This window comes from Sphaerodactylus townsendi, linkage group LG12 (genome assembly GCF_021028975.2).
Source record: "Sphaerodactylus townsendi isolate TG3544 linkage group LG12, MPM_Stown_v2.3, whole genome shotgun sequence".
NCBI lineage: Eukaryota > Metazoa > Chordata > Lepidosauria > Squamata > Sphaerodactylidae > Sphaerodactylus > Sphaerodactylus townsendi.
In genome coordinates, this window is record NC_059436.1 from 31,633,454 (window position 1) to 31,756,098 (window position 122,645).

The 122,645-nt window shown below is 44.4% G+C and overlaps 4 protein-coding genes across 16 annotated transcripts; 2 read left to right on the forward strand and 2 right to left on the reverse strand.

Annotated features, from left to right (window-relative positions):
• Positions 1–11,308: 11,308 nt before the first annotated feature.
• Positions 11,309–25,278, reverse strand: DOK2 (docking protein 2). Its single transcript, XM_048512509.1, has 5 exons — positions 25,026–25,278; positions 23,743–24,039; positions 22,303–22,393; positions 20,552–20,733; positions 11,309–12,517 (listed from the first exon to the last, which is right to left on the reverse strand). The coding sequence occupies exons 1-5, from the start codon at positions 25,086–25,088 to the stop codon at positions 11,606–11,608; spliced, it is 1,545 nt and encodes a 514-aa protein (XP_048368466.1). The 5' UTR covers positions 25,089–25,278; the 3' UTR covers positions 11,309–11,605.
• Positions 25,279–36,400: 11,122 nt separating this feature from the next.
• Positions 36,401–100,006, forward strand: XPO7 (exportin 7). Its single transcript, XM_048512508.1, has 28 exons — positions 36,401–36,589; positions 53,192–53,338; positions 62,730–62,823; positions 63,756–63,922; positions 65,111–65,176; positions 67,279–67,383; positions 69,567–69,732; positions 73,346–73,419; positions 74,660–74,779; positions 75,727–75,873; positions 77,271–77,443; positions 77,795–77,988; positions 78,697–78,802; positions 80,972–81,107; positions 81,846–81,919; positions 82,705–82,785; positions 84,339–84,402; positions 88,350–88,458; positions 89,140–89,246; positions 89,645–89,733; positions 90,579–90,686; positions 91,384–91,466; positions 92,963–93,177; positions 94,233–94,371; positions 95,696–95,856; positions 96,885–96,983; positions 97,354–97,481; positions 98,599–100,006. Exons 1-28 carry the CDS (start codon positions 36,572–36,574, stop codon positions 98,690–98,692), a joined length of 3,264 nt encoding a protein of 1,087 aa, XP_048368465.1. The 5' UTR covers positions 36,401–36,571; the 3' UTR covers positions 98,693–100,006.
• Positions 100,007–100,540: 534 nt separating this feature from the next.
• On the reverse strand, positions 100,541–103,062 carry PBDC1 (polysaccharide biosynthesis domain containing 1). The gene is made up of 6 exons (XM_048513175.1): positions 102,966–103,062; positions 102,823–102,879; positions 102,678–102,737; positions 102,063–102,203; positions 101,869–101,980; positions 100,541–101,276 (listed from the first exon to the last, which is right to left on the reverse strand). The coding sequence occupies exons 1-6, from the start codon at positions 102,999–103,001 to the stop codon at positions 101,158–101,160; spliced, it is 525 nt and encodes a 174-aa protein (XP_048369132.1). The 5' UTR covers positions 103,002–103,062; the 3' UTR covers positions 100,541–101,157.
• On the forward strand, positions 103,049–114,185 carry FGF17 (fibroblast growth factor 17). Of its 13 annotated transcripts, none has more exons than XM_048513166.1 (6): positions 103,049–103,328; positions 104,501–104,537; positions 109,113–109,178; positions 110,653–110,797; positions 112,053–112,159; positions 113,667–114,185. In XM_048513166.1, the coding sequence occupies exons 4-6, from the start codon at positions 110,674–110,676 to the stop codon at positions 113,961–113,963; spliced, it is 528 nt and encodes a 175-aa protein (XP_048369123.1). In that variant the 5' UTR covers positions 103,049–103,328; positions 104,501–104,537; positions 109,113–109,178; positions 110,653–110,673; the 3' UTR covers positions 113,964–114,185. The 13 variants fall into 13 exon arrangements, with proteins under 13 accessions (XP_048369123.1, XP_048369125.1, XP_048369129.1 ...); XM_048513165.1 differs by having other exon boundaries at positions 103,050–103,328; positions 110,620–110,797; XM_048513164.1 differs by lacking the exons at positions 103,049–103,328; positions 110,653–110,797 and adding exons at positions 103,594–104,265; positions 108,855–109,017.
• Positions 114,186–122,645: the final 8,460 nt, after the last annotated feature.

Here is a 122,645-nt window from a genome sequence, read left to right on the forward strand (position 1 = left end):
AAAAACCATTGGAAAACTCACTGCAAAGCAAACAGCCACAGGATAAATAGTACATGAATAAATGGCCTACAACTGTAAGTGTGTGGCAAGAATCCAGCACCTCTGTAATTAAATTTGAAATTTTATTTATTACTTTATTAATAGTCCACCTTTCTCACTGAGACAAAGGTGGATTATACAGTGTGAGTCTATTACAACAGGATGAGACATCTAATAAACAGTAAGAGATACCGACACTTTCGGCACGGCCCCAAGAAGCCTCCCCACACCGGCAAGAATTCTGCCGAGTGGACATGAGGCTCGCTCAGACGCGCTATAAAGCGTCTTGGTGACCTCAGGAGAAGGCCTCAGGAGAAGGCCTCTGCAGCCTTCCACTTTCCCACTCACGCCCATCCCCGTGGTCGGCCTGCATGGTATTCTCCTGAAGCCTCGGCCCGACGCTGCCCTCCGAGCCTCAGAAGTGCGTCGGAGGACAGTGAGGGAGGGGCTTCGGAAGGTCCATGGCAGTATTTACTCCATTAGGCTGACTAAGGTGAAAGTGGGAAAGGGAAGGGTCAGCGGTGACTTCCGGGCGGTGCTGTTCGCATCGGGCCGCATCATGAGAAGGGCCTACTCGTTCCCTCAAAACTTAACCCTTTAAAGGGTTGTTTTTAGGGCAGCCTGACGCCGCCCTGAGGGAGGGGAAGAGCAGCCAGGTCGGCGCTGCTGCGTTTCAGCAGCGCCGCCTGTGCGAATGGCAGCCTGGGGGCGGCGTTTTTACCGCCCCCAGGCCACTGTTTTTGGCCCATGCGGAAACGGCCTAAGATAGGGTTGAAACTGCAGAAATCAGAACAAAGCATAAGAAACTGAGTGTGACATTTTAAAGAAGCAGTGAATGCTATTACATAAGTCGGAACACAATGCACAGAGAACAAGATAATGCACATCACAACAATTCACACATGTCACATAGTAGCAAGGTCCTCTGACCTGTTCCCTTCCTTGAAATATCTCCTGAACTATCCCCTTGTGATGCAGAACTATCACCTTTATGAAAACATTCTTCTGGACAATTCAGTTCTAAATAGTGTGCAGAATGCCATAAGGGTTGGAGTTTCCCAGACATCCTTGGGCGAGGCATTCCACAAGGTGAGGTCACTGCAGAGAACGTGGATGCACAGGTGATGGTTGAGCTTACCCATTTGCAAGATGGTACCCTCAGCAGTCCATTCTCAGGTAAGCAAAAGTGTCATGATAGACCATAGGAGAGAGAAAAAGTGTTGCCCTGTTGTTTTTGCAGTTGCAACAGCAGGTGAGAATGATAGTCCCTTTTACACGTCAAATGGTTTCAAGGAATTGCCTGCAGCAGCATGTGGAAGAATTTTCTTGCTGCATAAACACAGTATGGGAGATGGTGCTTAGGATATTGTGTCACACATATTCATAACAGTTATGTAAAATACTATAAGTAATATATTTTAGCTGGTTTTTTACTACATTTGACTAAAGTAGGGGTGTTCACCATTTTTTCAGTATTTTTTTAAAATTCAGATTTATTGCACCCAAAAATGTTCGAAAAGCCGAACAAAAGCTGAATACCCATTCCGGTAAATGGCGTTTTGGGCTTTTTTTCAAGATACCTGAAAAATTTAAAGGCTTTCCCCAAATTAAAGTGGCGTAGGAGGTTAAGAGTTCGTGTATCTAATCTGGAGGAACCGGGTTTGATTCCCAGCTCTGCCGTCTGAGCTGTGGAGGCTTATCTGGGGAATTCAGATTAGCCTGTACACTCCCACACACGCCAGCTGGGTGACCTTGGGCTAGTCACAGCTTCTCAGAGCTCTCTCAGCCCCACCTACCTCACAGGGTGTTTGTTGTGAGGGGGGAAGGGGAAGGAGATTGTAAGCCCCTTTGAGTCTCCTGCAGGAGAGAAAGGGGGGATATAAATCCAAACTCTTCTTCTTCTTCTTCTTCAATGGGGATTTTTTTTTTTTAGATTCTGCAGGGTGCAGTTTTTCAAATAAGGCAGACCACATCTACAGCATGGCTACAGGTGACTTTCCTTAGAAAAACCTCCAAGTTTGGTGATGTTTGGGTCAGGGGGACCAATTTTGTTTGGCTTTTTTGCCTTTATTTTCAGTTTGACTTATCCGAATGCACAGTCTTAGTCTGTCGATTGGAGTGCTGATAGTTTTAATCTCATACTTTACTGTAACACCCTGTAGTCTGATGAATGGATATAATAATCCTTTCCCAAGCTATGCTGGAAAATGTTATGAAATGTTTAAAGGAAAAGGTTCTTAAAAGCCACTATGGAGACCTGAAATAGCCTGGGTCCAGAGATGTCTTTAGACATGGTCAGTTCTATCTGAAACTGGCCTTTCTCTAAGGTTGCACTCCATCTATGAAACTCCATCCCAGGGGTTTTTTGCCTTTTAGAAAATTATACATATAAAGGGGAAAGTAAACAAGCTAGTGTGGTATGGGTGGTTAAATTGTCAGATTAGGATTTGGGAAACCCAGGTTCAAATTCATGTTCACAGCATTCAAGTTTGTTGGGTTGCCTTAAATCAGCCACACACACTCAGCCCTGACCCTGGCTAGATGGGAGACCTCTAAGGCATAGATGTCAAACTCACGGCCCTCCAGATTTTATGGACTACAGTTCCCATGCTGGCAGGGGATGATGGGGATTGTAGTCCATAACATCTGGAGGGCCGCGAGTTTGACACCGGTGCTCTAAGGCACAGGTGTCAAACTCACAGCCCTCCAGATGTTCATGAACTAAAATTCCCACCAGCCCTTGCCAGTATAGCCAATGCTCATATTGGGAGGGACTGATGGGAATTGTAGTTCAGGAACATCTGGAGGGCCGCGAGTTTGACACCGGTGCTCTAAGGGATACTAGGATCATAATGCAGAGGCAGGCAATGGCCAACCACCTCCAAAGGTTTCTTATCTTGAAAACCTTTCAGGGTCACTATATGTCAACTGTGACTTGACTGGTGGGGAAAAAAAGAAGTAAAATTAGCCGGTGGGAAAATGAGAGGAAACTCAGTCCAGTGACAAAGGGTGGCCCCTAAAAGGCTTGAACTTGTACAAAATGGAGGAATGTGCGGACTGATGCTCCAAACCACACAAAGTCTTGGTTTGGACCAAAGCAACTGGGTGCCCAGTCAGGACCACAATGGCATCAGTAGTTACACAGTCAGGCACCACAGATTTCTCGCACAGGAACTGAATGCAGTAAATACAAACAGCAAGAATGAAGTGCATTGTCATCTTTTTTTAATGAGGTGAGTTTTTAAAGACATAATATAAGCAGGGAAGAGAGTCAGCACTTATGAATGAAATGTCTTGGGTGTGAAGAAAGGACTGATAACACACAATACAGGAGCAAACCTGCAAAGAGTTATTTAACTATTTAATTATTTAACTATTTAATTATTTAACTATTTAATTATTTAACTATTTAATTATTTAATTATTTATCTTCAGATCCTCTGAAGATGCCAGCCACAGATGCAGGCGAAACGTCAGGAGAGAATGCTGCTAGAACACGGCCATACAGCCCGGAAACCACACAGCACCCCAATTATTTAACCAATCGTACTAGGCAGTTCGTGGTCAAAAGAATGACTAAGGGCTCCAGAATTTAAGAATGGACTATTATCTGTGTGGTAGTGAAAAGGTCAGGCCAACAACCAGTACTCTGAGTTTTCTTTTCATGGACTTCTACCACCCAAGTTGAATGTGCAAATCAGAATAGACCATGAGGACATTTCGGTAGAGGGATTGGAATTGTCATTTGATGGAATAATGCAACCGGTCGCTTTATGAGTGACAGATTTTTTAATGTACCACAATTTTTTCATAAATATCACCTTTGTCTTATTACACTGGCTTCTGCTTGTCTGACTTACTTTCTGTATTTTGGTATGTCGTGCCTTAAACTTTTGTTTGTTGTTTGTTTGTTTGTTTGTTTGTTTGTTTGTTTGTTTGTTTGTTTGTTTGTTTGTTTGTTTGTTTGTTTGTTTGTTTGTTTGTTTGTTTGTTTGTTTGTTTGTTTGTTTGTTTGTTTGTTTGTTTGCATTGTTGCCCAATCTGTAATCCCAGCTCTCTTGCACAGTTAATTGAAAGTTTCTGCTGTCTGATTGTTTTATATTCAGGAATCTGCCCAGAGTATCAGCAAGGAAGGCAGCCTATAAATGAAGTAAACAAAAATAAAAGTAAACAAAATAAAATCATCAAAGCTTGCATTAAAGCTTGCATCAAAGCTTGCATTATAGCAATGATTTGATTGGCTTGTCCACACAGGATAATGCAGTCGTAATGTATTGCTATAGCACAACAATGTGCAAAGCTCTGCTTGCAGAGAGGAGGGAAGCATCATTCTCTCAATTGTGAACAAGTGCCAAGGAGGATACCCCAGCCTTTAATTATTGAGCAGGTGCGCTTTGCTCTATAAGGGCCAGGAAAGCAACAGAATTCCTTCAAGACAACTATTAAATAGACCAAAGACCAACAGTCTTCCAAACTAACATTAATAGTGTTGTGGAGTGGTTAGAGCTGCTTGTTGAAATAATTTGTTACAAGGATTTGACATAAATTTGACTTAGTTGGGCCAGGACCGGTGTGGCTGCCTTGATTGGTGAGTCACCAGCAGGCTCGCCAGCTCAGATCAGCACTGAGGGGGAGTTAGAGTGTCAAACCAGGATCTGGGAGACCCCAGTTCAAATCCCCACCTTGCCAGGAAAGTTTGATGGGTGACCTTGGGCCAGTTGCCCACTCTCAGCCTAACACGCTTTGCAGGGATGTTGTCCGGATAAAATGAAAAACCAAAGTAAGTCGCTTTGTGTCTCCATCAGAGACAAAGGCAGGGTATATAAGAAATAAATTGGAACCTGCCTTCCAACTGTGGTGTAGTTTTCAGTATTTCTGTATCAAAGTAGAGAACTGAGTGGACCAAGTTCAAAAAGAGATTATCAGACCTCCACACCCTGTTGCGGTGCATGCATTTTCAATTAGTTGTTGCTGTACTAATAACAAGGGTCTTGGACGTATTTCACATAATCAGATCCATCCATTCTGTTTCTTTATGTGCAGAAATAAGGAACTGTCGATTGGAGGCACCAAAATCAAGCATTGCCAGATGGAATTAAGTGCAACTGAAAGGCCCACACTGAGTCTAAATCAGCCGAAGCCCTCCAAATTTTATAGCACAGGCCTTTGAAGATCCTTCTTCACTTCAACTGTGGCTCTGGGCTGGGCTGACTATGGTGGGGAAGCAAGAGGGCTTTGGGTGGGACAGTGGAGCAGCAGTGTCAAGGCACTAAGCATTCGAATGTCCTGACGGCAAACCTGCTCTTCCATTGGAGGAGGGTTCATCATTGGGATATTCGATTGCTTAGCGCTTTATTATTTAGAATTTTAAAATATTGAAACCTAGCTTTATGGCACTGGGAAAGTTGTATCAAGAGGGGAGAGGAAGCCCGACTGATGGAAAATTGTAGCCCCCTCAACCATACACCTGGAGGAACAGCTCCATCTTACAGACCTTGCAGAACACCACCAAGCCCCCCAGACCCTGGTCTCACTGAACAGAGTGTTCCACCAGGTTGAGGCCAGGGCCGAAAAAGCCCTGACCCTGGTTGAGGCTAGCAGGACATCTTTCGGGACAGGGATCTCCAGTAGGATTTCATTTGCAGAGCGTAACCCTCTGGAAATCTGAATCAAAAGTTCGCTCATATTTTCACTGGCTCCCAGCCTAAAATAGAATACCGTTATCATTGCAAATTATGCCAGTGGTTTGCTACTGGTGAGAGCCAAACCCATTCATTGCACGTTTCCACTGCAAAGGTGTTTGGCTGATGCCAGGAAAGAAGGCTCTCTTTCACCTACACCACCTGCCTTTCTTCTCTAAAAGCGCAGAGGAAAATGTGTAGCAGACTGCCTAGCTGACCCTGCTGTCGCTGCTCCAACAGCAGAATGATTTATATTTGAAGTACAAGACAGAAATCTTTTTCTCCCTTTAGTGGCCCACTTGCATGCATAAAAAACGAAAGCATTCTCCCTCCATTGGAGAGTTTAGTTTTTCAACTATTAGAATTAAAGTGACATTTTCTCCTAGGCAACAGATTTCACAACAGCTTAATAACCCCCTCCTTGGGTGTAAGGGCCATTGATTTCAAGGGGATCCTTCGGTGAAATTCATTTCCAAGTCAGGATGGGCAGAATTGCAGCTGGACTGTATTGGCAAGTAAATCCATGCATTTCAATGGGATTTACTAACAGGTAAGCATGCTTCATATTTAGTTGTTTAAAGAGAGAAGAAATTAAAGGATAAATGTATAGAGATGCGGGAAAGCCAGGGGCAGAGATAGGATTATAAGGGGCAGAGATAGGATTATAAAAGCTGGTGCAAACATAATGGGAAGCCAACCAACCAGCAGGAAAAGATGGGAAGAAAACCCATATTAAAGGAAAGGGGGGCGGGGTATAGAAGAAAAAGAAAACTTAAAAGTTTGCATGACCTGGGGTGAGAAAACCCTTCCTAGATTCCTCCACACTGAGGAGCTCTCAGTGCACAGAGTACGAGTTAAGAAAAATGGGAAGCACAGGGCTGAATAAAACCCATTTCCTTTTATTCTTCCACAGCCTTATGCCAGGGGTTCTAATCAGCCCAGAGTTGTTAATATACAAGTGAAAAGAGTCCTCCTATAAGGAAAATTTCCCAAGAGCTTCATAGTATTTGTGAATGTACAATATGTTGTAGATTTCTGGCAAAAATTAATGTTGGAAACATGGCTGGGTTAAAGAAAAATAATAAACGTGCGGGGCGGACACCCAATCCTTCCCTTCTTTCAAAAATATAAACTCCATGTTGGCATTGGTGACTCCATTGTATATTTTTATTACCAGTGTGTTAATAACCCTGTGGACTCAGTGAAGACATTAGCAACCTAGTTAGTACACCACAATTCAGCCAGTGGTGGAATTCAGCAGGTTCACACCACTTCAGCAGAACCGGTTGTTAAAATGGTACTTGTAAGCAAACAGTTGTTAAATGTATTGTCGAAGGCTTTCACGGCCAGATTCAACTGGTTCTGGTGGGTTTTCTGGGCTGTGTGGCCATTGTCTGGTGGATCTTGTTCCTAACATTTCGCCTGCATCTGTGACTGGCATCTTCAGAGGGGTATCACAGAGGGAAGTCTGTTAACGCACTGTGTCCTTCCCTTCTTTCAATAATATAAACTCCACATTAGCATTGGTGATGGTGATTCCGTTGTATATTTTTAGAGAGAAGTCTGTAATACACAGTTGTTAAATTATTTGAATCCCACCACTGAAACCGGTTGTTAAATTATTTGAATCCCACCACTGAATACAGCTCTATATCAAATCCAGGTCAGATTCTGGCTAAGTTGTCAGGAGAGCAGTACAAACACCACTTGGATCTTTGTGTTTATCTGCTTCAATTATACCTCCTTTTCATCCTCTACAGGGACCCCAAGTGGCTTACATTGGCTCCTCCATTTATCTTCACAACAACTGTGTAGAGTAAAATAAGCTGAGAGTGTGTGACTGGCCAAAGGTCACCCACCAAGTTCCCAGGGCAAAGAGGGGAACTGAACTTGACTCTCTCAGATTCTAGTCTGACATTGTAACCCCTTTAATCAGGCTGACTTCTGAACTGGTCAATACCTGCCCTTGTGAAAATTAAGGGATTTCTTTTCTCTCTCCTCTTGCATGTTAATCATTGTGCTGTTGTCCACCAGCTAGCTAATACACTGGAAGGCAAGAACTCATTTGGTTCTTGTTAACATAATAGCATAAGTCTGCTTATATAGTTTCCTTCATATATCAAAGTACAAGGATTAGAGGCTTAACTGACTTTTATAATAACAAACAGCCTGGTTCGGCTAATGCACTAAAATGGGCATCTTGGGATATAGTTGGACAATATCCAGCTATCCAAACAGGAGACCCTCTTCCTTTGTCCATCTCTGGGATTTTTGGTTCCGCTGTCTCCAACCCAGTTTGTGGAGCTAGGGGTAAGCTGGCTCAAGCTGTCCCATTCAGAAGCTCATTCAGCATTCCCACTAATTCTTTACAGGCCAAGCTAAGTGTGCAGGAGGTACCTGTTTTCTCCAATGTGCTCCTTTCAGAAGCTGCCTGGGGACTGCTGTTCTGGAGACAGCTTCATCAGAGCTTCCAGATATCAGGAGCTGAGAGTAAGGCAATGCTGCCCTCTTGTGACAGAGAATTGGGCCATTCACTAGGAGCTTTGTTTGGAGATAAGAATCCTCATCCTTTGCTGGCAGGCACTTCGGAGTTCAGTAAACAGCCCAAACACAGGCCAGCCTGCTGATTCCATGTAGTACTGCCTGTAACAAAGACAAAAGGTAAAAGCCTTTCTAAGGTTACTAGCAAGGAAAATAAACCAGCCTGGCTGGTGTTGTCAGTATTAGGGCCTGGATTTCCAACCCTTGTCTGGTTACTCTATACTGGGGCCAGGATCATAAGAAAGGGTAAACAAAAACAGACCGACCACCAGTGCAGACTGTTAATCAGGCAGCCTTTTCCAGGGTTCTACAGCTATATCCTGCCTCAGGGAGCCAGATGTTTTGGATATCAGAGTTCCTTACAGCTCACCCTACAGCCTTAGCTTTCCCCATGGGTCAGCAAAGCTCAGAATCACCAGTTCCAATCCCTGCAGGTCCTGACACTTGGCTCCAGGCATTAGAATCTTGTCTTTCAAGCACTGGCAGCCCTGAAGAGATCCCCAGAAATGTTGCTTTGTAGAAGAGAGAAGCAGCAGCCAGATCTGTGTACTGACACGATGTATGCAAAGTAGATGCTTTTGTTACACAGCTCAGAAGAAACTAAAAAGTAATGAGTCCTCAGGTGTGTAACTAGGGTGGGGTAAGTCAGGGTGTGTGCTTCAGGTGCAGCTTGACTGCGGATGTCCTGGCCACCCCAGTCCCTTTGCAAAGACGGAGTTCGGGCCAGCCTGTGCCTCCCACCCACATGCCCACTTGCCTGCCTCTCTCCCAGGATTGGAGGTGGTCCACTCACAGAGAAGGCAGTGTGAAGCGAGCACCTCTATCTTCCCTGCACATGCTTGTGGAGATCAGTAGTGGTGTAGTAGCCACCTGCTGCACGTGTGGGTCCAGGAGAATGGGTGATGTACAGCCCTGGCAGTGGCAGCAGAGGCAGCACAGAAGGGCCAGCAGGACATTGCATTATCAAGTGTATGTGTGTATATTAAAGAACACGATAGAAATAATCTCAGAGGGCTGCAAACTGCAAGCGTTGGGAGGTTCCCATCCAGCCCTATATATATTGCTCTGGGAAACTCCAAAGCTAGCCTAATTAGTTCATAGCAGTTTGCTTGGGAGGAAGTACATTTGAGCAGGGGCATCTATTTATAAGCACTACCTTTGGCAAGGATGGGGGGGGGGGTGGAGAATCCAGTGGATTCTGTTTCAGCCTTGATCATTTGAACAATGAAGGCTGAGGCTTTCTTGGCCAGTTCCTGCCTTCAGCTGCCCCCTTGTGCCTGGAAGATTATCTCTGGAGAGAGGAGACTCCAGACCCGCTTGAAATCGTTTGGCCAGGCAACTCATGTTTACAGAAAATGTAAATCCATTTTCTCCTTGGCTTATCAGTAAACAGTTAAAAATAAAGAAGGGGGCAGGGAGAGAAAAAAAAAGAAGTCTCTAGGGAAGCAGAACATCAAGTGGATCTTACTGTTCCCAACTGGCACATGAGGGCGATCTGAAAGGCATCTTTTGAAAAAAGAAATAAATAAATAATAATTTTTTGAAAAAATAAATAAATAATAATTGAGGCCTTTCATAATAATCTCTCAGTACATAGCAACAATCAAGAGTTTGTTGTTTTAAAGGGCTTAGGACCCTCTGACAACCCCTTAAAGCATCAGCTATTTTAATCTGTTCTAAGAACATAGATGCTATATACATAGATATTTATATATATATATATGCAATACATATACATATACGCATACATATGTATGTATGTATGTGTGTATGTATGTATGTTTAGGTTTCATTTAGTAGTTGCCTGAAGGTTCTCACCCTGGACATTTTCCCAGAATCTATAAAATTGAATTGTTGGGATTGGCTCATTGTTTTGGGAAACAGATGCTTTGAAGAGGAAAGAAATGGGACTCAGATAACACTTTGTTGAGCACCGTGACACCTGCTACATTCAGGATCACTGATAAAAATTCATTCCACCAGTATGATATGGTTGCTGCAGTTTAGAACTGTTACTTAAAAAAAAACACCACAATTTTATTAGCTATTATTTTAAACTGCCATTTTATTGCTGCCCTAACCTAGCTGGTCCAGACTACCCTGATCTTGTATTTTGAAGGCTAAGCTGAGGTTGTCCCTGGTTAGAAGAGATTGCTAAGAAAGTTCAGGATTGCTGTGCTATCAGTGGCAAACCACCTTTGCTTATGTCTTGCTTTGAAAATCCCACAGGTTCACCATAAATCAGCTGTGATTTGTGCAGTTATTTAAAAGATGGATATCAGGTGTCTGGGTGGGGAGGGTGCAATTTCATTACTTGCCCCAGGTGAGTTTCTATAGAGATGTCCCTGGGGGTCCTCCTACCTGCCCCAATAGGGCTAATTATGGTACAGACCAAATGGAGTCACAAGTGAAGACCAGGTATGCCAGATGGATGGGGAGCTGTAGAGCAGAAAACCTACAGAGGATAGGTTGGGGAGATAAGAGGCACAGAGTAGCCACCAGTCTGCTATTGCTCTTTGGTACAGTTTTGAAAGATGGGTTAGGTAAGGTACGATTTAATAAGAAAATGCTTCCATTTGCTACTGTAACCCCCATGCCCAGAATGGGTTGAACCAGTAAGGGGGTGGAGACTCAGAGCAGCAGAAAGGCTGCAGAGCTCTTTGGAGAAGACAAGGCTACCAGACTCGGACCTTGGTTGTATAAGCCCTTGACACCTTGTTAAGAGTTTCTTTTTGTGGTTGTAATGGGTGAGAGTTCTCCTGGAAACCTTCATCATGTTGCATCCTGTTCCTGCCTTAAAGCCCTTGGAGTCCTTTCAGGAATACCAACACACTTACTAAAAGAAAGAATTGGAGCTTGGCAGTATCAGTAGACTGTAACTAGGAGGACTTGAAATGCAACCTGAACAGGACCTTGAATTGTAATGTTAAATGTTGATGTTTAATGTTAATTGTAAAGAGAAGTAAACTGTTTTGTTTAAATTTGGTTCTTTGCAACTCCTTCCAAGTACTGCCCCACAGAACCCACAAGCTGAGGTTACACTACCACTGCCCAAACCTATGCGGGTTTACAATGCTGTTCTGTATTAGATTCTACAATCTTAAATTCAAAAAGTGAGGGGGAGAAAAGCAGAAATAAGGCCTTCACTTTTCTTTTTCCAAACTTAATTCCTCAACTGAAAGCCTTGCTTCTACTTCAGGAAGTTCTCACCTGGATCTTCTCGCCCACTCAAAAATGATAGCCCCTAAGTTATGGATATGTTCCCAACCACCACCACCCTGTATAACTCCCCAGACAACTTAATCCTGTGAACTGGTCATTCCTTTCATCCAATCCCCTCCTATTCACTGTGCATTCTTGTTTTTCTTGAACCTCTGGACAATCTTATCAAATGCTGATTCTTCAAGCAAGTTTTTGTCTTGTTCGGATAGCCTGTGTGTAGAAGATGCTGCCATCTTGGGCACAGAATAGTCATCCAGGTATGGGTTATAGGGATATTCATGGCCAACAGGATCCTCAGGAGTGGCCTGCCATTTCCAAGCATCTCCTTTGATTTCTTGGGGCTCATCATAAACATGGTGGACCAGACCTTCTGTGTCATTATGGACATATTTCAGAACAGCTGAGATCTTGTCCAATGCATCATTTCGGTCACCTCTCATCAGTGGGGTTGATGCCTCCCTAATGGCTTGCTGGGGGCGGTTGCCATTTCTGCTCCCCAGTGACTTGAAGGCAGGATCGAAGGACTCTGCATCCTCCCTGTTAGGCTCCACTTTGATCTGTGGAACTATCATTTTCCCTGCTCTCTCCAGCATCCCAGGTCCATACTGGGGATCTCTTCTTGGAAGGGAATGGGAGAGTTCCGAGTGTGGGTACTGGATGTTGGACAAGGGGCAGCTGGCCACGGGCTTCACCAATCTGCCCCTGTTCACTGGATGTCCCTGACTGCCGGCCCCCAATGAGAGGGATTTGGTGCTGGCTGCATGAGGTGGTTGCCCTTTTTCCACTGCCGTGACTTTTTCCTGCAAAGTGCCTTCTTCATAGGACCGGGTCTCATTGCTAGCCCTGGCAAGAAAAGAAGTCCTTGCGGAGGTGTGGAAAGAGCCTTCCTTGCATTGGTCAGTCGCCCCAGCAGCTCTCTGAGCATTGATGGCTGTTTCAATTACCCGAATGATCTCATCGCCTTGCTGGGTTAAAAATTCCAAGCTGCCTTCCCCGGAAGTGCATCTCCGTCCAGCTTCAAATGTGAACATCACCTAGTAACAGAAATACAGCAGTCACTGGGGTCGGTTATACGGGCAGAAGATTTGCAGATGTCATTGTCCCACACTATCACAAACAGCAGATGTAGAAGAGGATGAGAATGAGCAGTGCCTCTGTGCATTTATGTTTACCTGGACAACAGCCAAATAGTGAGGCATGGCCGCATTCCACATTGAAAAGGACATCTTATACTCATAAAGCTTAAAGTATATTTATAAAACATCTTCTTCAAAATACTGGAGATGTTATTACAATATAGGCACATGTTTTAATAAGTGGTGAAGTTGCAAAAAACACATTTTGACAGTTGATACATAATGAAAATAACAAAAAAAATCATCTGTCTTGACCTTCCTGCCCCGTTCTATTTTCACTTTGGCTCACTTGTTATTCTAGGTTGAGACATAGTAGAAAGAATGGAAATGTTCAGGGAGTACATCAAAGAAACTACAGCCGTTTCCGCACGAATGCAGAAGCGGCCAGGTCGGTGTTTCTGACGCTGACCCGATGACGCTGGGACCTGGAAAGAGCGCGGGGCAGCTGGGACCTGGAGAAAGGAAGCGGGCAGCGGCGCGCGCTTGGGAAGCGCGGCGCCCGGCCCGACCCAGCATGTCCCAGAGCCTCCAGCGTCGCCGAGGCACAGGGACACAGGCCCTGCGCGCCTGCTCCAGCGGCGCCAGGGCGAAGAAGCGTATCCCCAGGCACCGGCGATCTGCTGAAACAGGGACAAGGATAGAAGATGCTGGAGTCGAGGAGGGTGGGGAAGGCGTCTCCGGAAGCCACTGCCGTTAATTTTCGGCAGCTGCTTCAAGGCGGCGTTTCCCCAACAAGAGCGCTTCCGAGGGCGGCGCGAGGGCGGCGCGGCTGCGATGCAGCTGCGCCCCCTGTGCGAACGGCGACCTGGGGACAGCGTTTTTGCCGTCCCCAGGCCGCCATATTCCGCCCGTGCGGAAACGGCCCACGATTCATTTTCTGTCTTCTCCAAAACTGGAAAAGTTGGCCAAACAGTCTTGACCTAGGGGGCTGCTGGTGGTACAAAAAGCAAACACAAACAGACCAGAGTCTTGTCTGGAAAAACAGTTGCTTGCCACTTTCCTCTGCAAAGACAAAGCTTTTTCAGTGGTAGCACCTCACTTCTGAAATGCCATCCTTGGCACTTCTTTTACTCTCCTTTAGAAGAAGAGTTGGATTTATATCCACCCTTTCTCTCCTGTAAGGAGACAGAAAGAGGCTGACAAACTACTTCCCCTCCCCACAACACTCTGTGAGGTAGGTGGGGCTGAGAGAGCTCAGAAGAACTGTGACTAGCTCAAGGTCACCCAGTTGACGTGTGTTGGAATGCACAGGCTAATCTGAATTCCGCAGATAAGCCTCCACATCTCAAGCGGCAGAATGGGGAAATCAAACCCAGTTCCTCCAGATTAGAGTACACCTGCTTTTAACCACTATGTCACTGCTGCTCTTTAGATGCCAGACCAAACATTTCTCTTCACACAGCATTTTAACAAAAGCATTCTACCATTTTAGGCAGTTTGCTTCTAGACTAAGGACTGTTTTATTTATGTCATTCATGTCATTAAAACTCTGTTTTGTGTTGTTATACCCTGAACTGCTTTCATTGGCTGTTGTTATCAGCATGGTTTTTATTTATTTTGATGCTTTTATTGATGTTTGATTTGGAATTGCTAATGTTATTGTTTTTATTGTATTATTATTATTATTGCTGTATGTCACCTCCAGCAGGTCCGGAGAGACGGCACACAAATTTCCTAAATAAAATAAATAATATATGTGGCACAACAGAAGGCAGATGCCATTTTGTGTGAAGCTAATTGCTGAATGAATTTCCCCGAGAAAAGAAGAAAAGTTTTGGGAATGTCTTGTTAAATTTTAATTACCACTTATTAGCCTTGCCTCCTGGAACATTACTATTAAAAAAAGCCAAGACCAAGGAACCAGCAGAAAGGAGCAGCAGTGGACAAGGCAACTGGACCAGGAAGAGCAGAGTGACTCTGGTGTTCATTTTGGAGGGCTTTTCTCAAAGCCACATCTTTTAAAACAGTGTATTTTTAACAGGGGTTTGCAGGGGTTATCTCTTTTTCTCCTTGTAAGGTTGCTAAGAGCTGAGACTGCTGGAGTGGGGCTTAACAGGGGGGTTAACAGAGATGCCTTTAACTCTTTTGTCCTGGGAACACTGCTTCAAAGGTGGGAGGCTCCTGGGGTGGAATGTCATTCAGGTCTTTTATAGTTCCAGATCTCTCTGGAACCAGCCCGGTGCAAAGCGCAATTTCTTTGCTTTTTTCTTTTTTAAAAGAATAAATTAATTAATTCCAATTAATCAAAGGACGATTTTCTTGAGGAATAGTGAGAGTGAACAGAATGTGCAGCTCCAAGGGGCACTTTGAGCTAAAAGTTTAATATCTAAATATCTGAAACAAAAGAAACGAAGATATATATATGGAAGGCAGAGAGCTAGCCAGGCAGGGGGGGATGGGGAGGGCTTTCCAGTGTTTCTGCACTGAGATGATGTCACATGTATGAGCTATCCTGCCACCTCAGGCCAGAAGTGGTGGAGTAGTCGCCCTGGCTGGCAATAGAGCTCCTGGCACTCAAGGAGACGATTGTCAGTTCTCTTGAAGCCAAGGTGGCAACCTGGAGAAGCTGAGAGGAGGCAGAGGGGCAACTAAACAAGGCTTTCCAGGAAGGGACCTAGCAGCCGGGTCCCACTCCCAAAGGTGACATCTCTTCAGAATAATATCCAGGAGAATGAGGAATGCCTCTACCAGGTGACAGAGGGTGCCCAGAGTCTCTGAGGTGGGAAAGTCATATCAGTTCCCTTAGATGGGGCGCCTTCCTTAGCTGAGTGGTCAGATATAAATCTCTGCTTTGAGGATACCCCTCGAGGGGAGGTGGAGGGGAGCTCCTTGGCAGCAGTGGGTGATTCCTGATCATCAGGAATATAGAGAGTTGGGTTTGTGACAGAAGCGTGATGACGCCGCATGGGTGACTTGCCTGCCTGGTCGCGAAGGATTCATAGCGGATGTCTGCGCTTCGCATCTGAATAGGCGCTGTTCAGAGCAGTGCTGCAGGGTGGAGTCAGCAGTTGTGTGGGTCCATATTGGGTACCAATGACATGACTGAGGAAATGCTGGCCGGGGAGGGTTCTGGAGGCGAAATTTAGGCTGGCTGCTAGGAGAAAAAGGTTAAAATCCCAGGACCCCCAAGGTGGCATTCTCAAGGTAAGGAAATACTACCTATTATTCCCTTGTAGCACTAGGAGGCTGAGCTGAGCCATGCAGGAGATACAGGGGTCTCAATGCGTGGATGGAGAAGGAATTGGTTTGCCTGCAAGGCAGAGGGGTTTCAGATTTGCCCCATCAGGAACTGGGGAACCTTTTTTGGGATAAGGCAGAGGCCTGGCCTACAAAAGGGGAACGGCGGGCTTCCATCTTAACCAGCAAGAGGAACCAGGCTGCTGGGGTGCTCGCAACATTACAAACAGGTGGCAGAACAGCTTTTAGAAGCCTGAGTCCCTGGGGAAGAAGCAGAGCAGGAGCTGAGGAGTGACTTAGGTTGGGAATACTAGAGTCCCATGGGGATGCAGGAGGCAGAGAAGGAGGTTTTGCAAATCAACCACACATACAGAGTGAACAACATAGCAATGCTGATAAGTGATAGTGTCTTACACAAAGACTAGAGGGCAAAACAGCACGCCATAATCCCAGGTTAGGGACAGGAAGTAGCCACAAGAGTGTCTCTATGCTAATTGGCCAGAAAGCATTAGACCCTAAAATGCCTGAGAGACTGGAGTACAGAAGTTTTTGAAGGGAGGACATTGATATAGTGGGCATCCTGGGAGGAGACATGGTGGTGAATGGGAAGGGGAGAACCAGTGGGATGCACTGTTGTATTATCCCAGGGTTTTACAGGAAACTCTACAGGAAGGATAGGACAGAGGCGTGGTATTGGGGGTTAGGGAATTTGGCCCTCTACATCAAAGAGAGCATAGTGTGTCACATAAAGATAGACAATGCAGGGGGGAGCTGATTCCTCTACAAGAAGCACTGTGGATATAGCATCAATACCAGGGGTGAAGCATAGTTTAACTTATTCAGGAATATATTATCGTCCCCCCTGACCAAAGCGCACAAGAAGGATTCTAGAGAGATGGAAAAAAAAAAGAAATTAGAGAGAGAGGCCAACAAAAGAAACAAAATATGTACCGAAGTGGTAATAGAAGCTAAGAGTTTAACTATCCCCATATAAACTGGAAAAATGCATGTTTCAGGTCATGAAGTAAGGAGAGAACATTCCTGGACAGTTATGCCTAAATGACTGTAACTTAAGAGCAGATGGTTGTATGAGAACCAACCAGGAGATGTGATCCTAGATCCTAGTTCTATGTGGGACCCAGGACCTGGTGCAGAGGGAGAGTCCAGTGTTGTTGAGCCGATAGGGAACAAGCTGACCCACAATGCTGTCAGATTCAGTATCTCTGCATGCGAGACAAGTGACAACTACTAAATGTTAGTTACATTTGCCTTCTAAGAAAGAAGGAAATTTCTCAAAAGATTAAGGGAGGGGATAGTGAGTCATTAAGGAAGCTGAAAGGAGAAGAGAAGAAATCAAGAGAATGAAAATACTGTCCAAGATGCTTGGAGGTTATTTTAAAAACACAAAGATCTTAAAAGCTCAGCTGGGAATGTGTTCCACAGGTTAGAAAAAGGCAGCACACCAGTCCAAAAGAAAAGCCACCACCATGGTTAACAAAAGGGACGTTGAGGAGAATTATTAGGGAAAAAAAAAAAGATGTCTTTTTAGAAAAATGGAAGTCCGTTTTTCTTTTTTAGAAAATGGAAGTCCAAGTTAACTTTGATAAAGAATACCAGAGAGAGAGAACACAAATGGTGGCAAAAGAGAAGCAAGTTAGCTGTAAAGGGAGGCAAAAGTTACCAAGGATTATGAGGAGCAGCATGGCTGTGAACATCAAAACCAGCAACAAACAAGTGATTCTTCAAGTACATCAAAAAGCAAGGAAGCCAGCATTGGGAAGCGGTAGGCCCGTTAGATGACAAAGGAACAAAGGGTGTGCTAAAAGGTAATGACAGGGAGATTGCAGAAAAGCTGAATGAATTCTTTGCATCTGTCTTCACCCAAGGAGGAGGTGAGGGACATTCCTGCACCTGAACCAAGCTTCTTAGGAGGCGAATCCGAGGAACTAACGAAGATAGTGGTAGACTAAGGAAGAAGATTCTGGCAGCCATTTGATAAAACTAAAATGCTACCAAATCCCCTGGCCCAGATTGCATTCACCCAAGAAGGTTCTTAAAGAGCTCAAGCATAGAAATTGCTGATGTTCTCACTTTTAATATGCAAGCTTATCCTTGAAATCAGGCTCCATCCCTGAAGAGACTGGAAGATGGCCAATGTCACACCAATCTTTAAGAAAGGATCTAGGGGGGACCCGAGGAAATTACAAGGACACAGTCAGTTTGACATCTGTTCCTAGTGAAATTAGTAAGAATCTGTCATTAAAGATAAAATTATTAGAAAGCATGTAGAAAAGCAAGACCTGCTGAGAAAAGAGTCAGCATGAAAGCTTTTTTGCAGAGGCAAATCCTGTCTTACAAACTTACTAGGAGTTCTTTAGAGGGATGTATGAAATTGGCATGTGGATAAAGGGGAACCAGTGGACATTGTCTACTTGGATTTCCAAAAGGCTTTGACAAAGAGTTCTCTCACCAGAGACTATTGAGAAAACTCAGCAATGAAGGAATAAGAGGGGAAGTCCTCCTATATGGATTAAAACTGGTTGAGAAGCAGGAAGCAAAGAGTGGGTGTAAATGGGAAATTCTCACCAATGGAGAGAGATGTGGGGAGTGGTGTCCCCCAAGGATCCGTGTTGGGACCAGTGCTCTTTAACCTGAATTACCATAAACTGATGACCTGGAGAGTAAGAGGGTGCTTGGAGTAAGCGTGGTGGCCAAGGATTTGCGAGATGATACCAAGATTATGTGAGTGTGGTGAGAACCACAAAAGGATTGCGAGGGAGACTCCAAGCGGTTACCTTGATAGAATTAGGTGGAGTGTTGGCTAAGAAATGGCAAATACAGTTCAATGTAGCAAAATGTAAGTGATGCACATAGGAGGGCAAAAAATCCAAAGAGCTTCCACATACCAACGCTACAGGGGTCAGTGCTATCAGTCACAGAACCAGGAAAGGGATTTGGGCGTCTTAGGGTTGATAGTTCCATTGGGAATGTAAACAAACTCAATGTATATAACAGCAGCTAATGAAAAAAAGAAAGGCAAGAGCTCTATGCTGGGGATCATTAGGAAAGGAATTGATAATAAAACTGCCCAAAATTTGTCATGCCCTTATATATAAAGCTTGATGAGTCGCGGCCGCACAGAATTACTGTGTTTCCCAGTTCTGGTCACCACATCTCAAAAGGATGTTATGATAGAGATTGAAAAGAAAGTGCAGAGAAAGGGAACCGCCGAGGATGAATTAGCAGGGACTAGGAGCACCTTCCTATATGAGGAAGAAGGCTTGCAGCGTTTGTGGGGACTCTTTGGGTTTGGAAAGGGAGGCGATCCTGAGGGGGGACATGATTGAAGTCTATAAAATTATGCATGGGAGTGAGAAAATGTTGACAACCAAGAAATTTTTCTCTCTTTCTCCACAACCCACTAGAACCAGGGGGCATTCATTGAAGAATGCTGGGGGGAAGAATTAAGAACTAATAAAGGAAACACTTCTTCCACGCAACGTGTGATTGGTGTTTGGAATATACTACCACAGGAGGTGGTGATGGCCTATTTAAACTGGATAGGCTTTTAAAAGGGGAAACTTGAACAGATGAGGTTATAGGAGGAGAAGTCTGAGATTTGTGGCTGCCAATCTTGATCCCCTCTTTGATCTTAGAGATTGCAAATGGCACATGGTCCAGGTGCTTGAGAGCAACAGCTACATGAGGTAAACCATTGCTTTCACATCATTGTGAACTCCCAAAGGCACCTGGTGGAGCCACTCAGCGTGCCAGCAGAAAGGCTGGACTCGAAGTGGACTCTGGTGCTGAATCCCAGCTAGCTGTGACGTTCTTATGTTCTTCATCGTTTGAAGCAGAGCTGGATAAGCTTAAAATGGTCTGTGCCTGGGTGGGATTGCTAGCAGCCACCATGAAACCCCAGGCCATGATCCCCCCTTCCATATATATATACACACACACACACACACACACACACACACACACACACACACACACACACACACACACACACACAATGCTTGTGTAGAGCAAGTATACTGCTATCTCCCTGCACGTCCTTGCTCAGTTCCTCTGGGCCTCAGAGCATCATGCATTCCTGGAATTGTATACTCCTTCCCTTCCCCATCTTGAAGTTAGGATTGCTAGGAACCCCTGTGCCACCAGTAGGGAATCGAGAGTAGGGTTTCCAGATCCAGGTTAGGAAACTCCTGGAGATCTGGGGGTGGAACCTGAGGAGGACAGGGACCTCACTGGAGTACTGAGAGTGTTTGCTTGGAAATCATGTGAAACAGCACTTCAGTAATCCAGCCCATTTGGGAGATCACTGAAGATGCGTCATGCTTAGGCATGCCAATATTCTCACACTTGGGAGGAGGCCGTTGGAAGCCTCGGTTTCACATGAAACTGGAGAATATCTAAAAGCAAGCTGGTTTTATTAAGATGCATCAATCAAATGACCTCATCGAAATACCATTTACTGGAGTGTTCCTTGGTCACTCTTGGTTCAAATTACAGAAGCAACCAAGCAGAGGTTCCAAAACTCATGGGATACCCGCTATAGGAGTTATCCTCCAAACATCCACAGTTCCTCCAGGAGGAGCTTGAATTTTCTGTATTCTGAAGATGAGCTGTAATTCCAGGGGACCTCCGGGTCTCAGATCAAATGGAAGATACGGCATTGCTACTTGAAAAGCAGCAGATCTCCACACAAGCGTGGGCGTGGAATGATAAATACTGGAACCCTACCACTATTACCTTGTCATGACCAAATCTCCGCAAGAACTTGTATGGCCAGGTGTAGAGCACATTTCCCTTCTGTATGCTGCATAGTTCTAAAGCATCCACCTTGGCTCGAAGGAGAAACCTGCCCCTGAGTTGACAGTGTTCAGAAGCCTGTGTTGTCTTCACTTTCACAGGGAACTCTTTTACAGAAGTCACTGCAGATGAACAAAGATGATATTGTTAAATACAATTAATGCCCAGCAGCCTCCACCCTGCTGAGCACTGGCAATGAGGACAAACTCCTGATGGCCTCAGGACATCTACTCTTATGCAGGCCAGGGAGATAGCTTCATCCCTCATTCCTAAGATTATAACTGCATCTGCTTTGGCCAAGCCACAAGATGTAGTGCACAGAACACTTCCAAGATTCTAGCAGAGAAGGAAGCCATGGACAGGCCAGAGGCAGTATGCAGAAAAGCAACACTTAGCATTGAGGCATGGGATAGGAACCAGAAAATGCCATGGCCGTTCTGCCATTTACTGTTAGACATTTTAATTTCTGTTTCCCAAACCTCTTTTTCTCCCAAGAATTTGAAAAATGCAAAAGTTTGTGCAGAACGGGCATGAATCATGAGACTGCAAGCAGAGGGTCCATAGACTGTGGGTAGGAAACTGGGAGGGGATGATAAATGACTGGGGAGCACCAAGCAGCTGGGAGCCACATCTCTGTACAAGGCCTAGGCTTCAAAACCACACGGCAGGAAGAGGATGCGTGATAGCTTCAGCAGAGGCAGACTTTCCATGACGCCTTTGTGAAAGCACTTCGCTGAGTTAATACTGCAGCCTCACTGTCACCTCAAGCGCATTTCTTGTGCCTTTCTTTCACAGGCTGACTCACTGCGAAGGGCAGCAGGTATGCCCAGCCCAGCCCAGCCCAATTTTGGGGTTTGGAGCCTTAGTCCAGCAGACACAGGTTTAAAGCCCTGTCCACAAATGGGAATCTGTGGATGAATTTGATTCGGCTTCCCTGGGAGCTGATGGAACTGCTGAATAGATGTATACACAAACATACACATAAGCTACTGTGTCAGAACCTTGGTCTATCAAGGGCTGTTTCCCCACTTGCCTTTTGTTATGTGCTACTCGCTCTAAATAACACGGGGTCTAGCAGCACTCCCCACTACCGGAGCAGCAACAATGCAGCCGCCCCGATTCTGCCGCCCTCGCGACCCCTCAGCTCACGTCATTTCTGCCCCTGTTCAGAATGGCGCCTTTTGCAAAACCCCATGCAGAGTGCGGGCAGTGGCGAGCATGACGAAGCCCGGTAAGCCTCGCTTTTCTTTTCAAAGTGGGGAAATGGCCACGGTCATAATTATCTACTCCTGTTGGTAGCAGCTCTCCAGGGATTCAGGTAGAGGTTTTTCGTGTCACGCACTACCTGATCCTTATATCTGAAGATGCTGAGGATTGAGCCTAGGATCTTCAGCATGGAAAACAAATGTTCTGTCACTGAATCCCCTCTCTCCACTGAATCCATCTCTTATCTTCAACATACAACCGCAATTACAAAAGGTGGGGCACAGAATGGCTCCGCAGTTTTTTCACCCCAGACCTTCAGCTGGACTTTTCAGAGCCTTTGTGTAGGGCTACTTACCCTGCTTGACTCTCCCCATACACTGCCATCCATCCAATAGATTAACCATCAGTCTGCCCATCTTCCTGACTGGTGTGGCAGAGGCAGAGCCTTCCCCTCTCCCACAGGGTCTCTTCTGCTTCAACATTACCTGTGCATGTGGAGCTGTAAAGAGAGTTCTCTGCCATCAAGACAGAAGTGGTCTTGCCTTTCAGGAGATCCTTCCAGTCTTCCTGGCTTTTCTAGAACCCATAGAAGATAGAATCTACCATGACTAAAAAGCAATCCAGGGACCAGTTATATTAAGTCACACTTCAGTTTTTAGAAAGACTTCATTCAAGTAGCTGCCCAGCATAGGTAGCTGCTATTGGATGCCAGAAGAAATTGAGCTCTGACCAAAAATCACAGTTTTTCAGTAGACACTCCTAAACTGTCCTACTCAGCTTCAGATTTCCATGGAGGTGATTTGCATCACTCAGTACACTGAGAACATGGGCAAGCTATGGCATCTAATGAAGCTGGTAGTCTGGTAATTGTCTCAGTGTGTCTAGTTGTTAGTTTAGGATTGGGGAAACCTGGGTTCAAATCTGAACTCCAGTATGAACCCCATTAAGTGATAGGCCTCTCTCTTTTCTCTCTCAGTCTAATTGTCTCCTCAGGGGAGTGGTGAGAATAAAATGAAGGGGGGAAATCCATTTACACTACCCTGAGCTCCTTAGAGAGACAAGATTAAAATATGTCAGGTACATTGCACAAAGTACCTGAAGCTTCCATTTCATCCTTAATAAAAGCATTGTCTGGGCCACTCCTTCCTGTCCATTCCATGTTATTTCACCAAGGAACTGATAGAGGTCCTTCATGGTTCTCTCCTCCTCTTTCTTCTCTATACCTTCTAGGAAGTGGAGAAGACCAAGATGACTGATCCCAAGATCACCTAGTGAGCTTCATGACTGAATGGCTGTCTGAACCCAGATCTCCCTGGTCTATATCTCCACTATACCTTAGGCATCTGACCTTCTGAGCACTTTTCCTACTTAGCACCACTTTTCTTACTGGACCAGCAGCCTAGTTTGTTTCTTCCCCCCTTCCTAGCAAACAGTCCAGCCTGGGGTGGTTTTCTCCCATCAAACACAACTGTGCTCATAGAAGCTGCACTTTCCTGCTGAACAGTTAAGCTATTGCAAACAGTACATTTCAGCAGCTCAGTCAATGGATAAGAGGTATTGCAGGCAACTGGGATTGAGATAGAGAAGAAGAAGAGTTTCGATTTATATCCACCCTTTCTCTCCTGTAGGAGACTCAAAGGGGCTTACAATCTCCTTGCCCTTCCCACATCACAACAAACACCCTGTGAGGTGGGTGGGGCTGAGAAAGCTCCAGAAAGCTGTGACTAGCCCAAGGTCACCCAGCTGGCATGTGTGGGAGTGTACAGGCTAATCTGAATTCCACAGATAAGCCTCCACAGCTCAGGCGGCAGAGCTGGGAATCAAACCCGGTTCCTCCAGATTAGAATGCACCTGCTCTTAACCACGCACTACGCCACTGCGTAGACAGACTGCATAGGACCTAGCCTCATCCCTATTATCCTCACCAAGAAAGCATGTTCACAAACCACGAGGATCCAGTCAGCTGCCTCAGTTTTCTTAGCAGCCAGCAGGTAGCACATCTGTGTGGTTTCCAGGAAAAAAGCAATGGTTTCTTTTGGGTTGCTGGCTTCTCCGGAAGCCTCAGCCACATGAACACAGTCACTCAGTTTGATGAGGTGTTTGCTGTTTCCAGCTTTCTTTGCAGTTTCTGTAGACAGAAGGCCGGAACCCTCCAGGAGCTCCAGAGAGGCATCCGCGCAGAGACTCCCACTGTACAACACGCCCCAGAACTTCCGCCATTTCTAAAAACACGAAGAGAAAAACACACAACAGAAAGTTCACCTGGTCCTGCCCTTCCCTTAGCATTCAAGCCAAGGCCTATGTGCTTGGCCAGAGAGAAGAGAGATGTTGCTGCTGTCCTCACTGACTGAACTGCTAAATGTGCTTCAAAGTTGTGATGCGGTCAAGTCAGGAAGAGTTTTCTATACATACATGCACGCACTCATATGCACTGTTGATTGTGGAGGGCATCAGGAGTTGCTATAATCGGGGTTGGAGGATCCTGGATGGTGTGTCAAGATGCACTTTTTTTGCTTCAATTTGATATGGATGGGATTTGCTCATCCTGAGGGTCTGATAACATCGAAATGTAGGAAACACCTTGACGAATCAGATCAAAGCCCATCTACTGTGGCATTCCCTTTGAAGCAATAGTTACATCCCTCTGGAACATCCAAGGAATTGAAAGCTGGAGTAGCGTTGTCTGGACTCCTGCCTTAGATATCATGCTAATATGATACTTCATCTAATTGCTTTTGTAAACAACCATTACTCATGGCCATCATAACCTGCTGTTACAATGAATACGTGTTGCCTAAAGAAGCATTTCTTTTACCCTATTTTTCACCCAAGGCATATCAAAGGCTGGCAAGGGTACTTTCACCTAAGTTCAATTGTTGATGACTGAGGATTTCCTCCTTTCTTTGTTTAGTAAACTATTTGCTCTTCAGGCACCTTTCAGCATCCTACCCAGACATCTCTCAAGAGGTTCAGATGCAGACCTGAACAACCACCGAACTGCCTGTTTCCATTCCTAAACAAGTGTGTAATTGACTTCAATGGGGCTGAGCAGCTGAATAAGCTTTGAGGAGGGGTAGGTTGATGGCATTCAGACTAAGCATTGCTATTCAGGAAATATGAGGAAGTCACAGTGTGGATCTGTGACCATCTCAGCAAAAGAAGCCTACCGCAAGAAGCAAAAGCTGGAACTGCCGCCCATAGGACTTACCTTCCCAAAAGTTTGCTGCTGCTGCAAGTACAGAAAGCCTTGCTTCACAACTCCATCTTCCATCTTCTAGCGATGATTTAGAAAACCACAACTTTGCTCACTCTTCTTCTAGACAGCTGTCAGTGTTTCTTTCCCTCTTGCATGCCTGCTGCTCCACTGGAGCTGAATAGCCTCTCTTTCAGCAATTCTATTTCCAGTTATTTCCCCGCCTTTCTTCTCTTTATTTGTGTGTGTGTGTGTGTGTGTGTTTCACATGTCAGCTTCCTGCATTGGTAGATCTTACCAAAAAGGGTAGAAACAAATGCTTACGCAGATCACTGCATCAAAACACACAGAAACCGCGAACAGCACATGTCTAATATCTGATGTCTATTGGTTTCTGTTTTTTAATAACTGGGCATTTTTAATTACTTGTGTTTTATACTGTGGGCTGCCTCAAGCAGGACTCTGAAGAAATGGCATAAAATATTTTAAATAAAGGAAGAAATATATGGCAATACAAAAGTTGATCACACTTAAAGTAGCTGTTATTTTTATGTTTGATTTCAGCATTTGATTTTAGAGCTTAAAGCCAGCTTGTGACAGCTAGCATGCAAGCAATGGTATTTGCCAGCTAACATGCAACTGTGCGCAGCAAATAGACTTACTTCATTAATCTAAGCCAGCAATGAACATACCTTCCCTTCCGTACTGTTAAATGGAGATGAAACGGACTACATGTATATATAAAATCCTTAATATTAATTTTTCCATTTTCATACAATCCAGTGATTATTACTTCTTTCTGCTATTGACATAAAATAAAGGAAATGTTTAAAAATCTGTGGTCAATTTTAAAATTCAAATGTTAATATTTGGAGGAGGGTCATACTTTAATTTTGGCCTTCCTTTCTCAGCAAGTTTGGTACACCAAATAAAACTGATTTCAATGCCATCCTAGCAGATGGGGTTGATTTGCATTCCAGATAATTGGCTTGGAATAGCCATTAGACCCATCACAGCACAGAATTATTTTCCAGTTATGCTATGTAGAAGCTTAGAGGACACTGTCAGAGGCACTTATCACTGATAGAGCTTGGAGATGTGCCAGAGTGACACCAGTTATCCAGCCATTAGTTTATTCCAGCATAAACCAATGATTGGCAAAACTCTAAAGAGTGATTTTGTGATACAAAGTTCCCTCAGAGCAGGACTCTGCAATGCTGTTAGATTACTCTAGCAAAGGAGAGAGAAGTTAAGGACTCCCCTTGAGTTCAATGGAAAATTAACAGTGACTGTTCCCACTCTAGAGCTAAGAACGTATAGGATTCCACCCAATAGCCAACAGCAACACATTAACAGCATTGTGTAAATGTCAGGCAAGAAATCCAGACCTCAGAGGATGGGTCATGCAGCTACATCACTCTGGCCTCATGCTTAGTGTATCCTCAGGGATTTACAGATGTTGGGGATAGTGCCAAAATGGCTTTTTGCACAAACAAACCAAGACAATAATAATTTGTAAAAACATATTGCTAAATTTCCTCCCAACAGGTATTCGAAACACAAGGATGAATCCAACAGGAACCTCAACACTAGCATCCTCCAATCTTTCCAGACTCAGATCTCATCTCCAGGCAGCAGCATGGGGCCCCGCTAAAGGTGACAGGAAGTCCCATGGTATCAGAGCCATGTAACAGGAAGAGAAGTCAGAGATGTGACTTCTCTAGAGTCAAGGCCAGACTTATGGGAAGCAGACCAAGGCCATGTAAAACAGTAAATGCAAAACAAGCATCAGGGGGGTACACCATACTGAAGCTGGAGCTTGTACTTTCAGTTTCCACTGAGCCCGTCACACCTGCCATTTTCCGATATCTTCAAAACTATAATGTCACAATTGCCAGGAAAAACCAACTTTATTAATGAACTTTATACACTGAAATGACATGCAGATGAGCTGCAACCAGAGGAAACTCCATGGGAACATTCTGCAAATGGCGGCAGCACAGAGTCTTCACAAGAGAACAGAAAATGAGAGGCACAAGCTACTCAGTGGAAACTGAAAGTAACAGCTAGAGTGAAGAGTGGTGGGGAAAGAACTGCTTTCCCTGCCAACACTTTATTTGTCTGTGCTATGTAGGCAAAAATGTCAAAATGGTTCTTTTTAAAACATCTGCAAGAAGTTTTATTTATGTTGTGCAGAAAGGACTTCTTTCTCCACCTCATCAAAAACATCTGCTGCTCTCCTCGCAGCAAGCAGGAGACATTTTGCAAGTTACTTCGGGGTGGGGGGGTCACTTGTTTAGCATTTTCACTGGAAACCAGGTTGAGCTGAAATAAAATGTCCTGAGGCCATTTTAGGGGGGGGGGGGGGAACTGTGTGGAGTTCCTTCCCAAAACACTTATTTAATGTCTTATGGTGTTTTATTTGTGCTGTGCAGAAAGGGCCAGAGATTGTAGGGGAAAGCTGTAATGAGGACTGGTGTCTCATGAACCTTCCTGTGCTAAACAGAATCTTCTGCACTGCTGAGTGACTGAGTGACACACTGCCAGTGTGTGTGCAAAGGGGTTGGAAGCTTCACATGCTTGCTGTCTGAAGGTATATTACCATCAGATTGTGTCTCTCTCCCCTCCAAAAGAAGGACAAAAATGGTGACATGCAATGGGGCTCCACCACCTGATTGTGACCCATGGTTGAAGACTACGGCTCTACATAAGTCTTCCACCCAAGGATGCAAGGATAAAGCTCTCCACATGAGCCACCATGGGAAGGGAGTTCCACACCACAGTGTGTGACTACTGCATGTTGCCCCCCATGGTGGTTCTTCCTCTCTGCAAAGCCCATGTTAGGCTAGATTCGGTAAAGCTGTTTCGGCTCTTAAAGCAGTGAACCAATTGGGACATGCCAATTCCATACAGCAAAATGAAAGCCATATAACTGCAGTGAAATCTGGGGAAATTGCTATATTAGAGACCAGAAATGAAGGCCAAAACCTGGATTTGGATTGTACTCTCATTTGAGTACACAGCTATTGTACTCTCATTTGAGCTACACAGCTCTTTCCAACTGATTGCACATTTGCAACCGACTCATTTTTTTAATGGAATGTCCAGACTGAATTGATCCTTGTGCTGGTGGATTTATTTAAGCACTTATATGCCACTTTGCTCTACAATGGGAACCCAAGGAACTTGAGCCCTTTGGGGATAAGGCGGCCTATAAGTTTAATAAAATAAAATAAATAAAATAAAACTTACAAAACAAAAATGTAAACAAAGAGTAGGAAAAAATAAAGCCTCAGAATAAAGGGTGGGTTATTCTGTCTATCCCGCTGTCCAGGAGCAGTCTTACAGTGCAATCCTAGGAAGAGTTACTCCAGTCTAAGCCCATTCACTTCAATTGGCTTAGACTAGAGTAACTCTGCATAGGATTAAGATGTCAGCCAATCAGCAACAGAGGCAGCTGCTCAGGGCCCCAAACCCACAGCCCATACCCTCAAAAAGAGAGCAGGAAAGACCAAGCTCATGCCTTCTCCTGCAACTGCCCGGTCTGGAGCTCAAGAAGATGGCTTCCTTCCAGCAGTGACTCTTTTCCACCTTGCACAGAGCAATGGCCATCCCTTGCTTGGTCCAGGTAGAGGGCAGGAAGAGGGGAGCAGTGATTCTGGGCTCTCTCAAGGATTTTCGCCCCAAACCCCAGAATAACTAAGACCACCCCTGCCTCTCCCATCAGATCTTCCTCCTTTGGCTCATGACTGTAATTCATTCCTCTGGGGCCAAAAAGACAGAGATGGGCTCAACTATGGAACATAGCTACAGCTGGCTGGTGTTCCAATTCCCTCCCCAAGTTATAATGGTAGCCAGATGCAGGCAAAATCCTTCACAGCTGCTGCAAGATGAAAAACACACTCTACAAATATCATGTCAGTATCGATTTAACCCTTCCAGACTCACTCATCAACGCTGGATCATATTAATAATGATGACGATTATAATTATATATGATGATAATTTGTCACAGTAATAGCTTTTCTCATTGCAGTGGTGCATTCATTTGCTCCCTGCCTTCTTCATCATTGCTGATACAGAGATAGTATATGTGAGGGCATAATGAAGAAGACATGGAGCCTGTATCATAAACGAGAAAAAAAAAGAAATCCTTGCAATCTGGGCTCAACATCAGCGGAAGGGAAGATTTGTGTCTTACATTTTGCTAAAAAGAAACAACTGTGTGATAAGAATAACACCAAAGTCTTAGATCTGGTAAAAAATAATAAATGAAACAGATACTGAAGCAGCTTGGACCTGATAAAGTGTAGGAAGGTGCCCCCATCCCCCATTGTTTCCAATGGGAGCTAAGAGAAGGTGGGGGCTACACCTTTGAAGGTCCATAACTTTGGACACCCTGAACCAAACTTCACCAAACCTGGGTGGTATCATCAGGAGAGTCTCTTACCGGTTTTGTGAAGTTTGGTCCAGGGGGTACAAAGCTATGGACTCCCAAAGGGGGTGCTCCATCCCCACTGTTTCCAATGGGAGCTAATAGAAGATGGGAGCTATACCTTTGAGGGTACATAACTTTTGACCCCCTGAACCAAACTTCACCAAACCTGGGTGGTATCATCAGGAGAGTCTCCTAAAGATACCCTGAAATTTTGGTGCTGCTAGCTTAATAATTTCACCCCTGACAGCAAACAACCCCCACATTTCCCCCAGATTCTCCTTTTAAATCCACCCCCTTCAGCATGGATTTAAAGGGAGAATGTGAGGTCCCCAGTTTAAACATTGAAAGTAATGCTGTTTCAGTTCAAACATTAAAATAATGCTGTTTCCACTCCAAAACAGCATCACTTTCAATATTGTTTTAACTGGGGACCCCAGATTCTCCCTTTAAGGTGGATTTAAAAGGAGAATTTGGGCTCTCTAGTTTAAACACCATTGAAAATGATGCTGTTTGGGGGTGGATTCCAGCATCACAGTGGCTGCTCATGGGGGGGACTCAGATTTTGCACCAGGCTCCATTTTTCCTAGCTACACCTCTGCCCAGAAGGGAGGGCAGAAGGGGCTGCCAGCTGGGAGCCCAGCTGGTGGGGGCGGGGGAGGGCAGAGCATGGGAGTCTGCTGTCTCTGGCCTCGGAGAGCTGCTTTTATAAGCACTGGGGCCGGGGGTGGGGCTTGGGGAGGTGTGGCCATGCCCCAGGGGCAGGTGGGGCATGGCCCCGCCCCCACCCCCACAATATTCTATTACTACGTCCCTGCATATGTGGTAGACATGTAAACAGGCAAAATTGTTTTGGGATATGATTTTTTAAAGAAATCAAAAGATTTTGAGAATAACAATTGAAAAAAACCTGAGGCATTTCTGTTGGGGTTTATGGGGAAAAGTATTTCTGATCATACCAAACACTTTTTATGTGAATAACAACTGCAGTAAGGATTTTATATGCATACAAATGGAGGGATAATAAAATTCCAACAAAACAAGACTGGATCTTGAAAGTCACAGAGTATGCAGAGATAGCAAGGCTGACAGTGGTTATAAGAGACAAGAATATGGATGATTTTCTTAATGACTGGAAATCCTTTGCGGACTACTTACTGAAAACATATATAAACAGAAAAACAATGGCAGCATTTGAGACTTAAATGAAAATAGTGTACTGAATTAAGGCAATTTTATAAGAAGGACTAAGTGGAAAAAACCTAGATATTAATTATAACCAAGGAGTTAGATTTATGTTTGGATCCATAGTGAGGAAGCTGGAAGTCACTGTATATATGTGTAGGGGTGTGCATATGTGTTTTTTCCTTTTTTAATTTAGTATTATTATTATAGGGGGAGGGGGAACTAGATCAGGATCTCTTCTTTATCTTTCTATCAAGGAAATAGGGAAAATAGAGCCCAGGGCAGACTCTGAATTTTCTGCCCCCCCCCATGGGCCCCCACTCCACCCCCAACACCCCACGTTTCCTTTTTAAAAATTATTTTCCTCTCATTAGTAAAACTGAGTACAAAGTATTAATAATCATGAGTATACTTAGTATAAGGAATTCTGTAGGGGAAGTTCAGAGAGGGAATTTGTTGGAGAGAAGGGGGGGAAGGGTGAGGTGTTTTTTAAATCTTACAGTGATCTCTGTCTCATTTCCATTATTGTTATTTGGTTGAATAGTCTGGGGGGTTAAGATATAAGACTATAGAATTACCGGAATTTATACCTTATTATAACTTAATCACTACTGGATAACCTGAACCAAGATATTAACGTAAAAATAATATAATTTTTTCCTCTAAGGCAGCTATATCAACCAAGCTTTATCTCTTTTCTTTTTGTATTATTTCTCTTTTCCTTTTTTGACCTTTCCATTTAAAATGTATCTGTGTTTTGTCCTTTTAATACCAATAAAATTTATTACAAAAAAACCCCCCATGATCACACACTCACGCCAAGCTGGCTCAGAAATGGATTTTAAAAAACACATTGTGGTCAAAGTGCTCAGGAAAACAACAGAGGTAAAATGAAGGGAAAACATTTCCAGAATCAAACAAAGGAAAACCCATGCAGAAGGGGGGAAAGGTTGCATTTGATGGCAAGATACATTGTTAACAACTCGTGCAGACTAGACCTTTGTAGTAGAACAACAAGAACACATCATGAGATCAATGAACAGCATCTGGCATCAAGCAGAGCAGTTGTTGGACACAGGCTAGGATGAGACAGTGTGTCTGGAATGCAACAAAGACAAACAAAATGGTATCAAAGTGACTACATCCTAATAGTGTCTTCTGGATTACACATGAGAAGCTGGAGTTTCTCAACCCAGAAATAGGTGGTGATTTACACCTGCCCAGCCAACAGGATGCAAAGTACTACAGGTCTCACTGGAAGAATATTCAATATCCAAACCTTTTAATCCCCTGCCTGCTTGTAAATCGAATGGAACCTCAGTACACTTGAATACAGCTTCCATTTTTTCATCTGGACCTACTGTTCCTACTCTCCCATACCTCCAGAAGTAAGGCGGTCAATGGGTGGAGGGATCTAACCTGCTTCTGCCATTAGGGGAATAATTGAATGTCATTCAAAGTAGAAAACACCAGCAGTAAAGATTGTAGAAGGTGGTAGAAAGGTGATGCAAATTAGTTATGACTCATTTGCTTTTTAACCAATAGTTCCTCCATCTCTGTAATTTGGAAGGTAGGACCTTGTGACTACAACTTTACTCTAGATGGAAATATATGGATGGAATATACATCAACCAAATATTGTCCTCTGCTTTAAATCATTTACAGAACAATCTACCTCTCAAATTATACCCACTGGGCAGGATAGTATCTTAAACTGACTTATGCTGGTGAAACCCAGCACGGTGCATCACCATGCCAATATCCTCATGTAAGCACGATTGTGAAGGTACAAGGGAGATAAATTGACCAGAGCTGGGATGTGGTGGCAAAAGAGGTGATTTTGTGTCAAGCTCCGTGACTCACCCTGTCTTCCCCCCAGAGATTTGGAAGGCTCAACCTCTGAGGAAGCAGTGACCAGATTCCCTGTATCCAAACAAGGATTATCTCCATACACAGGTGCCAGTACTGCTGGAGGCAGGAGGCGGACATTAGTAATGGCACACTAGCGGGGTATCTCTAGGGAACTCTGATTCACAGCACTGGGTTGGCAGAAGGCCACAAATGCAGCGAAACTCTCACCCTATATTGATGATGGCAACGGAGAACAGTCACTTTCGCGAGAAAATACCAGATATTCCACTCCATAAATTATCACTGCTGGTCAAACAGAAATGATAAGAAAACCCCAGCTACATGAAGTAGAACAAACAGAAACTGGAAGCAGAATTCAAATGTAATCCCCTGCTGCAGGTCTCTCAGCATTGCTGCAACTACACAGCTTTCCACAGCAGATGAAGCTACAAACATAAATATCAAAGGCCATTTAGGACTTGTGGTCTCCTTCGCATTGAGCATACATTCCTTTCAGGCTTGATTCTTGGTTATGCACATGTTTGTCCCTCATCAGCAGTCACCCTGCCTTCATATCAGAGAATCTCCATGGTTTCTGAAAGCTCTGAAAGTACCACTTCTCTCCCTTCACAGGAAAAGCGGAGATCAGTATGCATTTGGCTTTCTTCGTGTTTTCTTGCTCTTTCCCATCTTTCCCTGGCCACACCAAAGCAGTTCCTCCTTTTTTCAGCCTACCATTTCAAAAAGATCAAAAGAGCTTTCTTCTTTTTATTTTCATACTGAATGTCTATCACTGGAGTGAAAGACAGTTAAATTGACAAAAAAATAACATATTCTAGCATACTACAGACAGCAGGGGGGAAAGGCAGCAGGAAACCTCCCCAAATAGAAGTTGCATGGAAAGAACAAGGAAGCAGTGGGCAGGCAAAATGGCTAGGGATACTTCGCAGGGGGGAGAATCCCTTTGTAAACAAAGAACCACGGAGAAAACCCCCACTGCAAAGCAAACAGCCACAGGATAAGTAGTGCATTTATAAATGAGTGAGTTGGGAGCTAGTCTGAGACATGTGGAATGGAGAAGCTCTGGGGATAGGCATCCTTTTTCACTTATTTAGCAGCTCATAATGAGTAGGGATATGCATTCATTTCCAAATTCATTTTCCAGGCTGGAAAAGTCCTGTTTGTTCTATGCATTTAGACAATGAAAAAAATGGAAAAGAAATTAATTAACAAAAATATGATTGATTAATGTGTTGCTCTGGAGCAGTGATCCCCAGTAGGGCATCTGTGGGCACCATGGCACCTGCCGATGTGTTTCCAGGTGCCCACTGACCTCTTTCCCCATCTCTTCTTCTAACAATACTGTCCTGACTGTTCTCCTCTTTGTTGGAATAAGAGGTTGTGACAGATTTCCTGAGGCTCTAGTCATTACCTCACACAGATGTTCTTTCCTTGCATTGCAAAACAGTCTTCTATTTACCCTGCTGCAAGAATGGTTCCCAGAAGGAAATTAAAAACAGAAAGAGAACTAGGTTCAGGGGATAGGATCTGGGCTGGATTGGTAACTGAGGCCCCTTCCATACATACAGAATAATGCACTTTCAATCCACCTTCACAATTGTTTGCAAGTGGATTTTGCTATTCCGCACAGCTGCAAAGTGCATTGAAAGTGGATTGAAAGTGCATTATTCTGCATGTGCGGAAGGGGCCTGAGGTAAAACTGATAGGGATCAGATGGTTTCTTTTTAAAATGTGAGCAAGAACAAAGTATATTTTCGGCGGGAAATGAGGATAAATATTAGCTCTTAACCAGAATTGCGGAATGTCAGTACATGCCTCAGGAACACTCTCTTACAGGCAGACTTATATCACCACAGCACTCTGCTGCAACCATGCTGGATAATGCAACTCTTCAGTACACTTATGTAGGGAAACTCAAAGATCTGATTTCCCCTTAGATCTTCACTTTACACTCTCATTAGACTACATCTCAAAACCTGACTCCTTTTGATCACCAAACATTCCGTCTGTCAATTCTTAACTTATCCCAGTATAGTTCCTGAGGTGATTTGGCATACTGTTGATTGGCTGCCATGTCTTTGGGATACATTTTTGTACTCCATCAATCACAGAGGTGGAGTCCAGGAAGCATCACAGTTACATCTGCAGGGGGCACAAATTTGGAAAAGCTGCCTTCATCACAACAGCAGGGATGAACTGCCCCTTTGGCAAGTTGCTCAGGACTACTGCTACAGAGGGTTGCTGATGGTCAGGAGTAAGGCTGAACCCAATGGTTTCTAAAGTGTTGGCAGCAATATTAAGCTGAGCTGTTGCTGCAACTCAGGTCTAACCCAAGTGGCCCTGTGCACTGTGGGCTACGCTGGGCTCAGTGTGCTCCAGGTTTGTTCTAACATCACAGTCCACTTCTGCACTTAAGGATGCTTAGTTTGTAATCTCCCAATATTTTGTGATTGGATTCAGTCCCTTTGGCACCTGTTCTGTAACTGGTCTCACCACCCACAAGATAGACATTTTGTTACAGTCTTCACCACCTGTTCCAAAAATCACAAATGTGAACTCTACAACCTGAAAGATGCCCTCCTCTCTCCACACCTTTGCCTTCACTATTAGTAAAATGTAAGTGCAGATGGGGCTAAGAGGCCAGTATAAAAATTGAAATGAATACATACAATAACAAATGCAACGAACTTTGAAACAAAAAAACTGCACAACTACTTGCTAGTTACTGAACTTATCAGTATTCATTTTTATTCCTGTGTCTCTATTAGTTCCCTACAAACAGCTATGAATGAATGACAAACATCTGTGTAACAATGCAGTGGCATGCAGCATGGAGATGCAGTGATGTAACACTCCTTCTGAGGCATCCAAAGAAGTGAGCTCACAAAAGCTCAAGCTGGTGTTTAAGAAGTGGCTGTGGGAAGTGTCTCCAGCTGTGATCCTTACCAATTTAGACCAGCATGTCTCTAGCTTTGGGGAAGGGAGGTAGAAGGTAGAGCATTCATCATATCAGTTTCATGGAGCAAAAATAAATAGGTACTTGTGGCACTGTATAGACTAACGCTTTAATTAAATCATAGAAGTTGATGCTTTAGAGTCTACTTGTTCAGATGAAGGCATCCATTGAAGGCAAAGTAGAGATGCCAGCCTCCAGATAGGACCTGGGGATCCTCCAAAATAACAGCTTATCTCCAGACTATAGAGATCAGTTCCCTGGGAGAAAATGGCTGCTTTGGAGGGTGGATTCTGGCATTGTAACCCACTGAGGTCCTTGTCCTCCTCAGGCTCCATCCTAAGGTGGGATATGAGGCAAAACCTGATCTATGTTTAGAGAGTTCAGTCCGAGGAGTATGATTTTGTGAACCCAGAGGCAATGCATTTCATTTTGCGCAGCTCATCCACACAACATCTGGGATTTAGGAAGCAGGTCTTTCTACAGATCTGAAACGTTGAGCTGGACTTTTCTGAAGATCCCACTTTCATGGAGCAGACTGACGATCAAGCGGGGAGAAGAAGGTCCATAAGGGCAGAACTCTGACCTGCCTAACATCCCTTTTCCGGGACCATCTCAGACCTGCAGGATCGAAGAAAGAGCTAGAGTAGACAATCCTCATTCCCACAGCGGCCAGCCTCTGGCATTTCCAAGGGGCAGAAAAAGGGTGCTCTCGACCTCCGTTTCGGTGTCCTCGAGCACTACAAGACGGACTGCCTACGAATACGGAGCTTCCAACGCTCGCTCGCATTGCAGAAAAACTCCGCCCGCTTCTCACGCACGCACACGGCGTACGGCCCCTTTAAGAACCATGTAAACAAAGCCTGTCGCCTTCCCTCTCGCCCTCCGTTTCCCGCGCGTGTATGACGTCGCTACCGCGCGCCCGGGCCTCTCACGCAACCGCAGCGAGCCGCCCCATTCTCTAAAACCCAAGGCGGCCGGGTTACCCTATAGCATTGCTTACGCCGAGTGCGCGAGGAAACCGGCGTGAGTGCGCAGGCGCATTAGCCCTGGTTGGGTCGTTGGAGCCCGTGGGGGAGGAGGCGAGGAGGGAGAGCAGAACATGAATGGAGCAAAATGGCGGATCATGTGCAGGTGAGGAGGGAAGACGTGGGGGCCCTCCCCTCAAACGAGGCCTGAGCTGAGGCCGCATCTGGACGGCGGGGTTGGGCGACAGGCGGCATCTCCCGGCGCGGTGTGGGCCTGATCCCTCCGCTTCCTAACCTCGCAGTCAGAGGGAAGAGGCCCCCAGTGAGGGCCAGGAGGCAGAGGATCCCCCCGCCCTCCTCACCTGCAGGGCGCGGCTGGGTGAGGGGGTCCTCGAGGGAAGAGGGAGGGTCGCCTGGGAGATCGGAAAAAGACTCAGGCTCGGCCTGGTCGGGCTGGAGGGAGAAGGCAGCGCGAAGCCACAGCCGGGAGCCTGTGGCCCTCCTCCTCGGCCCGTCGCCTCCATGGGTCTCTGTGGCTGCAATACTGTGCGCGCCCCATAAGTCCAGATCCTTCCCAATAAACGCATGCTGGATCCGGCCGCCCTTCTGTGGCCTCGTGCGGGAGCCTCTGAAGGGGCTTCTGTGCCTGCAGCCTTTGGGGGTGAAAAAGGTGGAGTCGCAGCCGCTGTGTTTACATGGGAAGAGCGACCCGTGACGAGTCCTTGTTGCCGGTTCGATCCTTTGGGTTGCATAATTAACTTGTGCGAGCGATGCAGAGCTTTGGTTGAGCCGGATAACTTGAAGATAGTAAAAACGAGTATAAATAGTACAACCGTAACCACAAGTCATTTTGAGAACTTCTTGCCCGTTACGTCCTGCCCGCGTTCTCTGTTCGTTTATAGAAAAATGAGTTTTTCCTGATAGTTAATAATTATGTAAAAGGTTTATTTCGTTTTGTTCATTACAGATACAGATAGCCTTTAAGTTGTTGTTCATTATTGAAAATGCGACCTTTGGTACTTTCTCGGTCTTTTACCATGTTATCAACCTAAAGGCTGGATAAAAATGGCTAAAGTAGCTCAAGAGAGAGCTAACACCAAGCATGGGATAAAATACGGTGCCTACTGGTGGTAATGCTCTTTCCCAGTAAATTCATTCAATTTCTCCTACCTCCATGAACCACAAGGGTGAGCTGTTTATTTGCTCTAAAAGTGCTCTGTGGACAGTAGCTTTGAAGTTCTTGCATCATGTGCTTACTACCGATAGTATGTTACAGCAAAAGGTGGATCCTTGTATTTTCATCACCAGTTGATACATCGTCTGTGTAATGTTTGTGTGTGGGTGCATAGGCGTACAGTAATGGCCCCAGGAATTATAACTGGTTCATTCTGTTGTTTTGTTTTCATGCTCCTTTTTTTGTGTGCAAGTGGTAAAAATGCTACGCAGAAGGTGTGTCTCATCAGTGGAAACACAGGTTGACTGTCATTCGCTGCTGGGTGAACTGACCCCAAGTAACTACTGCAATACAAAGAGCTTATACATATTTCACAGACATTTGAGGAAAATGTACCTTTGTCGTGAATACTACTGGCCGGAATAATTTGTCCTAATTACACTGTAACTTTTCTGTCTTGCACAAGTGCGTTAGAATTAATAGTAATGTTTATTTGTACGATGCTTAAAAATGGATCATCCCTACATTTCTCAGTTAAAACCAAGTCATTGGCAACAAGTTTATTTAAGATTCGGGCAGCTTAATGTGGCTGTTCTTTCCAATGTTGTTCCCTTGGAAAAATGTGTAGACATCAGATATGACAGACTTTGGTATTCTTTCTGATACACAAGGCGGTGCAAGTTCTAGTTGGCTTATGAGTTGCTTGTCATATGAGGTCTGCTTGGATTCAGTGCTACAAGCAAAAGGTATTCCATTCAGTATCTTACTTTTTATCATACTGTTTGGAATTTTGAAGACTTTCGGTTCATTTAGTCAAAACTTGCCTAGTTAAAGATGCCTTGATCATTTTGCCTGAATGGAAGGTTGGGGGCTCTCCTGTCACTTACAAGAACTTTCATGTCTATTCATCTGGAAGCAGAACTTGCTTATTGCAGATAACCAGGCAAACAATTGCTGATTCATTTCATGTATGGGGATTATTCCTGCCCCAAATTCTGCATTTTTAAGTGGACAGATTTCATTCCAACATATATGTCTGTGGGTTCTAATATTCATCTTGGATGTAATAGTAGGGACTTTAAAATGTTTAGTCTCAGAGTACAAGAGCCGGAGCCAGGTTGGGGTGGCACATTTTTATACAAATTAATATTAGACCGGAACTGCAGCTTCCCTTGCAGTCACTGTGCATGGGTAGTGTAACATTATAAATTATATTCTTGCACCACTTTCTAAAAATGAAAGAAGGAATCTTGTAATAGATTGAACAGCTCAATCCTAAAACCACCAGAGCATCATTGATGCTGGTGTTACACTAACGTAACTGGTTCTGTATTGTGAGCTCATTAAATAGAGTGCGGATGTTGTGAAATAAGTCCAACCTCAAGAAGCTGAGAGCAAAGCAACAGCACTGGCATTCATAATAATGCTGCTTTCAACCATTCATCATAAAGTGGTGTGCCAGGGATTCCTCCACGTTACCCAGGTATGAGAACATCAACAAATGTTCAAGATGTCAGCTCCCCTGCCTGGTATCATCTGCTCCCATTCTCCAGTATAGAATAAGAAAAAGAACAAAGACAACACAGCATGTTCCACTGTACTGAGGACTGTGGCATGCCCAGTAGAATCCTTGTGACTACCACATCTCTAGGAGCTTAAGTCCCATATTTTTGACAGGTTGGAGTCACAGCTAAGTTAGCATTATATCCAGACCACCTCCACTTTTAGGACTTCTCCCGCACAAGGTTTTAGGTTTCAAGGGTAGTATAGCTACAAGCAGGGAGGTTGCAATTTTTCTTCCTTCAAAGAGGACTTGCACACTGTGGAAAACTACTTATGCAGAAGTAGAAGTAATGAAGAAGATGGAAATCATGCGAAGCTCATCTTTTGACCAACAGGAAACTGATTAGTAACAAAAAAGAAGGAATAGGCAGACCATTCATTTGACTTCATTGCCAAAAACTGGCTGTGGTGTTGAAACCTGTCATGTATACCAGAACATGAAAGACTACAAAATAGAAGTGTTGCTTGTCTGAAGTCATCTGTTCAAGTCCTTCATATGAGTAGCTACTATCTTTGGGACTCTGATGAAGTCTTGCACCACTACATCCAATCTCAGGGTGAGCAATTCATGCTGATAGATAGCCACTGACTTTAATCACTATGAACAACACGTTCCCATGTAGCTTGCTGGATTCATGAAGTTAAATTATTGTGGTTTACTATACTTCATTCTAGCTACCTGTTCTCCACCCTTCCTTTCCATCAAGTAGCCTGCATAACTGCACACACCAGCAGTTACTACAGGGATTGTGAGCACAGAGGAACCTTCCCCTTGCTGGGGCACAACTAATTAACTGTGCACACAGTGGAGAAATCTCTTAGCTTTCTCCCAGTATAAGTGCTTTCCCGCAAAAAGCTGAAGTTGGTAAAAAGCAGGGGATGGGTATTGTCCCCTGTCTACCAAAGCCTATTGAAAATTACTCAGTCCTGACAAAAAAATCCAAACATTATCAACACCTGAGGTTCTCAAGGCAGGAAAGGGAGAGCCAGCTGGGACACAGTGGGGTTAACCTGTAAAGGCATAGCATAGTCACTAGGCCAGTACTTCTTTGTAGATCATTGTATCTGAGATACTGTATGCATTTTCTGTTTCGGGTTGTTCAGTAGAGCTTGAGTGTTTGGCCAGCAGTAGCACTTGCTGAAGTAACTGGTAGTCACTTAAAAGTGTGATGATGTTCCCTGTTTCCCTTACTTACACATTGTTTGGTGGAGCTTGAGTGTTGGCCAGCAGTAGCACTTGCTGAAGTAATTGGCAGTCTACCCAGAAGTGTTATTATGTTCCCTGTTTCCCCTTCTTACACATTGGGCTGTACTCACATGACATCACACCAACATCATAGTGGTATTTTGCCAGTATCTCTTGTTGTGGGCTTTCAGTGCTGTGTTCGGTAATGTCTCTGTTTGGTAGCCATTGCTGGGAGGAAAGGTTGTTAAGTCAATGCTCAAGAAGTACATGTTGCAGAGGAGTCGGGGAGGCTTTTAGCAAAGTGTGAAGGAGAAAATTCTCTTCCCTTGGTTTCCTGTCTGCATGGACAGCACTGTTTTTCCTAGTACTCCCACATGTAGTGAAAGGACCTGTTCAGTGTTTGTGTTGTGAGATGGAGTACAGATAAGCATACTGAGCAGAACAGTTAGCAGTGTGTTGCAGAAATACTTGTTTTCCTGTTTTATGCAGTCTGGTACATTTTAATCCTGCTGTTCACCCAAGGACCTCAAAGTGGTGTACTTGGCTCTCTGTTTCCAGTATTATCTTTACTAGAAACCTGTGAGGTAGGTTAGACTGAAAAAGGGTGACTGGCCCAAGCTCATTCATCAGAGTTCATGGCAAAGGGGAATTTAACCACAGGTCTCCCAGATTCTAGTGACCAACCCCTGCGTAATTAACTAGCTCCTGTTCTCTAGTGTTCTGATCCCAGAGTCCCCCACTCATCTCTCAGGAGATTCCTGGCAGTGGCAGTTGTGCACTTAATTTCAAGGTTGTGGCAGGTTGTGTGTTCTAGACCCAACAGATTAATCAGAGTGAAGTTGGTGGATGGTCCTATCTGCTGGTAGGAAACTAAACTACTGTTTTATTTGGTCTGCCCTACTCTGATCTTCCAACCTGAGACACCTGTATGCATATACCAAGTGCAGCCCACCAGTTGTATACTGTGGCCTCCAAAATATTTAGCCTCCCTTTCTATAGTCCCAACTTCAGTGTTTATTTTGTTAATCTATGCCCCAGTTTTCTCCCCCGTGGAGACATAAAATAGATTCATTTTACCCCTGTGAGGTGGGTTAGGCAAGAGTGTGTGACTGGCCAGTGGTCATCCAGCAAGCTTCCCCAGCAGAGTGGGAATGTGAACCTAGTTCTGCCAGATCTCAGCCCAGAACTGTAGGTAGTACACCATGTGGTCTACTGAGAGCATGATGGCCCACAGTCTGTGATGGCTGTCAGTAATACAGACCAACATTTGGTTCATCATCTAGTCAGAAACTCATTGTATCAAAATGAAGACTGCCACTGCTTACACAAAGGAGGCTAGATGTATTTTATGTTGGTGTATGGTAAGGTGTGTGGCTTCACTGCCATATCTGTATCCATACTCAGCCCTCTTGGCCATCTAATATTGTACTGTTCAGCTGTGCCTTGTAATACTGCCTGTTGAAAGTTCAGCCTGTTACAGTGTTGTGCTGTGCTGGCATTCCCAAGCTACCAAATCATGATGTTGTACAATGGTTACCAAACCAGTAACTGTGAGTGTGCATTTTTGCACATGAGGAGTTTTTTTGGGGAGGGGGGATATATTTTTAAAAGTTGTGCTTGCAAGTTTTTTTATCCTCTCTTCTTGGTTTCATTTTTATTTTTATTTCAATTTACACACACACACACACACACATATATATATATAGGTTAAGCTAAGAAAATGATTTGCCCAAGACCACTGAATGAGATCTCTTGCTTTGAACCTGAATCTCTGAACTACACAGCAGTAGCCCTCAACTATTCAATTTGCAACTGCATCTGAGTGGCTCGACACCAAAATGGTATAAAGCTGATTACATTCTGCATTGTGCCTCTTTTACACCCCACTCACCTTCTAATTGGGAGATGAGGACTCTGGGGACATGTATTCCTACTTGTATCTGACAAAGAGAACGTTGTCAAAATTTTACACTCTGAAAAATCTTGTTAATCTCCAAGGTGCTGCTGGACTCAAATCTAGCTGTTCTACTACAGCCCCAATGCAGCTACTCTCTGAAACTGGCCTCTTTTGAATCCCTTAAAATATTCGGATGGTCTGAACATGTTTCATAATTCATAGGTGTGTATAGATTAGCATTACTATGGGTTTGTTTTTGTGTTATATTTATTTATTAAAATATTTATATTCCACCCTTTCCACGTGTTCTTGTAGATTTCTGACTTTGAGGATCATTAGCATTGCCTAATGATGTGTGTACATGAAGATGCCTTATACAGAATCAGGCCATCCATCTCCGTGTTGTCTACTCTGGCATACCTGTCTAGTACTTTAGGCAGAAAAAAAATCATTCCCAGTGTTTGCTACCTGAGCTATTTTAATTGGAGATGCCGAGGACTGAACCTGAAACTGGCTGCAAGTGTTCTTTTGTTAAGCCACATATCTTCCTCTTTGCAATTGGCTTTGTTATTATAGAGACAGTTGTTATCGATATGTTACATTAAAGTCATTTGTAATACTGGTTTCCTTTGTTTCCCATATGATCTGGGATAGGGACATGCAGAGAACTATGGCTATTTCTGGTGGACTGGAAGTAACTGCTTGCTACTTTCAGAGAAACATAGTCTCATTAAAGTTCTGTGAAAGGTAGCTGATGATATCCCAGGTTAATCTGATAACTGAATTTGATGTATAGTACAAAACTATTGAAAGAATAGTCGCAGTCAAGAGAGCTTCCAAGGGCTGGTGGGTTCAGCTGTATTGTTGTGTTTTGGCTTAGAAGTTTATGAGTTTTATAGTAGCCTTAACCTAAATTCTCCTGTGAACAAATTATCAAGCAAACCTTGTGGTTGATAAAAGTAGGGAAAATTGCAGTGTAGTCTGGACCAATATTATTCCACCTTCAGTCCAGCTACATTTGGAACAAGAATTTACTCCTGCCCTCACAATGTCCAGGAAAGATTGCCTAATGTAGCTGCTTGTCACTTAGATAACGTGTTGCTCACTGGTTGGTCCCTTCTCTCTAATAGCTGTGATCTTAGACATGGCTTCCAGAAAAAGGAGGGGTATGTAATGCAATAGAGAAAATGGCTGAATGGGAAGAGGTTGACCAGTTGCTTCTAAGATTTAGTGGAAATAGGTTGCAAATTCATCTTCATCAGTAATAGTCTTCTGTAGGGCAGGTTGTAACCTTACTCAAACTACCCGAATGGTTCTGTTTGTTTCTTAGTGCACTTCGTTTTTTAACTATCATCTCCAGAAAATAAACATGGCCAGTTTCCACACCACCATCTAATGAATCTGCTAGAGGGACCAATATCCCTTTGGTTTTGGGGGAAAGGAGATTCTTAATGGTGGGGGATTCAGCCCTTCGGGATGTTGAGAGAGTTTTGTGATAGTGACTTTGATTCCCTGGGGACTAGGCAGGGAGGTGGTGTTGGCCTTTGGGTGGCAAAAGGATGGAAAGATTGCTAAAAGAAAGCAGAAAGATTACAGAGGAGCTTAGTAGAGAGAGCCAGCATGGTGTAGTGCCGTGATTCCCTACTGGGGTTCCGCAGTACCCTGGGGTGCCATGAGCACAGCCCGGGCTACTGTGATAATGTTACCGGCCCCCCTCCCCTTGCAGAATCACTCCCACATGGTACTAATCAAGCCAGCAGCAGCAGCAACCACGGCCTCCAGCCCTACCCAGCCTCCCTGTCTGCCTATGGCCACCACACACCCTTCGAGGGGGTTGTGAGGCAGGGCAAGGGCGTTTGCAGACTGGCGGGCTGGGCCCTATGAGCCGCTGACCCGCCAGAGTCCATTCCTGCATGCCAACTTGACCCCTTCCAGCCTTCCGAGTGGTAGACCTGGGCCCCTTCCGGCCTGCCCAGCGGTAGACCTGGGTCCCTTCTGGTCTGCCCAATGGTAGACCTGGGCCCCTTTCGGCCCAGAATGTATCAGTTTATCACTAATTTTTGAAAGATCCAGAAGGAATCCAGGTCACTACAGGTATCTAGTATAGCATCTCTTACAGATATATTGACCTCAGTACAGTTTTACTATCAGATACACTGGTTTATTTTCTTCAGAGGAACCCATAAATGTCAGCTATTCCCTTGTGTGAGAGAAACCATACTCTGCATTTAGAGATACCACTGGAGTGGAGATTAAACCTGCTCCCCAGTACTGGTTGCCCTGATGCTCAGTAAAATTCTGTCTGAGGGATGGGGCAAACAAATTGCAAAAGCAGCCCTGCCATAACTCTGCAACTCACAATTGGAGTATGAATTAGTCCTGCAGGCACAAGAGGTGCCACACACTGTAAGGGCAAACTCTAATGAACTTCAAAAGATGTTTTGCTGTAGTACTGGTGGAGAAGGGAGCCAGTGGGCAAATGTATAGCAACGTCATGTGACTTTTATAGTCTACTTCAGGTATGGTATGTCCTGTCCAAAACAGCTCATCTGAATCAGTGACTAATTTTTAAGGGAGTCAAACAGATCTTTGGTTAGCACAAAACAAGGAAGGGATTTACACTAACGGAAGACAGCTGTTTGTCTTGCCTAAGTAATCTCCATGGGAGACAGAATCTCCCATTGCAGTACAAATCCACTGGTACGTTAAATTAACAGGAACAATCCAATAGCCTATATTTTATCCTATGCTGTGAAAGTTTAAGTTTGCACATATGTCACCCATCAACTACTTTCCTTATTTCCTTTTACTTGCCTTTTTGGTAGCTATTACATTTTTATTCAAGTTCTCTATAGCATTTATGCCATACTTTCTGTGTTATTTTGTCTAGCTTCACTTCTTCAAAATGATAGGAAGGAACAGTAATCCTATTCATTACTTTGAAGCATAAGAATCTTTTCAATTAAAACACTGGTGGAATCAATGTTCCCAGAGTCATAAGAGAAAGCTGAAGGTGGGGGAGAGGCAGGGCAGTTCCTCAGTCTTTACATGAAGTTCCATGGTGATTGTTGTGCAAGTGGATCACTGGACCAAACCCTTATATTTATATAAATACAACACATCAGTACAATATAAAATTCCAACACACAATTCGTGTATTGCAAATCTGTGTCTCTACCAAAAAAAATGCAGCTTGTGCCCCGGAGAGTCTGGCCGACTCGCTATCCTTGCAGCACCCATTGAAGCCCTGCCAAACTTGCAGAGCAGTGGAAGCATGTCCAGCACTGCTGCAGGTGGGCAACGCCAGCCCCTCCCTTCCCTGGCTTAAAAGTGGAGATAGGCCTGTGGACAAGAGCCCCAGTCACCAGGCCAGCAAAGCCCAACCAACAGTCCACAGGCCAGTGGGGGCAGGGTAGAGAGCCCTTGAGGGGCACAGAGTCAGAGGGGATAAAATGGAGGAAGGAGCTGTGAGATGAACGGATGTGTGAAGGAGGAATGGATAGAAGGAGGAGAGAGCAAGAGGCGGCCAGTTGAACCTGACCAGTTAGCGAGGGAGAGGAAGGCACACAAGACCCGTGGCCCATGAGCAGCCACCAGCAAAAGCAGTACCTGCAGACAGCAGGCCACCTGGACCCGGGTCTCTGGCCACCTAAACCAACTTCTCCCTGGCCAATGGGAGCCAAAATGGGCCAACCACCCAGGAGAAGGGAAAGAAATGACAGCAGATGGGCCTGTGCCCAGAAAAGGGAAGCGCCCCACAATCCTTAATTTTCAACTTTGTGTGAATCTTAAGACAGAGTGTCTTACTCACATTTTTAAGTGGATGTTCCCACTTAAAGTACAGGGGCAGTATTTATTAAAAGTGTAAATGTGATGCCACTTCACAGCTGGCTATAGGCAGGGATGGAGAGAAAATACTGTTCAGAAGAATTGAGTTTCCCTGTAATTTCACATAGGGAACAGAAGTCCTTCAAGTATTACAGATTTTGTTTCATATTTTGCATATAGAGTTTGCATATAGAGTTAGTTTAAATGCATTACAATCTCTGTAAACCCAGCAGCAAGAGAACTTCCTTGGAAATTCCACTGTGTCCCCATTTCCCCAATAAAAAGGTAGAGATCTAAAAAAAACTGTCTTCAGGTATACTATTAGGACCATTGACCATTGAGCCATGAAGAAAGGTATACAATAAATGTGATAAAATAAGCAACTTAACATTGATAGTGAGAATGCAAAGTAAGCCAACAATATTTCTAACCTTCGATGAAACCAAGTTGGCTCTCAAGTTCCGGATCTCCCCTTCCACCAGTCAGAATAATAGATTTGATGTTGGAAGTCCTGTCTGTTTTCAGGTGAAACAATTAGACACATAAATAATTATTCAAAGTTAAGCATTTTTAATTCCAGTTGATCTCAATGGAAGAAATTTAGATGTAATTTACTTCCCTGCTGAAATCATTAGGACTTACAAAGTCCACCATGATCATGGCCAGGCTGTGCATTTCATGGCTCTTTGTATATATGTATACATTTGGCTAATTATCAGCTATTTATCCTGACTGGGAAAGCACACAGCTGCATTTTTGCCCTACATGCAATATGCAGTGGCTTTGAAGAGACAGTGTGTTTGGTTTCACTCTCTTTCCCAAAAAATGAGCTGTTGTGAAACTCCTTAGCCAGTGAACAAACTGAATGTATTTGGGCTATAGCAAATGTAACACAAATTCTCAGCCATAAAAGTGTAACAGCACAGCAAGGCTTGTAAACACTGCTTTGGACTAATAGATCTTTGCTTTACAGAAAATTCTCCTTTCCTCTCTTCTGTGGCTCCATGAAACTAGGAGACAGGGATTGTCTGGCAGAAGAGTTTAATGAACAGGTTACTAGGCTAAATCTGCAGTACTCATGCTTAGTTAAGACTACAACAGTGTGTTACTACCATGGTAAATTGCCACTTGGTAAGCAGATGTCTTATTTACTCAAAAATTATCATCTAGAATTTATTGTACCAAAAATGCACAACATAATTTCATGTGACAAATATTTAAAAGATGGGCTGGCAAACAACACACTAGGGTTGTTATGCTGGGCATTGAGAATGCAGCCAGAAGACATCATACAGCTGCCAGAAGACTTTTAAACAGGTTTTCAGAGAGTATTAAAAGAAAGTTTATAGGAAGGATGATGATGGTATAGGCCAGTGATGCCCAACAGACTGTCCATGAGTGCAACAGCACCCACCAATGTGTTTTCTGATGTCCGCTTGCTTCCCAGATTGTGTGCTTCCATACTTCCTTCTTATTCCTGTTCAACTTCCTTTCTTCTATGCGATCTCCATCTACTCTTCATTTTGTCACAGTTCACATTTCCTTGCCCTTCCCTTTTATCTGTTCCTCTCCCTTTTATGAAACTTTCTACCTTCACCTTGACCCCATACTACTACTAAAGGTGTGCTAAAGGTAACAAGAGGATTAAGAGGGTGCAGTGGAGGCAACAGGATGGGGGGTGGGGTACAAGCTCCAGGTACCTCTCACAAAGTCCAGTTTAAAGGGTAATGCCTGAGCTTGCAGCTAACCTCTGTTTGTTTTAATTGGTAGTAGTAGAAAGTGCCATCAAGTCGCAGCCCCACTTATGGAAATACTGTAGGGTTTTCAAGGCAAGAGAAAATTCAGAGGTGGTTTGTCATTGCCTACCTCTGCATAGCAACCCTGGATTTCCTTGGTGATCTCTTATCCATATACTACAACAGGGGTCTGCAACCTGCGGCTCTTCAGATGTTCATGGAATTGTAGTCCATGAACATCTGGAGAGCTGCAGGTTGCAGACCCCTGTACTTCAACAAGTCAACCATGCTTAGCTTCCAAGATCTGATGAGATCAGAATGACCTGCATCATTTGTCTTCATTAGGAGCATATATTTGGTTAAAAATACCTCACCACAATAACCACATCATCAGCAGAAATGAAGGGTGTGTTTCCTAAGAGCAGTGACAATAAATATGAGAAAAGGACAATGAAGTTATGCTTCCCCCCATCTCAGCCGGGGGAACCCACTACATACTCTCAGAACCTACCATATGCACTATGGCATACACCCACACCAAATAAAATCCATTGTATACACATTTATAGATTTCCTGACGTCATCAGTATTCCCACCAGAACCCCTTATCCCTCAAAAACTTGCAGATATTTGGAAAGGTCACTCGCCACTGTTTCCATAAGATAAATACTGTTAAGCTCAGGCACATTATTACAAGGAAGGTTTCTTCCTTCAAAAGCTTACCTCTTCTATCCCCACTGAAACATTTCATTCAACTAAAAGTTTAAAAATAATTGGCCGTGGGGTGGGGTGTGTGAAAAAAATCTGACACCTTTCTAAAATGTAAGCTCAAATACATTAAAATTATATCCCCCCTCCCTGCACTCAGAGGGGGGAAAAGGAATACCCCATGGCATGCATTTTGTGGTAGCACCTTCTCAAACTTCTAAAAGTACCACCAAACTCAATATGTCTGGACACACTGGTGTAGATGATAATTCTAAATAATGAACAGACCTGCTTGACATGGGCAGATAGGTAGCATACAAATATGTTGTAGCTATACCATGAATGGTTAAAAAGTTCCTGTGACAACACAAAGGGAACAGTTCCAGTTTGTTGTCATGCACTGTGGTAATCGTGTTGCAGTATTTTGAGGGAATTAGAAGTACTGTGGAAATTAGGAACCAAGTCAGTTCCCAATATTTATGCCTTTCTGTTATTCCTAAAGAGGAGCACAACTTACATTCCATAGTATCTACCTGGAACAACATTAGTAACTTTGGGTTTTCTGTGTTTTCATAGAATCCTGTCATTGAATTGGAAGGTCTCTAAAGGTGGTCCAGTCCACTTTACTGTATTACAGCCTCCACACTCAACATTTGTATGTTGAGCTCTGCACATCTAATTCACAGATAACTGATGTGAAAATAAAAGGCAAACATCTAAACCTGATTTTAGATAAATTTTGAGCCAAGAATTTGAGTTTTCTTGTTAGAGTCTAAATTGGCATACAAGAAAACCACCCTGAGGATATTTACAACTATGAGTTCCTTATTGGCAAGAATACTGAGATCTGTTCTTGGTGTTTTTTTTCACAAGAGCCCTTTGCTGTATTCCTAAGGTTAGATGGATATAGTGCTACCTGTGAGAAGAGCATTGAATGAAGGTAGGCACTGGAACACAGTGGGCTGAATAATGCAAGAGGAGGAGAGTACTTTGGGTGCCTTGTCTGGTTTTTCTTACGGTGAATAACTTTTACTTGCGTTTAAGTGTTTGCAGCCTTGTGCTTGGTCCTTATCTAATATGTGCAGGGTTCCTGTGCTGCATAGTCACTTCGTTCAATACTGCTTTTATCTTGGTTCAGAGAGCTAATATTGCCTGGCCCCTGCAAGAAATAATCCCCACCTCTTGTTTTCCCCAACCATAAGCCTTTACTAACTGGCAGAAAATGGAATGTAAAGTTAATCTGATCTTGACTGGTCCGAGCAGGATGCACTCCAGTGTTTTGTGTTGCTGGAAGGAAGATCTAGAATGATGTACCAGGCAGGTAGATCTATAAATTGGAAAGGCTAATAGCCATCCCTAAAACTCCTTGAAAGAAGTTTTAGAAAATGTTTATTTTTTTATATTATTAGTCACTGACACAACCTAGTGCAATTTTAGACAGACATTTATTCTCTTCATTGTCAAATGAACTTCAGCCTCAGATACTTCATTACCCACAAGTGGATTTTGTCTTTTATAAGCTTGACTGCTAAGAAAAAATGGCAGTCTGGTAGCCTTTGGTTCCAGATACTACAGATCTGCCAAATATATCGGGATGGGGGAATTGATGGAAAACCTGTAGAAGATGGGGCACAAGAGGTTATAGAAAGTGTCCTAATTGGATAGTTTCATCTGCAGGTGTAACTTTCCAACATGGAACAACTTCTTGGTTGATTCCAAAATGTTACATTTAGTCATGGAGCTTGAGTGGATGGGTGAGTTTTAGCTTTGAAGATTCTTGGATTATATTTATTGCCTAGGCAGGGGAGTAGCACCCATGTGGAACCTGTTGGCATCATGGCACCCACTGATGACTTTTCTTGAGCCTGCCAAGTATTTTTGGAAAATGGTGGCACAGGTTTAATAAGTTTGTTCAGTTTCTGTTAGCTTAAATTGTGACCTTTGGAAGAGACAGTTACAAAACTGACCCTACACGTGCAGGAAACCAGTTCGGAAAGAAGTTTCTGTTAGCTTAGATGGTATAAACTGATTCTCTGCCAAAGCTCTTTGTATAAATACAAATTTCTTCTGCCTCCATTCCTGTTTCCAAGTTATTGATCTCTTTTTCCCATCTCCTCTCTGTTAAACAAAGCTTTTATTCTGTTCAAGTTTGAAACCTGCCTCAGTATTATTTTGTGTGCCTTATAAAGGGGTCTGCTTAGAATTTTTAAAAAATAACGGGCATCCTTCAGCTTCTGGGGAGCATATCAGACCTGAGGGAAAGTGCTTTTATTATATCATATGCTACCAAATCTGAAGCAGCTCAGCCCCTAACTGGAAAAAGACAGGAAAATCTGATGAGCTGAGTCAGAGAATGTTTTCCCTGCCTGAAGAAGGTGTGGGGGTTCATTGTACCTGGATCTCCACCTGTCAGTGCATCGCTCTCCTGAGCCCATTCAACTCTTTTTGGTATCTGGACTGACATCAGCTGGTCATTTAGAGTATCTTCCACTTCCCCACCTCCCACTCACTCCATTTAACTGCCTCAGGAATGACTTGCTACACTTGTGCACTCTGGAAATCTTGCCATCTATTGACCAACCACCTCCCTTCTCCTGGCATTCTTTCAGTAATGTTTTTTAGTGAGAATTAATGTATTTCTGAAAAACAAACTTCCCACATTCAAAGTAGTAAGACATTTATTTTAAAAAGCACCCTCACTGCAGTATTCTGGATTAGCTGGAGTTTCCGGAGGACATCCAGAGGTAGCCCTGCGTAGAACAAATCTACCCTAGAGGTAACTGACATATGGATCACAGTGGCTAGATTGGTCTGGGAAAAACAGGGTGCAACCGGCTTTGCATGGTGATGAAAAACCCCACCCAAGTAGTTTGCAGTACCTTGGCCTCTATTGTCAGGGAGCACACCAAGACTCTTAACAGTCAATGCATGCCCTCAAAGGTCAGCAACCAGCACTCCCCTCCAATCCAGCCACAAGGTCTCCATCTTTGCTGGATCCAGCTTCAAACAACTTTCATCCATTTCATCATATCCCCCAGACAACTGGCCTGGATTTCCAGGATAGCTTCCAGATGCCCGTCCATCAGCAGATACAACTGGGTATCATCAGAATACTGATGACTTCCCAGACCAGACCTCCAGATTAACCCGGTGAGAGGCTGCATGTAGATGTTAAATCAAATTGTCAAGAGAATCACAGCTTGTGGAACACCATGAACAAAAGAATGGCACGCATGTGCAGGCAACATCTTGCATGTAGCTTTAAAATTATTGGAATTTTTTATACCAACCATTTTGGAATTGTTTATTATCATTGGCTGGATACATCTACTCCTTCCATGAACAAGCTTTATATGTGCACAAAATGAAAATGTTACTACCAAAGCAGCTTTGATTCCGTGAAATGGGTGTAAGTCCAGAATTCCTGTACTGCTTTGAACAACCTGATTTAATGTTGCTCATTGAACAATCAAAACTTGTTCTTGCATAGCTCAGGAAGAATCTAAGGACTTACCTGTATCAGGCACCTGTTCGTCGGGGCTTATTGTTTCTCCCAACGGACCTTATATTTTTGGATGTCTGTTTGTATGTATATATTTGCATACTGTCATTTGTCTTGGATGTCATCTGATACCTGAATGTGATCCTTTGTGTGATCTGTTTGCACAACTGCTCTAATTTTTCAGTTATTAAATTGAGCACTATATTATGAGTTGGTTTATGTAACTTGTTATTCTGAAACCCCATAACATGGTAGGTTTTGTCCATGTTGGTCTGTTCCTTGACTCTTCCACTATGCTTCTCTGTTTTCATTTACTTGGAGGGCTGAACAGTGGTATAGAAATATTTTTAATAAACAAAGTTTTGTTTTTTAACACCTTAACATTGCAATCCTAAACAGAGTTAGTTGAGTCTAAGCCCATTCATTCCAATTATTCTAGTAATGAAGATGCTGAACAGCTTTGGAACCAAGACTGATCAACTATGTTCATAACCTCTAACCAATACAAACTTGGGCTAATCCTTGTGTTTCTGTTACTGAGCACTATGCAACTTTGCAAATTTTGAAAAATGCATGGATTTTGAGAGGCCAAAGTAAATTGTACTCAGATGTCTGGAAATAAACTTTGGAGAAAGCTTCTGCATGATCAAGAGTTGATGTGTGTGTAGCTATTTAGTTGAAGAAAATTTAGGCCCCTTCCACACATGCAAAATAATGCGTTTTCAAACCACTTTCACAACTGTTTGCAAGTGGATTTTGCAATTCCACACAGCTTCAAAGAGCACTGAAAGCAGTTTGAAAGTGCATTATTCTGCATGTGCGGAACGAGCCTTAAATTACCTGCCTTTGTTTTCTGAACTATCAAGACACTCACTACAAAATGATCTATAGGTAACATTCAATACTGATTCATAAAATGTACAAAACATGGAAATGATCATGTGTTAATATTCACTTCATCATTGAAATCCTCAGTAGTAATGAAGCACTTTTAATCCTTGTTGAATTCTAAAGAGATTGTATTAGGATATTTAGATTGTTCAGATTCAGTTGCAACAAAATTCCTGGTTGCTGGATGACTGCTTTTTTTTTTTGCAAGGACACATGGTAGGAAAGCGTAAAAGTCACCATCCCGCAAAAATTTAACACAGCTCTTCTCTTTGATTTGTTCTAGAGTCTAGCCCAGCTAGAGAACCTGTGCAAGCAACTGTATGAGACAACTGACACAGCAACACGGCTCCAGGCAGAGAAGGCCTTGGTTGAGTTCACCAACAGTCCGGACTGCTTGAACAAGTGCCAGCTGCTCCTTGAAAGAGGGAGTGTATGTACTTGACCCGAACCATTGCCAGCTCTCCAAAGCACCTTGGAGGTATTCTGCTGGGGATGCTTACATTCTGGCTTGGTACAAAAAAGCAGTGGGGTCCACCAGATGTACAGAGTACTTAGTAGGCATGAATATATGTTTGTTTACTTCTGTGAACTTAGAACTCATTATGGTTTCTTTTCTGGGGCAAGTCTTCTGGAGCACCATAGTCCTTCTACTCTAAAGTAGTATTTAGACAGACATGGGCCTATGTTTACTTCCCCTGAAAATGATTTCTGTAAGGGACAAGCTTCATATATGTTTACTCCACAGGTGGGATCCAACCAGATCCAACCACAGGTGGGATCCAACCAGTTCTCTAGAAGTGGTTACTAATTTTATCTGAGTGCCGAGAAGGGGTTACTAAAGGAACCTCCCTGCCCAATAAGGACTGGAGGTGCGTGTGTGCGGCGGCACCACTGTTTGAATCCCACTACCATCGGAACCTGTTATTAAAATTTTTGGATCCCACCACTGGTTTACTCCATCCACATAAGAATAAACATGACTGCAGTGTAATCATAGGTCAAAAATTTGAGACTTCAGAAAGCAACAGGGGGCAGGGGGCGGGGGGGGGGGAGGCAAAGAGCAGAAAAGCAGATGGCAAGAAAAGGAAAGGGTCGACCGTGCCTGTCTAAACAGATTCTCAGTGGAATCTGCTGTGTTGTTTAAGAATGAGTTCAAATGACTCCTTTACTGTACTGGAATATATAAATCCAATACATTTGATAATGTTGCCATTACCCAACCTTAGCCAATTTCTAGTACATCATACTATCCCTGGATCCATCTGAATTTACCCCATAACTTTTTCTGAAATGATACTCTTATTTTTTGAGGAGTTCTTACAATTCCTCCATTCAGACAAGGTCAGAAGGCATCCTCGGAATCATTTCCATTTTAAAATTGAGGTGCTTTTAAAAATCACACAAGGTCTGCTGACATCCAGAGCAACTTTGTTAAAGGAGCATTTGTCTGGTGCGAGATTTTTGCAAACTTCATAGAAAATAAAACCTCTTGGATCTGTTCTGACTGGGACACTAATTTAATGTAGATATTGGACTAGCAATATTGGAGTCATCCCCCTGACAGTTCACTGTTGAATATTTCAAATTGGACACACTGACTTATCTTGACAGAGTTCATGGGGTTATGAAAGTTACCACCTCTTTACTTTGCCATGACTAAGTAGATCTTGCCAGGAAAATAATGAGAGTTCTTACAACCATGGTAACAAATATTTCTTTGGTTCATGGTCATTTGCCAAGGAAGTTATAAGAGGTGATTGTGCAGAAGCACTCCCTGAAATGGGATTTCCTGGCAAATTACAGGACAGTTTAAAGCTTATCTTTTTTGCATAAGATGATAGAATTGGTGGCAGAATGACTTTAAGGTTTGCCGGTTGGGTTTCCATCCTGGTTTGGATATGAGTAATTCTTCCCTTTTGATCCCATTTGATCTGTGTATCACAGTTTACTTTTTCATTCTGTTGAACCTTTTCGAGAATGGTTGTGGCATATCTGCTGTTGTCCTCCATTGTTTTCAGGGGGTTTTCCAGTCAGATCTCGAAAAGATTTTCCTTTGAAGCCAATTGAATTTTGTGGGCAATTCCACGTGGGGTTCCTTAAGAGTCTGAGCTGCTGCCCATGCTTCTTAATATTGAAATCACTTAATGAAATCGTATGAAGGATTCTGATGAGACCCAGGTCTACAATTCTTTAAGCCTCCAAATGTTGTTGTCTCTGTTTGGATGCAGTGGTCAAGTGAATGAGGGTGAGCAAGGAGAAGTTGTACACAAATAAGAGATGATGTTAGTTGAGGAAGCAAATGTTTTTGAATGGAAGTTTTCACTTGTTTTAAATGGGGTTATATTGCATCCACCTTGTCAGGAGAAGTTACTCCTCAGCAGTAGGTTGGTATAGTTGTTAAAAGTGTCCCCTTTCATTTACAGCCTGATTAGGGAGCTTTATTCCCTTTTTGATTCTTCTGTCCTGGCGATTCTTCTGTCCTGGCTTAGTAACCTCCAGATTGACTAAAAAAGTATATTCTCTCTAGGGTTGTCCTTAAAAGTAACTGACAATACCAACCTAAACAGAGTTAATGCCATTATAAGTCCATTGAGTGAGTTTAGAAGGGTGTAACTCTGCTTAGGATGGCACTGTTGGAAACTTCAGTTTACGCAAAATGCTGCAGCTGCACTTTTATTGGGAGTGACTGTCTTATCTGTGTCTTATCCTTGTAGCCAGTTGCATTGGCAGCTGATTATTTATTAAAATACTGCTAATCAGCCTTTCCCCATGAATTGTGAACTGGAGACTAGTGAACCCTCTCTATATAGCTGAATATATTGGAGCCAACATTTTTTGGTATTTGTGGTTTCCCAGTTTCCAAATACTGGTATTGTGTTTGGAGATGGTATTTTTGTCAGGCTTCCAATAATTTTTTTGATCCATTATGGAGAATCTTTCTAGGGGGTTGGGGGGGGGTGTTTTTGAAGGTATTGGCACCAAACTTTCAGGGGAGCTGCTGGAGTCTGTCTTTTAAATAATTAGCAAATTTCCAGTGAATTGGATCAAGGGGTCCTATTCTATGGGTCCCTGAACAAGGAGCCCCCATCCATCCTCCCATTGTTTCCTATGGGGGCTCCTATGGAAGAGGCAGAAAAGGTAAACTGTGAGAATCTTCCCCCATAGGAACACCATTGAACCTGTTGCCAAACTCAAATGATTTAAGATCTGAGAATATGACACTGTGTAACACCCCGAGAATCTGAGCCTGTGTAAGATGTTTCACATGAAACGCACAAGAATCTCAAAATAAAATGTGAGAATCAACCCCCCAAAAATCATGAACCTGACACAACCCAAAGGAGAATTATGATCTTTAAAGTTCATCACCAACAAGAACCCTCGTAACTGCAGGACCATCTGTTCTTAAATATAGCTTTTCACCTACTCCACTGTTTACGTTGTTGGAAGTTTTTCCTTCTGAGGGCTTTGGCTTCAGAGAAATTGCTTTTTTTGATGATAAACTCCACCTGATGGAATGGGTGACCGGGGAGAGGTGCTTAAAGAACCTTCTCTGTTTAGAGTCTGCAAATGGTTTAAGTTCTGTTTCAGCAGACATTTTGTTGATTCCAGGAGTGTTGACCACTTCATAATATTTTGTAGATGCCTCTGGTTTCTGCTGCTATGTTTTTCGGGCTAAATGCTCGTACAGTTCCCGATTGGACTGAAGTTTTGTGAGTTGATTTTGTTACTGTGTCTATGTTGTTGTTGAAATCACTTCCAGTACACCTAAACGCAAGGGAAAACATAATTAAAATAAGAAGAAAATGAGCTTCAGGATGTGAAACTGCATGTTGCGTGGTAAAAAGAAGCTATTCAGATTGTCACAAGGTTGATACATGGGGTCCTGCAAAAACATCAGCATCAGTAACCTGTATATTTCTGTCTACCTCCAGACAAAGATTAACTGCAATCATTCAACATGTATATACCTGAAGCAGCAGTGTGACAATCCTCATTCTGCTGGTGCCTGAAAGCTTGTGTGTTTGCATGTTTCAAGACAGAAAATTCCAGTAAGACAGCCAAACTCCAGCCTCAAACAAAATAGCCAAAAACTGTCTTCCTTCTTCTGTACACCCCTGTTTAATGCTGCATATATTGGTGCCTATTAGGAAATACAGATACCTTGAATATCACTTTCTGTGCGTAGCCTTAAGCATTTCAGAACTGATACTTTGTTCTTGAATCAGGTATCTGTTTTGTTGGATGTGAATATTATTTAGATCAGAATATAAGAAGAACCATGCTGGTTCAGACCAGTGGTCTGCCAGTTCCTCTGGAGGTCCAAGAACAGGGCATAGAGGCCAAAGTCTTCCCCTGATGTTGCTTCTGGTGCTGGGATTCCCCGGTTTATTGCCTCTGAACATGGAGGTGCCTTTTAGTCACCATGGTTAGTAGCCACTATCCTCCATGAATCTGTCTAATCCCCTTGTAAAGGTGTCTATACCTGTGGCCATCACTACATCCTCTGGCAGCAAATTCCACATTTTAATTACTCAATGTGTAAAAAAGTTTTTCCTTATATCTGTCCTAAATCTAAGTGCTCTAACACTCTAAATCATCTTAGTTGCCATCTTCTTTACTTTTTCCAGCTAAGCAGTATCACTTTTGAGATATGGTGACCAGAACTGCGTACTGTATTCCAAATGAGGCTTTACCATAGATCTACACAGGGACATTATAATATTGGCTGTTTTATTTTCAGTCCCTTTCCTAATAATCCCCAGCATAATTTGCCTTTTTATTTATTTATTTTTTATTTATTTATTAGATTTTTATACCGCCCTATCCCCGAGGGGCTCCGGGCGGTGTACAACAATAAACATAATAAAATGGCAAAATCTTTAAAAGCTGCGATAAAACAGTAAAAGCTAAATCTTATAAATACAATACAATATAATACAATAAAAATACAATAATAAATATAAATGGCATCCAGCTGCTCCGTATTTGAAATCCTCTCCCCAAGAGGGAGGAATGGCAGGTCCCAGATGTAGAGGGCCATGAGGCAGAGGGCCATGAAAGGGGGAGGCACCATCAGCAGCCGGTTCCTCCAAAGGCCCGGCGGAACAGCTCCGTCTTACAGGCCCTGCGGAACTCACCAAGGTCCCGCAGGGCCCGGACAGTTGGAGGAAGAGCGTTCCACCAGGCCGGGGCCAGAGCCGTGAAGGCCCTGGCCCATGTGGAGGCCAGCCGCATCACCGAGGGGCCAGGGACCACAAGTAGGTTGGCCTCAACTGATTGAAGAGGCCGTACAGGGACATATGGGGTGATGCGGTCTCGAAGATACGATGGTCCCAGGCCGCGTAAGGCCTTAAAGGTCAACACCAACACCTTGAAGATGATCCGGAACTCTACTGGGAGCCAATGCAGCTGACGCAGCACAGGCTGGATGTGTTCCCAGGTGGCGCTGCCTGTGAGCAAACGCGCCGCCGCATGCTGCACCAGTTTTAGTCTCCGGATCAAACTCAAGGGAAGGCCCGCGTAGAGCGAGTTACAATAGTCTAATCTGGAGATGACTGTTGCATGGATCACTGTGGCTAGATCCGCTTGGGAGAGGAAGGGGGCCAGCCGCCGGGCCTGGCGAAGATGGAAAAAGGCAACTCGGGTTATATGGGCCACCTGGGTCTCCATTGAGAGAGACGAATCCAGGTGGACCCCAGGTTAAGCGACGGAGGGGATCGGCGCCAATATGGCCCTCCCACACCGGCGGCTGGAAAGTCCCCACCTCCCCTTGGCAAGGCCAAGCCAGAGGATCTCCGTCTTCGATGGATTCAGTTTTTAACCTCGCTCTGTCGCAACTCAACCAGCAACCGCCTCCATACAATGCTGTAGTAGAGCCGCAGAGGCGGCGGACTGCTCCCTCTCCATCAACAGAATGAGCTGAGTGTCATCTGCTGCATATTTGATGACAGATCAGCCCAAAACTCCGCATACCAGCTGAGCAAGAAGTGCATGTAGATGTTAAATAACAGCCGGGGATAATAATGCCCCACAATGGTGTACACCGCACTGAAGCGGAAGAAGACGCTTCCGGGAGGCCTGATCCCCGCACCCTCACTTGCTGATTCTGACCTTCCGGAGAAAGCTTGAGACAATCCACTGGAAGGACGGTGCCCCGTACTCCGGAGGCGGCCAGGCGGATTGGGTCAAAAGGTCATGGTTACGCACTCACATCAAGCGCTGCGGTAAGGTCTAGCAATACCAGCAGCGCCGATCACTTAACCAGTCAAGCTGAATACGGAGTTATTGTCTGTAGTGACGGCGAGAACAGTCTCTAGTCCCATGCCCAGCACCGCGGAAGCCCGGACTGGAAGGGTCCGAAAGCCGATCGATCATCCCAGGAAACCTTGAGAGCTGCTCAACACCACTCTCTCCAAATTACCTTCCCCAGAAAGCGAAAGACCGAGAAGGCAGGCGGTTGGTGGCTAGAATCTACTGGATCTAATGATGAATATCTTTACAGAAGTGGGTGGACCACTGCCTCCTTCAACCCATCCGGGAAGACTCCTTGCTCAAGGGAGCCATTGATTCTATACTCAACCAGATTAAGGAGTCGTATTGGCACTCCGCCCGGCAGGTTTTCTAGAAGCCAGGGCGAGGAGCTGCGGATCAGAAAGGATAGGTAGTAAGGTCTGACAGCAGCTAAAGGTTCTGTGCGACAAAGCGGCTTCAGAGAACAGAGAAAGCTTCCAAAGGCCAAACAAAAGGGGATACCTGAAAGCCGGCAGGAGTCTCCAGTTCACTGCTTAATTTGGTTAGCCATAGCGTGGAGTGGAAGGTCATAGGCGGGCTGGCAGCTGACCTTGTCAATCGCATAAAAAGCTCATAAATGCCTCACAAGCTAATACTCAAGTTGAGGATTTGAAAGGCGAACTCTCTGATAAGGAGGTCAATGACCCGAATTATCACGAAACAATTGTGCTGGGCGGGAGCTAGCCGGATCTGCGAGAGAGGAGGAGGAGAAGGCCCTCTTCGCCTCCTTCGTCGCCATCCTCATAAACTTTCATACATGGCGTCCTATAAAGATGTTAAAGCGCCTTCGTCACGAATTTACACTCCACACTTCCGGCTCTAGAAGCGTCCTAAGCCCGTTTCATTCTGGCGCAACGCTCCCTCCGTTAATACCATGGAAGCCAGCGTCAAGAACAGGAAGCGAAGAGGACGCCGGGGAGCAACAACCCGATGGCATCAGAGAGCCAGGAATTCCAGTCCTCCACCTGCTCATAAGCCGAGGTGTGTACCCAGCAGGTTCAGGAGGTCCACGCAGAGCATTCAGGAAACCAAGTGGATCCATGAGTCTCAGCGGGCGGCGTAAATCAACCGATTAAGCCCTGGAACAGAGGGTGGTGCGGCAAGTCCATCGGACCTTCAAAGCGCATAATGAATTCGGACCATGGCACTGTATCAATAGAGGATACGACCAGAAGTTTATCCCGACCGAAGACCAAAATCCAGCATGTGCCCGGCCTCGTGTAAGTGGGACCAGAAGAATTCCACTAAAGAGAGGCCTGGCATTAAGCCATGGATGACACTGGAGTCGACGGCCGCCGTACATGAGGGTGACATCGGCGTGGTGGAAATTGAAGTCGCCCAAGACAATAAGTCTGAGGAACCGCAGCTGCCCAATCCGACACCGCCTCCAGCAACCGTGGCAGAGCTGTTTCCTGAATGCGCTAAAACGACCGGTAGCGCGCCACCGAAGAACGACCAACCTCTCCAAGGCCAGCCACTCCAGGCCTTGCGACACATTCCATGCCGGTGATCTCTGGGATGGGGACTGCCCTGAAGGGGAATAGACTACGGATGAACAGAGTACGCCACCCCCCCGACCCTGAGTTAGAAGTGATTGAGGTGGAGTGCGATGAAGCAGTTGGCTGACTTAAGCTAAAGGCTGACAGTCTCACCTTCGTGCACCCAGGTTTCGGTGACACATGCCAGGTCCACCTGCTGGGCTCCAAGAAAGTCTTGGAGTACTATGGTCTTATTGTTGATGGACCTGGCATTAATCAACACCAAAGACGAAGGAGGGTGTCCCTGATCCCCGCCACCATCGTTTCTCGGGATAGGTCGGAGGTCAGAAGGCGAACGAGCATAGCCATATCTCATGCGCCTTCTATCATATGGCCGCCGCCTACCACAATATCTACCCCGTCCCATCAACACAGGGATCCCCAGCCCCAGAATCGGTGCCCCCATGACTCTGCCAACCTCCCTCTACCCAAAAAGCCTGACCCCGCCAAGTAGTAAATCCAGCCCAGCCAGTCGAAACTAATCCAGGTGGACCTCTGCTTGGCTGGCACAGCCACAGCAGACTGAGCTGAAACTTTCGTTGAGTTATCTGCTGTGGTCCCAAAATGTTTTCCCTTCTCAGTCTCAGCGAGTTTAGACTCCATTAGCTTAAACTTAAAGTTTGGGTTTTTTGTTTCAAATGTGCATTGAATTTCATCTGGCACATTGTTGCCCACTTGCCCAATTTGTGGTGATTCTGCTGGAGTTTTTTGCAGTCATTCTTGATTTTCACCATCCTGAATAATTTTGTCATCTGCAAACTTGACCACTACACTATTCACCCTTATTCCAGATCATTTATGAACAAGTTAAATAGTTCCATCCCCAGTACCTGTTCTTGTAAGACTGTACTGTTGACTTCCATCCAATTATCAATTTATTCCTATTACTCTATGCCAATAAAGGCTTGCTTAACAATTTATTCCTATTATCCATTTGCTTCCTGTCATTTTACCAATTTTAAATCTGTAAGAGAACTTGTCATCTTATCTCATGACTGTTAAGTTTACTTAGGAGACTTTGGTGCGATACCTTGACAAAAGCCTTTTGAAAGTCCAAATATATAATGACTACTGGTCACTGTTGTCTACATGCATGCTCATTTTCTCAAAAGAATTCCAAAAGGTTGATAAGATAGAACTTCCCTGCTGATTTTCTTCTATGTTCCTAGAAATTCTCTCTTTGATTATAGTTTTTACTAGTCTGGGACAGACTTTAGGCTAACTGGCCTGCAATTTCCTGGTTTTCCCCTGGACCTCTTTTATTATTATTATTATTATTATTATTATTATTATTATTATTATTATTATTATTATTATTATTATTATTATTACTATTACTATTACTATTACTATTACTATTACTATTATTACTATTATTACTATTATTACTGTTGTTGTTGTTGTTGTTGTTGTTGTTGTTGTTGTTGTTGTTGTTGTTGTTATTTAGTGTAACATTTGCTTCTCGTCAGCCTTCCGGAATACCTGCTGAATTTAATGATAAATTACATATGTGAGTTAGTATGTTAAGAAGCTGACGTTTGGGTTCCCTAAGAACTCTTGGGTATGTACTGTCAGAACCTAGAGACTTGTTGGTTTTTAATTTCCCCAACAGATCCAGAACTTCACCTCTTATCCCAATCTGACTCAATTCCTCAGACCACTTTTCTGAAAATAGCGGCTGTGATGTGGGTACATTCCCCACACTTTTCACAGTGAACACAGAAGGAAAAAATTCATTGAGCTTATCTGCTATCTTCCTTTAGCAATCCCTTTATTTCTTGGTCATCCAGTGGTCCATCTGTTTTTCTGGTTGGTTTCCTGCTCTGGCTATATTTAATGTTTGTAGAAATATTTAAAGAAATCACACCTAATGATTTCACAGAGTTGTGAATACAATAATGAACGTAATAGTCACTTGGGAAGTTTCACATTTTCTACTTTTTGTCTGCAACTTAACCCTTTGCCTTTTGTGTTTGTCTTGTTTTGCAGTCTTCTTACTCCCAATTATTGGCAGCTACATGCCTTACGAAACTGGTCTCGCGCACAAACAACCCTTTGCCCCTGGAACAGCGGATAGATATACGTAAGTAGGACACGAGTCCTGGTGGTTCAGGCCCAGGATCCAGATTAGTTGCCTGAGATGCACATAGGTGAACGACTTGCTCCTTTAGACAAATGCTACCTGTAGCAAAACTTTCCCATAATTTGTTGAGAAGGTGTTTAAGTGCTAGTTGACGCAAAGTATGGTTCTTTGGAGTTTTCCGTCTTCTATTCAGGATTGAAATATTTCATATGAGGATCTATAGCAGTGGTGGTGAACCTTTGGCACTCCAGATGTTATGGACTACAAGTCCCATCAGCCCCTGCCAGCATGGTCAATTGGCCATGCTGGCAGGGGCTGATGGGACTTGTAGTCCATAACATCTGGAGTGCCAAAGGTTCACCACCACGGATCTATAGTGATAAAAGAATGCTCTGTAAAAGTTGCTTATAGAATTTTGACGGGGTGCATTGAGTTCATCTAGCTCGAAAATCCCTAGCTCTGAACTTAATTTAGATGTTCTATGAACCTTCCTGGTTAATGAGAAAAAATAGGAGGGTTCAGATTTTCCAATGTCACCCAATTTCCCCTTATGAATTTCTTTCTGGAGGCATTTCAAATAGTACACTGAATCAAATCTTCCACACAAATAATATCTATGCCTGCATAAAAATTCCACCCCCTCCCCCCTGTATGCTTTTCAAATTACCAGGTTAATGATATGTATCAGTCAGAAATAAATGTTGTTGGGTAGCTATAGGTGGGGAACTGTAGAATACACTTGAAAATAAGGAAAGGAGACATCCCACTAAAGCCAGCTTACTGTGTACCTGAACTTACTCGGTTGCAGCATGGGGTCTGTCATTTAAGGATGGCTTCATGGTCTGCTGCTGCTTTTACTTTTCAAAGACCATCTTTCCTTGTTTGTAGCTTCCACTGTAACCTCATCTGGTTGTGTCTACTGTGTTCTTCAGGAAACTACGTACTCAACTACCTTGCCACCAGGCCCAAGCTGGCCAGTTTTGTTACGCAAGCACTAATCCAGCTCTATGCTAGAATCACAAAGTTGGGCTGGTTTGACTGTCAGAAGGATGAATATGTCTTCAGAAATGTCATCACTGATGTCACAAGGTTTTTACAGGTTGGTGGTGTCTTCTCTTTCCCTTTTCTGTTTGGCTTACATAATGTTTGCATCAAGAAGATTTTTTTGTGATGCCCTTAGTAATATTATCTTTCTTATCTGTTGGCTGCCACTTTTTTCACCTTTAAGGTTTCCCTCCACCTCTGATCATTTTAAGTGCTCTGAGAAGGAGAGTGTACAGATACTAAGTCTTCAAGAATGTTTGTAATTACCATCAGGGTGATGATTATTGTACAAACTTAGCTGATTTTTACTGCTATGGCTTTCCCTAGGGAATATGAGAATCTTTAATTTGTGAAGGAGCTGTGAGCTACCTTATAGAACTACAATTGCCAAAAATCTTTGGGCAGAAGCAGTGACTTTTAAACACATTCACATCTGCAGTGGAGAGGTGTGTCTTACAATTGGGAATGTTGGGGTGTTACGGGGTTTCTGGGCTGTATGGCCATGTTCCCGCAGCATTTTCTCCTGACGTTTTGCCTTCATCTTTGACTGGCATCTTCAGAGGATCGTTGGGAATGTTATTTTTGATCCAGCTTTTTAGCACTGACTACAATGAACAAGGAGGCGTATGGCACAGGAAAACCTGTGCTGATGTAGATCTTGGGTTACATGGACTGGGCATACTTTGGCTGCATCTACCAGATAAATGGGCAAACAGAAAGTGGAGGCTTATCTCAAGGTGTTTTCAACTTGCTGCACCAGAAACGTTGATCTCAGGAAAACCCATGCCAACATGTTATTCATACCACTTAATGGCAAAGTGAACCAGAGCTGTGGGTCAGCCTTTAGCCTGCCAGGGTATCGAACTGATGGCTCTAAGTCTCCAGGGCTAGGCTCCTTTTTTCAGTCTAAAAGAATGAAAGAATTGGGTTCACATCTTCATGCATCCATGTAAGTAACCTTGTTTCGGTTTCTAGGGAGCATACCTAGCCAGTCATCTTCTGTTTGTTCAATGTTTGTATTTAAAATCTTTTATCCTACTACATCGAGTCTCAAGATGCCTTGCCACACTAAATGAAAACCATAAAAGTGATCACTTAATATTGTATACAGCAAAAATCATCACTTTACAATGTGTCAACATGCCAAAGCAGTTTGCTTTATCCTCTGAGAACATTTGTCTTTTCTATGGCTATGTACACTGTCCTTTGTAATACAGTCTGACTTTGCCCTTCTCTTCTCTAGGACAGTGTAGAGCACTGCATCATAGGAGTGACAATCCTGTCCCAGCTAACAAATGAAATTAATCAAGTAAGTGCTACAGCCTTCTTCAGTGAAGTAAGTGTCAACTTTTCTCATTCATATTGCTGTGTGCTGCTGTGTGTCTGTGCACTGATTTTGTCTGTGCAGTCATGCGCTTTGGCGGTAAGAAACTGGCCCTCCTTCTGGAATTTTAGTCTTTTCCAATTCTTGCACTTTTTGTACCTCTCCTATTCCAGAAATAGTATTCAGAAACATAGTGCTTTTAGAGGAAAGGAACTGGAGTGATGGTGATCTAAAATATTTACACAATTAAGCGTGACCTCTTTAGTGAGGAGGTAAGATGCATAAAACTGTGAAGAGCCCTCAGTTTCCTGGGGCTGCAGTTTTGGGGAGGTGCGCTGATTTTCATTGTGGGCCATTATGTGCCTAGTGATCATAAAGAATTTTGTGAAACTGGAAAGTTAGCGAATACCCCAATAAAAGAAGAGATAATTCTTGGAATCATAGAGTTGGAAGAGACCACAAGGGCCCTGCAGGAACACACGATCAAAGCACTCCCAAACAGATGACCATCCAGCCTGTGTTTAAAAACCTCCAAAGAAGGATTCTCCACCACCCTCCTCTTCCTCTGTATCTCTTGTCTTGTGGAGCTAAGATGCTTCCATTGCCTACTGATGTGCTTTTGATTAGGCTGAAACATGCCTTTCTTCAATAGTCCTAGCTTTCTTGGGTAGTGCCTGTGGGACTTCATTTGAAGAGACAACAAAGTAGCTTGCTAATAATTAAATTGTGAATCAGTGGCCAAAGGCGGGATCACAGTGTTAAGTTTCAGCTTGTTAGCCCAATTTTGTCAAATCTCAGAAACTAAGCAGGGTCAGCCCTGACTGGTATTTGGAAGGGAGACCTTCAAGGAATGCTAGGGTCGTGATGCAGGTGGAGACCACCTCTGAACACTCTTGCCTTGAAAACCCTATGGGGTTGCCATAAATCAGTTGTGACTTGACAGTAAAAGAATGAATGATTGCAGTATTCTCTGGGATCATAAGTACAAAGCTGCAGTTATGTCCCATGTAATTAGTGTGAGGCATGGTTTCTACCTTATTCACCAATCTATTTTCAACTGTCTCTGCTGCGATCGGGTTAATATCTTCTTAAAGGCGCTTTCTACTTAACGTGTGTACTTAATTCCGCATGATACTTACCTGTCTTCAATTTCTTAAGTGTCTGCCATTCTTACAGTGCCAAACAATCTTTTGTTTTACTGTCACTTCATATTCAAATCTCTTTATTATTCTGTTCAAAAGAATATTGTTCTATATGTTGCCTGCATTGTTATTTATTATTTATACTTTCATTTTCTTCAAGTAAAATACCTTAAAATAATAAAAATCTTTTAATGTAAAGACCACTGACCCATTGTATTTGGCCGGGAAACAAGGGGGAGTGGTCATTACCTAGGCAGTTAACTTTTTTATCCCATCTTTTCCCTCATGACCTCAGGGCTTCAAACATTGGTGTCCTTTTATAATGATCCTAAGAGACTGAAACAAAATAACTGGCCTGGATTCACACTATGAATTTCTTGATAATTGGATATGAAAGCAAGGATCTTCAGGCCTAGTCCAAGACTTTCAACCACCAGAGTCCACATCCCATGCAGTAGAAATGAGTCTTAGTTGATAAGTCCAGGGTAGATCAGCCACCCTGTTGTCCCAAGAGCTGGAATGTGGCTGAACCGTTGTTAAAACTGTAACACTTCCTGCACCTTTTAGTCCTCTAAGCCATAGGTGTCAAACTCGCAGCCGTCCAGATGTTATGGACTACAGTTCCCATTATTCCCTGCCAGCATCATGCAGGGGATGATGGGAACTGTAGTCCATAACATCTGGAGGGCTGCGAGTTTGACACCTGTGCTTTAGGCACTTAGTATAATCTTATTACTTTAATATAACAGCAGAATAGAGACCTCTTCCGTAGAGTAATGCAGTGGGCTTGCAACCGCGCAGCTTAATTCAGTAGCAAAAAGCAATATGTGGACTGGTCTGCTCTTTCTTTATGAGCTCTATTGGCAGGATTCCTATAACACCTTGTGCTCAGTCTCTTTACAGGTACTTAACTTACGACCATAACCCCCTGTTCTCTCTTTCTAGGCAGACACTACACACCCCTTGACCAAGCACAGGAAAATAGCCTCTTCATTCCGAGATTCTTCTTTGTTCGATATTTTCACACTCTCATGCAATTTACTAAAACAGGTAAGGCGAATATGGGGGTAGCTGTGACATAGTTAGCTTCCGGAAACCTTGTGCTTAATTTTATCACGCAACTTATTTAGAAAATGTTTATGCTACTGCTCTAGAAACCTGCTTGAGGTGGTCCACAAAGTAAAAAAAGCACAATACAATAATAAAAACAAAACATAAAAATCAAAACAAACCAAGAGCCTGCTAAGAGCATAAAACCGATATTAACCAATATTCAGCACTCCACAAAACAGCCCCCAGGCTAGAAGCAGGCTATAAAAACAACTGCTAAAAAAGACACTTAAAAAGACAGAATCCTTCAGTTGATAACCTGAGTAAAGAGAGATCTTTTAGCCTAGCACCTGAAAGACAGTTAAGCCCCTGCCAGGAGAGCTGCAAGGGCATTCAGCAACAAGGCGCCATCACTGAAAAGGGCAACCACCCTGTCTGTGGTTGTCACCTATCTCACCTCTGAATGCAGGAGTACACTGAGTAGTTCTGGAGGGCTGGACATTATAAGAGGAGGAGGAGGTCCTACATGTACCTCAGCCCAAATTTTTTAAGGCTTTAAAGACGAAAAACAGCATCTTGAATGGGGCCTGGAGTGATCTGAATCAAGGCCCTGACAAGAAGCCAGTCTGCTACATTTTGGCCCGTTTGAAGTTTTCAGACAGTCTTCAGAGGCAGCCCCAAGTAAAGTTCATGATAATAACCCAACCTGGACGTGATCAGAACTTTGATCACTGTGCCTGGATGATGATTTTTAAGGAATGGATGTAGCCGTTTTATCAGCTAGAACTGATAAAAGGCACGTGTCGTGTAGGAGGCTTGAGCGTATAACCTTAGGCTAGGAGCTGGCAGCCATCATGAGCTGGGACCCTGTTCCTTTAAAAGGAGTGTAACTCCCTTCAGGACAGACTGACTCATTAATATTTGAGTGACTTTGTCTTTGACCAACAGCACTTCAGTCTTCTCTGGACTAAGCTTCAATGAACTAAGGAGAAGTCACTGGATTTAACATCCTCATATTGTGTATCTGAAGCCTCATATGTCAAAGAAATGCATATGTGAGATAAGACAATTACCCAGACGGGGGTAAGCAACTCCCCTCCTCCATATATGTGTGTATTTATTGAACGTTGATATACTACTTGTAGCTGTACTTGAAAAGGCTTCCAATATATGCATAGAGTGCAGTAATACAAATATTAAAATAGCATCAGAAGTCACAGAAATAGATCTAAAAATAGACTAAGGAGAAACCTCCACATCCAGAGATGGTAAACCTCTGAATGCGAGTGGTAAGGATAACACAAGTCCCTGTGCCCTGTCTGTTGGCCCTCCAGAGCAACTAGTTGTACACTGTATAAAACAGGATGCTGGTCTAGATGGACCACTGGTCTGATCTAGTAGGACTCTTCTTATGTTCTTACCTGCAGCCTGAAACAACAGACAGTGTGTTGAAATTTTAATCATTATGCCCCTTTTTTCCAGTGGTCTGAAGAGTCTTGTACAGTTTTTCCCAACTTTTCAGTGGAGGCCAAAGCAACTAAAACTCAGCAAACTCCCTTCCCAAAAAAAAAAAAAAAAAAGCACTGCTTAAATAAAACAGCCTTGTACAGAGTGTTTTAGTTTGTTTCTCACAACTAACTAGAGAAAGTACTGAATCTACCACCTCTGGTAGGCTATTCCAGAGGATGGGTTCCATCATCAGAAAAATGCTAAAGATCAAATGGAGGCCAAAGCAGCTGCTGGGAGAGGCAGGCTTTTAAATATGAGTCCGAGTTAATAACGTGCTTCGGAGGTTAAGACCAGTACCCAAAGGGTGCTCTTGTTCTGAAAGAGAATGACAGAAACAGCAACTGTGTGGAGCTAGTTTATGAGAGAGCCAATAAGGCTTAAAGACTTTCCTTATCTTGCGTAAGGTTTTGTGTAATTAGTTTGGACAATAATAAAAAGTTGGGATTGGTGGCAAACAAGCCAGCCAAAGTGCCTCATTGGGGCGGAGGGGAGTGTGGTACGCAATACTTTATTGTGTAGCTGTTTATACTCAGAGATCAGATTCATTGTGTTACGATGCTTGTGGTAGGAGAACCTTGAGGTAGAGTCATGTCAGTACGGAGTCCGTTCCTGTTAGGTTGTGCTGATGTCTTCCAGACCTGTTACCTTTGTGCCTGTTCTTTTTCTTTTGGTAGGCTTCAGGGAAGAACCTGAACTTGAATGATGAAAGCCAGCATGGCCTCCTCATGCAGCTCCTGAAGCTCACACACAATTGCCTGAACTTTGATTTCATTGGTACTTCAACAGATGAATCCTCGGATGACCTCTGCACAGTGCAGATCCCAACCAGCTGGCGATCAGGTAAGGTTACTGGTTTTGTGTAGCTTTTGGACTTAGTGAAATTCTGGGCTGCAGCAAAAGGAGTGTAGCATCTAGATCAAGGTCTGCAACCTGCGGCTTTCCAGATGTTCATGGACTACAATTTCCATCAGCGCCATGCTGGTAGGGGCTGATGGGATTTGTAGTCCATGAACATCTGGAGAGCTGCAGTTTGCATACCCCATTCAAGGGAAGTAATAGTGATACTCTGTACTGCATTGGTCAGATCTCACCCGAAATACTGTGAAAAACTCAGATTCTGCACCGGGCTCCATTTTCCCTAGCTACGCCTCTGATGTGTCCAGGGGAGGGTGACCAAAATGGCAAAAGGTCTGGAATCTGTGCCCTGTTAGCAGAGACTTAGGGAGCTGGGTATATTTAGTCTTGGTTAAGAGAAGGTTAAGGGGTGACACAATAGCCATGTTTAAATATTTGAAGGGATGTCATGTTGAAGATGGAGCAAGCTTATTTTCTGCTGCTTCATTGACTAGGAGATGAAGTAATGAAGTCAAACTATGAGATAAAAGATTCCACCTAAACATTGGGAAGCACTTCCTGATGGTAAAGGCTGTTCAACAGTGGAATATACTGCCTCGGAGAGTGGTGGAATCTCCTTCTTGGGAGGTTTTTAAACAGAGGCTGGGTGGCCATCTGTCAGGGGAGCTTTGATTGTATATTCCTGTATGGCAGGGGGTTGGACTGGATGGCCCTTATGGTCTCTTTTATGATTCCAAGTAAGTGACATCAGGTGGTTGGGATTCCAACTGATTTGTTGCCTTAGTTACAGGTTTCTCTTTTATGTAAGCCTCATACAAACCGTGGGTGCTCTGTTATGCCATATTCCCATTCTGCAACCTGTGGCTAAGAGTAGGAGAAGTGAGCTGAGAAGCTGAGATACTTCTTCACCCACAATTCATGAGATGGTCTTAGGCAAGCTGTTATTCTCATATCTGTGCAGTATGGAGATAATGTGCATTTGTCTTACAAGGTGGTTGTAACAGTTACTGAGACATTATTCATGAAGCAGGTGAATATTCAGGAGTGTTTTTATACCTGTTTACATGAAAGGAAGACCAGGTTGCCTTAAACATGCTTACAAATTACAAGTATATAATATAATAAAATAAAATACTTCTTTTGGGGGGTCACTTTACCGTCACAGTTATCTTTCTTTCAGATAAATACAATAAATTCTAAGTAGTAATATAGTGTGGCAGCTGTTGGGTCTCCTGAGAAGGGTCACCTGTGCTGCTCGGGGGACTTCCATTGGGCTGGACTTTGAGACGGGAAAACTTGCAGGAACAGCTTAGGGCCCAGCATCTGGAAGAGGGAAGTGAGTGTAGTGGCTGGCATCTGGAACAATCATCTCTGCCAACTGATAGTCCCAGCTTCTCAGTGTTCCGTCCGCTCCTAAGCAGATGGTGCAACATTTGGTGAAGCTTATTTTATTATGTAAAACAACAACAAAGAAAAAATGGCACATCTCGTAAATTGGTTTCAGTTTAAAAAGTGTAACAGATTTGAATTATAAACCACTTTGGGAGTCCATCTGGCTGACAAACAGAGTATAAATACATCAAATAGGCAATAAAATATGTTACAAGGTTAGGATGTTTAGGCTACTGCTCAGTCTAGGCAAGAGACAAGTGTTTTACTGATCTTAAATGGCAGCCTAGGGTAGGGTGGGATAAGACCTTAACCAGAAACCAAGTACAATTGTTGACTGACACAACTGCTTGTATGTCATCTTTCTGTAGTCTAGAGGTAATTTTCTTCTGGTTTGCCTCGGTATGTTTCTTTTATTCTTCAGCAGCCACTAGCTTTAAATATGTGTAAATTCTGAAACATCTGTGCCTTCCAATGACATCCTCCCTCCCTCCCTCCCTCCCTGCTTAAATAGGGAATTGCAAATAGCCAGAAATGTAATGACTGGTTTTGCTTTGTTTTACTTGTTCCAATTGAATTGATAGATTACATTATTTTCCAATATTCTGTTTTCCTTAAGGGCCATTATTGTATCATAGTGAGCTTAATATGGATAACAGGTATGGGAAAGAGGATTTCCTTAGTGAAGGATAATTACAGTCATAGAGTTGGAAGAGACCACAAGGGCCATCCAGTCTAACCTTCTGCCATGCCGGAACACACAATTAAAGCACTCCTGACAGATGGCCATCCAGCCTCTGTTTAAAAAACTCCAACAAGGAGTCCCCACCACTCTCCCAGACAGCGTATTCTGCTGTCACATAGCCCTTACTGTCAGGAAATTCTTCCTAATGTTTAGGTGGGTTTTTTAGAAGGCATGTAACTTTGGAAGGAAATACCATGGAAGACGTTCAGACATTGAAGAAATTATCAATAGAACACCTTAACAATAAACACAGAACAATTAACAATAGTAAGTAGTATTTCATAGGTGGGCATAATTGATTCAATGGACACGTTTTATGTCATAATGTCTTATAGAATTTAAATTGTTAAAGTACTTAAAAGAGTGAAGATTTGCTTATTTTATGCACTGAAATACAGCTACATTTTGAAGGTCTTTTGTGGATTTGTTGAGTCGATTTTTCAGTGCGTTCAAAGAAAGGAATCACCTATTTAGGAAGTTGGGTGGGTAGGATAGTCTGTCAATAATTTTGAAAAGAAATTTTGCCCATATTCAAGAGCTCCCAAATCTTAAGAAAATGTGTTGATTCTTTTTAAAGAAACAGTAATGAGAAATAGGAACATTTGATCTAGGTATCAGCTACATTCCATGCAATTAATGTTTTGTGAGGGGGGAGGGGCTGAAAATTAATAACTTGCATTATCCAGTTGGCAAAGGAGGGGGAATTATTTTTCTCCATTCACCCCCCACCACCCCATTGCAGACCTACTCACTTTATTCCTATGTCTTGTTCTTGAGTGTTTCCAGACCTCAGGAGCAGTGTTTTGCAGGACTGATTGAGTTGGAGCAGAAGGCAGGAAAGTCTTAATCTGCAAGCTTGGTTGATACAAGCCAGTATTTTAAGGGCATGATTCTGTTGAAAGTTTTTGGACTTATGTTGTCTAATTAATGCTTGGTTTATATGGGATTGATTACAGCTGCTTGTATGCTGCTGCAACATACAATAAAGGCCACCAAGCTGCCCACTGGTGGTAGGATTTGCATTTCTATTTCAGTGGGTTTTGAACCCACTTTCTTCATTTTGGTATGTCATACCTTAGGCAGGGCTTTATTTTTGTCTGTTGGCATTGTTTTCCAATTCTGTGATCCTAGTCCTATGGCATTATTTATTGGATAGCTTATTCAATTTGATCAATTTTTGAAATATTTTTGCAAGCTACTTTGAACAAGAAAGGACAGCTATAAGTGGAGTAAGCAAATAAAATTGAATATTGCATTTTAACAGAGCATTTTCCCATTGGCTTATTGGTTATCAGCATGAGGGAGTCAGTTTGGAGAAGAACTTGTTCCTTGCATTAACACTTTTCCATACTGAGCAGAATTTCAGACATGAATTTGTGACAAATGTTGGCATGAATCATATTTCCTGAGTATTCTTTGTCATGTGATGGAATTCATAATGATGTATTACTTTTCTTTTTTCAGCATTTTTAGATTCTTCAACCCTACAGCTATTTTTTGACCTCTACCATTCCATCCCTCCTACGTTTTCACCATTGGTAAGTGTGGCATTTCTAATATTAGGCATTCACCCAAAATTCTGCTTTGTGAGATTTACAAGTGGCGTAACTGGGCGCCATATTGGTATCAGGATTTCACTTGCATGCATAAACCATAAAATTGGCCGGCTGTGTATTTCCCTTTTCTTCCCACAACTTGTATTCTGCCATACAGTGTGGACTTCCATATGCATTTTTTTATGTTAACCAGAAGTAATTATATTAATCCAAACCATGAAATACAGAGGTCACAACTGTGAGTTAACAATTAAAAAGTTGGGAAAACTCAGCAGTCTCCTTCCCAGCAAATAACTGCTTCAACTTTTGCACAGATTTATAAATATCAAGAGAAAACCTGCGAGGAGTCATTTAAAAATTAGAGAAACAAGATTTTTTTTTCCAGTTTGTCTAGTAAAAAAAAACAGGGTGTGAGGATGGGCTGAAAATGTTATGAAATATTTTCTATCTTAGAATGCTAGAACAAATGCTTTTCACAGTGACGTTAAATTTTTTGCTTCAGTTATCCTTTATTCTCTTATTAAGCTGCCTAATAATTATGCAACATAATCTGAAGTATTAGATGATTTCAGTTCCTGAGATATGTAGAATTTCAAACCCTGTTTCAGATTCCCCCATATTTAGCTGCATGTGAAGGAAACTGTTTAGAGTTTTTAAAATATTTGTGGCTTTTCAACCATAATGCAGTAAAATCTATTGATGGGGATCCAATATTGCTGTAGCAATGATGGGACATTTTTAACTGTATCTGACCATTGAAGGAATAGATGCACCAAACCAACAAACAAACTTAATGTGTGAAAAAACAGAGAAACCATACAAAACTTTCCTTTCTTGAAGTCCATAAAATGCAGGTGTCAGGTTTCTAATTATAAAAAAGTTGAGATGTAATATTTTGCAAAATGCATCTAAAGAGAGTATTTTAAAAACTATTTTCCCACCTGGAACAAATCTTACATACGGTAAGGATGCACAGTTTGCTGTTCTGTCATATATGAAGCAGTACAATATGGTTAACTGAGTTGTGCATAATGCATTTTAAGTTCTTTAGAGTGGTAAAGTTTAGGTCTGATGATGAATAAATCCTGTCTGTATCCCCTCCACAGTTATCCCCGAAAAGGTCTTCCATAGCTTCAAAATATCTGGGAATGTTGTATGTTGAGTTTTGTCACAGGCTTTTTCATACCATGTGTCATCTGGTTCTTCACCTTTTTTTTTGTAGGTCTTATCATGTCTAGTGCAAATAGCTTCTGTCCGTAGATCCCTGTTTAACAATGCAGAAAGAGCAAAGTTCCTGTCTCATCTCGTTGATGGTGTTAAGCGAATACTGGAAAACCCCCAAGTGAGTCGTGTCAAAATTTGTAGTGGAAATTGGCTTGTGTGCTTTCTAACAAAGTGCTCTGAAACGCCTCCATCGAAATACAAGAAGTAGAGGAGAGCAGGAAAAGAGCCCCCAAAAACTGAGCTTATAAATTTTGGAGTACCCGTCACACCACCCTAGAAAAAAAAGGGTGGATAGCGAGAGCATGCAAGGCTGATAATTTTGTGCTGAATCAGTTAACTCTTGCACTAAGTCTCCATGAATTCTGTGTCAAGAAAAGCTACCTGATGCATTTTGTATAAACCATAAGTTTATACAAACATATAACTTGTTAAATGTCATGTAATATAAGTGTCCTGCAATACATTAGGAAGGTAGATGACGTTGATATTGGAAGTTCTCTCCCCCCACCCCCACCCCCCAAACCCGCAGAAATATCAGCAGGCATTGTTCATACTTGCTAAATGCTAACTTGCTAAATGCTAGAATTGTATTCCCGGTGCAGAGTAACTTTGAGTGTCATTGCTATGATTTATCTAACGTATCCCTATCACATGTATGGCTTGGTCCATGATGGTTGGGGCAATACTGATGCTATAGAACAAGTTAGAGTTTGAGTTGTCAAGCTTTTCATTTGCTCATGAATTAGAATTATGCAGTACTTGATGGAGTCTGTCAGAGCACTGAAACCACAGGGGGTAAATGTAGTTATGTGCACCTTTTTTGGAGTTCTGTGCATTAAACACTACAAACTGGTTAGATGAGCTTCGGCCAGTATCCCAGATGTACATCAGGAAATGTTCCTGTAGTGTTTTCATGTAGAGATTTACCAAGCAACTTACAGGAGATCTCAAATAAAACCCATGCTCAGAAATTTCTGCAGTCTCAAGTTGGGAGGATTTCTGATTCCACTGCAGAAAGCCATTCAGGCTTGGTGGCCTTACAATATCTTCTATTCGCTTCTTCAGAGCTTGTCAGATCCAAACAACTACCATGAGTTCTGTCGGCTTCTGGCCCGACTTAAAAGCAATTACCAGCTGGGGGAGCTGGTGAAAGTGGAAAATTACCCGGAAGTCATCCGCCTCATCGCCAACTTTACAGTGACCAGCCTACAGGTGGGAAGCTGAACTGTTCACTTCATTTTGCTGCTGAGGAGAGGGGAGGGAGGAATAGAGAGATCTTGCTGCATGGGGCAGCACCCATTACCCTGCTAACTTTAACCTAATCATTTAGGAATTGGGAAGAGGGATTATGCAATCTATAATCACATTTCAGAGCAGTAGTCCTGTTCAGTCAGTGGGTATATATAACTGGGTCTAGTGATTAAGAGCAGGTGGATTCTAATCAAACCGGGTTTGATTCCCCATTCCTCCTCCTGAGTGGCAGGGGCTTATCTGGTGAACTGAACGTATTTCCACAGTCCTACATTCCTGCTGGGTGACCTTGGGCTAGTCACAGTTCTTCAGAACTCTCTCAGCCCCACCTACCTCAGAAGTTGTCTGTTGTTGAGAGAGAAAAGGAAAAGAGCTTCTAAGCCACCTTGAGTCTCCTTACAGGTGAGAAAGGTGGGGTATAAATCCAAACTCTTCCTCTTCTTCTTTCAATAACAGAAGTTTTGTTCTTTATTTTACAAAATGGAGTGCAAATGGAGGAACTGTGCAGCATTCTTACTCTATAATTGTGGGAAGGAGTGAGAACAGTTAAAACCTAAACGTCTGAGCAGGTGTTTCACTTTAGAAGCACCAATATCATCTACTAGTCTCTTCGGTAGTTCTCATTTTATTAGTCACACATTCTCTGCAAAAACTACCCCCCAAAAGACCTCCTGCTTCCATATGAACCAGCTCAGTGATTGCTCTCTTCTGCAGAAGCTTTGCTCCATGTGCCCCCTTTATTTGAAATAAGGTGGGTGGCCACATGAGACCAAGCTCTCTCTGGGGTGGCATCTTGACTATGGAACACCCTCTCCACAGGTATTCAATCGACACTAATTTGACTATGTTTTGTGTTCAAGCCTTGATATCTTTATTTACTCAGGTCTTGTGTTTATTGTGTTTTACTTAAGTTCTGGGTTCCTGATGATTTTTAATGTGAGTTTTTATTCTCTAGATGTTACTATTTGAGTTTTACTGTTTTATTATCTCCCACAGCTAGTGATATTTTACTACTCCTAATGTATTGTTTATCGGATGTCCCCTCTTGTTGACTGCCCTGTCTTTCACTGTGTAATCCACCTAGAGTCTCAATGAGAAAGGTGGACTAATTATGTAAATAAAATAAGTAACGTTACTTAATGGGGGGGAGTTACTTTTTATTTGGTTCTGTTTCAATATTTGTATCGCTGCTACAAGTATTCTTTTTATATTGATCTTTATTGCTGCTGTGCAGTGTTGGCAGGGGGTAGAAGTGCCTGAAACAGAGTGAAGAGCAAACTCCTGCCATGGCAGCAGTTGGCAAACGTGAAAGCAGCCTTCAGCAGAGTTGAGCGGCTTCATTCTTTTTGTTTTTCCAGCACTGGGAATTTGCTCCGAACAGCGTTCACTATCTCCTAAGTCTGTGGCAGCGGTTAGCAGCGTCTGTCCCTTACGTCAAAGCAACAGAGCCACACATGCTGGAGACATACACACCTGAAGTCACCAAAGCGTACATCACCTCTAGGCTGGAATCTGTGCACATCATATTGAGGTAGAGGCTAAGAAACCAGCTGGCTTCAGCTGTAGGAGAGCACTTAGTGCTCATATGTCTTCCCTCTTTCCTTTGGTCCAAGTATTTTTGGAAGTAAAGAGGTTGTACCAGAAGGAACTGTTAGGAGACTTCCTGATATTTCACAAATGCTGCCAGCACTCCCAATTATAGCAGAAAATCCACAGCACTCTCAAGCAGAGAGCACATGACTTGGGGACCTGTAGTAAAGCTTGTGGGGTTGGGGGAAACAGGAGAGAGGAGCCTACTTATCTATGCTTAGGGGGAAATGGGGCTATTCAGTCTGCTATAGGCCATTTTTATCTTCAGTGTTGCTGCTTCTTTCATACCCAGAGACGGCTTGGAAGATCCTCTGGATGACACGGGCCTAGTGCAACAGCAGCTAGACCAGCTATCCACCATTGGTCGCTGTGAATATGAGAAGACCTGTGCTCTCCTCGTGCAGCTGTTCGATCAATCAGCCCAGACCTACCAGGAGCTGCTACAGAGCGCGACAGCCATCCCTGTGGATGTAGCAGTGCAGGAAGGTGTGTGTTTAAAGAGCTGCCACAGCATAGCTGTGCTATCAAAACAGAAGGCGGCCAGATTGGGATGAGTCATGGGCACTGCTTTTGAGACAGCAGCCAGCCACAAGGGCTTTTCACAGTTCTGTATTAATGTGTAGTGAATCTGGGAGCTTAGTTCTTGTTCTGCTTGGATTGTAACTGTTTTAAACATAGTGGAAAATAAGATATAAATTTGCCTTACTGCAAATTGAAGAGAGGTGTAGAACAAGCATCTTAAACAATGCTATGAAATTGTTTCTTCCAAAAATTAGGAAGCACGAGGCAAGCTTGGTAGAGCTTCAGTAGGAACGTGGTGACCAGTTTTGTCTGCTGTCCTGTTTTGTATCATTTCTAATAAGTTTGTTGAGAAGGGCAACAGGAACGGTCAAGGACTTTAGCGTGTAAGAAATCAGAGAAACTGGCAGGTTGGGTTTAGTGTAGAGATCAAGGGGAGAATGGGAAATTTGAACCTATTTGGGTATTAATTGAAGTTGCTGTGACAGCTTGTCAAAAGCAACTGTGGGAGGGAATAGAAGCAGCAAATGGCTCTCCTTCCCTTCACATCCAGCCCTTCTCAGCAGATGGTGTAACTTATCCTTTCCACTGCTGATGTGAAGTCTTCTAGGCCGTCGTCTTAGTTTTCAGTGAATAACTTCTGTGGAACTGGCCTCTGGCCTCTTCTGCTTTCAGGACGTTTGACGTGGCTTGTCTACATCATTGGGGCTGTGATCGGTGGCCGAGTATCATTTGCCAGCACGGATGAGCAGGATGCAATGGACGGCGAGCTGGTTTGTCGGTAGGAACCACTGTATTCCTGGACTCGTCATGAGCGTTTCGCTTGTACCAGGCACTCTTTCTCTCCAAGCCAAAAGCTCTTGATTGGGTTTAGATTCCAACATCCTGAGAATCTCCTTTCAGTTAAAAGCATGTCTTTGATGCCTTTGATTGTGGTGTAGATGATCCTGAAAGTACACGACCAGTGCCTGGGCACCCTTAGAGCCAGGGGAAGCCGAAAATAGCTCCCATGACTAGTAAAACCAGAATAAGTTAAACAGAATAAAAAGGGAATTTGCACAATTTATGGTTGCAGAATTCCACTTTGCTTGACTTTTTTATACACTTTAATGTGTACCGTACATTCAGCCTTCTTCTAACTGAACTTAGCCTTGAGGGATTGTAATATTAAACCACTTTCTGATCCTTCACAGGAGTTTCATGCCAACTTTTCCTCTGGAGGTTAATTTTGCCCACTACACTGGGTTGGATCCAGCAGGAGACTGGAAGCAGTTGGCAGATCAGATCTTTCCTAGCCTTCACCTTATTGCCATAAAACTCCTCTCTGAGGACTAGGAGAGCCCTTCAAACAAAATGTCTCACAGGATAGGACAGGGGCAGGAATAAGGGGGAATCAAGTAAAATTACTTTGCCCTTCTTCCTCTCCTGATGTAAGCCACTAGTGGAAGAATGTTTCCTCTTCGTTGCTACGGCACCTTATCCTGCAGCACATTTTGTTAGAAGATCCTAGGAGAGCAGCATCAGAACAAACAGCAGGTTACTCCAGGAGATAACAATCCACTCCAACTCTTCCACTGATGGCATGGCCATAAAACCTTCCTCATCAGTCAAAAGCCTGGTAGTCCTCCTTATCTGCAGAGACCTTGGAGTCCTCCTTATCTATCAGTGTTGCACACAGTGAGAGTGGCCTTTTTCCATCTTCGACAGGCCAAGCAGCTGGCCCTTTAACTTATCCCGCTTAGATCTAGCCACAGTGATCCATTCAGCAGTCACCTCCAGGCTGGATTATTGTCAATCTCTCTACGCAGGCCAGCCATTGAGGCTGATCTGAAAACTAAAACTGGTCCAGAATGTGGCTGCAAGACTCCTCACTGGAACTACGTGGTCTCGGGCCTTGCTTGGTCTGGGTCCCTCATATCTTCTAAACCGCATCTCCATGTATTGCCTGAGGAGGACGTTGTGGTCCTCTAACAGTAACCTTCTGGTAGTCCCTGACCCTAAGGATGTTCGGTTGCCCTCAACCAGAGCTAGGGCTTTTCGGCCCTGGCTCCAGCCTGGTGGAACTCTCTGTCAGCTGACACCAGGGCCCTGCAAGACCTTAAGCAGTTCCACAGGGCCTACAAGACGGAGATGCTCCACCAGGCCTTTGGTTGAGGCCTCCCGCTGTCTCTGTTTCATCTTCTGGACTCCCAATTCACAAGAAGCATATTTATCATTCATGTTTTATATTGATTGTTGATGCCTACCTCTTTTGTCTTTGGCTTTGCCAAATTTGCTCTGTCGCCATCTTGGCCTTTTGTGGTTTTAGCATTAGTGATTTATATTTTTGTGTTGTCATGGTTTAAACTCTGTAAGCCGCCTCGAGCCCAACCCTGGTTGGGAAGGGCAGGATTCAACAGAAATAAATAATAATGATAATTTTTTTCCAATACATTGGGGAAAAAGCATCCTTTTATTCATTTTGAGCATTTAAAATTTCACACAGAGCAGTATCTGTAGCCCTTTAAGCCTTCCTTTCTTCCTCAGACAGATATTTATTTATTTTATTTATTTATTTATTAAACTTTTATACCGCCCCATCCTCTAGGGGCTCTGGGCGGTAGGGTAATGTTCATTGAGGAGTTTCGAGCCTGCAAGAAGTGCAGTTGTCTGCAGTTGTCTGGAAGTCCAGCCAAGGGTTCCCTCTGTGCCTCATTGATTCTTACAATTATGCACTTCAAAGTGTGGCAGCCGAGCTGAAGAGCTGGTAGTTAGACACTAGTGAGCCAGAGCAAAGCCTGTCACAGTTTCAACCATCCCTGAAATCAAGCCTCTTTCAAGGTCATGGATTGCCTGACCTGGTGTGTGGTACTTGCCAGCAACACTGCGCTTTCTTGCTCTCTTGACCTGCTTTTGCAATGGCTTCACCTTTAATCTCTGGATTTGTTGCCTTGTCCTCCTCCCTTCTCAGGGTTCTTCAGCTCATGAACCTGACGGACTCGCGTCTTGCTCAGGCAGGCAACGAGAAGCTGGAGCTTGCCATGCTGAGCTTCTTCGAGCAGTTTCGGAAGATCTACATTGGAGACCAGGTGCAGAAATCCTCAAAGGTAAGTCCTCTTGTTGCAGGGGTATGCCATTCCTTCTCATAGCTGAAATATTGTCACACTTTCTTGTATTATGACCTCGTTCCTTGTAGGCAGTGAAATCCTCAGTTTCGTATTGTTGCTTTGTAATGTTGTGGACTTTGACAAATAACCAAAGCTACTGCCAGTGCAAGATATGCATGCTACTGTGTTTCCCGTTCCAACCCTAGAATTCGAAACCTGCCAATTTTGCAGGTAACGTTCCCTCCTTTGTGGTGACCACTTGAAGAGCACCTTTAGTTACAGCTCAAATGAAGGTCACTTTCTCCACCGGAAATGCCAAGGCAGCAGCCAAAGCAGGGGCCAAAAGACAAACAGATGAAATAGGAAGGGTTTAAGACCCTTAGGCCCTTTCTGCATATGCAGAATAATGCACTTTCAATCCACTTTCAACGTACTTTGCAGCTGTGCAGAATAACAAAATCCCCTTGCAAACAGTTGTGGAAGTGGATTGAACGTGCCTTATTCTGTGTGTGCGATTATCCTTCTCTAAGGAAGATTCTCCTTCTCTGAGGAAGGGGCTTTAGAGAAAAAGGGTTCTGTTGCCCAGCTGGCAGGTAGTTCCTTGTTAGAATGCTGATCAGAGCATATTAGTGTCTGTGTGTTACCTCAAGGAGAGTGGCACAAATGATAGGATTTTGCGGGAGAAATGTCACATCCCGTTGATTTCTTTTCCACTTGCTTTTTATCTTCCACTTGTAGCTGTACCGCCGTCTCTCAGAGGTCCTGGGGCTGAATGATGAGACCATGGTCTTGAGTGTCTTCATCGGGAAAATGTAAGTCCCGCTGGAACTCGTCCAAATTGTGTTTGAAAGCCTACACCTCCAAAACGAATGCCTCTCTACAGAGCCCAGAGTTCATATGCCAGTTGGTTGATCCGCTCTGGAGACAATCACTCATAGAGGTCTACTAGCTACCCCACCATAAAAAAAGGTTTCTCTTTTCAGTGATTATATTGCCTGATGGGGGAGAAATGTAAGGCCAGCTTCATTATGAATGCTGATCATCTTCAAAGATGATACTAAATGGAGGGCGGCTGTTGGCAAAATTTCCTTCCCCAGTAGCATTGCATAGTACTACATAGTTAAAGGGCTACCTTCTTGGAAACTTGGTCTGGGTTGAACACTCCAAGTGTGCTCTCGGTCTTGTAAGCACTGCGTTACCCCTCCTTCCCCCATCTAAAACCCGTCACTGTGTGTCATGAGGCTCATGGCTGCAGGCGTGGCTACACAAGGGCTATTAGAATTCCGCAGCTGGTGGTGGAAGGTGCTGAACTGCAGAGGTTTGTGTGGTCACTGCCGCAGAATTCTCTTGCCCTTGCTGCAGAAATCAGCCCTGCAGTGCCACAGAATTCCAAAGGCCTCAGTTTGGGCCAGTGTAGCTTTGGGACCCAAGTAGTGAAGATTATCTGAAGGATAATTTTCTAGTCGTCCAAATGTAAGTACAGTGGCTTTATGCTAGCATTTTGTGACTTTTGTTGTTTGTGACTTTGGGGGAGGATGGAGAAGAGTACAAAGAAAGTAGCCTCTCCCAAGTGTCTTTTTTTTTCTCCTCCCTGTAGCATCACCAACTTAAAATACTGGGGACGGTGTGAGCCTATTACTTCCAAGACACTCCAGCTCCTCAACGACCTCTCCATTGGATATCCTTTTTAGCGAATCTCACAAACTCGGAGCAACGTTAACGTAGTCATTCTAAGCTGTTCCCCCACATCACAGATTCACATCCTGTGTTGCCATCACAGAGGCACTTCAAGGGCCAGAGCCCCTTTGCTTCCCATTATTGCCCATTTTGAACTTGTTTCCTTGACCTGAGTCAAAATTACCTTTCTCTGTACCCCAAGCAGCTGTACAAAGTTGGCATTTCCCAGTTTGCAGCTGCGAATTCCAGACTATTCCATAATTGCTTTTATCGTTAAACGCTTTGCTAGGCAGCAAGAAGATCCAGGGGTAGCACATAACTGATTTGGCTCCCTTTGGAGGAGAAGTCATTGCATATGTGTGGCATTTGTGTATGTGTAGGTAAAGCAAGTACTGCTAGTAGAACACAGGGAGGCAAAGACTCTTTTCAAGGCAGCAAGTTTGCTACCCCACTTCGGACCTTGCCCAAAAGAGAAAAAACCCCTAGCATACTTTAGCCAATTCACCATGGTATCTGTCTGCTTAAAAACTCAAGCTACTGTTTCTTCACACTGAAGACACATCTAACCCCTTCCTTCACTTGGTAGGGGTGGGGAGGAATTGTCTCCAACTCCTGATGAGCATGTCAGTAAACCTGTCAGAGACTTGTCTCCTAGTGATTGATACTTACTGAGAGAATCTCACCGTTCATTAAGAAACAACCAATCTTTTACCATTCACACTGGCTCCTCAGCACGTCACTTTAGGCAAAGCAGATAGGATAGATCCATTCACAAGAACAAGACTTGCAAATGTAGCCATGGTTTCCTAAGCAGGTACTTAAGGATGTTGAAGACCAGACACAGAAAAGTCCATTCAGTTTGTTTTTATTCATTTATAGAATTATGAATGTGGGAAGAATACTAGGACAGGATGCAATCTTTTTTAAAGAAAGAACTATAGGTTTGGAAGGCAGCTCCAAGGCCTTCAATTCTAGCACTCTCCCCAAAGCCTGGATAGCACATGACAGTACAGACAAATCTAGGCAGTCCTAACCACAAATAACAAGCAGGCATGAATAAACAATAAAATAAAATTTGAAATAACTCTAATCAGTGCCTGAGGCTGCACGCAGCAGGAGGAAGACGAAAATCCATTGCTGGGTGCCTAATCAGCCTGATTTGTGTAAATAAAAGCCCAGCCTGTTTATTTCTTCATAGTAATATAAAAACCAATAGTATTAATATGTGTTTGTATATTATTAATAATCCTTGCCATTCTGAAAATGCATATATTATTCATTGACCCTAAAGCAGTTGCATGGCAAAGAATGCTCCGGTTCATGGTCTATCTCAACCATGTCTTTTGATAGCAGCTGGGGATAGAAGCTTGCAGATCTAGGCAGTCCCTGATGCCTGTGAAGATTCCTTCCAATTGACAGATTGTCATTTGCAATTATTGGCAATTATTTCTGTATAAAGAATCCTGCCTCTGGTAACCTCTCATGCTTCCAAAGTGCTCTAAAAGGCTGGTGATTGGCTGGGCAGTTTTGCTCTTTCCTTAACCCCCTTTCTACATACAGCAGCGTAAGGAAACTGGTGAAGCTGAGCGCTGTGCAGTTCATGCTGAACAATCACACAGTAAGTGGTTTCTCCATCCTTCAGAACATTCTCCCAGAAGCAGTCCCTGAGCAGTCACTGGCTCTTCATCGGAGAGAATTTTCATTTCCTGCACTTGCTTTCAATCCTGATAGTTTGTGTCTTCTAGGAAGGCTTCTTTTTGGTGCTGTGTTGTTCCTTGTTTTTGTATTGTTGTCATTGTTTGTGTGATGTTCTTCTGCCACCACTGAGTTACGACTTCTCTTTGCTTCTGCTGGTCTTGTGAGGAAATCGGAATGGAGACCAAAGGGACAACATTGTTCAAGAAAGGTGTAAAGTGTGGCCCCAGATTGGCCCTTAGTGATTGCCAAATGGAATTGCTTTTCAAGATTTCTAGAAGCCTTGCAGAGTTTTTGTGTTCGTTTTTGTTTTGTTTTATCTTGGGCAAAACATGGCATCCTCTAATCAGGCAGGGTTTGCCCCCCAAAGCCATGCAACATCAAAGCATATGCGCTTTACTTATCATAAAGTACTATTTTTTTACCTGTGAGTTTTTTAATGACTTAAGCTTCTAAATTAATATTTTGGATGAGGTCACAGGAGTTGCTGACCTACAGAAGTTGTTACTAACCTGCCTGTCCACCCATACCTATGTTAGGCTGTTAAGGGACGATGATGGCCTGAGAAAGAGAATCAACTTTGTTCCAGTTTAGAAAAACTTTCCTTTGGACATAGTTACCTGCACTTGATGCTTTCATGCTTCAGGTGACTAGGCAAACGGTGGTTTACAAGATCACTCTAAATACTAAAATAGTGTGCATGTGAAAATCTTTTAAATAAATGATCCTTCTGGAGAAAAATATCTCTCCTCAGAACCTTGAGGAGAACCACGTTTACAGATCCCGAGAATTTCTGCTTCTTATACTTAGGTTATGTCTAAGAATTGTCTACTGATTAGATGCTGATTCCACCTTTTTAAAAGTACCTTTGTTATGGCCACAGACTCAGATGGACATGACTGCTGCCACTTTTGGGCATACCTTGCTTATGAACTTGTGTAATTGGTCCACAAACCTTGGAGCAGTTTTATAGGAGGGGGTGTTAATTGGTTACAGACGCCACGGCTCAGGTCCCAAATGACTTCTGTGCTGAACAAACCAATCCGTTCAGTCTTACTCTTGCTCCTCACACCCGTGCCTTCAAACGCTGCAGCTCCAGTGCCTTGACTATTACCACAATTTTGATTTTGAGCCTTCAGAATCTAAGCATTGTCATCCCTCCTCTTTGGAGCTGGAGAACATGACAAAGCACTGGCTGCCTGAGCTCCAGACAGAGGTATAGTTGCTCCCTCCTCTGCAGCCACTCATTTTTATTACTGTTCATCACCAAGATCATAGACAGGAGCCAGAGACGCCAGAAACCTTTATAACCCTGACACGGACTACTACTTCAAAGGCTAGCTAGTTCTTCATCTTTTGAATCTGCTTGATGGCTAGTTCTGCCAGAGATACCCTCCCACTCTCAGACCACCCTTGATGGATTAGCATCTGTCTAGGTGTCAAGCTTTGGGGGTTCAAGAGGATAGGCAGCTCAAATGCACTTCTCAAGAGATCCATCTAATTTTACTGCACAGACTTAAATCTGTCCAGTGGCGCTGCCCACCTCAGGGTAAATCTCAGCCCATCCCTTGCTTTTGAATGTATCCAAAATCCTGTCTGCAATCTTTTTCTTGTGATTTAGGGACCTCCAGTGGATGAAGCTGGGCTGTTGCGATCTTTTTGTTATACTTGTGACTGCTACCCAAATGAGTACCAAGAATCTTGATTTAATGGCTGAAAACCATAGCCATGGGATGACCAGCCTCCACACCAAGCTATCCTCAGTGGTGCTTTTCTTCATGTTGGAAAGGCAGCATAGCTTGTCTTTATGATTTGGAAGCACTACCTGTTTTTCATATCTTTTCATCATCCATAAGAGATGGAAACCTGTTATGCTGAGCCTGGATCTCTGAATGGGCAACCAAAAATCTGGCCTCATTGCTGATGATCTCAAGCTCTATGTAGAGCAGCTTAGCTGGTTGGCCGTTTCATTGTGCCAGACTGAGAGCCAGCATGGCATAGTAGTTGAAAGCAGCAGATTCTAATCTGGAGGACCAGGTTCGATTCACATAAAGCCTGCTGGGTGCCCTTGGGGCCAATCACAGTTCTCTCAGAACTATGGCTCAACGTCCAGACTGGTTCCATTGCATACTTACAAAGGCATGCCTGCCTTCACTCCATTGCTCTCACCTTTTAAGTTAAAACCAGAATCTAGAAAGTGCCATTTGAGGGTCTCTTCAGCACCAACTGATAATACCTGCAGCATGTCCAAAAATGGAAATGTGCTGGTCACTCCATGGGACCCTTTCCATAGTGTTTCTGTGGCTCTTGTCAGTGCGAACCCTACCGTTCCCCCAAATGACCGGTCTTCAGCATGCAGATCCTGCTGTGCAACAGTGTCGGCCTACTGTTACTACCAGTGCCTCCCAAACATGGCAGGTGCCTTCATCAATACCTAGAGCAGCGGTGGCGAACTTATGGCATGGGTGCCAGAGGTGGCACTCAGAGCCCTTTCTGTGGGCACGCATGCACAGAGTTCATCATGTGGGGGGGGCAAAAAATCACCCACACACACACCCTAGGCTGGCCTGGGCATGATCCTTTACCTGGGAGTAAGCTCGGTTGCTGGCAATGGGGCTTGCTTCTGAGTAAACCCTCCTAGTGTCGTGATTCACCCATTTGAAGCGTTGCACGGTTGCTTCACCAAGCTTACTCCCGAGTAACACACACCTTGAAGCAAACTGTTTTTTCTAAACTAAAACCTTAGCATTCAGGTTAAATTGCCATGTTGGCACTTTGCGATAAATAAGTGGGTTTTGGGTTGCAATTTGGGCACTCAGTCTTGAAAAGGTTCACCATCACTGCCCTAGAGTTTTTTGTGGTCCACATAGCTGAAGCTATGAGACAGGACTGTCCAGGTGGTCACAGACCATGTGGCTGTGGAACATAACATGAACAAAGAGAGGAGCAAGCTCACAAACCCTCTCTCATGTTTTCTGCCATCAATTCATGAAGTGCCCCATCATACCATTAGCAACATCTGACCTTCACCTGCTTTGCCTCAAGACTGCTTTTCTGGTCCCTATAACTTCATTGAGACTAGCTCCCAGCCTCTGTGCACTTCAACCCAGTCCAGCTGTATAGGGCTGTTCATTGTCCTGACGTTACATTACTACTGAAAATGGTTTGCAAATTTCTCCTGAACCAAGGGCTAATTTACCAGTCTTTCCTACGCCTATCCATAGACTTGCATAACAACATCCTCCTCAAATTGGGTGGCCCCCCAAAATTCATTCATTGTTTTGCTCATGGGCAGAATCCCAGTTTTCTAACCACATGAATGACCACTCAGAGAACATCTGTTAGAAGTGAGCAACTTGTTCTCATTTTTAGATCTAAAGAATTTTAAATTATGCCTAAAATATTAGCCTTAGATAAAAAGATGTTACTTGGAGCATCATAAATACTGTATTAGTACATAGAGGTGCAGTGTTTGCATTTTATTTACAACCACCGCACACACACCCTGGCAAAAAAACAACACCCTTGCAACCTCGGAATTTCAGAAGTTTGTTCACAGTACTAAAATTTTGTGAAAGATAACTCACGTGCAGAAAGTATGAGAGTATCAGCCTGTATTTTGCATTTGTGGTTGTTCCAAAGCCAGTGTTGATATAAGCAAGATATGCTTCTGACTTAGATGCCAACTGCCCCACTGTCCCAACTTATTGGTTTATTTTGTAATTAGGATGTTGTGGGTTTTCTGCCAAAACTTCAGGAGAAAATGCTAGTGGAACATGGCCATACAACCCGGAAAACCCACAATACCCTAGTGATTCCTCCATGAAAGCCTTCAACAGTACTTTGTAATGATTGTTGTTCTTTTGACAGAGCGAGCACTTTTCTTTCTTGGGTATTAACAATCAGTCCAACTTGAGTGATATGAGATGTCGGACAACTTTCTATACTGCACTGGGGCGCCTCCTCATGGTGGACCTAGGTATTACATGCTATTATTATATACCAAAACAAATTGCAGAACTCTCAACGTTCTAATTGTATATTTCCAAACAGGGATAGATGCAGCTTAACTGGTGATTTTTTTTTTCAGGGTAGGTTTAAGCAGTATTTTTGGCCTAGTTGTCCAGAAAATGCAGCAGTTACATCTGCAAAGGTGTTGGTGTTCTAGCAAACAAAAAGGGCGCAAGAAACATCAATATAAAACAGTACTATTTTTCATTGCAGTCACTTAAGAATATGATTGCAGTGGATGGAAATGATGTCTAGGATATGTCTGGTACTAAAAGATGTTTCTAAGTGGAGTACTAGTGGGGCACAAGGGCTTACGGGTGAGATTTGTGAGCCAATTTTTCACTGTCAAAATCGCCACATTCTCCATTTTGATTTTGAACTATGTGCTCTATGGAAGGGGGGAGCCCACTTCTGCTAGCTTCAGCCTTCCAGCAGTGATGTGCAAGGGGAGTCAAAGTAAGAGAGCAGCCAAGTTGTTTTTCTCTGAATTCTGGTCATTGCTGTTATTTTGTGTGTGTGTGTAAATCTGTACCCCCAAAATCACTAAACTGGCCAGTAAGGTGGTGGAATTGTGACTGATAATGGCCTCATATTAGTAGAATTTTTATAGGCCTGTAGACAATAACTATCCTTTATGCTTCTCTTCCAGGGGAGGATGAGGATCAATATGAGCAGTTCATGCTGCCTCTCACAGCTGCCTTTGAGACTGTGGCACAGATGTTTAGCACCAACACTTTCAATGAGCAAGAAGCAAAAGTAAGGGTCTGCTTTTCCCTACAGATTTGCAGTTGCCATCTCACAGATCTTTATATGGCTAGGAATCTTTTAAGCCAGTCTCTACATTTCACTGTGCAGACCACCTAGATTATTCTTCCATACACACAAAGCTGCACAGTGAAGATGAGCTCCCAAACATCTGAGTGGCTGCTCTGAGTGGGGGAAGGAATAAATTAGGTATGTTTGGGAACAAGGTGTCTATTTGCAGGGGTTTGCAACCTGAGGCTCTCCAGATGTTCATGGACTACAAATCCCATCAGCCCCTGCCAATTTGTCAAAGCAATAGGGATTATCTTCCTGTGCAAGACCATGCTTCTTCTGATGGAGGAAAAAGTAGCCTTATATTTTGTCTAACTCGCATCTCCCCTTCTACACAGAGAACGTTGGTTGGCCTAGTGAGAGACCTGAGGGGGATAGCCTTTGCCTTCAATGCCAAGACCAGTTTCATGATGCTCTTTGAGTGGATGTATCCTTAACCTTCATGTATTTTTCATCCTATTCCAACCAACAAAACAGTGTGGAGATGGATCTTGAGACTGCCTTGAAACTGTGGACTTTACCCATTTGTCACCTCTACTCCTAGAACCTCCTGATAACGCTCAGGTGATGGGTCTCTCGGTTCAAATAGAGTCCCTTCCAAAGCCTAATCTTAATCCACTATTCCTTGGATTGGTAACCTACCTCATCTTCCTAATGCTGGCCAAGAAGTCCAATATGTGTGTCTAAAAGGTCAGCTACAGAATCTGTTTTATTTAATGCATTTTTATTCTCCTCATCCTTAAAGAGTGGTTCTCCTTGGTTCTCCTCTTCTCCATTTTGTCTTCACAACATCCCTTCAGGTTGGTTAGACCAAGAGAGAATAAGTCGTCCAAGGTTATCCTGTTAGTGTCATGACAAGCTGGGCTTTGAATGTGGGTGTCTCTAGGTCTCGTGCAGCATTCTAAGCATTTCACCACACCGCGTTCACTAAATCTGGTTTGTGTGAGGACTACATAGATACAGTAGACAACAAGTGGCTGAAACAAGAAAGCTCAGATACGTTTAGGAATTGACGCACTAGTGATGTTCCTGTAGAATTTTGATTGGAAGAGAGATGGCCTTTCCCCTTTTTAGCTTTATTATTTGCAACTTGGGCTGGTAATATCAGAGATCTCAGGAAGCCCACTTCCACAATGCACAGCCATACAGTGATCATGGCTGTTCCCAGCTAACATGGAGGTGTCTATTGGGGGCGGTGGGGGAGAACCTTGAAAAATTGTTACCATGTGGGATCTTAGGAGCACCTATGACTCCTTAGCTTCTGCCTCACAGCTACCCATCTTACATGCCAATCCTACAGAGGGCAGTCGAACTGTGGTACCACGATCCAGCCTGCACCACACCTGTGCTCAAGTTGATGGCTGAACTGGTGCACAACAGGTAAGAGTGTGAGAATTTTTTCCTTGCTGTAGTGCCTGCTACAGGGATGTAAATTGGCCATTCTTGTATCAGTCACTGTGGTGGAAGATAAGGAGATATAAGAGCTTTTACAGTCTGTCATTGTAGAAAGTGTGAATAGACAGATAATTTTTTGTGTGTATATCATATCACATTCAATAGAATTATCAGCTGTTTGAGGACAAAGCCAAAAGAAACATTTTTTCACACAATAGGTAGTTACAGAATTTCATAGGGTTCAGTGATTGTTACCACAGTTAGATGCTTTTCTTAAAGAATTGGTCAGATTTGTAGAGCCCGAATTTGTTAATGACTGTCAGCCATGTGAGCTTAATGAAAAGTCCATAGTACCTCTCTTAGAACCAGGTGTTAGAGGCCAATAATGCAGAGTAAAATTATCACTATCTGTGAATTTCATGAGGTATGTGAACAGAGTAGAAAAAATTGTAGTCTACTTTCTAAGGCAACTTTTACATTCTCTAAGAACACAGGCTATTCTTATTCCAGCTGGGTCCCCTGTATGCAAAACTAAATGAGATTTTGTGGGGGGGCGGGGGTTGGGGCGGGGGGTTCCCAGTTGCTGGGACACGTCAGTATTGTCCTCTTGAGGGATCCAACTCCTGCTTTCTCCACCTCTCAAGCCTCTGCCAAGCTATAATTTTCTCCTCTTTCCTTTCAGATCCCAGAGGTTACAGTTTGATGTTTCCTCACCAAATGGTATTCTTCTCTTCCGGGAGACAAGTAAAATGATAACTACCTATGGTGAGTACAAGGGCTTTAAGGTATGCCCTTTTCCTCCTGGCAGCTGCAAGTAGGCTGTTGTTTAAATTCACTGAATGTCAAGCAAAACAAGCAGAATGGGAGGGGGGGGGAGGTTGTGCAAAATAAATATCAGCAAGTTAGTATCTCGCCTTCCATAAACACTGGCATTCAATAAGGAGCGAATTGGGGAGCACCACTGAATTTGGGAGAGACCAAACTCACTTGCTGTACAGTAATCTAGCATTCTTGTTCATGATCCCATTTTTAACCTTCAGATAAACCTGTGGTGTTTTGTTTCAACCCACAACCATGTATGATTTGAAAAGGGTAACCCTCTCAAAAGGGAGGTTTTGGGAAGGGAAAGCAGTGCAAAGTGGGTCAGCTCTGTTCAAAGTGTTTAGAAGTTCCTTAAATTCTTAAAGATTTCAACTCCAGCTGCATACCACAGACAGAAGAATGTGTTGCTTCACAAAACATGATACCTTTTTTGGAACTTGGAGCAAAAGTATATATTGATAGCCACTAGCTTATTGTTAAAAGCAAGTTAAACAAATTCATAAAGAATAGATTTGTCCATGCTGTTAGCCAGGATACTTAAATAAAACCACTTCAGCGGATCCTACCATTAGCAAAGTTATTAAAATGTTGATACCACACATTTCCTTTAGGCTCAGGTGTGAAGTCCTCCTTCAATGTAAATGGCTCTTCCATTGAAGGAAGAACCACTTAAGCTGGAGGAAGTCTAGTTGGAAGTTGATTGGATCCACCTCACCACGGCCCAGGGCATCATGGTCTGAAGCTAAGACATTCTCCACTAATAGAAGACAGTTTCAGCAGCAGCACAGAACAGCCTTCTGAGCTTCCTGAGATGCTGCTTCTGTGGGGATGGAGCACCCCCAGGGACAATGGGTTAAATCCAGGCTGAATTTTCCATCAGTACTGTTATGCCTCCCATCCCTCACTGGAGCCCACTGACCTCAACAAAATGCTGCTCCTGGAGATGTAGGGGATCCTGAAGAATAACGTGAGGAAGGGACTGAATCAGTGGAAACTGCCCATTTTGTCTGGAACCACCTGAAAATTAGGGGCAGATTAGGAGCCTTCAATAAGAGGGGGAAATTGCCCAAATTCCATGTCTCCCTTTCCATTGGTGGAAAATAGCTTTTTGATCCAACCCCATTGTTCTAAAAAACAGTTACTAGGCTACAACTAGGGCAAGAGGAGGTTTTAGCCTCACTGCCCTGCTTGCAAGCCATCTAGAGGCAACCAGTTGGCCACTCCAGGAAACTGAAAGGTGAATTAGATGGACTTCGGCTGTAATTCATTGAGGATCTCACAGTGATCTGAAGCAGCAGTGTTCTTTTTTTGTTCTGAGATGTACCGGCACACTTAGTAAAAGTCCTAATGATTTGCCTTTAATTTCCCTACTAAGGCTGTATCTTAATAGCAAGTGAAATGCCTCAGCATTACCTGACATATCAGACCTCTTGTTGCAGGAAATCGAATCCTAACGCTTGGGGAGGTTCCAAAGGATCAAGTGTATGCCTTGAAGCTGAAAGGGATCTCCATCTGCTTCTCAATGCTGAAGGCTGCACTAAGCGGCAACTACGTCAACTTTGGTGTCTTCCGTCTGTACGGGGATGATGCACTTGATAATGCCTTGCAAACTTTCATCAAGCTCCTGCTGTCCATCCCACACAGTGATCTTTTGGTAAGCTCATTCAACAGCCATCAGATTGCAGGCCAGTTCTCCCGTGGCTCTGCTGAGGCCCTGAACCAGCTCCCGTTTTATTCAGTAGCTGCCAGCCATGATATTTTATAATACTAAGGGTATATAAGATTTTTCATCTTAGGCTTTTGCTTAGGCCCCTTTTGCAGGGAGCTTTATACAGGCATTGCTCTGGACCATTGAGCCATTCCAGTCGATATGCAGTTAAGGAGTCAAGCATGCCAAGTTTGGGCTATCATAGGAAGCCTGGCAAAAACCTCTCTGTTAATGGTTTCCTTTTGGAGTGGCTCTCTAAAGCTTTGAGTGCTACATTGTGCATTTCCATATCCACAGCAGGGCTGTCTTTATGCAAAGGTCCAATTGAATCCTAGCCTAGGGGGCCTTCACATGCTTTTGTGCAGAGACTTCCTTGGGCTCCTAGGAAGCCAGCCTTCCTAGGCAGAGCCGTATAGCAGAGGGCTGCCGCTTGTGTCTGCTGTGTGCTGCATTCTGACTGATGATAGATGAGGACTGCTAGAACGATGCTGCTTAAGTTTGCCCTGAGAAAGATACATGAGCTGCAAGAGAAAGTAATGCTGTGCGTGCAGAAAGGGAGCCACATGCCTGGCAGAACTGCTTTGCCATTGCTCATCTTCCCCCTTAACATTTCTCAGTCCCTAAACACCTGCTTATCCAGAGTGAGGTTGATCTACTGGAATTTCACCCAGTTCTGCAGTGGCAGATGCTGCCTTCCCCTTTAAAAACTTCCTGACCCAATGTTGAGAACTGGAAAGAAGATATCAGATGTTAGCAATTTGCAGTGCAGCCGCTGACCTTGCTGACAAACACAAAACTGCATCCAATTATCTGGGAGATTGTAGGGGGAGGGGACTCTGAAAGATCTGGCTTCTGAAAAGGGGTTCATTGAGACTTTACTGTTTACGTACTACACAGTTGTTTGGATAGTCCCCGTCTGCAGTTAGCCAGCAGTTCAGACTGCGCCTTGCTGGGATAGCCACTCCAGGCCACCCCTTTCCATACTTTCTTTCTCTTTGCAGGATTATCCTAAGCTCAGCCAGTCATACTATTCCTTACTGGAAGTCCTCACCCAAGATCACATGAACTTTATAGCTAGCCTGGAGCCTCATGTAATCATGTATATTCTTTCTTCCATTTCGGAAGGTCTTACAGCACTAGGTGAGTGTTCATATTCTTTCTCCTCCCCTGATTGTGTCTGAGCACAGTAAAGGCTCTGGGGGACCCTGAAAACTCACATGGTAGTGTTGAGGTGGGACAGCTGGAGAAGTATTAGAAGACAACAGCACCAAAGTAACAGAATCTTGCTGTATAAGGGCCTCTCGCTAGCTGTCCCAATTCAGAGGCATTAACACCAGCAGAAGTTTAAGCCTGCCAACGGCACCTAGATCCTGGCTGTTTATGCTACAGTGATCTAAAACATTTAAAAATACATTCTGTATTTTTCCCAAGGCCCTAAATGTCAATAAAATCAGCAGAAGATTCAATAAAGCCTGTTACAATAAAAGCTGGAAACAAGGCTTTGAAAAAAAAAACAGCAGTGATAGCAACACATTGTCAGTAGCAAGAACTCAGACAAAGACGAGCAAATGGGGGTAGAGAAAGGGGAAATGTACTTATTCACCAATAAAACAACACCTGAACAGAAGAAAGTTCAATCTGGCATTGAAAGTTCAACAGACTGGCTGCAGGGCATTCCACAGACAGAGAAGCCCACGGAAAACGGAGCAGGGCTTCTGATTACAGCTGTAACTGTTAAACAGGCTCCTGTGGATTTGATTTCTAGAAGAAGCTAGAAACTATATATGAAAGTTTCTATATGAAAGTTTCTATATGAAACTTCTCCATATACAATGGGTGGCACAGGCAGCCCCATGGAGATATTATTCCTGCCCACCCCCAAAGCCAAAGCAACCTTTTTCTGGCTGACATTTCCCATTGATATATTTACGCTGACTACTTTCTGTAGCCGGTTTTAGCAAACCATAATGCTTGTGCAGCCAGCCCCTAATACTGTGAGCTCCCTGACGAGCAGCTGTTTTGAGATTATAGATTCAGTATAGATTCAGGATAATATTCCCTTGCCCCGATCTTTTGGCAGATCCTTCATTTGCTACCATTTCTTCATTGCCACCCCTCTTCCATCGTTACCAAAGGATTAACGTTTTAGAGAAGACGGCTTTGTTCTGCAGTGTTCCCTGACGGACCTTCCTGTCTGTCTTTCAGACTTATTCCTCCTCAAACTACAAACCCACCTCACCATTCAAAGAACTTCACAGTTGTGAGAAGTGGGCATACGCTGGGGTGGATAGCACTGAGGGTTGCTGGTGCACGCCTCACCTCAGATGAAGTTGCAGCGAAGTATTTGGCTGGCTTCAGTGCGTCTTTTAGCAAGGGCCCAGTTGGACAGGGTTAGCCTGAAGCATTCCTGGTCCTTTGTAATCCTGGCGTTATCCCACTCTGCCCCTCTTTCCTGTCCTTGTAGACACCATGGTTTGCACAGGCTGCTGCTCCTGCTTGGACCACATTGTCACCTATCTCTTCAAGCAGCTCTCCCGCAGCACCAAGAAAAGGTCCGCCCCACTGACCCAGGAGAGCGATCGATTCCTGCACATCATGCAGCAGCACCCAGAAATGATCCAGCAGGTAAGGGCCAGGCAAGTAATGCTGGCTGCCGAGGAATGGTGTTCTTTGGGGGGATCTCCATAGTATAAGTGTGGCCACGAAGCCTTAGCGCTGGGGTGTCAAACTCTGGCCTCTCCAGATGATTACCATCAGCCCATGCTGGCAGGGGCTGATGGGAATCGTCCATGAACATCTGGAGTCTGACACCCCTTCTTTAGCAGATTAGACTTATTAGGCCAGGAAGTCTGAGAGCAGCACAGAACAAAATTACTACCCCTCTCCCCATACACTCAGCTTGTTCAGTGTATGCTTGAGTGTAGAGGATATTCTAATTAGCATGTAAACAGATTTACAATACAGTATATAGACTCACCAATAACAGAGGTGGGGGCGCGGGGTGTGTGCTGAGGCCCCCACTTACTTTTGCAGGCCGGGAGTCTGCCACGAGGCCAAAAGGGAGGTGGGGGGCGGGGGGGTGTGCTGAGGCCCGCTCCCTGCAGGCCATCTCCTGCCCTCCCTGCAGCGGGCAACCTGGACAGGCAGCTCAGGTGGGCGCTGCGGCAGCAAGGCGGCTCCTGCCCTCCAGGGTCCAGACTGCCACTGCAGCACCCACCTGAGCCACCTGCCACAAGGTCCTGCCCTCTCCAGCCTCCCTGAGGAAGACAGGAGCTGGCCTGCAGGGAGGCCGGGGTCAGCAGCGGGTGGCTTGGGTGGGTTCCGCCGCAGTGGCAGTCTCCCGGGGGGAGGATGCTGCGGGGGAGCCGGCCTGCAGCCACGGCGTACAACTCAGCCAATGAGTTGCCACATGTCCCCATTGATGGTACGCCACTGCCAATAAGTCATCAATAATTCTTGAGAACTTCAAGGAAAACACTTTTCCTTTAAGGGTGATACCCTCAGCAAAGAAATCTCTGTTTGGAAGCAGCTTTCGAGCTTGCTTAGTATTTTTTAATATGTTCAGGGATACTATACATCCCCTCCACTGCTGCCAGTTGCTAATAAATGAGCTGTGATATAGCAGCTGACTTGATCTTGTTTGTACATTTCAGATGCTGTCAACTGTATTGAATATCATCATTTTTGAGGACTGCAGGAACCAGTGGTCCATGTCTCGGCCTCTGCTTGGTTTGATACTGCTCAATGAAAAGGTAAATTTCCCCTGTGCCTTCCAGTACATTTTTAACCTGGGCTTGGATCTTAAGCCTTGTTCTATCCCACATGGCATCCTTGGCTGTGACAGAGGGGGTGCTGCCTACAGAATTCATTCTTCTTATGCTAGGAGCTTCTGTTCAGCCAAGACCAGTGCCTCTCAGTGAGTGAAAAAGCACCAGTTGCCAGAGACTTAATCTGCACAATGGAGGACCTCCCAGCTACAGCCAAAGTGCAGCAGAAACAAGGCTTAAGATTTAAACTGTAGCTATGTGTGTTCTGAAGCTGATGTTTCTTTTCAGCACTCAGTCCTTCGATGGCTAACTGCATATACCTTTCTCTTTCCCCGCCCCCCTTTCTATCTTCCAGTACTTTTCAGACTTAAGGAACAGTATAGTGAACAGCCAGCCCCCTGAGAAACAGCAAGCCATGCATCTCTGCTTTGAGAACCTCATGGAGGGTATAGAACGCAATTTGCTCACGAAGAATCGTGATAGGTCAGTATCTCCCTTATGCCTCAGAGCAGCCTACCTCACTTCAAAGCACTAGCCCCTCTTCAGAATGCTTTGCAAGAGCCAGAACAACAGGGAAGAGTCTGAGAGCCAGCATAGTGTAGTGGTTATGAGCAGGTGCACTCTAATCTGGAGAACTGGGTTTAATGCCCTGCTCTGCCACTTGAGCTGTGGAGGCTTATCTGGTGAACCAGATTATCTTGTGCGCTCCAACACATGCCAGCTGGGTGACCTTGGGCTAGTCACAGTTTTTCAGAGCGCTCTCAGCCCCACCCACCTCACAGGGTGTTTGTTGTAAAGGGGGAAGGGAAAGGAGATTGTAAGCCCCTGTGAGTCTCCTTGCAGGAGAGGGGGGATATAAATCCAAACTCTTCTTCTTCTCCCAGAGCCTGTTATCACAGAGGACACTCTTTGAAGCAGTAAAGTCCTTGACACCTTTACTGAGTTGTAGTTGGCATAATTATATGCCCACAATTCAGATTTACAAAGAATTGGGAATCTTTCAGAAAACATTAAGGAAAAAATAATATGAAACAACTTAGAAATAGTATGAGCAGAAGCAGATAGCAGGCCAGAAACCATGCAGGGAATTGTAACCCCGAACAGCAATATCATCACCATTAAAAATCCACTTTCCGAACTTTACTTTTCAGTCCTAAGGGTTAGAAACATGAGAGTTGTCCCCATAAATGAAAACAGGGAAACTTTTAGATCCAACTTCACTGTAAAACTGCTAGCCTAAGAATCCAGGCAACAATCAGATCTCTTTTGAGTGATTCCATAGGTAAACTTTTGACACTGCAAGAACAGTCCTGCCATTTTGTATCTCAAGGCTTTTCTTCTTACACTTTAAAAGGGTTTATGGTCACCCATCTGTTGCGGACAGACTGGTTAAGAACCCAAGATCACAAGCCAAGTTAACACAAAGCCACATGAAAGCTTTCAAATCGCACACACTGTTCTGCTCAGTCTTACAAAAAGCATTGTGTGGCTTTTGAGTTTTCCTCTTGAACCAAAACTACCTGCAATCTGTAATGAAGGAACGGGTTTCTCGCCTGACACCGGGTCTCCCTAACACAGCTTTGGCTTGACTCCTTGGCAGGTTTACGCAGAACTTGTCTGCATTCCGTCGGGAGGTAAATGACTCTATGAAGAACTCCACCTATGGTGTAAACAGCAACGACATGATGAGCTGACGTCTCGTGAGAAGGCTCTCTCTGGCATGGGCCAGGGAGGTTAACTTTTCCGATGGAAAGACAAAAGGGCATTTCTGATCCCTGCTGGTCCCTGGGGCTAGGCTGCAGGAGGAGGGGGTGTAAAAAGTTCACCAGGGCAGTGGGGGCTTGTGTTTCCTTGGGGAGGAGAGATGGGAGATTGGCATCTCCCTGTGTGTGAATGTCGGAGAGGAATTCCCAGCGTCCTGCCGCAGCCTGCCTTGTATAAACATGTACATTTTTTCATAACATTTTGAACAAGGTTTATATTGACAGTTTAAAAAAAAAGTGTGATTGAAATTTTTACAGAGTTTAGTGCACCAATGCTGAAGTGAGGGTTGTATGTGAGTGAGGAAGCTGCGTCTCCTGGTCGCCTGCAGTGTGACTGGACGAGGGGGTATGAAAGTTCAGAGTTCTATTTAGTGACAAGTGTAGAGAGGCAAAGTGTAAAATTCCAAATGTATATTTTTCTTATACATCCCTTTAACATATGTCCACTTGTCCTCCCTCTCTTCCCCTTGTTGTTAGGAACTCAAAGCCATGCCATGCTCCATGCCGCTCCTATGAGTGTGTTCCTTCTAGCGCCCCCCCCCCCCCAAAAAAAAAACCCTTACTCCTGCCTCGCCAGCTATAGGAAGACTAAGCTGGTATGTCTCGGCCTCTTCCTCAGCCCATTGCATCAGCCTTTCTCCTTTCCATTCACATGAACCTCCCAAGTTTCTCAACTGCTGGGAAATGTGTGGAGAACCGGCTGGGGGCTGAGCTGGTTTCTCTCCGCCCCAACGGAACTGCTTGTCTTGCATCCCCGGCCATGGATTTCTTCAGAGGCTCTCTGTGCACTATCTATACTGATCACGTGTGTCTGCATTGAGAACAGTGGGGCTCGATGTAGGCTGCTCCCAGGAAGGGTTCTTACTAACCAAGTCAGCCTAGCATGATGTGTAACAAAACCCCTTAAGATAAGCCCACTTTTTTTCCAGTACTGCAACTTCATCATCATCATTTTGGATATTTAAATTTTCTTAGAGGAAATGATTGGGGGAGGGGGGAACCTGTTTGCCTTGTACTTTTCCCACTCTTCTTGCTGCTAGTTCTGTGCACCCCCTAGCCCAGCTCTTAACCTTCTGTCTGGTTTCTCTTTCCAGATAGCGCCACCTCAATTTTATTTTTTGTTCTTTCCTCTGGCGATTGTGTGTTGGGTCCTTTTTGCGTGAGCAGATTGCTGGATGACTTGTAAGGGTGTTTGCTGCATACAGTGTAAGCATTGTGGCTGCAAATAAACTTCAGTGGTTTCTACTGAGCTGTGTGGAGCTTGTGTGATATGATCCCATGGCACCAGGGCCATGATGCTGGAACAGCTGCACGCATAGTGAATACCTGCCGGCAAGCCTACTGAAGTCTCAGTTGCACAAAACTCTCGTGTATATTCAATCCTGCTCATTAAGATGGAGTGCTGGAGAGAAAGCCCTGGAAAAATACATTTTAGGTCTTCAGAGAACAGCTGCCTCCCCGGCTTTGATGCAAGAGGATAATTCAATCTGAGTTGAGAGTTCTGGGTCTCTTCACTTTTCATAGACCAGAATACGAATCACAAAGCAGGGTGCTTATAAAGCACTGATCCTGAAGCAGTTAGAGGCGGATGCCCAAATTTGTGTGGCTACTGTGAAGTCACGAGGACTCAAGAAGAGCCATGGAGACTCCTATCTCAGGGCGGGGGACTTAAGGTTTATTGTTTTGACAACAGGAATGCCGCTTTCCCCCCTCCCCCCCTGCTTTTGCAGCAGGTTTCTGGAAACGCTGCAGTTCATACTTTAGTCTAAGAAGTCAATATTCTCAATACATTTTACATTTATTTGTATGCATGACATAAGAACTTGACCAGTATTCTGGCATTATAAAACACTTGATTCCAAACCTCAATTCAGTAAGCCCACATAAAGGAGTTCTCTGCTTCAACCTTACAATAACCTATAAATTGAATTCTGTTCATAATTATTCCTGATCATATGCCTGTTTACTTGGAAACATCTCAACGTGTTCTGTGTAAGCCAGTGATCCCTTCTACACTGGATGGCAAATACAGCGCTGCATGTAGGGCTAGCAACACTTCTATAGTCTTGTTAGACCTCAGTGTCCTTGAATCAGAGGGAGTGTAATCATCACAGCTGTTAATTAAGTGGCAGGGTGCAGGATCCAGCCCAGCTGGGACACACTTGCTTCTGACTTTCATTCAGGATGTTTAACGTCGAATCCATTTCCAAAATATTCAGATTCCAGAAGAATCAACCGCATTCTCACTTAGCCCCCCTGCAGCAGAGCCAAGATTTAGTTTATTTTGGCATCTTAAGTTGTCCAGCACTAGTCTCAGGACCAGTTACTTGCCCAACTGAAACAAAACATGATCCCATTGAGTTTATTTATCAGCCTTTGTCTGGGATCTGACAGTCTCACCCAGAGCTAACTTCGTCTTGTGATGATCTAGCTTCCTTGGCCCTGTTGTAAACAACACTGTTGTAGCCCTCCCGATTGCGGGCTATTTCTATGGCGAAGAACTGGATCCTGGTGGCTGAAAAGAAAAGTTTCCTTAGGACAGGTATGACTTTGGTTCTCATGCCAGGTTCCAACAAAGTCCATTTACACTTACATTTAAGTCCCCACCCCAACACTTGCTGTAAAGATGGGCAGTGCATACTACATGGGAAAATGCAGTTCTGGTGCAATGACTGCTTATAAAAGGAAGATAAGAAAGAGCCTGCTGGATCAGACCAGAGTCCATCTAGTCCAGCACTCTGCTACTCGCAGTGGCCAGATGCCTTTGGGAGCTCACAAGCAGGATGTGAAAGAAATGGCCTGCTGCTGCTGCTCCAAGCACCTGGTCTGCTAAGGCATTTGCAGTCTCAGATCAAGATTAGTAGCCATCGATAGACTTCTCCATAAATCTGTCCAAGCCCCTTTTAAAGATATTCAGGTTAGTAGCCACCACCACCTCCTGTGGCAACATATTCCAAACACCAATCACATGAGCAAGCCCAGAATGAATTCATCAGACTACTGATTTGAACTTTTGTGACCATGTTTCACCTTTCCTAGCAGAACATGTTTTGTATCTGTCATGGTCAGACCAGTGAACAAAGGCTTCCCCAGCAATAACCTCTTACCAAATACAGTGTTGTCTTCCAAGTAACCTTTGCTGCAGTCCAGCCGTAGGAGGGTGCCATAGTTAAAGTCTTCAACTACCCCATCAAACTGTAAGCAGAAGGGGCGCCATTTCTGAATAGAGGAGTAGGGATTAGTTTCCAAATCTAAGGGACAGCTTTCCAGCCACAGACTTTCTACCCGGTCCAGTACCCACCTCTTTAGCAGATTCAGATTTAAGATCCTCAAGGTCAAGGACATCAATTTTAAGGTCTTTAAAGTGCTTCCTGAATTCTGTATAAATCTGGTCATCAGCTTTGGTAAGTTTCAGGAACTTGGGATCAACTGCAGAAATGAGCTATGGAAGAACACATGCCAAGCAGGTAAGAGATGAAACCGAACTTGTAAATAGCACACTAGCTGCCCCACAATTAAAAAGAGTTTGTGAATGGTCAGTAAAGTCTGCTAGGGCACTAAAGTATTGAGCGACAGGGTGGTTCTCTGCAACGTGTCTCCTTGGTCAGAAAGCAAGTTCTGCAAGTATGAGATATACTCGCCCACTCCAGGAACACAAAGGGGGTTTGCAGCCTAAAGTGACTACCCACGTTAATCTAGGGTAGGAGAAAGATCCGCACGCACGAGGACAAGAAGGGGGAGTTCCTAAAACCTGCAGTGTTGCCTGCTAAGACCTAATAGTGACGGGCAGCGTTCCGGGCCCGTTACCCGCCATGGCCGGCGCATGAAGGGACTGGAACAAGCAGGCGACGGTCTGGGCCGCGGAGTCTAATAGGGACGCCCTCCCTGGTCTCCTCCACAGGGGACGGCTACTCACGTTCTCGTAGACTTCAGCGTGCTGGTGCGCCTTCATGGCCCACAGCATCTCCACGGCGGGCTGCAAGCACGGGCAGAGAAACAAGTCAAGTCTCGCCTCCCGCGGCCGGTCACCCACCCCGTCCCCCGCTCGCGTCCACACTCACATCGTTGCCGAAGGCCTCGGCCGGCAGCGAAAGCGCCGCGGCGGCTTCCCGGACATCCTGCGAGGGGAAGAAAAGCAGAGACGACCGTGAGCAGAAAGCGACGAGAGACCACGAGGAGGGAGTCGGCAGTCCCGGCCACTCACCACAGCGCTCAGGCCGCCCCCCGCGTGAGCCGCCATGCTGCCCGGTAGCTTCCGGTGTGTTTAGAACGCATGCGCCGCTTGGGCCGGCGCTCCTGTCTCCGCCCACTCGCGCTGGTGGGCGGGGCCGAAAATGGCGGCCGCGCGAACAGCACGTGGCCGACTCTTGTGGGCTGAAGCGCCGCTGCTGTCGATGCAGGGAAGAGGGCAGAGATGGATGAATGGCTGGCTGCACTGGACTGCAGGTGCCCGAAGCAGGCCTTGTAGAGCCCGTTAGTCCGAGGGCAGGCGAAGCCTTCGATGAGGGGACTGCAACGTCTAGCGCCAGACTACAGCAGACCGGGGAGGAGATGGAGGTAGCGACCGGTGAGTCTGCATCTCCTGCCGTCCTCCCCCCTCTCTCACCCTGTGACACTCACCGACTGGGAAGCTGCGGATTTGGGGGCCCTTACTGGGGTCCTGTTGGGGGGGGGGGGAGAGAGAGAGACGGTGCTGCCCAGTAACTGGAGGTGAGGTCCCCACTACATCAGTTGCAACACTCGTTCTTTGCCCGCGCCCCTCCGCCCTTCTCCTCATAGGTGCGGGTTAAGCGAGTCGCCGGCTGAGACAAAAGCACTGTCCGGGGGGACTTCGGATGTGTAGCAGCCTGATCTCTCACACACCCCTTTCAAACGAGCCGCTGATCCTCTGCGCTCGTGTAGTTGTCTTGCTGCCGTTCGCCACCCTCCCACCCCGCCTGGTTATGCCCTGCCTCTTTCCCTCCTCCCTCCCTCCCTGCTAGGTGAAGGTTCCTCCCTTTTTCTGAATGGCTTGTAAGGAAGCATGTTCTGCCCCTGCAAGCATCTAGTCCTGCAAAGCTGACCTTGGCCACATCCTGCCAGAAGCGTCTGTGTTTTTGGCTTGTGGGGATCCTGGCTGTTTTTGGGACCTCCTGCTGCCCTGAACCCTCCTGCTCTGGCGGAGGGAGCTGCTGCCAGGCGGCAGAGGAAAACTAGAGAGAGGAAAGGATCATGTTTTTGTTCCGAGGTGGAGGCGAGAGGTGACAGAGCTGCTGAAGACAAATCCCAAAGCGCTGCAAGGAGATGAAAAGGAAAGAAAAACAGACTGGATCTCATCTAAGCTGTGCTTTTGGTTTGGTTTTGAGGCCTTAATGAAGCATACCTGGTCTGCCCAAAAAGCGGGAGGCTTTTAAAACTCTTTTAAAGCTTTTTTTGCTTAGACATCTGTTGCACTGGAAATGGGCAGACATACAGGCTCAACACCTTGCCAGTGAGATGACTGAAAAAAGCTGAGTGCTTTACTTGTACGATTTTCTTTGCTTTTTGACAAGCGGTACCTTCCAGCATGCTGCCCTTAAGCCTTCAAATGTTTTCCATGTAAGATTTGCCTGCCTGCCACCCAGATAGGCATGTGCCAATCTTTTGCAAAGAGGTTCAGTTGTTATTTTTGCCATAATTCAGTTATGTTGGTTCATCAGAAAGGAACAATGATCCAACCCAAAAACACTGTATGTTTTTTCTTTTTGTTTCCACATGCAGATGTTTCCAGCTGCTAATCCTTTCCTGTCAATCCCAGGTATGTTAATCGTATGCTGTCATTAATAATGTTAATAGATAATTACATGTCTTGGGACTACTACTCTTTTCTTTTTGAAAATAGGAATATAAAGTCTCAATTGTGCAGTTATTATGCAGGGCTATGCACTATGATCTGTTTTGGGAACTGACAATGCAATCCTAAGAAGCAATTTACCATTCTGACTCCATTGACTTCAACAGATTTAGGAGGTTATAGATCAATTTAGAGTTGCATTATTAGTTTCCAAAACAGATCATGGTTTATTCCCAACTCATTCTGCTCTAAAGCTGGTGAAACAAAGGGCATTGCCTGTGTTTGTATATTGTTTGGAAATAAATCTTCTAATATTAGGAGTGGCCCCTGTTTCCCTTCTAACCATTATGCAAAATAGCACAAGAGTATAGCAATGATAGATACCTGGTAAATAGCCCTGATTCAGTCCTTGTGGATCAGCCCTTGTGCAGCACAATCTCCAAGTTCACTACTTCCTACTTTCATGTAAAAGTTGTCAGGCTTCAGCCAGGTAATATTTCTGTTCAGTTTACTAATAGCATGCTTGACATTTCAGAAGAGAAAATTATAGGATGGCTTTATTTAATTTCGAAAAGTAAGTGAGGCAACCTGTACTGAAAGCTTTGATTTTGCTTTACATATGTATAATAGTTTTGTGGATTTGCAGGATGGCCCGTGTATTGTACAGTACAGCAAAGGTACTTTGTGATACTGTAACTGTTAAATGTTAATTGCATGTCATTGACATGGTTCAGAAGGTGAAAATATGTAATTAGGATTTAGTGGTCCTTAAAGCTGGCCGGCCTGCATTTTATCCTAATAGAGCAGAGGTGTCAAGCTCAGACCCTCCAGGTATTCATGGACTATGATTCCCATCAGCCCATGCCAGCAGGTCCAAGGATTTTCAGCAAGGAATGTGTCCAGGATTGGGATGCTAATTCGAATACCACCCCCAATTTTTAAAGATGCAAGCCCCTTTTAACTGGCTTGCTGCTGAAAGAGAGTAGTATGAAAATTCACTTCCATCAGCTAGTATTTAGAGGAAGTAGTCTTCTTTGGCCAGAAAGGTAGACATTGCTGGGTTTTGTTTTTTTTCACAAGCATCTGGGACCTTTGTAAGGTAAATGTGTTTTCACTTTGAAATCAAAATGCAGAGGCCTTTGACACTCCTCACACACACACATATCACTCTAAAGAGAGCCCTTCAAAGGCCCCTGGCATACACAAAATGGTCTGCAATGCTGTCTAGAGTGCAGTTGGAAGGAGCACAATGGTGTCACGGCCTGCTCCCCTTCTCCAGGGGGGCTGTGGACCGTCCCCTCTACATTGATGGTGGGCATCCTGGCAAAGGCTTGAGCCATGCTTGAGCTGCTGTGTGACGGGCAGCTGTCTCTGGGACCACTGAGCAGCCGTTCTTCCCCTGCTGAGATGCTGGTGGCCTGGAAAGACTGCAGAGAAAGAAAGCTGCCCCTTCCTTGGCCAGACCCTTGCCCCTTTTGTTAGGAAAGGTTGGGAGGGGGAATGCTTTCTCCATGGGTGCTGGAACAAGAGGATGCTTCTCAGCAGTATTGCAGAGCTGAATAGGAAAAAGAAGGACTAAACCTGAGACTATAAATGAAGCGAATGCTTGCCAGAAAGCAGCTAGAGGTGGCTCTTACAGGAAGTACACTGAAGGGACCACATACAGGAGTTTGTGGATGCTGTTGAAGGAACAAGCAGATCTGACCGGATCCAGGAGAATCTCTTCTGCTTGCACAAGAGATTTCCCCTTCTAGACAACACCTTATCTTTATTCTGAATTCACTTTTCTACCTGCAGTGCCACTAGTCTTGGACCATTCCTATCAGTGGCTTCATGGATCCTTTAGAGTGCATGTGTCAGTATGAATGAATGTACAGAGCTGTGTTGTGCAGCAGTAGCTTTTGAGGCAAGCAGGGCACAGTGGCATGTGACCATGAGCTTTTGCTTCCAGAGAGTGTTGAAGAGTTGTTATACTACCGAGTAAACCGGGAGTCTTTCAACTCTGTGCAGACCTGTGCTTCTGTGCTACTGCTAAAGGCGGTATGGCAGAGGACTCACTCTGCACCCAAATTTGTATAAGAACATAAGAAAGAGCCTGCTGGATCAGACCAGAGCCCATCTAGTCCTGCACTCTTCTACTCGCAGTGGCCCACCAGGTGCCTTTGAGAGCTCACATGTAGGATGTGAAAGCAATGGCCTTCTGTAGCTGCTGCTCCTGAGTACCTGGTCTGCTAAGGCATTTGCAATCTCTGATCAAGGAGGATCAAAATGGTAGCCATAGATCGACTTCTCCTCCATAAATCTGTCCAAGCCCTTTTTAAAGCTATACAGCTTTAAAAGTATACAGTATACAGCTGCTTGGTGCAATAGGCTTCACCAAAGCCAAGAAATGGGTCTGCCTGCATACAAAATGAGGCATACACACACATGCCTTTTCAGCACTGTTTGATTTGGCCACCCACAATGATCCCCCCTACTCGAAAACCTTTGCTTAGCACTGGAGCTCTCTCTATGTCTCAAGCCTGTGGAGCATGGAATAGCTCGGCTAACATGCTTGAGGGAAGCTATTGTTCTGCTGGAGTCTGTTTTGGGGCTGAAATGAAATTTTGCTCAGACTTGGCACTTTTCTCATTTTCAGAATTTGTTTTTAGAATTTGATTTTAAGTGAGTGAGTAAAGAGGATTTACCTGAAGTGGATCGATTTTAAGGCAATAATGTTGAAATATTATCTTGCAAATATTTGAGGCAGGATAAATTGCTTAAGAGAGGAAGGGTAGCATATTAATTGAAGTAATAATCTTCCAAGTGATTTGGGGAGTGGGGACAATCTTTGGCAAAATGTGTGTGTGAAGGACTTAAAATGCTGTGAATCTTTTCTGATGGGAATTGTAACAGAACAACTTCTGTCAGGGGCACCAATGCAAAATGCAGTTATTCTTTCTGGGTGTTCCCTTGGAGTTGAATCTGTTGAGGTAACAGCATGTGTAGCTTTGCCTTTACTGATCTCTGACTCAAATGTGCTTTCTACATGGAGCATAACAAGTGCCTTCTGGATCAGATAGTGGTCTTTCTCAGGCTAGCTGTGTGACACAGCGACCAACCAGTTGACCTGAAGTACCAACAGACAGTGCCTAGAGGCCGAGGCCTTTCTCTGATGTTGCCTCCTAGCACTGGTTTGTTTCCACTCTGTCTGAAGGTTTGCTTTAGTTATCGTGATTGTAGCCACTGAATCCGTCTAACCTTTTAACGCTACCTTTGCTAGTAGCCACCAATACAGCCACTGGCAGTGAACTCCACATTTTAATTGCTAATTTAATTAACTGGAGCTGCCCCATCACTGCATTTTCCTGATTGGTTCAACTGTGGTGGTCAACAGCTGGCGGTGAAGTTGCTTACAGTGGTGTAGGAACCAAACTAGAGCAAGGGAACTGGTAACTACACAGCACACTAACTAGATCAGGGGTAGGGAACCTGCGGCTCTCCAGATGTTCAGGAACTACAATTCCCATCAGCCCCGGCCAGCATGGCCAATTGGCCATGCTGACAGGGGCTGATGGGAATTGTAGTTCCTGAACATCTGGAGAGCCGCAGGTTCCCTACCCCTGAACTAGATGCTAAGATATTGCTGAGGGAGGATGGGTTGTTCAGCCAGTATGTAGAAGGTATGTGTTGCTCAGGTGGGAAGACCTTTGCAGCTGTCAGAGTTTGAGGCAGAGAATTCCCCCTTCCGTCTTTATCTGTGTAGAATGCATTGCCTTTACATCCCAGTGGGAAAAGTGAAGGATCTAGGTTCATAGAATCATAGAGTTGGAGGAGACCCCAAGGGCCATCATCCACCCCCTGCAATGCAGGAACACCTGGTGCCACTATCATCAGTGAAATTCATAAAAGGCTCTGACAGAGGCAGTCGCTCATATAGCTGCTTGTACAAGGGCTTCCTTTTTGTATAGCGCTCTTTCCCTAGGTTTTCTAAGTGTACGTGACGTGAGCCGAGAAATATAGCCCCATATCAACCATGATTCAGGTTCTCTGGTTTGCAGTGCATATAATACTTAGGAGATCTGAGAATGGCTGCAGAGTTAAGTCATTTTATGCGAGTGGACTTCCAAGTTAACACAGGCATGGGAGTTCGTTGCTATCCTAAGTGGTTTGCAGACTGGCCTTAAGTTTATGCTGTTGGTCTTCTTTGTTGAGACACTTGTTTGTTGCACCCATCAAGAACAGAAGCAGTGGTCTGAAGCTGTGGGGCAGTCTTACAGTTTAAAAGATTCTAATTTTCAGAGCAATATAACAGCAGAAGAAAGAATGGCTGGGATGTTATATCTGAAGTAGTCTCAGAAGAAGGGTAGAATGAGGAGTTGGATGCTGGGACAGGACAAGTTGATCCGTAACATTAGTGCCTTGAAAAAATGCTCAACAACATTTAATGTTTTGTTGCTTCACCGTAAGTCAAATTTTATAATCAAAATTTGAAAAATTCCAAATTTGAGTTTTGTAAATTCAGCCAGTTTTTGAATGTCTGTAAAAATTTCATTTCAGCGCTACATGTGATCATCTCTAGGATTCTGCAGCTCTGCTTTAGGTCTCAGGACATGAAATCCCAAGGTCAGTGACCAGACAGAAAGCTAAATCTCTCTTGCAATTGCTGCCATGGTGTCTTTTCACAAAGTGTTCGGACAGAAAAGGATGGCCATCTGCTTCTTGAGTGCTGTCCTGTTCATGTGGAGCAGATTCTGACAGGTCGGTCACACTTGTGAAGCAGATCTTGACTTAGGACGTGGCTGCATCTAAAGTACTATGTACAAATGTGCCCATCCCACCTGAAAACAAGCATCATAGTGCTAGGAAATGTACAGACAGCTAAAATGATCAAAGGGCTGGCTCACTTTCTCTCTGTAGGGCTAACACATTTGGGACTTCTTGACTAGAAAGAAGACGATTGCAGAGAGACATGATTGAAGTTTGCACAGTTATGAGCAGTATGAAGAGAATAACTGCATCTTTTTCTCTATTTCTCATAATACTTGGATTGGGAATCTCCAGTCAAGTTGAGTTGTGTTAGGTTCAGGGCAGACCGGCTGTGTTTGTAACTTCACATAAGTACATTCCCAAGATGTGGTGTGGCCTAGTCTATATGTGCAACAAAATGAGGTAGCAAAGCATTTAGATTGGACTGTACCACTTCAGGATGCCCTTGGCAGATTGTTCAAAGTTCCCCTACCTTGGTAATGTCTTGTAAATGGGAAAATGTGGTTGTAGTGGCCATTATTGCTGGTGCCAATTTGTAGTCCTCATTGGACAGCCCTGCTGCAAACCTATGGGAACAGGAGCTGGTCATTCCATGTGAAAAGTCAGAGACCACACTAGCAGGGCCTGGGATTCTGACCTGAGTACTGAGTCACCCCTTTTAGTAGAGACTTTTCAAGGTCGCCCTTGTGCTCTGAAATAGGTCCAGTTCATTTCAGCAAGGGTTGCCCCAGGAGAACATTTCCATTTTCATTGATGGGATCAGTGGTGCCATTTGAATTGCCTGTCCTACTCACTGTGATCTGTTTTGCCCAGCCTTGTTGGGTTCTTCATGTTCTCATAAAAACATTCTCTCAATTACTAGCAGCAAAAAAAAAAAATCACTGGCTTATTTCTCTTCTGTAGCCATGTGTGAAATCAAAATAGTTAAAATTTACTAAAGGGTAATGAATTTGTGATGTGGCATGAGAGCACGCAGAAGGTCCCAGATGCTGCCCTTGATATCACCAGTCAAAAAAGGATCTTGGGCAACAAGACCAGGCAGAACCACAGCCCTGCAGAGCCTCTCCCAATTACTGTGAACAGCTGGCAAGGTGCATCTGTAATGCTTACTATAATGCAACTCAGTATGTTCATGTGATCTGACATTTGTGCTGTGAGTCTGTGCCCATGAGGTCTCCTGCTTTAGTGGGATGCCTGTCTAGCTGCCTGCCTTGACTGGCTCCCAATCCCAGCTCCTGGCCATGTCTGTAGGGCTGTCCTAAGCAAATTGATTTTATTTTTCCCTTTGTAAACAAAGGGGGAGAATCAATCGTCTCCTAATTTTAACCAGTACGTGAGGGACCAGGGTGCCATGACAGACCAGCTGAGTCGGAGGCAGATCAGGGAGTACCAGCTGTACAGCCGGACCAGTGGGAAGCATGTCCAGGTGAACGGCAAAAGGATCATTGCCACAGCTGAAGATGGCAACAAGTTCGGTAAGGAGCTGGTGGCAACGGTGGAGTACACCTTTGGAGGGAACACCTTTCTGAGGATCTGGAAAATACCTCTTTGGGGGATTTGGGGTCTTAAGGTTGGGAAAGTGCACACTAAGTCCCGTAAGGTTTCTCAGCCAAGGAGACTTTCATGTGACTTTGGGGAAGACCCCATTCCTCTCCATCTCTCTTGCAACCTGGATGGAAAATTGTGGATGGTGAAAACAGGTCAGGGCTGGCCCTACCTAGAGGTAAGATGAGATAGCCACCTTGGTTGGGTGAATGTTGGAATGTTGGTTATCATGAAGAGTGGCCATGTAGAAGACAAATATGATCCAAGGGATGTGGCCCGCCCTGAAAACGATAGGAAATGCATTCTTGATCCATAGGTAGCTGTGGTAGAAGAGACATATGGAGACTTTTTTGCCCATGCAAAGTCTGTTATAAACTTTCCAGACAATGGTCTGCCTGAGAATATGGAGTCACTTAAGAGCCTGGGAAGATTTCACTTCCAGAGGAACACTTCAACCTGTAGATCCCCCCTTCCACGAGGCAGCAGAACATGGAGCTGTAGGTTCTCCAGTCAAGGCTTGGCCTTTCCCAGCACCATACAATAGTATGGTAGTGAGACATGCTGTGTTACAGTTTCAACCACTTTTCACCCCAGTGACTGATATTCTCATTAGTATTTCTGCCCAGTCATCCAACATGGCTCAGAAGGCTCTTTGCCTTTGGAGCACCTCTGAAGAAGCACCTACTCTGGTTTTGAAAAATTATTCCATATCTTTCTACCACAATGTGCTGTTCCCTCTCTGCCTGCCCTCAGCCAGGGTTTCTAGGCCTGCAGCATCCTCACCTCCTCTGACATACATCTTTCCCTGACAACTAGGAACATACTTATTAGCTTTTCCACTTCTCTGACCTATCTATCCAGTCTCCACTGTCTCGCCATCCCAGCTAGTTCCTTTGAGCCCTCCTTTGTTTCAGGGTAAAAGCCACCCAATGTCTGGTAGTTCTTCTTCATCCCTTTCCTTACATCTATAGACTGCTGTTTTCTAAACATATTGTGAATCTTCAAGTCTGCATTGAGGAAGGTAGGTTGGCCGTGGTATTACAGGAGTGTGACTGTCTAAGCTGATAGTTGGTGCTCCCCTTATGCATTCAAACCCCAAATTGCTTAATTGCAGGGCAAAGTGTAGTTTCTATAGTATAGTTTCCAGTGCAAAGTAATAATTTCTCTTGCATGTTCTGCTTGCAGCAAAGCTGATTGTTGAAACAGACACCTTTGGGAGCCGAGTGCGCATCAAAGGAGCAGAGAGTGAGACCTATATCTGCATGAACAAGAAAGGGAAGCTCATTGGCAAAGTGAGCAACACAATGTCACCCCCACTCCCATCATGAATGTCACAGTTTCTAGGACATCTTAGTTTGTTAATCATCTGTATTCCAACTGATTGACTGGTTAATAATGGTGGGGTTTTGGAGATCTTGAAGGCAAACTCAACCTAGTGAATACAATCACATTGTTAGAAGCCACAAGCATCTTATATTCATCCTGTTTCTTTGCTGTAGTAATGAATGAGAGCCCAAATTAGTCAGTTTGACCTTAACTCACAGTCCCACCGATTAATTTACCAGCATTTTTAGTCAATAATCCACCAATTAAAACTTACAAACCCTAATTATTACAAAATTTACACACACTATGCCTTGCTGGGGTGTTCCCCTTATGCACTGTAGATGACTGGGAAAGCCAATGGTGCAAACCACCCCATAACCATAGTCTGTCTAGAAAATGTCATGATATGATGTCACCCCGTGGGTCAGTAATGATCTGGTGCTTGAACAGGGACTACTTTTACCTTTGGCACTTGCAACCTTCTGAACTCCATCTTGTGCTTCTATAAAAGCATTGGTCCCAGCTCTGCTGGCACTGATGCAGGAATATCGATGGAACCCATCCCCATAAGAAAACTAGGTTCAGCATCACCACAGCCAGGGATATCTTTTGGGCATTGCAGCATTAAGAATATGCAGGTGGAGTTCATGAGCAAGGTCCATATAAGTCTGAGCAAGCTGGATGGCTGGTGGTGAGCTTAGAATGTTAAGTTACAGCCTGAAACAATTCTGATGCCAGCTTGGCAGCCTTCATCATTCCAACTGCACTGATTTTCTTAGCAGCTACACAGCGCAGGGAAAAACTGACTCCATGATGATGTAAGAGAAATGTGACGTAGCAGTAGCGAAGGTGTAAGGAAGAGAAGTGCCAACAGTCGTGGGAAGTTCAGCTGAGACTAGGCCAGAAGAGGCTTAGGAAATAATTTTTGTTAAGCAAATAGCAACCATGCCATGGACAGGGAGTCAAATTGGCCCAACTCCTGAGATTAATGGGATTCAGGGTAGAGCTGTGCCTCACTCTTAGGTGTTTTTCACATTCATGACCTCCAGTGCGCGACAGGAATTGCTCCTGGATGATGCACGCCAGTTCTTTGAGAAGGTTCCTGCACACAGGGTCATAGTCACACATTGCAGAATGGGATCCCTCCTCGCGGCTTTCATATGCACGTGAAAGACCCTACATTAAATTTATATCCTTGTTCAGATTATCTTGAGACTTGTTGTTGGAGAGTGTTGAAAATTGCCCTCAGAAAGCTTCAACTTCCCAGGTGCCCTGAGAAGAGGATTACTTTTAAGTCGATAGTGTACATTTGGGAGAGGACAGTCTGTACAGAGCAGCAGCGGAAGGTGGAAGTGGTTCACAATTTCTGCCCCAAGGCAACCCCCGAAACTGTTTTCTCTGGCAGTTCAGCATCAAGTGCCTTCTGATGCCCGGCCTACAACAATATCACATCTCCTTTCCCCCCCTCCCCAGATGAATGGAGAGAGCAAGGACTGCGTCTTCACCGAGATCGTTCTGGAGAACAACTACACTGCTTTCCAGAATGCCCGTCACGAGGGCTGGTGCATGGCCTTCACTCGCAAGGGCCGTCCCCGCAAGGCCTCCCGGAGCCAGCAGAACCAGCGCGAGGCACACTTCATCAAACGCCTCTACCAAGGCCAGTTGCTGTTTCCCAACAATCCCCAACGCCAGAAACAGTTTGAGTTCGTAAGTTCTTCCTCCCCAACTCGCAGGACAAAGCGCACCCGCGGACGCCAGGCGCGAGCTTAAAGGCCGGTGCAAGGCTTTGCCTGCCCCTCCTGAACCTCATGAGTTGGCCTTCCATCTATCACTGAATGCCAGGTGCTGCACATTCTGCCATGCACAGACTTCCTGTACAGCAGTGGCATAGTGGTTAAGAGCAGGTGTACTCTAATCTGGAGGAACCGGGTTTGATTCCCCGCTCTGCCACCTGAGCTGTGGAGGCTTATCTGGGGAATTCAGATTAGCTTGTGCACTCCCACACAGGCCAGCTGGGTGACCTTGGGCTTCTGAGCTCTCTCAGCCCCACCTACCTCACAAGGATGTTTGTTGTGAGGGGAGCAGGGTAAGGAGTTTGTAAGCCCCTTTGAGTCTCCTATAGGAGAGAAAGGGGGGATATAAATCCAACTCATCTTCTTCTTCTTGGTTTCCTGTTACAACTGACTTTTTTGTCTCTGTATTTTAAAATCTGTGTCTAGTTGGCACACAAAAAAAGTCAAGTTGAGCAAAAGAATATCAGGTCCAAGATACCTGGTACACAAAAAGAGTCCAGGTTGTATTTCCCTACCTGTGGTGGTTGTAACTTTGGGGGAGGGGGGGAGATGGGGTTAGTGGTGACTATTCATGGTAAAGAGACTGTTGCCACTGCTTATTGTATGCTAATAGCCCAGCAGTGGTTTGCTGTGCAGAGTGAACACCAGTTATCCATTGTGAGACCAGCTATAGATCTTGTCTTTGCAAAGATCTACTGTGAGGGTAGAAAGGAGGCTGCTGGCAAAGCCTTGGAGAGCAGACAGTTGAGGTAGAGAAATAGTTACGGTGAATGATGACTAGCTGCATGCTCTTGTGAACAACCGGGACCTGGTAGGAAAAGATGAGGGACTCATCAGGCCCCAGTTTTAAGGGAGAGAACAGAAGAGATTCACATTTGCCCTGTTTTCTACATCAGGCATCCTGGCACTGAAAAGAATTCACAATGCAAGGAAAACTTGTCCCCTTGTTTTGGAAGAGAAGTCCTCAGAACTTGTTCACGTAATAGCTGGACTGTTGAGATGGACTTCTTGGGTTATTTATTTGATGTTGACGTGCTACCTTGACCCTGATTCTTTCCAGTGGAATCCCAGGTGGCCCGGCCATGAAGCACCTGTTTTAGGTGGCAGATTGTTGACAAAATAAAGGGCAGAAAAACATATTAGAAACATTCTAATACTTCCAATTCCTATTTCTTGAGGGTGTAAATAAAAGCAGCCTTATTTGCAGGTTATCTCCTTGGGAAACACTTACCCAAAGTCCTGAACCTGTGAAGAGCCAGTTCAAACTACCTTTGTTTGTTCCTAGGATTGTGTCTTTCGCATACAGTTTAAGAGGCAAATGCCACTGTTTTAGACCTAATCATTAGAATTTCATTCTAATAAAATTACTTTTTTAAATGTTTTACTGAATCTCTGTTTGGGGAGTGGTTTACTTTTTGACATTTACACTTTGAACACAGCAAGCTGCCTTATACAGAATCAAACTGTTGCTCTGTAATGTCTGTTCTGAGAGGCAGCATGATGCAGTGGTTAAGAGTGGACTGTAGTCTGGAGAACCAGGTTTTGTTCCCCACTCCTCCCCCTGAAACCTGCTGGGTGACCTTGGGCTAGTCACAGTTCCTTCAGACCCCTCTCAGCCCCACCTGCCTCAAAGGGTGTGTGTTGTAGGGAAGCGAAGGGAGAGCAATTGTAAGGTAGAGAAAAGTGGAATATAAAAACCAACTTCTTCTGAGTGGTAGCTGCTCTCCAGAGTTTCCAGTTATTTACAGCTGCCCAAACAATGCACATGCCAATGTTGTGTTCATATCTGGCCAGATGCACAAGTTTTCATTGTGTTTTGACCATCTTCTTATGTGCCAGCTTTCAGATTTGCAGACTAAATGGCAGCTGCAGAGATGAGGGCACTTTGATCAAGAGATGATACTTTGATCAAGAGAGGGATGAGGATACTTTGATCTTGCAAAGACAGATGGAGAATGAGCCAATCAGCTAGAACTCAGCTACACATCTGTATTTGGTCATTCACCATAAATAAAGTCTATCTATCTACACATCTGTGGCTCTCTCAGTATTAGAGTTTGGTGAGGTGCTGAGGGTTACTAAAGAAATCCTAAGAGACTTTTTGAGCAGTGTGATTACAAATAACCAAAAACAGAAATAAAAATGGGGGGCTGCCTCACCCTCCCTGGCAAGCTCTTTTGCAGAAAGTGCTCCCAGAACAGACTTGCATTTGATCAAGTGCAGCTGCAAAGGGGTCGGAGGCAGGATGAGACGCTGGACTCCCTCTCAATGGAAAAAAAATAGCTTGCTGGTGAGAGGAACTGTAGAATGTGCACTGAGCCCTTTCAAAAACCTAGTTCTTTTTGAGTCCCGTTGCTTGGTGCTTGCAAAAGTTGAGACGCCTTCGGGGGGGACAAAACTGTCTAACCCCCACCCCCAGCCTAAGTAGCAAAAGAAAAGTCAGCCCCTTGTCTGTGGATCTTGTCAATTGTACCAGTCTTGTCAGGCAAAAGCCTGGGCCCCTCTTTCCTCTATTGAATCACCTTTTATTTGCAAACTCCAGCCACAATAGCTGGGGCAAGAGGCACTGTCCTTGGAATCTGGCTGCCTTTTACTGGGTCTTAGTGGGGTGTTACCTGCTTAAGGCAGGGAAACGAGGAAAGCTTAGCCGGGGAACCTTTTGAGAGCTGCTGGTGTTTTGCTGAGATCAAAGGCCTGGTGGAAATGGAGGTTGCATTTGCTGGGCCTCACTGAGGCTGGGCCAGCAAGAAGATTCTTTGTTTGGAGCCCCTTGGAAAGTAGCAAGAGGACAGTCCAGAGAAGAGAAAAAAGCAGTCTGTCCCCCTCAAAGGGCCTCACATTTCAGATTGGGGGAGGGGGTGTTCAGGCTTTTGGGCACATTCAGGCAGAGACCTGAGGTAAGCCACAACCTGGACTGAGCCAGGTTGCACAAATAGGGAGTAGTTATGGGGCTGTGCATGCTCAGAGCAGAGTCCTGTTGGGCTGTCATTCCAGTCAATGAGAATTAGTGTGTGCTAAGTGAAAGACACCATGTGCTCCTGCCTAGATGCATCGCCCTTCTAATGCCTCCATGCACTTCAGTTACATGAAAGCATCATGCGGAATTGTGCTTTCTTCTTTCCAGAAACAGCTAGAATCGTTAAGGTATAGAAGCACCACTGTAGAAAAGATTCTTGGGTGCAGGGACAGGGGAGGTCATTTTCATACAGTGTTTCCCAGGAGCCTTTCAGTTCCCCTTTAGTGCTGCCCTTGGGAGCTACTTCCTTCCTGCCCACCCCCAACAACATTTCAGCCTGCCACAGGCGTGGAGGTGGAAACAGTGAAGATACTCTTCTGTGCCCTGAACTTAGAGAGGATCCAGCCCTTTTCCACCCTGCCCTGTTGATGGATGAGAGGGCTGGTTGTGGTAAGCGGTCCACACTTACTAAAGGAATTCACTGCCTCAGAGGGTGGTAGAGGCTCCTTCTTTGGAGGTTATCAAACAGGCTGAATGAACATATGTCAAGAGTGCTTTTATTGTGTTTTCCTGCATGTCAGGGTGTTGGACCTGATGGCCCTTGTGGTCTCATCCAACTCTATGATTCTATGACAGTGATGGCAAACCTATGGCACAGGTGCCAGAGGTGGCACTCGGAGCCCTCTCTGTGGGCATGTGCACACAGAGTTCGTCATGTGGGGGGTGGAAAATCACCCCACACACACACACACATCTAGGCTGGTCTGGGCCACTGAGCACGATATGCGCGCACTGCAGTGAGCAGGGAGGACTCGGCTGGCGGGCCTGGTGCTTGTGCTCCAGGGGGCTGCTGCCGGAGGGAGGGATGCAGAGGAGGCAGAGATGATAGAGAGGCACAGAGCGGTGTGCAAGGGACTTGCTGGAGGCTAGAGCAGGCTGGCCCCTGCTCGAGTGGGTGCGGTGGAGGAAGAGGGAGCCAACCATTTTTTTCTAAACCAAAACCTCAGCATTCAGGTTACACCGCCGGATTGGCACTTTGCGATAAATAAGTGGGGTTTGGGTTGCAATTTGGGCACTCGGTCTCAAAAAGGTTCGCCATCACTGTTCAATGACAATCTGTAGTTCCCTGAAGAAAAGGTGAGGGTACCCATAGAAACCAGACAATGCACTGTGTAAAAGCTAATGCAAAAATGGGGAAATGAATATTTGGACAAATTACCATAACAGTTCCACATGCAGTGCACTTCCTACTCCGTTGCTGTGGATTCTTTCAGTGTGTTTGTGATTTAGTTTGGTCAGTGACCAGCTTCGCATTGCCACCAGGAAGAACTCAGACACAAAGTGTTGCAATCCTCTGGGCTGTTGATGGATCTGTTCTCCGACCCTTTTGATCACTACCTGCAACTGGTTATGTTCATGACATTTAGAGCTGCTTCTTGCACTGAGGCACCTGGCCGGTTGTAAGAAAGAGGACTTCGGTTCTAGCAGCATTCTCTCCTGATGTTTCACCGGCATCTGTGGCTGGCATCTTCAGAGGAAGGGGGGGCGGGGCTCTGTCATTTATATCAGCCAGTCCAGTTCCTCAGTTCCCAATCAGCTGCAATTGAGGTCAGAAACCTGGGTTCCCATCATCCACCTGAAGGCAGCAGACTATGCCTGTTTTGTTGGTCCCAAAGGGGTAGAGGGGGAAGGCACTATATCTTTTGCTGGGCCAGCTGAAGTTGGTGAGACGAATGAGCATGCTTTGAGATGCCAAGCAATGAAGTAAAATTTCTGGCAAATGTTGAGCACCCAGATTATCAGTGGCTGAAAAAAACATTTGAGTTACTGATAAAGGCCTTGATATATGTTTGGTACCAGATAACATTTTTTCCTTCCTAGCATGATGAGGAAATGGCTCATGGGCCACACCCTAACTGAGATCAACTAAGCATCCTACAGGCTCTACGGGATGTGGACAAAGAAGGCCTTAACCCCATGACTTGAAAGATACTGTGCCTTTTTTTTAAAAGACCCCTGTTCCTTTTAATATTTCATCTGATGAAGTGTTCTGGAGACCTTGAAAGCTTGCACAGCTTTGTGTCAGTCTGGTTTCCCAAATAAAAGGTGTTGTGTGGCTCTTATTTTGCTTTGGACCAGCATGGCTACATCTAACCAACTTCTGGAGAAAAATTACTGAAAAAGCCAGAGCCCATCACTCTGCTCCTGTGAAGTCCATGGGTATGCATGCACCTACAGCAAACCTAAGCTGGTGCATTTTAAAAAATACAATTTTTCACACACTGGATACAGTTTCCCTAGGCTGGGTTCAAGGTGACAGCTGCCCAGATTAGAAATATCCATGAAAACAACAAATGGGGTGTTAAGCACCCACATACCTGAACACACACACAAACACATATATATCTTGGCCTTTGGTGCATAGTTTTGTTGTTTGTTTGTTTGTGGCAGATCAGCTCCCGCAGCTCTCCGCAAGTCAGTGAACCTTTCCCCCCATCCCCTCCAATCTCCCCTAATTGCTTTTTCCTGCTCACAATACGGACTCGGAAGAATTTTAATCCTGTAACTGGGCCTCCAAAAGCCATTCACAAAGCCACACAAAAACAACGGGGTTGGGGCGGGGCGGGGGGGAAATTATAACAGTTTGAGTTCAATGAAGCTTTAAGGCAGGAGGGAAACGGGACACCCGGCAATTGCTGCAGACAATGGCTGCGCCCAGGTGTGCCGTCGGCGGGGAATTAGCACCGGGCAGGGCCTGGTCTCTCAGCTTCGCCACCGCCGCAGCTTCGAGCAGCCTCAGGAATGTCATTTTTTAAAAATACAATTTTCCATCCTTTCAAGCCTGCAGAGCTTTCCAAGCTTCAAAGGTGCTAGAGGGGCGGGCTGACGGGCCAGCTTTTGTGCCCCCTGTGCGTTCCGGCTGGCCCAGGGACCCCCAGCTGCCGGCTTTCTTTTCTTGCCAGGCGTGTGGGGGGCTGACTGGGCAAAAAGTGCAACCAAGGGTGTCGGCTGGCCGGATTCTCCTTGGCTCGCAGGCCAGCCCACACGGCTGTGGCCTTGAAAAGAGGCCATCTCAGCTGCACGGATTAGGCCACCCACCCGGAGGCACACAGGTGCTCAAAGGACAGGGCCGATGGGAACTCCTTGGAACAAAGCGCCGGCCAGCCTCTTGAGGCCAGACTAGGCGGAGAAGGCCCTGGTTACAACAGCCCGAGCCAGCCAAGCAGGCCTTTCCAAAGCAGGAAGCTTTGGTCAACCTGGGGGGGTGTGGGGGGTCACAGGATGCACTGTTGCCTCTATGCTCGCAGCAGAAACATAGTTGAGCCAGTACCCACTTGCATGCCTTCTGCTGGCAACAGCAGGGGCCTAGAGAAACAACATGGGCCCAAAGTCCATGAATAAAAGAGATCCCATCTATAGCATCTTTATGCAGGACGTTGGGTTATGCAACATAAAACAGACTACCAATCATAGCAGTCCCAACAGGTGCTTAAACTCTATCCCTCCCATGCACTAGACTTGCGACACTGATTTAGCGTCTGTAGTGCCAAACAGTGTCCTGAGCTTAATGGTCTGATCTTGCTAGATCCCAGTAGCTGAGCATGGTCAGCTTTGGTTAGTGTTTAGAGGGAGGACTACTAGGGACATCCAGTTTGCTGGGCAGAAGCAGGCCATCTCAAACCACCTTTTTTAGTCTCTTGCCTTGAAGAACCCACAAGAGGTCACCATAACTCAACTGTGACTTGATTACACTTTCCACCACCAATCCAGAGACTGCTCACAGTCTGCGTTGCTTGATAGAATGGCGCAATCTCTCTAGATGCTCAATCTGCAATCTGTTTACTCCTGAAGCTAGAAAATGATATTGCACTCTATAGATATTGAGAGATCTTTATTGTTTTGCTCTCAGAGAACTTCCAGGTTTCGAAACAAACCTCATGATTAAGGGACAAAAATCATCTGCTCAGACTAGCTCCCACTAGGTAGTTTCCCACATGAAAATGTGGCATGAAGTGGCAAAAGTAGACTACATACTGGGATGGGAGTCTAGGCTTGCTTAGCCAAAGCACAGCTATCTTCTGTTTTTCTGCAAGGAACTGCTGTAGAGAGCTGGTCTTCCAGTGAGTGGCAAGATATGTGAGAAAGTCACGTAACATCACTTTCATAAGACAGGAAGCAGGAGAGTTTTGAGATCACCAGGATCAAGGCCAGGATCGGGGCAGAAGCCCAAAAGAGCTGGTTACAGGTCAGGTAACGCAAACCACGCACCAGGAGGTACACCATGGAGAAGAGTGCAAGTATTAGAGCCACAGAGGAGGCCTCAGCGCCAGTAATAACTTTCTTCCCTGTCCAGGTGAAGGGCTTGCATCTTGGGCTGTCAACATCCAGGTGAGAGCTGATTGTCTCCTGGAATTCCAATTGACCACCAGTCTATAGAGATCAGTCTCCCTAGAGCAAATGTCTGGTTTGAAGGACAAACCCTATGGTATACATAGATAAATATGGTATACATAGATGTTATACATCTATGGTATACATAGTTACATAGGTAAAATCCTTCCTAAATTCCCCTCTCCACAGGTACAACCCCCCAATCTCCACGGAGCTCTCAGACCAGAGTTGGCCACCTTGCTTGCTGCTCTACGTGCAACCCACCTGAAGTTCCCCACCACTGCTGCAGGTAGAGAATATCTGCAAAGCTGTAACATTACTTGCTGGATGTCAGCACTAGGAAGGAACTTTGAATATTCCAAAGCATTTTCAACTGGGAGCCTCACATACACACTCTTTCTCAGTCAGTTACCTGGTTAGTCTCCCATGTAGGACTGCACAGTGACCCCAAAGATGAAAACTAGGTTATCCATATATTTAACTGTTGTTCTTTGGCCGGTTATCCAGTCACAAATCCCTTCCTCTAACTCTACTGGGTGGCCCATAATAACTGATGGGTCTTTCTGAGGTTTAGAGGGATGATGTGCATTCCCTCTCCACCCTAAATAACCCAAAAGCGGGGTGGGGGGGGATTGGAGGATGAGAATATCTCATGTTCCAAAGCTGCCCACAGTTAGCCTCTATGTGTACAATTCACATATGCAGTTGGCTTGACAACCACCCTGATGAACAACAGGCACGCAAACTAGGATTTCTGTATTAAAGTCAGCCCTGATTCTATTGCTGTTTTGTGGAGCAATGCCAAAGGATATGAATAGACCAGGGGTCTGCAACCTGTGGCTTTCCAAATGTTCTTGGACTACAATTCCCATCAGCCCCTGCGGCAGAGGCTGATAAGAATTGTAGTCCATAGGATGAAAGGTGTCTGCATTTTTGCAGATGTTCCACTTTTGAAGGGATCTGCCATTTTGCAATATGTACACAACCAAAAGAAGGTATTTTAATGAGGTGACACCTAATGGCTCAAGCTAGCTTGATCTTGTCATATCTCAAAAGCCAAAGGGTGACCATAAATCCGCTGTGATTTGACGGCACTTTACACACACATTCAAGATATTTAATCCAGCCTATCTTAGAATACTAGTTGTAAATGAAACGTGAAAAGTCCAGATAAATGATCATTACAATAATGGAAGACACTTAAGGAAACTGAACTTGTACTTAACCTGCAAACAGGAAAGCATCAAGACTAGACCCGGTCATGAGATCTGTGCTTCTCCTACCACTTGTATACAGCAGAGGGCACCAAAG

Excerpts from the sequence above, each read along its gene's own strand:
- DOK2 (XM_048512509.1), bottom strand. The coding sequence starts at position 25,088 with ATGGAAGATGGAGTTGTGAAGCAAGGCTTTCTGTACTTGCAGCAGCAG. Across the intron at positions 24,040-25,025 it reads AGCAGCAAACTTTTGGGAAG|AAATGGCGGAAGTTCTGGGG; the intron begins GTAAGTCCTATG and ends TCGTGTTTTTAG. Across the intron at positions 20,734-22,302 it reads TTACAGCTCCACATGCACAG|TGACTTCTGTAAAAGAGTTC; the intron begins GTAATGTTGAAG and ends GTTCATCTGCAG.
- XPO7 (XM_048512508.1), top strand. Across the intron at positions 69,733-73,345 it reads CCCAACCAGCTGGCGATCAG|CATTTTTAGATTCTTCAACC; the intron begins GTAAGGTTACTG and ends TTCTTTTTTCAG. Across the intron at positions 91,467-92,962 it reads TAAAATGATAACTACCTATG|GAAATCGAATCCTAACGCTT; the intron begins GTGAGTACAAGG and ends CTCTTGTTGCAG.
- PBDC1 (XM_048513175.1), bottom strand. The coding sequence starts at position 103,001 with ATGGCGGCTCACGCGGGGGGCGGCCTGAGCGCTGTG. Across the intron at positions 102,204-102,677 it reads ACGCTGAAGTCTACGAGAAC|CTCATTTCTGCAGTTGATCC; the intron begins GTGAGTAGCCGT and ends GTTCTTCCATAG. Across the intron at positions 101,981-102,062 it reads AATCTGAATCTGCTAAAGAG|AAATGGCGCCCCTTCTGCTT; the intron begins GTGGGTACTGGA and ends TCCTCTATTCAG.
- FGF17 (XM_048513161.1), top strand. The coding sequence starts at position 104,307 with ATGCTGCCCTTAAGCCTTCAAATGTTTTCCAT. Across the intron at positions 104,538-110,619 it reads TCCTTTCCTGTCAATCCCAG|GGGGAGAATCAATCGTCTCC; the intron begins GTATGTTAATCG and ends TTGTAAACAAAG. Across the intron at positions 110,798-112,052 it reads TGAAGATGGCAACAAGTTCG|CAAAGCTGATTGTTGAAACA; the intron begins GTAAGGAGCTGG and ends TTCTGCTTGCAG.